Source organism: Cryptomeria japonica, chromosome 2, assembly GCF_030272615.1.
Source record: "Cryptomeria japonica chromosome 2, Sugi_1.0, whole genome shotgun sequence".
NCBI classification, from domain to species: domain Eukaryota; kingdom Viridiplantae; phylum Streptophyta; class Pinopsida; order Cupressales; family Cupressaceae; genus Cryptomeria; species Cryptomeria japonica.
This window is the reverse complement of record NC_081406.1, coordinates 129281514-129425692: the sequence shown is the minus strand read 5'-3', so window position 1 is coordinate 129425692 and position 144179 is coordinate 129281514. Positions and strand designations below refer to the sequence as shown.

Sequence of the window (144179 nt, the reverse complement as noted above, 5' to 3'; positions counted from 1 at the left end):
AGGTTTATCTTATGTTGTCAAGCGTAGGCTTGCTAAATGGTCCCCTCCTCCATCATTCTCTTTCAAATTAAATTTTGATGGGGCTACCAAGGGTAATCCTAGCAAATCTAGGATTGGAGCTGTCATTTTTTATCATAATTCAAAAATTGTCAAGGCTGCTTGTAAGTATATTGGTCTAGGTTCTAACAATTCTATTGAATTCCATGCTTTATCAATTGGTCTGGATTTATCTATCTCTCTGAACATTAAGGATATTGTAATTGAAGGGGATTCTATGGTGGCTTTTCATTTGGTTTCCAATAAGAAATGTGCCTCCTGGCAGTTACAATACCTTTTAGATCGAATTCTTGCTCAATTACATTTTTCAGTTCCTTTACTACCTCTCATTATTATAGGAAAATTAATTGTATTGTTGATTTTCTTGCTAACAAGGCACCAGTCAAGTGCTTGGAGTATTTGGAGGTCTCCCCCACAAATATTCCCTCTTCTTGCATAAGAATTTTATACTAGCTTTGTTTGATCGACATTTCTTGCTTATTATGTTGATTCATGGGCAAGGGGGTGCTTTTCAATTTTGAATTGGTTTGGCATGTGTTTTCTTTGGTCTTGTAGGTGTGAATTATGAGCTTAGACAATTTGGTTTAATCATTAGGATTGGTGGTGTCCTTTCAGAAATTTGATGGTTTGATACTTTTATCATGCATCCTTTTCGTTGTGGATATACTTGTATGTGTTACATTAGGGCGGGTGTTGTCCACTTGTTTATCTTGTGGTAACATTTTTGTTGATGTCATACATATCAAGTGTTTTCTCTATGAAAGGTGGTGTTGATGGAGTTTATCTGTGCGGTATGTCTCTTTCATGATTCCTTTGATAGTTGGATCAATTTTTTCTAGTTGCTTATTAGTATTTGATTGCTTATCATGCATGATCTATTTTTTTTCCATTCGGTACTACTACAATCATTATTGTTCATTTGCCTTACTTATTATTGTGGATCATATCTTGGGAGATTGGTTTTGTTAATTATCAATGTGTGTGCTCTTCATCTCGGTTGCTGATCATTTCTTCAGATCATTGGCTTGGTAATTATGATTGCACGAGCTATTTATCTCAGCTTTTGTGAGATTTCGAGCATCGCTTCATGTTACATTTATTATGATGTCTTCCTTCATTTGGTTTGCGATATATATGATTTTGTTATATCTCTGATCTTAGCATTCCTTCCTCTTGGTGCTTCTATCCTTCTGGGGGTTGTCATTATCATACGTTCTAAGATGAGGATTTTGGGTGGGAGTGTAATATGCTTCATTCAGATGGTTTTGTTGAAGCTTGGAAGGTGGTGGTTGAGTTTTGAATCTTGGAAACTATAGGTGTTGCGGTATATGCAGTGGATTCTTGTTTTTATTTTGTTTGCTTGTTTCTTCTTATGGTTAATATTTTGGTTTGGCCTCTTGTTGATTCCATCAAGATTTCAGCATCCTTCTCTCCTTATTTGGTTTATTCTCCATTTGATCATGGTTTTCATTATGGCATGCTCACTTACGGTGGTTTCATTTCTTTTCTTGAGTTTTATGCTAATAAATAGATTGAAGAATTGTTCTATGTAGCCAGGGGTGGTTCAAGGATGTTCAATTTTTTGTTGTTCTAATGTTGTAATTGGTAGTTATTCTTTTATTCCATTGTTGCGGTATTCTTCACAGTGAGCTGAAAGGATGATTATGCATCTGATATCTTTTTGTATGCCATTTATGGAAGCTTCTTTTGTATCTAATGGAAATTCCATGTAATATGGGGAGGGGTATTTTAGATTATGCCCAGGAGGCCTCTTTGTAATGGGTAGGTAGGCCTTAAGTTTTTTGGAGCAATACTAGAGGGTTTTCTTACTAGCTCTTTCCCTTTAATGCTCGTTGAACTCGACACCATGTAAAAAATTAAAATATTAATATAATTTAGTGGTAAATCCACTTTTATCAAAAAAATAAAATAAAATATCAAAATTGAATAAAAAATTGGAATAAATCATTTTTTTTCTAATTTTATCTTAAATTTAGTTCAATTTCCTTTAAAGATGAGAAAAGAAGCCAATCACATCAATTCACCTGGATTGTGCTTCCTCTTAGAAAATCTCGGTTGCTCATCATTAATCGATCTTGACCGTTGGTCTCTCTCTAGATTTTCTATAAATTCAGGCTCTCATCTCTTAATCAGATTAACCTGGAGATTTATTGTTATTATGCTATTTTTTCTCTAGGTTCATTAAGATTTTGTACATTGAGGATATTACATCATAGTTTATTGCATATTAATCATGATTAGTTTAATTCATCTAGCTCAGTATTCATTCATCGAGCTTAATTTTGCATATCTAGCTTAATCTTGCATCTATTTAGCTCAATTTTGTGCTCATATAGATTAAATCCTTCATTTAGGTGTCATCTAGTCATTGGTATGCATAGAGAAATCTGAGAGCAAGACTAAAAATCACATCTACTAGAAGGCAATAGGTTACTTTGTAAGAGCTTATTATTCATTGATTATTGATTTAGTAACCACACATCTAATGACTTATTGAAGTTTTGTGTATTCAGATACAGATATAGGTCCACTTTTCACACACACAGGCACCAACCTACCAGAAACAACAATCCCTAATTAAATTTGCAAGCACCAACCTATAGGAGACACCAATCCCCTAATCCAAGATCTGAGAACCTACTTAGCATGTGAGACACCAATCTCATAAAAATACAGTAGATATGAAAATACAAACCTTCAAGGTTGAATAGTTAGATTCTTTATGGTCTGATCAACATTATAATGCCCTCTTGTAGTGCATATGATCTTCAAATACATAATGATTGAGATGCTACTCACAACATCACTCACATAATTACTCATCAACTATACCTTCTAAATATACATATCAATGAACTACACTAGGAAAGAACCTAGGTCAATTATATATGTGAATTACATTGATAATTATATTCACATGTTGACCTCCTCTCATGCAATCTCAACCCTTCATGACACTATGAATCTTGGCCCTCCATTTTCCTCTAAAAATCCTATAAATCTAAGCCTTCTCCCTTCACCAATTCACCTTGGAAATGATGTTATAAAAAATATTGCATAAACTGATAGGTTTGAAATCCATTACGTCCTCCACCTATTCCTTTTTTGGAATAAAGACAATAAAAGTAGTATTGGTCTACTTAAGAGTTTACCTCTCTTGAGGAAATTCCTAACCACCACCAACACATCATCCTTGACAATCTCCCAAAACTCTCAGAAGAAAGAGGGGGGAACCCATCTGGCCTAGGGTCCTTATAAGCATTGAAGGAGAAAACAACACTCTTGACCTTATCAGCAGAGACTAGTCTCATAATGTTCTCATTATCCCTAGTAGATAGAGTGTTAGAGATAGCCTTCAAAATCTCATTCTCCTGATCAATGGGCCCTATCCTATCCATGTAAAAGTCCTAAAAATAAGAGACAACACAATGGCCAATATGTTCTTCATCCTCCCAAACATTCTCATTGTCATCTTCGATCCTCCTTATTATGTTTTTTTTCCTACGTTTCATAGTTGATTGGTGAAAAAAGTGTGTATTCTTGTTTCCCTCTTAGAGCCACTAAATTATCGACTTCTATTTCCAATGAATCTCATCCTTTTTTAAGATTCCATGAGAAATTTCTCTTAGTTTCCTTTCCTTTTAAGCAAATTCTATCTTAGTCTACCAAGAAGCGATCAACTCCTATATCTCCTTGATTTCCAAGAGAAGTTGATTCTTTTTTTTGAAATATATTACCAAAGGTATATCTATTCCATCCTCTCACTTTATGTCTAATGGTCTTGAACTTAGACACAACTCTAATTTGGACTGCCAGAAATAGGGCTATTCCACCAGGAATCCACAAGGTTCTTGAAGTCTAGGTGGAGGATCCACATAATTTCAAAACAGAAGGGGAAGGGGCATTTTTCAGGGGCAATATCCCACTAGAGAAGGAGAGGATTGTGATTTGAACTATTTCTAGGGAGGGATTAAAGTGAAATATGTGGGAGAATATTCCAATCATTAGAGATGATGATTTTGGCATTATGTGAACCAATATGAGGACATAATGATATTGTATGTTGTCATTGATGTTAATATGTGATATGAAGAGAGAACCGGCATATGTGAGAACCGGTATATATGCCAAAGTAAAGCAGTATATTTGTTCAAGGTGAACTGACATGTAGTCATGGGAATTGACACATGGAAGCATTGTATGACTATCGGTTGGTAGGTAGTTTCCACTTCAGGATTTTCGGTTGGAGTATCTTAAGCCTGTGTGACTCAATCGGTGATATTTATGTGATGAAGTTAGCATGATAACGAAGAACAAATAGTGTTTACATGTAAGCCTTGTGCATGTGAAGGATCTTGCATAAAGAAGAGTGTTCCTATCTACCTCGGGAATGTGTGAAGTTTGTAAATGGTGATAACGTGTGATGGGTTATCAGCCACCATGAAATCAGTGGAAAATGAACGATGGAGAATGTCTTGAGATTGGATCAAGACTGTTGCATTCAATATAGTATGATCAACGGTCAAGATTGAACTATTTGAATTCCTTAACCTATTAGGTTTAGGGTTTAGGGTTTAGGGTTTTATGCTTCCAACCTAACTATTTTCTATAAGGTCGATGTTGTGATTCTTTTAGAGTTTGTTGGCAAAAGTTGTGTGTATGTATCTAAGAGAAGAGATACGTGATTCTTGCTAGACCAGAGGAGAGAAGTCATATTTGCAGAGTGTAAGTGCAGAAGATGAAGAGGAGCTTAAGTAGATCTGCATTGGCATTGAGTGCTATTATTAGGTCATTGATATACCTGTTGATCTTTAACTACTTCAACAGTTGTGAAATCCCCTAACAGGGTAGCCTTAACAGGCTTGTTGAAAATCCTCTAACAAGGTAACTCGAAGCTATTGAGTCATTGATATCCTTTAGCTATTAAGTTCTTGAAATCCTCTAACAAGGTACCCTTAACAGGGTTTAACCCTTAACCAGGTATTGTAGCCATCCCTTAACCGGGTGATCCCTAATAGGATCAGTTCCTAACAGAACCTATTGTATCTATCTTTAACTGGACAAGGCTCCTAACAGAGCAGACTTCCAAAGAGTTCAAAAACAAGCTTGTGGGTATTCATCCCCACCATGGTTTTTCCTAGTTGGGTTTCCACATGAAAAATATGTGTGTCATGTGTGATGTTATGATTGTTTTCTGATTAAGTGGTGATGCATGTTGATCTTGTTGTAATATGTACATCTTTGATGGTAGATTGCATGTTCATGCATTAGAGTGAAATGGGAATGAAGAGTTAGATTATATGAGAAGATAAGTGTCAACCGGTCTTTGCTCGTCTTAGTTACACTGGGTTCTGCCGGTTGAACTCTGTTGAAGGAACAGTGCAACTGTTTATCTGTCGGTGCATAAGTGTTAGTTGACAAACCGGTTTAAGGTTGAGTTTTTGCCTGTACTGATTCACCCCCCCCCCCCCCCCCACTCTCAATACCGGTTTGGTACTATTTGTTCATCATTAAGTTATCAGATGAACCTATCTAGCTTGACTTAGATGAGGTCAACATTGAGCCTTCTATTTGACCAAGTAAAGAGAGTATCCCTAAGGTCAACTTCCATCAACCCTATTCCATTTAGGATTTTGCAAGATCCATCATGCTATTTGCGTAGTCCTCTAACCCTCCCAACTTCTTCAAAGGGAAAAATTGATTGTTGAGACAAACAATTGTTTCCTTTACCCATCCCAGATAATATTTATGTACAACTAACTATATGACAAATTATTAGGAGAAAATAGTTTAGAATGAAACACATGATGAGGATATTCATAATCTATATCTATAATTGGGGTAGATATTTTACAAGGACTAAAATACATAACTTGAGAAGTACCAACTAAGTCCACATTATCATCAATCACACAAATACAAGAAAAATGAGCAATAAAAGCATGTGCTAAATCCATAAATGAATGATAAAATAAATAAGATGAATCAATCCATTGGAACGATCTTCTACTCAATTAAATTATAAATGCATGTGCTAATAAATAAGATATCGCTATCTATATACTCAAAGATACAAGAAAAAATGACCTTTAGTATGTAAAAAACACACCAGTGGTATCGGATCTCAACTTTTTGCTTTCTTTAATAATATAATAAACTGGTTGAGACTATTGGTTGATTGTCTTATGATTGTTTGATTATGGATAAATGACTCTTAAATTTCATCTTATTTCTAAATGCATGAAATTGAAACTAAAATATTATGTTTCACGTGCTTCAGCTATGATTTTATGGACACACACACACACACACACACACACACACACACACACACACACATGTATATATGTGTATATACACATATATACATATGTGTGTGTATATGTGTATATATGTATATATACATATATATACATATATGTATATATACATATATATACATATATGTATATATACATATATATACATATATGTATGTATGTATATATATATATATACATATATATATATGTATATATATGTATATATATATACATTGTATAAATATGTATATATATATATATACACATACATACATTATATATACGTATGTATGTATGTATGTATGTCTGTATACACACACATGCACACACACACATATATATACATACATACATATAAACACTCACACACAGAGAGAGATGTGTGTGTGTGTGTGTGTATATATATATATATATTACATGTACATATATACATATACATATAAATATGTGTGTGTGTGTACATGTACATATATACATATACATATTCCCACTTTTTGACCAACTTTGACACTTAGATGAATATTTTGAAAAAAATCCTTCACTTTTCGACACCTATAACTTTTAAACCGTTAAGATTTTGAAGATGATATAGACTAGTGATTTGTAACATCTTGTTTGTAGATTCTAAATATTTTTTCTTTTTCTTTTTTGAATAAAATTTTATTGATTTTTCCATCTCCCTCAAAAAGTAGTTTTTAACGGTAAACAATTTTTTTTAAGAGTGATGTGCATCCCGAAACACATAACTTTTTTCTATAAATGATAAAAACTTAATTATTTTGAATTTTGGTTTGTAACATAAATAACCAAGGCATGCAGTTGGTTTGATAGTGATATGTTGAATAGTTTTCATTTTGTTAAGTTTTGAAGGCCGACTAATTATAATTTAGATATAGGTGTACGTTTGAACACATAACTTGTTCTATATATATCAAAATTTAATTTTATCTTTTTTGTTAGAAAGAAGGCATCAATACCTAGTGCATAGATATTTTTCAGGTTTTTTTTTAATTAGTTTACTATTTTTCCCAATGCATTGAACAAAGAAGTTCATGATCGGTGAAAAACCTACATTCATAAGAAATAAAATAAAATATATTAAAAATTATACCATTTAGAAAGCTTATAATTAGGACTAAATATTTTTTTTTTAAACTTCTAAATGAATTCATTTGACCCCCCAAATGCTAATGTAAAATTGATTTTTAATCAACATTTGATAGATGCAAAGGAGACTCCATTGCCAGTATGATTTAGAAGTAAAGAGGTTCTATCCAAGAAATTTTGATCTAAGAGCCTTTGATATAACTCTCTTCAATTAATTACTCCAAATGGGACCTCTTAAAGCTTAAATCATTATATTTTCTAAAAAATGTATGATTTCAACAAAAATCAGGATGTACCAAAAAGTGGAAACCATCATTGTGAGTGTATGTGTATGTGTATGTGTATGTGTATGTGTATGTGTATGTGTATGTGTATGTGTATGTGTATGTGTATATGTGTATGTGTATGTGTATGTGTATGTCTGTGTGTGTGTGTGTATATATGTATGTATGTATGTATGTATGTATGTATGTATGTATGTATGTATGTATGTATGTATGTATATGTATATGTATATATATAGGTATGTATGTATATATATACATAAATATATATATGTATATATGTGTATATATGTGTATATATGTATGTATGTATGTATGTATATATACATGTGTTTGTGTGTGTGTGTGTGTTGTATATATATACATACACACACACGTATAAAAGATTAATACACATAAAGAGTTGTGTAGATCTCATTTTGTATGGAATTTAAGTAATATGCAATCACGTAATATTTTGCATGACATCATAGTAGGAAAATAAATGCATTTAGTCTCATAATTCTATCATTTGCATGAAAAGAAAAGAATCAAGTCTAAAGAGAATATGCATGTTTTTCTTATTAGTCCTTTTATTAAAGAAAGTAGTTTACTTTTCTTACGTGTGATGGGTTTACCTTCTGAGATGGATGCTAAATATGGGCTAACAAAGAAGGAGATCCTCTTTGATCCTCTTTTCAAGATCTATTGATATATTTCAAATGCTTTGGAAAAGCCATTTTTTTATTGAAATAGATGAATGTTTCCTAGCAAAATTATATTGATATGCTTCTCTTCCATATCCTGGTAGTAGGACATTGCATGTTCATGTTAGAAATGCATGTAGATATGTCAGGTTGCACTAGGGTTCTCTCTTTCCTATTGTTTCTAGGTTCCTAGTAATTTCATGCAAGGTTGAGTATTCTTCATGTTAGGAATAATTTTGGGGAAGTGTAAGCTTCATGGTTGGGAAAAAAAGCACCTGAGGGTTCGATGTTCTCCTCTCTCAAATTTACAAATGACCGTGTGGGTGAATAGAAACCAAAGGCGTCATTTATTATATTTCATATATGATTACTTGTGTATTACTTTTATTGGTACATCATTATTTGTATAGAGTTGACTATATGACATAGGAGCCTAAGTTGTACTATTTAATATCTCATTTATGCCCCAATGCCTGGATTAGGCACTTTTACATGTGAGATGCAATATGACATATATATATATATATATATATATATATATATATATATATATATATATATATATAGAGAGAGAGAGAGAGAGAGAGAGAGAGAGAGAGAGAGAGAGAGAGAGAGAGAGATGACTATATGACATAGGAGCCTAAGTTGTACTATTTGATATCTCATTTATGCCCCAATGCCTAGATTAGGCACTTTTACATGTGAGATGCAATATGACATATATATATATATATATATATATATATATATATATATATATATATATATATATATATATATATATATATATATTGAAGTTGTTTCATTTCATTTCTATATTAATGCAAATTTGAGCATTTGTTTATTTCCATCATTTAATTAAGGGTTGTGACCATACCAATGGTACCATCAAATTAATAATGTACAACAATTCATTAATAGGAAATTAGTAATATCATCATGTAATTAAGGATATAATGAAGCATGAATGACATCTATATTTAAAGTGAATGAATTAGTATCATAATGCATGTTGTCATACATAATGTCATTAGGTGATATCATGAGTATCCATATAATTAACATGATATGTACAAGAATGATAATTAAAAATCACATCATCATGATTAACTAATAAAAAAGATAACACATCACAATCCATATTAGCAATAGATGTGAGCAAAGATGATAAGTGCACCTTGTTCATATCTAGATCACATAAGAGACATGTCATCATGATGGCATGAAAAATGAGAAGGATACTCTAATGGAACACATCTACATGTTCATACCAATCACTATCACTAGTCATAATAAGATAAGAGGCAAGGTGAAGATCATGGAAAAATGAGTGGATGGAAAAGGGAGTAAAAAGCACCAATCATTTCTATTAGATGGGGGAAAATCATAGAAATGAGAGAATAAACTCTTTGTACATAATAAATCCTCATTAATAGTATAGAAATACATAGGATTATTAAGGATGAATAAATATATGTGATAGCTTGGTAAATGTCTATGTGAATGAAATGATGTGAATCAAATCAATAAGCCATAAGCCAAGGTAGGTGGAGGGGACAAAAGAGACATTGAGAAATACAACCCTAAACCCAAATAATGATAATTCAATAATAAAAAAATATAATGGATCATAAACCTAATCAAATTTGATATGAAGTAATTAATATTAAAAAACTAAAACCTCAAATAAAAGAAGGTGAAACTATAGAAAAAAAAATGGTCATGTAGGAATAAATTAAGTTCACCAATTTAAGCAATAAATATGAATTATTTCACTATAATTTACCTAAACCAAAAAATTAAACAATTATGAACCCTAGGATTTTAGAGTCGAGAGAGATAATCAAATAACATAGTAAGTTCGATAGTTAATATTGTAGTTAAATAGATTAACTGAAGTATACTTGGCTCTCAATCCAAAGAACAAAACACTATCAAAGATGTCATAAATTTATTTTCCTCTATAGTAACCATTATGGACATGTTAGAACAATGACCACATGATAATATAAACATTTTTTTTACTCTTAGGTTCAAGTTCAAGCTTTAATATCTAATATCTATGCATATAGAAGTGAATTTTGTGCTTACATAAATGAAATTTAAATGTGAATCTAAAATTTTCATTAAAAAATTCTATCATAGGATTTTGATGATAAAAAAAATCTTTACCTCAAATTGTACACAAGTTTAGGAAAGTGATTCCAATGGAAACCATTTAAGGACTTATTGTTGGCATTATGTGAACCGGTATAAGGACATAATGATATTGTATGTTGTCATTGATGTCAATATGTGATATGAAGTGAACCGGCATATGTGATATGTGAGAAGAGAGCACAGACATATGTGTGAACCAGTATATATGCCAAAGTGAAGCGGTATATTTGTTCAAGATGAACCAACACATGGAAGTACTGTGTGACTACTGGTTGGTAGGTAGTTTCCACTTCAGGATTTCCGGTTGGAGTACCTCAAGCCTATGTGACTCAATCGGTGATCTTTGCGTAATGAGTTAAGAGTATAATGGAGAATAGGTCGTGTTTCCACATAAGCTCTATGCATGTGAAGGATCTCGCATGAAGAAGACTATTCCTATCTACCTCGGGAATATGCGAAGTTTGTCAAACGGTGATAACACGTGATGGGTTATCAGCCACCATGAAATCGGTGGATAATGGACGATGGAGAATGTCTTGAGATCGATTCAAGACTGTTCCATTTAATGTAGCATGATTCAACAGTCAAGATTGAACCACTTGAATTGCTTAACCTAACAGGTTTAGGGTTTAGGGTTTTTGCTACCGACCTATCTGTTTCCTATAAGGTCGATGTTGTGTTTCTTTCTAAGGTTGTTGGCAAAATTTGTGAGTGTGTATCCAAGGAAAGTGATACGTGATACTTGCCAGACCAAAGGAGAGAAGAGATAATTGCAAAGGGATTGTGCAAAAGGTGAAGAGGAGCTAAAATAGATCTATATTAGCATTGAGTGCTATTACCAAATCATTGTAATTCCTGTTGATCTTTAACCACTTCAACAGTTGTGAAATCCCTTAACATGGTAGCCTTAACTGGCTTGATACAAATCCCTTAACAGGGTAGCTTTAATCAGCTTGATTCAAATCCCTTAACAGGGCAACTCGAAGTTAATGAGTTTTGGGAAACTATAGAGCTCTGGAGATCCTTTAGCTATTAAGTTCTTGAAATCCTCTAACAAGGTAACCCCAACCAGGTTTAACCCTTAACCAGGTATTGTAGCCATCCCTTAACCAGGTGATCCCTAACAGGATCGGTTCCTAGTAGAACCTGTTGTAATGTCTTTAACCGGACAAGGCTCCTAACAGAGTGGACTTCTAAAGAGTTCAAAAGCAGATTGTGGGTATTCATCCCCACCATGGTTTTTCCTAGTTGGGTTTCCACGTGAAAAATATGTGTGTCATGTGTGATGCTTTTGTCTTGTGATGCTTTGTTATTACCTGTTGAGCATATGATGGTTCTGTGTTTTATGCATGTCTATAAAACATACTGAACCAACTGTTGTGAAGATTAGATGATAGTTTACCTGTTCATGCATGAGGGTGTAATGGTACTATAGTATTGAGCTAAGAGGAAAGCTTAGTGAGTGACCAATTTATGATTGTTTTAGTTATTCTGGGTCTTACCGGTTGCACTCTGTTTTAGCTAGAATCACTACTTGCCAGTCATTTGGAGTATTTGTTGTCAAACTAGTTTTGGACTGTATTTTTGTTTGTATTGATTCACCCCCCCTTCCCCCCCCCCCCTCTCAGTACCGGTTTGGTACTATTGGTTCATCATTGAGTTATCACTTATTACACTCAAATTTGTTCTTTTTTGGTCAAACACTTCTGCAATATAACTCAAGAATAATGAATCATACAATATGCTCCTACAATGCTAATATAGTGGCAATTTACTAATATTTTACTAGATATTTGAGCTAGCCTATTTTTTATTTCTTATCGTTCATGTAAACAACTTAGAGCTAAATCTTAAATGCATTGCTTTAGATGTAATTTCTAGTATTTTTTTCTTTAATTGGCTATTTCCTAGCATGTAGTTTGAAATAATTCATGTTTTAGTTAGCTCATAATAACTTGTAAGGAACAACATAGGCCCAATTTGAGAAAATTCAATTTGAAATTTTAGGGTTCAAATCAATGCATACAAAAGTTCATTCTAGGTCAATTACCTATTCATCCATTTGAACTAAGGAGACAAGTGATATATTTAGAGGAAATTTGGGACTCTTGGGATGCGTGGAGATGGATTAAGGCTATGGTAAGGTTACTTTCCAAATTATAGGAAAAATGTGTCATCTTGCATACTAGTTATTGCATAAGGACAACCTAGTTTTCATGGGTCTAAAACATAAGGGAAAAGGGAATTGGTATGCGATTTTGACCATCAATTTTTAAATCTTTATGATTAAAATTATTGTCATACAAGACTAATGTTCAAATGGAAGTAGTAAGGTTTAAGATTGGGACTCGCTTTACCATAAAATATTTATTATTTTTTATCATCTTTAATCATAGTTTTTGTTACTTTCTACTTCATTAAGTTTGTTGTACTATTTAGATTTTACTCTCATCCTTTATAGTCTTAACTTTTTAAAAAATAATCATTTTCTCTTATGGTGTCAAATTTTGTATGGTCTTGATTTCATCTCATATATAAATCACAACCTCATCCTTTATAGTTTTAAATTTGACACAATTTTATCCTTGTTCTTTATGGTATCAAAATTTTTGTGATCCATATTTCATCTCTTATGGTGTTAGGCCAACGTACTCCACTGAATTTTGTCAATACATGATCCCAACCTCATCCCTTATAGTGAAGGACTAATGTACTCATGTAAAAAATGCATTCAACAAGACTTTATCCTTGGTGATATTTTTGTGATGTAAGAGTATTTCAACAAACCTTATTGCATTTCATTGCATGGTCTCAATTTATCTCCTACTAGAGATCTATATTTGAGTAATGTATCTCATCCACAACATATCTATATTTCAATAGTGATTGATCAATTTACTAGAAATTACTATCACTAAAAGTTCATAGTACAAAACAATCAACACTTAGTTCATTGGTGTAGTTTGTAGAACCTTTTTGTATCTTGTGGCATCAAACTTGATATATCATAAGATAGTGTGGGACTAGTATGACCTTTAATTGGAATCGTATTAAAATTTAATTAACTCTTGTAGCTCCATTGCTAGATTTAGGCTGACCTACATGTTTCACAGGACATTAGGTATTGGGACACCCTACAACCAATGTGGACCACTTTTAAAGCAAGTGAAGTTGATATATAAACACCTCTTTGCATTTATCGAGAGTCACTAAAGACATCAGAGTTAGCTGATTAGTTAGGAGTTTGGAGTCAATTCTAAGATTTAGATTTAAATTTTGTTTTGCATATAAGTTCATAAAAATCCTGAGGCCTGTGAGCCAATATATAATGTGCATTTAACATGACAATGAATATGTTGTAATCATTTTGCTATGTTGAATAAGTGAGAACTTTATTTTTTGCTCTATGATATTTTCTCTTTATTAACTCTTGGTTGCGCCATTGGAAAATCCTCTCTTTGAACCCTCCATCTTTGACTACATCATTTTGTGATCCAAATGACTTCATCAATAGATCAAGAGTCACTTGACCTTTACTTATAGTTTTAAAATATAATTGTCACATTTATATATGATGTATACATGTATATATAAACATACACATATAGACATCTATTGTACATAATACATATATACATGTGTTAAAAGTACGGTTGTCATTGCACCAAAATATCAACCTATTAATGCCCGATAGAACCACTAGACTTATAGAATCCATAGGAGGTGGTTAAGCCATGTCACAAACCCAAGTGTTGTGTTGCACAACACAAGGAGACCAAGGGTGCACAGCTTGCAACAACATCCACACACACACACACACGTATGCACCTATATATATGTATAGACATGGTAGTAGATTAATTGATAGCTACTAAGTTCTTGGTAACTGTTAGAAGTCAATAGTTTGAAACTTGCACTAAGGTTTCTCTCATTTGGGTTGAACTTTACTAAGAGGAAATTTTTTATAATCGATACTAACTAAAACAAGAAACTTTCATGTATGCATGTTATTGAAATAAATGATGCCTACCTATTTATCTATTGATATATTACAATTGTGTGCAATGAAGAATGACCTTAAAAAATAATTAATTATTTTTTAAATATAAGTACTACATGAAAACAAACCCAAAAGATTGACTCCTAAAAGAACAAGACTATGATAATAAAACATTCAATATCAGCCAGCACAAAGCTCTATGAAAACGCACTTCATGCTTAGACAACAAACCAATTAACCAGATTATATCCTAGCCTCAAAAACAACTTTGAATTCTGGCTCCAGAGAGTACAAGTGTTTTTCTCTACCCATCTCACCAGTGGAATTCAAAGGGAGGGAGAAGACGATTAAAATTTCTGGTCCACCATCTCTCAGAATAACCTCATCTGAAATGAATGCTTCTACTATTGAGGGTAGACAAAATGCACCATCATATTGAGACTCCTGACCTGAATCAAAGAAAGATGAACGGATTCTACTGCCCAGAGAAAACAATACAGAAGAAAAAAAAACAATGCAGAAAGTCAAGAATGCCTTGTAATGATTAGTTTCATAGGGTCCCACATAAGACTTCTAGAGAAGGCTCTAAAAGCCGGTATTATGTTGATTGATAACAAGAATACAACGATGATCACTGTGATGAAATCAAAATTCAATATCTCCCACTTATTGAAAGAAAGGCTTTCAAAACATTGTCTACTTAGGTTGGCTTCCTCATTGAATATTATCCAATTTTCATTTTCATTTAATTTTTTATAAATAATCAATAATTATTGTAAGATTTTTAAGAAATATTTGATGCTTCTATTTCATTGTTAGTCTTGTTGTTCGAGAAGAAAGAACCATCTTTTAAAATATCAGAATCTCAACATCAGTTTGTGCAAAATTTTCACTATAACATCATAATTATAGTTTAATAATTAAATTTCTAAAAAGAAAAAATTACACTTGATTGTATGATCTATTATCTCATTAACATAAATATTTTTATATTTTCATGTGTAATTAAATAATTTACTAATTTTAATATACTTTTATATATACTATTTGTCATATCAATAATATAATTTTTATTTGAAAAATGACTCTTTCATCACATCATAAAACTAGATTGTTTGATTACTTTATTGAAATAATTAAACAAGAATATTCAGCATTATGAAAATATTGTAATTTAATGATATAAAATGCAACTACAAATATCATTTTGATTTTATTTATTAGAAACATGCAACTGGCCGCTAAAGTACACCATACCTCAAGAAACGAAAAATATTATTTTTTTATTTTGTTGTCCTAGGATACAAAAATCTAGACCTACCAGATTAAGACATGACTTTGATAGAAGGAGACATTTTAGGGGTGTATTCATTGTAATTTTGTGAACATATTATAGTCGTCTTACTTCATTTTAGGGGTGTATTCATTGTAATTTTGTGAACATATTATAGTCGTCTTACTTCATTTTAGGGGTGTATTCATTGTAATTTTGTGAACATATTATAGTCGTCTTACTTCATTTGACGTTACAGAAATTGGACAAATTCATCCAAGGTCTCTCTATTCATGGTTTGTTTACGCTACAAAACAATGACAGTTGTCGACACTAAGTTTTACTGTGGTCGACAGGTTTGGAAGCAAAAATCTTTCTGAATCATTTCATATATATTATTTTACTGTGGTCGACAAGTTTGTCTCATAGTGATTAAAGTTTCAATTTAAGGGGTCGTTTATGATTTTTTTTTGTGTCATTTAATATTATTCACAATATTATTCAATATGGAGCACAAATCTTAGATTGAAACTTCGTTAGTTGAGAGTCAAGCATTTAAAAAGTATTCATTCCATCAAATTTGCTCAAGGCATAATTTCAATCTTATCTCTTATGGTATTGGTGTCGTACACTCAACGAGACGTGATCTTTTGTAGGCTCATTCAAAACCATTCAATTTCACCAAAAGGGGAAAGGCCTTAAAGTTGATTTGATTGTATGGGAAAAATGTTCATGTACATTTATATGACTATTAAATTTAGGTTCATATAATGATGTTATTATTCAAGATAACTTGTTTAATGATTTAATCTAGATGTACTTTTTATCATTATGTTTAAGAGATGCTTCACAAATTTCATCAATGATCTGAAATACAGAGAGAAATCAAATTCTATAAAATATGGGTTGTGTTGGTGCTTTTTCTGGTTACTCTCAATTTCCTAAGAGGAATACAACAATACCAAACCCTGAGATTACAACACTGGTTTTGCACTATCAACAGATTGAGGACAAGAAAGGCCAACTAACAAGGCACTAAAGGCCTTCTACACTTTGAGCTCCACAAGGCTCAGGAGGGTATTCCTATATGTAGGCTTAATGGATGATAAACATATGACAAACACTAAGTTTCAGACCTCTAAGTGTGGATAATTCTTAGATTATTGGATAGCAGATATCTCACAATCTAGCAAGTTCAAGCATAATCCCATTCATTGAATCCAACTGAGAACACCAATATGAAATATCTTCATCTTAATACATAGAGGCATGTAAACACACTTCTTCGCAATTCAATCTCTATAATTTCAAAACACCTAAAACCTGAAGTAACCTAAAATGAAGCAAAAGAATAACATAAGTAAAAGGATTCTGAACAGGGTTCAGGAGTCTCATAGACCAGTGCCTAATCAATTGGCTATAGAGTTAGATATTAGGTCTGAATGCACATTTGTGTTGCAAATCACTTCCAATTAGTGGGCCCTTTTGGAATCAATGCCTGACATTAATGCAGGCCCTTATGCTGTTACAAAATTACTTTTTAATCCACACTGCATCTTCCAATTCATTGCAACCTGCACACAGAGTTTAATCCTTCTCTGGAAAACAAGGAAATTGCAATGATAAATCGACTCATATGAATACTTGACATTCATGACTCATATGAAGTTAGAAAACGCAATCTGGGGACAATTCTGAAACATTTTCATTAATAATCATAAACTAATTGACACTGCAATACAAATCTGTACATTTATTCCTTCATAAAATATATTCCAATTCTCCCTGATCAAAACAACAGCCTATTCAATCTGCCCCTAGTCCAGAACCCCTAACGCACAGCTTTGATTTCCATTTTATAGAACAAGGGAGCTGTTCAAATGCCAGTTTCAAAACTAAAAACTAACTGTTGAACCACCCTCAGAAAACTACCCAATTGCCCCCAAAAATTAAAAGACACAAAGAGACAAATCATTTTATTATGCATTTGAAAATAATTCATTTCTATTTTGACCACATTCCCATTTATAAGCTTCATGATGAGAATACATTATCAAATATTATAAAACAATCTCCCCCTTTTGCCCTTTCTGAAAATCAAGATTCAAGTGCTTAAAATTTCTGGTAAGTGTACCCCATACATGGAAGAATCCTCATGCTGTGATGAATGTTTATACCTCGCTGCAGAGCCCTGCCTTTGCAAGCCACAAAGCATTCTTTTAAATGATTGATGTGCCTTTTATCTATCCTGTTTTGTTTATTTTAGACTTGGAACAAGCCTCGAGTAGTTTCCTTTTCATCACAACAACTTTTCTCTATTACAAGGCCTGCGCCATCATCAGAGTACTATCCAACACAAATGGCCAAAAAACCCTCTCGTCATGTCTTCTCCCAAAGATTGAGCGCACTTCACCACAACACTTGCTAGGTAGGATTTCAGTTTAATTCTCAAGCCTCTGTCCACCACGTTGTACTGATCTCCAATTTTCACCCACAGCCTGTAATCATTTCATTTCAGTCCTCAGACAATGTCTCCTTCGAGGCAATTGTGTCTAACGATTTGTTGCATTAACAGAAACCCACACTCTTTTCCAATGCTCCCACTATCGCATTGATGGCTTTTTCTTTCCTGCCAGTCCTAAGCAACTCTACATGTGTGTGTCGGCTATGCTTTCCCATTTTTTATGCATCGTTACTAGAGCATTTCATTTAAGCATTATAACAAACACTTCGTGTGCCTAGCCTATGATTCCACATTTCACATATATATCCACGAAAACATTTCAAACCATAATATTTGGCTTCATCTTCCTTAATAATTCCCTTGAGTGCATTGCTAGCCACCTCCCTGCAATCATTGCATTTATTCTCCTTGTGATCGCATTACATTCGTAGCATTTTCAAACAATTTACATACCTCATATGCGCTTCCATGTTTGTTCAGGCACTCACAATAATAATGTCTTGAAAAAATCTATATAGTATATGCTCCAACACCCCCATTATATTGTATTTGCATCTGTCGAGTGAATTTGATAAAGATTCTAGAGCATTTTCCACAATTTGGTGTATACTGGGTTATCGTTGCGTCCCGTGAGACCACATTTCTCTGAGGCATTATGACCAACAGATCGCACTCTTGCCTTTGCATAGGCGAGACAAGTATTCCTCGGCAAATGGCATTTGTTCAATCATCTATAAAGCCTTTCTAATAGTCCATCTTCGCAATACCATAAGCTCGCTTCATTCCCTGAGATAACATCTAGATAAGGCATTTTGTCAAACAGTTCATTCGTGTTGTCTATACTCCACCATTTGGCACACTTGCATATACCTATCTCTATAATGCGAGGCATTTCATCAAATAGTTGTTGTGTCGAATCTAAGCATCCACACCGCCGGCTCTGGAATTTGACGGTCACCTGTGTGTCATGAATTTTTTATAACGGTTTAATCATTCTAATGTCTTTCATTTTAAGTTTTAATCTGCGAAGAGTTTAATATAATTTCTTTTATATTTAAATATTTTTATCAATTTAATCAATAATATATATCAAATATGAAAAATATTTTTATTTTTAATAAATCAATTTACAAATTATTTTGTTATTAATTTAAAGTATATTATTATATATTATTAAAATTGGTTAATTATTTTATAATAAAGATTATAATAATAAAAAACACATTAAAAGTAAAACATATAATAATAATAAAAAAAACCTAAACACAGTAAATAATATGTTAATTATATATAAAATATTATTTTGCAATGAGAAATTGAATTAAAACAAGAAGGGGGACATAGAAGAGTAGAAGATGTGCATAAAGGTGCATAGAGAAATTGAATTAAAACAAGACTTGCAAAAATTGCAAATGCAATATAGAGAAGGGATGGAGTAAAATACTTCATGGAAATCTGCTTACTAATAAAAAAAGCTAAGCTTAATAGATACTTACAAAATAAATAGTGAAGCTACAGTAAAATAAATACTTTTAAAAATCTTGTTTATAATAAAAATACAAACTATTCTAAATTTTTTTATTACAATATTTTAAAAAGTTAGAAATGATATACATTATCATTTCAATTATGAAAAGTTTCTAAAAATGATATTTAAGAGAATCTTATAAAAAATATAAAAAAAATAAATTGACAAAGTTTCTAAATATATATAAGAAAAAACATACTAAAAATTAATATAAAATTATGTAAACAATTATATCTTGATCCTACCATCTTAAAATATTCTAAATAAATTTATATATTTATAATAAACTTTGTAAAATAATATATATCGATATTAGAAATTATAATAATATATAATATATATTATCTATTTTTTTTTTTCACCATTTATTAATAATTTGAAGTGTCATATATGCACTTTTTGAAAAAAGTAGCTTGCTACTATATATAGTCCATTAATTTTATTAGTTATCATATACGATCTAAAAGTGCAAAAAAGGTTATAAACCATCAAATCCCAGGCTTGATCCACACTCTTCGTTCAGGGGCATCAAGTATAACAATAATCCTCCTCCATTATGCTTTGGCGATGTTGTTGCAGGCCTGATCCACATTCTTCGTTCAAGGGCATCAAGTATAACAAAACTCCTCCTCCATTATGTTTTGGCGATGTTGATGCGTTGTTCCAAAGCTTCCATATCCGCACAGATAGGGAGAGCACTCGCAAAAATTGAGGCTTTTGATTTTACATATGTCGCTTGCATTGGCTTGAGAGTTTTCAACGCGTTTTCAACACTTTGATTCTACTACACATACCGAGCTATTGTTGCATTCCATAACATCATTCCTCAGGGGGCCTCTATAATCATCATATGCCTGAATTTCCTGTGATGCCACATACTTCCTTAGTTTCATGACTACTCACCCACATGATTTCTTCTTGTTCTTTTTCTCTCCCTTGTGAGATGGAGGTGTGCTTCTCGCAACCCCACACACCCCCACACCCCCCAAGCCCATTCCCCTTGTGGTGGTCAGTGATAGAGCGAAGATGTTATAAAAATTTAATAACTTCAACCCCACACACCCCTACTTAAAAAAGGGCTCACCACTTTTTATTTAAATATCAATTAGAATGATATTGCTAATAGACTTTTTAATTAAATCATTTTTATTTTTTACAGATTAAAATGACAAGTGTGCCAAAGGTTTTTTTTTGAAATCCACCTCCCTACAAAATATTAATCAACAAAATGGCCCTTTTGAAACAAATCTGAAAGTGTAAACCCAAACCTCAGCAAACCCCATTTTCTTTTGACTTTGAAAAAATAGAAAACCATTTTTTGGAGTATCACAATTGGTCAAGGCAATAGATGAACCTTCAAAGAATTACGTGCATCAATTCATTTCACTTGAATATCATTTGGCTTCAAAATATTAATTGTAAAAGTTATCTTTCTGACAAACTTATCACCATGCACACATCAAATTTCAAAAAAGTGCATTTGGTTTTGCTTTTCTATTAATATCAAACAAAATCATGAGGCCTTTAAAATAAAGATGGAAGGTCACTAAGATGGTGGCAATTGCAAGTTATAGTTGCTCTAACATGTAAAGCATCTAAAAATGGCTACTTGGAAGGTGTAATAGATTGTAAACAAAAAACCATATCTGAACCTATAAAATTGGTACATCAAAAACATATCAAATCTGACTGTAAGAGGCTGAAAATGGGCAGGTGGACTCATTGATAGTAGATGAACATGATCCCCAAATGATTTGGCATAATAGTTATAGGACATCAAGTTATATGTAATGCTCCGTCAAGATACCCTAAAGGAAACAATTACAAACACTCAAAAAGAGTGCAAAATATATATATTTTAAAACATTGATGAGCTTTAAGATGCATTAAGTTAAACATTGCAATAACATTTGCAAAAGCGGAAGACTTTTAACACAAACTCCTAAAGGGTTTCCAACAAAGATTACTTAATAAATCCAATGAACATTAAGGTGTATTAATCCAATTAACAATGAGATTGATTAAATCTACTCATGATAGAATGATTACCACATGAACATAGAAATTAAATTTCATAAGAGATTAAACTAAGCATGATTGAATATATACAACTACCATTAGTTTAAATACATCACTAAAACTTCATTCATCATAATATATATCAGTGCATTTAATTTATAGCTTCATACATATAATTAAGATTAATGCCACCTAATTACATTATACATTTTAACTATACTACCATTCATACAGTTGAAATTAAAAGGAACCAGATTAACACATACACCATACAACACCAATTGATATCAGAGTTCACCCCTAATGGGCTACATCTCCGGTTGCTTCAAATGCAAGACCATTCTAATAAAGAAAAGATGAAAAATACATAAAGTTACATCAATTACATCCTTCCATCGAGGCGAACAAAAGAAAAAAATACATATGACTACATAGGGTCCAAGAGATACATGAATGATCTAAGAAGAACAAAAGGATCCACCTGAAACATGGATTGAAATGGATTCCAAGGAAAAACATCTAGAGCACCTGCGAAGCTAATTCCAAGGAATTTAATTGCTATGTTCATGTGGTATTCATTCTATCATAAGTATATTTAATCAATCTCATTGTTAATTGGATTAATACACCTTAATGTTCATTGGATTAATCAAGTAATCTTCGTTGGAAACCCCTTAGGAGTTTGTGTTAAGTGTTCCGCTTTTGCAAAAGCTATTGCAATGTTTAACTTAATGCATCTTAAAGTTCATTAATATTTAAAAAAATATATATATTGAACTCTTTTCTAGTGTTTGTAGTTGTTTCCTTTAGGGTATCTTGACAGGGCATTCCATTATACATCATCAAACTATGTTGTTTGAGAAAAAATGACAACGGTATTTTGGTGATCTAGTTGACTTTTTCCATCATTGGACACTTCAAATTCTACAAAATCTATGGTGCTAATAGGTTGTATTTCATAATCTGGAACTACTATTTGGTACACATCCCTTTCTTATGTTGTTATTTTGTAGAGATGAATGTTCATATTTTACATTTTTCCTCCTTGTTTTGAACACGGTTTAGTATTCTCCTTTACAAACATCACTTATGACCACATCTAATAGTTTAAAACCATATTAAATTACTTTTTTATCCATGCCACACACCTAAATTTAAGCCCACTTCGCTTTTTCTTTATCTTGTTGCTCATCTTAGACACTAGAACATGCATTTTTATATGTATTGATTAAATTGTATATGGTAGTCTCCCCAACATTTAAAATACGTTTCTCTTCATAAACACTTCCTCTCAGACACAAATCTTATCCTAACTCAACTATAATAGTTATAAATAACTAGGAATCTTGCATGTCTATAGAAGATATTTTTAAAGGTAAAAGAAGGAGATCCATCTTAGGAAATAGGACTTCAAGCACCCACACATCTACCCATACATCCTTAAGAACGATTTCATTTGACATCGAAAACCTAAAAAAATCTCCATTAGAACTTTGTTTTTGTACACATATATTTTTACACTAATACCTAGTTTCATGCATCAATCCTTCAAAAAAATCATTGAATCAACTTTCCACCTCATTTTTACCTTTTAGATAAAAGTTGCAAGTTTGACTTCTAAGGGCCTAAAATATGTGACCACATGTAATAGGAACTAACACATCTTATTGGTACACTACTATAATGAGTGCATGGAAATGGTGTACACTATTATGTCCAAATTGCCAATTTTTTACATAACATGCTTATGTTATATTCAAAATCACATAACATGATCATGTTATAGATTGGTAAATTTCAAGCCACGACACACTCACATTTTGTGTCTTGTAAAACACAAGGAACAAAATGTGAGCTAATTTTATGAGCCACAAAATACAAATGCATTTTGTGGCTCTTAAATTGAGCATGTTTACTATCTTATAAAATGCACTCATATTTTACAACTTTATTCCATATATCTTGATAAGTATATTATTTTTTGTTCCTACATTAATATATCACTTTATTTAAATTCTTATATTTGTATTATATTGATTATATATTGGGAGAACCATGATTTTTCCCCCTTTACATGCTAGGATGTATTGCCATACTTGATTAATTAGATCTTAATCACCTAGCTAATAAGTTTCCCTTCACTCATTGCAATATGTGAAAATATATTATTTTTTAATTGGGTTCGCTAGAAACCTCATTAGATTCTTCTCTCCATGTTTACTACACCAAGTGGCAAAGCCACCAGTGCAAGTGAGGAAGCTATAAAGGTGAAAACATTAGAAGAAAAGAAAGAGGAATCCAACAGGGAACTGGTAGTGAGTCCATCATTGTTATCAATTGACACCTCATAGGTTTGAAAGAAAAGCATAACCGAGATGAGCTCTACAGAACTCATGATGATGGCTGCACACAAAATGTTGAAGGAGGGATCTATGGATAAAGGGGTTATCGACCAGTCTATCATTGTTTTGCATAGACTAGTCCCAGAGTGCAAGTTTGATAGAGAAGCGAGCCCATCCGGAAAAGCTCAAGACAATCCTTGAGCACATTTCAAATAATTTTCAATCCTTGCAGTAGATATCAAACCAACAAGCACTGGAGAGGTTCACACAAGCAACGAGAGCTACCTTTGATCAAATGATTGACTCTGAAAGGAAGGAAGTCAATGATAAGTTGAAATTGATAGATAGTTCTTTAAAGAAGTGTGCAAATATTTACAGAGTATGTTTTAACACAAGTATACTTATATTTGGTTTGGATAAGAGGATTAAGGAATCTTAGGAGAAAATTACAAGTATAGCCAATTCTTTTGATGGATTGAATTAATTGACTACATCCATTGATGGTCAGATTTTGGTTTTGGAAGCCCAAGTTTTTGGTCTTGAGAAAGAAAAAGACAAAATTATAAGAAGAGCCAGAAGTCTTAGAGGTTTGCTGAGTCCTCGATTGGATTCTCTTAGTGTACATAAGAAGGAGTGTATAGATATGGTTGGTAAGCCCACACTGATAGAGTTAAATGAGAAAGAGTCATTTGCGCATATGCTAAATGGACTTGTATCTATTTCCGACACTTTCAAATCTAGTGGGATACTTATATAGAGCTTTTGGAGAAGGCCTATCTAGAAATTTTCAAATATATTAAGCTCTGGTAAGGTATTTTTGGGATATTCGTTGTACAATATCTTTCATTCTTCGCCCCAGTTTTGGATTTTTGATGTTCTTTTGGAATTTTTGATGGCATTGATGTCAAAGGGGGGGTGATATAGATGTGAAAAAGAAAAGAGATTTGTACACATTAGAGGGAGTATAGATGAAAAAATATGGAAGTATGGAGTATTTTGTATTGATGGATATTTAGCTCAGTGTGAAACCGACAGATGGAAACCATTTTCATTTTTCACATGAGTGTTGCCATCAATGCCAAAGGAGGAGATTGTTGGCAATTGACACTCAACTGGTTGGTTTCAATATGTTGTCATTGATGGCAACATGGCAACTTGTTCCAACTTTCACATTTTGGTCTAGTTAATTACCGACAAACACTTCACTGGCACCGACGGGTATCTTCACCGGTTGGAAGGGAAATCTTTTGTTATTGGCAATGTAGGCCGACATGGTTTAGAATTAGGTTATTGGTATTGGAGGCCAACGTCATTTGGGAGATCTAACATCAACAATTGATTTTGATATTCATGTATTGAACCGACATGTTTATTCATATTGTAATTATCTTTGTAAGCCGACATAAGGCATGATGATTTGTAAAGGGTATATAGGTCAGTTGGTTAGATCATTTTGAAATATAGATGGATAGGAGAATATGATAATGTTATGTAATGCAAAATATATGAGAGAGATCATGTATGTGAGCATATTTATGTAAAGGGGTATTCCGGTAAAGGGTTTAGGGTTTCAGACCAGAACAAACAGAACTTAACCAAAATTGTATTCAGGCATAGAAGATGATATCTTTGCAGTTCAATCATTTCTTCAGATTGTAGTCTAGATTTGTATGTAGTCAGTGAGGCTCCTTTTTGTGATGAGCAGTGTGCTCTAGGTTGTAAGTCTTCCTACAAGTGCAAGCCTCTATATTTTGTAATATCTTTTTATATGGCCAGTGGATTGATATTGTGGGTCACAAATCCCACCGTGGTTTTTCCTCTTTGAGGTTTTCCAAGTATAATTTTGTGTGTTATGGTATCCATTTATGTGATTGGATTATTGGTTGCTTTACTTCTTTCAATTCTATATGTACTGGTATACCGGTTGGTGTTTGCATGTTTTAATAAGGTCAAAATTAATATTTCCAATAGAACACTAATTTAGCCCCCCCCTCTCAGTGTTCTTGGATTCCAACATGCTTATCCCATGGGGTTAGAAAGACATTAGTGGCGACTCACCGGATACGAAAAAATAACTAAAGGTAGGTATTTTTTCCCTTATCCTGTGAAGTTAAATAGGACACAATGTGATGCCGTGGGATAAGAAGCGATTGAAGTTAAAAGGGACAAATGCTTATCCTGCATGGAGAAAAGGCAAGGTGGGTCCCAGTTGGCATCTTTAGGCTGCCAGTATATCAAAGAGAAACAAGATAAGTGACATGGGATAGGAGAACAAAGAGAAAATGAAGGACTTTCTTATCCCACATGTTCCCACGAGATAAGAAATATAAAGGTAAAATAAAGGATGCTTATCCCGCGAGGTGAAGTCGGGTGAAGAAAGATGTCACGAGATAAGAAAACAAGGAACTCTTATCCTACAAGGATAAAAGGGGATAAGAGGGAGGTTGCGGGATAAGAGACAATGAAGGCCGATAAAGGAAAACTCAAGGAGGCTTATCTCGCGAGGTGGAGCAGAGAGTAAAAAAGGCTCACGGGATAAGAAAGTAAGGTAGAAACAAAGAAATCTTATCCCACAAGGTAAATAGGAAGTGCAAAGGGACCCATGGGATAAGAAGACAAAGAAAATCCAAAGGGGATGGTTGTTCCCCCTTATCCCACATGATATGTAGGGTCATTTAGTAGTCAAACATAGTGAGTGGAATTAAGGCTCAACAAGGCTTGTGGGATAATAAAGCGAGGCATAAACAAAGAAAGCTTATCCCGCGAGGTAAATAGGAAGTGCAAAGGGACCCACGAGATAAGAAGACAAAGAAAATCCAAAGGGGATGGTCGTTCCCCCTTACCTCATGCGGTATGCAGGGCCCATTTAGCGGTCAAACACAGTGAGTGGAATGTGGACCTGGGGTGCCACTTTAGCCAATTGCGGCTATCAGATCTTCATAAAGGCCCGATCCGACAGTCATGTTTTAATATTCTATTGAACTCGTTGGATGCTTATGTGTAGAGATCTCGCATGTCCATCTTCGCCCAAATCTGTTAGATCAACGGTGGACATTTGATTTTCTCTATGTCGTTGAGTTTTGAATGCTCTATAGGAGGGTTTTTGTCGAACTGATGGTCGAGGACATTTTTTGGACCCAGTTAGCACCTAATTTCAGATCTGATCTCACTCCAACCACCAAAGTTGCTCGCCTTTACTCTAGATTGGACCCTACAAACCAATTTCAGATGCCACCCATACCCTCTTCAATGTAGTTCAAAGACTTTTGGGATATGCAGGTACACATGGACGCATTCAGATGTAGGGTTTTCCCTGATTTATGGGGATTTTTGTTTCTTCAGAGGCAGAGGATTCTCTCAAAGCTAGCTCACCATGCCATTAGATCTGTGGATCTAATCTCTCTCTCTCCTCTGATATTTTTGTAACCTAACTCGAGTGGGGTTAGGTTTTTCTAAAATGAAATCATTTGAGTTATGCTTGATCTATAAACACAAATCTATAACATTTTGATTAGATCTTCTCCTTTTCTTTTTCTTCTACAGAACTCTTCATGTTTCTTTGCACTTGTAAAAAATTGTCTTGCCTTCTCATGAATAGAATTAGCCCATTTGTCTCATTTTGTTTGACTCAATTTGTGTAACGCCTTACCTCTTTGTTTGAATACATTCTTGTTGGGTTTCCTGAGCTGTAGGTGGAGTGTTGATTTGTCTTTGGGTCGCACCTGTGAATTGGTTTCAGTTCCTCTTACCTGGGGTAGCTTGAGTGACTGATTACTCTAAGATATTATTTTTAAATATAAATTTATCCAATTTAAGCTACTTAAGCTTATTGTTGGTTTTCATTTATCTAATTTATCTAATATAAAATTATGTAATATATGCACACATTTTCATTGTGAATAGAGTGTTCATTCACTTGAAATTTTATTAACAATTGTTAACAATTTATACCTTATTCTTTTATTTGACTATATTTTCATCTAATTTAAGTTATTTTAAATTACGAAAATGACATCTCAAGTAATTGAATTTTCTAAATTTATATTTTAAAACCACTAAAATGATTGGTTTTCATTTCTATTATTTTATGTTTCTATCAAAATATCTATAATAAATATAATTGTTACTTTTAATGGTTCTTATTATTTATAAAATTATTCAAAAAATGCATAAATATTTATTATAATAAGAATGATCATTCATATAAAATTCTATAAACAATTTCTATCTTATTTTCTTATTTGAAAATATTTTTATTTATTTTGAACACTTTTTTAATAGATTAAAATATTATTTGAAGTAATTAATTTTTTTAGTTTAATTTATTTTAAATCACTAGACTTAATATTATTTCTCATTTCTATTTTATTATTGTATTAGCATGGATAATAATTTCTATCAAAATATTCATAACAAATATTTGTTACTTCAATAACTTTTTTTATTTATTAAATTATTTGATATACTAAAAATAAAAATGTATACATATATTTTTCTTTTTCTTTTTTTGTATTGAAAAAGAATTGAACTCAATGCCATCTAGATGCTTACAGCATGACCTTTGTCATTGAACCAAATACATTCAGTAAATATATGCATATAATATTGTCATACAAATTTTAAATTTTAAATTATTTTTTAATTAAATTTTGAAACACTATTGTACACTCATATAGAAAAATAATTTCAAAATACATCCAATCATTAAAAATGAAGCATGCACAATTCTTTACACAGAAAATACAAAACAGTATGATGATAATATTTTGTCAATGAAATCAATCACCTATTACAATTTAAATGTCATATTTTCTTTTACAAAACTATTACATGGATCTCAAAATACAGAAGGTCCACCATCCTTGAATGAAGTGAACAAATACACCCTCCTGTGAACAGCCTTAATGCCTTAAAATCAAAGTTAAAGTATACAGTATTTGTTGGCATTTAAGATTGCAAAATTTCAAGATAATTCAATTGTTCATAGTTTGCACCTGCAACTCCTTCAAGTTACAAGAAGCAGGAGCTTCTTCAACAAAATTAACCTTAGCTCTTTTACCTCTAATCTTCCTTGCTGCAGCATCATAAGCTCTTGCAGCCTCTTCAGCAGTAGAAAATGTCCCAAGCCAAACTCTACTACCCTTAGAAGGATCCCTTATTTCAGCAGCCCATTTGCCCCATGGCCTCTGCCTTATTCCTCTGTATATATTCTTCCTCTTCCTCCCTCCCACCTTACTCTCACCTCCTCCTTTCACACTGGAACTTGAACCTACAAAAGAAACAACACCCACATCAGAAAAACCAGACAAAAACACATCTTAGATATATAACAGATTTTTGAATTAACTGTGTAAAAACTTCATCATCGTTTCGGATCAAACTATATGATCCATCATCAAGATGAAGTGAATAAAAAACACAGTCATAGATCATATAGTTTGATCTGAAAAACTTTACATGCAATTAATCCAAAACTCTACTACATATCTAAACGAACCGCGAAAACTAAATGACTAACAGAGGGAGTACATACTTGGGTGTGCTGAAACTTCCTCCTTTGGGGGAGTCCCATGGTTTTCACTGAAATTGATATCATGGGTATTAGCAAAGATGGCCCAGAACTCCTTTGCCTTCATTCCCCTGCTGGGGATAAACTCTGAAACAACAGACCCTCCACACATTTTTCTTCAACTATTGTTTTGACAGGAAATCTAATATCAAGACTGCTCAGCCTGAATCATCTTCTTCCTCGCCTCGTTCCTTTTAAAACCTCAGCCATGAGGAGAAACAACAGCCTGAAAAACGGTGGGCAGTTTTAGTTATGGGGCACACAGAAATAACGTTATCGAAAAGATCAATGCAGCTGCTTTTTAGTTAACGTTGCACAGTCACGAAAATGAGCCGTTGAATTTGTATGTGATGTTTTGCGTAGACTTTTCGTTTTATGCGTCACGTGGCTAGTTATGAGCATGTCATCTGCTCCCACGAGCAGGGAGATAAGACTTCGAATTTATTATTGTTTTTTAAAGTTTGATTACCGTGTGCTTGGGTATTTCCATGGGTTTTAAGTTTGAACTGTTTTGAGACAGACATGTCGTTTAATGGCGTGTTATATCGTACACGCGTTTAGGGTGGTCTTTTGGGACTTCACGCATGAGGGAACACTTTAGTTTGATTATTATGTTTTTTATTAGGATTTCTTTCTATAGTTAATGTTTACCATGCTATTTCTATGTTAGACAAGTCAACATCAAGCATAAAGGCCATTAAATAAAATGATCTTACAAAAAACTTAATTATCCTTGCATGCTTGTCACATGTTAGTACACATGAGATTGTTTGGTATAATCCATGGCAAAGAGTATACATTGTTTAAATTAGGGAAAATAAAATGCAATAAAGTTCTAGATTTAGGATTGAAGGAGTCATTTTAATTTATACGATAAAATGGTTATACATGGTTTTTTCAATAGGTTTCATATGAATTGTAATAACATGGCTTTTTCATGGGGTTTCTATATAATTAAGTGTAATAGATTATAAGAACATCTCTTATGTTCTTGAATGTGGATAATAAATTGATAGTAGTTGGTAAAAGTTATATCACAGTTACATCTGTATAGGGATCAAGTAGCATTTTTTCACATATTATCACTTTCAAAAAAAAATCTTATGCACAAGTAACTGGCAAGTGCTTGGATGAAGCAATTTAAGAGCATTGTGGAAGAGAAAAAAAATAAGTGGCCTTTGATGGGAACTTGATTTTTTCATTTCTTTGATATATATCTGTAGACACCTAAAATTGTCATGTCTAATTAAATAAATATTTTTATTTATTTAATTATTTTAGCCTAATTCTTCTATTAATTAAATAAATCTTTATTTATTTAATTAATTCATTTATCCTCTTCTAGTCTTATTCTCATTTAAATAAATACCTTTATTTATTTAAATTACCCTTTTCCTAAATTAAATAAATATCTTATTTATTGAATTGATCCCACTTCTTCTATTAATTAAATAAATCTTTATTTATTGAATTGATCCCACTTCTTCTATTAATTAAATAAATCTTTATTTATTTAATTAATTCATTAACCTTTTCTACCCATAACACATGTCATTCATCTCTTAATTCCTACACTACCTACCCTCTTATTATTTTCTTATTTCCTCTACCTACCCTCTAATCATAGCTGACCTGTTTTACACCTCTCAATCTTATCCCTCCATTTCTTATAATGTCTTCTATATAAGGAGATGCTTCCTTCATTATCAAACCCTCACTCACTATGCATTCAGCCCCGTTGACTACTTGACTACACTACGCTTTTGAACATAGGCGATCCTACTTGCAACCACATTTCCGTTCTTTTTTGAGCTCTTGTGCACACATAAAATCTGAGAGCAAATATATCAAGCAAGATCAATGGAGATAGGAAGAATGGAGATTCAAACCCTATTGGACATGTGATGGTATAATATTTGTGATTTCATTTGATTTGCATTGTCTTAGGTAATCTTCATATGTTATGGTGGATCCTTGTTGTTGTTAGGCTAGGGTTTTGTGGTTGAATTCATTTAGCCTTTCAATATCGTTATTATTGTTATCCATTTTCACCATATACATTTTGGCATGCCTGGTGGGACATGGATTTTTGTTAGATCTATGTTTTTTGCAGATTTTTTTAACCCTATATTGCTGTTTTATAAAACAATTTGGAGAATAACCTTGTGCAGCTAGGGTTTTGGACACAAAATCAAGATCTTGGAGAGATTTGATCATATCTCACAAACGGCTTGGAAATTTTGCACCAAATTTTTTTTACAGGTTGAAGAAAGTATCAGGAGCTCTTAATCCAAAATTTAGAATTTTTGGAGCACATTTTCATTTTCTATGAATTTTTTATAATTTTTCATAAAAAAATTAATTTTGAGAGCAAATGAGAGAATTTTTCTTATTTTCTTACATTTTTGGAAATATCTCATAGTTATACACAGGATCTGTTCTTTGTGATTTTAATTTTGATGCAAAATATTTCCCTAAAAATCGGATCTTTAAAAATTAGGGTTTTTCCTTATTTTGATCAGATCTCACAAAGGCTTCGAATTTTGGAATCAATTTTTTTGGGCAGGCCAGGAAAAGTATCAGAAGGATTCAGTAAAAATTTTAGATTTTTTGGATCATTTGTTCAATTTATATGAATTTTTTATGAGTTTTCATAAAAAATTAATTTTGAGAGAAAATTAGAGAATTTTTTGGATTTTCTTACATTTTTGGAAATCTCTAAGAATTATACATAGGATTTGTTCTTTGTGATTTTAAATTTGATTCAAAATCATTCGTTAAAAATTGGATCTTTGAAAATTAGGGTTTTACATTATTTTACTCATATCTCACAAACTACTTGGATTTGTTGCAGAAATTTTTTTTATGCAGGTTTGGAAGACCATCAGGACTCTCCAGTAAAAATTTCAGATTTTTTGGATCGATTTTGCATTTTATATGTATTTTTTATGATTTTTCATAAAAAATTAATTTTTGGAGCAAATTAACAATGTTTTTGGATTTTCTTACATTTCTGGAAATCTCTTGAAATTTTACAGGTGTTCTTTTTTTTATGATGATTCAAAACTTTGAATTGGTCAACAAAATGCATTATTGAAGGCCCCTATTTCACAAAGTCTTTTGGATCTAAAATTTACCTAACTTGTGTGCTTGCAGGAAGGGGTGATTATTTGAAACAATCCAAACTACTAATAGATCTTTGTTGCAGGACCTTGGCAATGGTTTTTGATATCTATTGTGTGCTTTGTTTTCATAGACTAGCAAATACTTCCATTGGTGCACTAAAATTGAACCATTGTCTTTTGTGTCTTGAGCAATAGGCTCTTTTTGTTTCATCTTTAGAGGGCATGTCTCCTCGTGTGATCATTAGGACTACTAGTGAGGAGAGAATGAGCCAAGTGGTAGCAAAAGAAAAGCCATCTTCTTCCAAACCACTATAAATAACTGTATTCATGGTGAAAACTATGAATAACGTGTGTTGATTAGTTCATACCGACACTATGTCTCCCCATAAACCCGTTTGATCAAATTTATTTGATCATTTGTAGGGCGTAACCCCTACCAGCTGGGAGCCTTCTGTATTTACAGAGCTAAAAGTGCCACATGTATGGCCACACGAGCGGATGCCCTTACTAGCACCTTTTTGTTTTAGAAGCCAAAATCTTTCTAGTTGTTGGGGTAGGAGGTTGGACCTCTGGTAGCGACCCACACACATACAGTTCTTAGTAGAGATACAAAGTTCACCACGGGGAGTTTTCGTGGGGACTGATACTTGGCTGACCCGAGAAGTGAGTGCTGAGGGTGGAGCCAGTGAGGTCAAACATCTAAGTATCCACTCTGAATAGCATAGCCTCGGGGGTAAAACCTCATGTGGCATCAACAACTATTGTCTTGGCCAGCCATAAGAATTGTGCTTGGCTTATTTTAAATATTCAAAACATTCAAGACCAAATAGAAAAACATTGTGTCTTTTGTGTCTTCAAGTGTATGCAAAACAAATTTTACATCAAACAACACACTTTTCTTTGAGTCATTTTGAGTCTAAACACTTGCAAACATTGAGTCCTCATCAACTTTGTGTCCTCTTGTCATGGAAATACAGTCAAAATTTCAGATTTGGTCACAACAACAACTTCGCAAATTGGAAAAATTTACAATCCAGCAAACAAGAGCAATTAGTTTCGGAATTCTTGAACTTCCTAGGTTGTTTCTCCAAGTTTTCATCTAGAATTCAACTTGTCTTTGGGTCTCACAAAGTCCATCATTGCTTTACATCTTGCATTAAATTTACATTTGTCTAAACTTGAGTCAAAAGGTCACTTGCTTGTCCTCATCATACTTTGTCAGCACACTACATACAACAACATTTTGCTAAGTGGTCCCTCATCAAGGTCTATCACCTTTGGGTCTCATTTGGTCTTACTTAGAGTCAAGGTCAACTTACCTCATCAAGAGAAACTATCCTCTCTTTGGAAGTCACACCTACTCTACTACATACATACTTGGTCTTACACTTTGGACATTGCAAGTACACCTCAGATTCATTTACATTCCATCCAACCCTTGGTCTTCCATACTTTTTCCATTTTCATCTAGTCTCACACATCTCGGTCAATACCTAGTTCATGGTTGAAACTCGTCTTCAAAAATCTAGGAGAGAAACTAAAGAGGCTCAAGAGTCCGCAAACGTGAGTTCTTATGAGTATGACAATGATACCTTTTTCAATTCTGATCATACTACATTACCTGACATGGATGCCTATAGAAACATTCCAAATGTTGAGAATATGGACACTACAAACAACAATGATACACACAATGATGATATGGACAACTTTTCAGTACATTCAGCAGATGTGGAAGAATCCATTATGGATCCCTGTTTCAATCGATTGGTTGAGGAAATAATGAGGAGGGATAGACAATACTTCTTACAAATGATGGCACAAAGTGGAGCCAAGATACCTCATGATTTTGACATGTCTCAAATAATGGAAAATCGACCTTTGCAACAACCTCACTCCAACATGGATCAAAGGAGGCCTAATAGTGGAGGCAATAGAAGACCACATCTTGTGCCTGAATCACCATCATCTTTGTTTCAAAAATCAGAGGTCCCACATACACATGGTCAAGCATATGATACTCACCTTCGCAAACCATTATGGAAGTCTTATGTAGAGAAATATGCTCAATCACATATCAATGCTAAGGATCAACCACCAAAGCAATTGGATATTCAAAGGCATGCTCAAAATTTGGACACAAGGAAACCTCGTGTCAAATTTGGGGGCAACACATTAGAACATGACATGCCTATAGAGTATGGTATATATGGACAAAATAGATATTTCGTTCCTCAACATGAATCTATACCAAGTGGTCCATATATGCAGCATCACTATAGACCTCCTCCATATGAACATGTGTATGATCAATATCATCCATATATGCAACATGCTTCTCCTCCAATTGGTGCCTCAAGCATGGGGTATGGTCCAAGAAGTCAATCTCCACCTAAGAGAAATTTGGAGCAACAAATCAGGGACTTACAAAAGAAAATGGAGGACATAAATACACCGAAGCCAACATACACAATGAGAGACATATGTCCTTATCCATTTGACAAGAGCATTCCAATGCCTCCTTTTCCTACACACTTTGTGACGCCTAAATTTGATAAGTATAGAGGAAAAGGGGATCCTAAGGCACACATAAGACAATTTTTCACAGCTTGCATTGAGATAGCAGTAGAAGAGACATATTTGATGAGATTATTCCCACAGAGCCTAGGCGATCAAGCTATGGAATGGTTCTCCCAACTTCCACCTGGAATTAAGTCATGGGGCGACTTAGCAGAGGCATTTATTCAACATTTCTCCTACAATATAGAGACAAACATATCAATCACTACTTTGTGCAACACCAAGCAAAAAGAGGGAGAGTCTTTTGCATCATTTTTACAAAGATGGAGGAATCTAGCTAGCAGATGCTCTTGTGAAATTCCACAAAAACAAATGGTAGAAATGCTCACCCAAAATGTTAACAAAGAGATTGGTTATGACTTAAGGAAAGCTTGTTTGTCCACCTTCAAGGACGTCATTGAAAAAGGCTTAGCAATAGAGAAGGTCCTAATTGAACAAGGAGTCATTAGGATATTCAAGGAAAACAAAGATGACTTTAAAGGAAAAGACAAGCCAAGATTTTGGAATAAAAACAAGAACACAGTCAATGATGGTGTTGTTGATGCCAATACAGTGCGACCAAAAATCATTTTTTCTAGATCAAGCTCTACAAACAATCAAGTGAATACTCAAACAACTTCAAAGTCACGAAGGAAGTACACCCCATTGGGAGAACCACTTGAGTCAGTTTTCAAAAAGCTAGTGGCAAACAAAATAATCACAATTCCAGATTTGCCTCCATATGAGCCAAAGGTTAAACCAAATTGGTGGAATGATGATGAATATTGTGAATTTCATAAAAGAAAAGGTCATAAAATAGGAAGCTGCCATCAACTGAAGAACATTATACAAGATCTTATTGATAGAGGTGACATTGAGATTGAAGGACACTCATCCAATCAAGAACGTGAGTTGTTTAAGGAACCATTCCCAAAGCATGATAAGGGAAAAGCTAAAGCCACAGATGACCAAACCAACTATACCAGAGCATCTTATAACTATGATTCAACTGTTAATCACATTTCAATGGACAATTATGTCTCTACCATTATCATCAAGGACAAAACGCTTGAGAATTCTACCCAAAGACCCAAGATTGTCCTAAAAGGAATTAGATATTCTTCCAAACCTACCTCTGAATGTAATGTTACAACTCATCGAGGTAAATTCACTTTGCAGGGTGCTCCAGCTAAAAACACTGCTTTCTCATCAACCAAGCCTGAGTATGACCTTGTAGAATAGTTAGGGAAGACACCCGCGCTTATCTCCATCCTTGAGCTCTTACGCATATCCCCCACACATAAAGCCATTCTTGATAAAATCTTGAGAGACACCTCTGTCCCTACTGATCTGAACGTGGACCAGTTTCAAGCCATGGTGGGATACCTTTCCATTCCACACTCCCTTACATTCACAGAAGCCGATGACGCCTCCGTAAGTCAGCCACATAATGTACCTCTACACATTGAAGCCTTCATACATAAACATTGAATAAAATGAGTCTTGATAGATGGAGGAGCAGGTCTAAACATTTGTACATTGAGTACTATTAAACAATTGGGATATTCAGATAAAGCTGTGAATTCTACAAACAAAATTACCATCAAAGCATATGATGATGAAGAACGTTCATCCAAAGGCACTGTCACCTTGCCTCTCAGAGTTGGGCCAATTACAAAAGATGTGGTTTGTCATGTCCTTGATATATAGCTCACATACAACATATTGCTAGGACGTCCATGGATTCATGAGATGAGCGCAATACCATCTACATATCATCGATGTATCAAGTTTCTACACAATGGAGTTGAAGTGACCGTCAAAGCTGACCCAAATCCGTTTATATATTGCAGTAACATGCGCCATAGATCAAAAATAACAATTCCAGTCAATCAAGAAGCTATTCCTTCATCAGCATACGTGGATCCAAAATCACTGAAAGCTTCTACACCAAAACAAGCAGAGACCAAAGAAAAGTTCAAGATTAAAGACCTGGGATGTGGTGAGTATATCTTTCATGTTGATCAACTCCCATTATCTCCTAAGATATTTAGTTGACAAGAACATACTACAAACAATTTGCAATGCCAAGGAATTGGATATGAACCACCTAGTGTTGTGGCTATTAAGTCTAAATGCAAATCTCCTCTAGCGGTGCAAGCAACTCTTGATATCAATACTCCTAAGAGTGGTTCCAACAAAGAATCTATTGAGTGTATCACCAGCCCTCTTCAGAACTCACATAGCCTTACCATTTCATCCACTCATTCCATTTCCACTCCTCTCCCAGACTTGGATCAACAAGAATTACAAAATCCCTTACTCATTGGGGATCAAAAATCAAGCCTTGAAAAGAAAAAACTAAAAGTCAAAAATAAAGAAAAGTCCTTTAGTGCAAATCAAAATCAAAAGCTACTGGACTCTGCAAAAATCAAAGTCAAGGATAAAAATCCTATGAACAAAAAAGAGCAAGAGTTGATATCCCCTAATATCAAAATAACTGAGGGCAAAAGTTCTAAAATTTCAAGTCAAAAACCATACTTGTTGATCCTAAGTCTCCATCATGCTATCCTACTTTCACTTCTTTTCGCAATCATAAGCCTTCATCACTCATTCACTTGTTCCGCACATCCTTTCCCTTCTGGTGATACATCATGGACCTTTAATGGAGCTTCCTTGAAGGACTTTGTTATTAGTGATGCCCAAACTTCTTTAGGTGACACGCATACAGGCCTGTGTAGTCCACACACTAGTAATTCTATCTCAGTTTCTTCATCAAGGAAGACAGTCACTCGAGATACACATCATTCAGTCAAGGAATGTTGCAGTTACAATCATAAGGTTAAGCCTCACACATTTGAGGTGGATGCCTTAGTTCTCAGAAAAATCCTAAAAATCAGCAAGACAAAGAGAAGAAGGGCAAGTTTGAACCAAACTGGCTTGGTCCTTACATCATTATAGCAGCATATGGATCTGGTGCATATCAGCTCTCAACCACAGCGGGTGAACCTTTGGAGGATACTATCAATAGTATGCACCTTAGCAAGTTGTACACATAGCTCTTCAGAGTATCCTAATATCAAAAAAATACAAAAAATCAAAAAAATTCAAAAATACAAAAAAAAATCATAAAATAAAAAATTTGTTACTTGGTGAAAACCTAGTGAATAGGTGCCTTGTGACACAAAAAAAATAAATTGAAAAATAGAAAAACATTTCGTCCAACGGTGACAACCACTTCGGTGGCGCCCTGGGCAAGTACCATGGTGAAAACCGGGTCACCGATGCCATGTGTAGAGACATTGCTCCTCGCTCCTTCAGGATTCAATCTCATCTTTCACTTTTGCACACACTCACAACCAATTCATCCATAATAAACTTACCCATTCCCATCATGGCTTGTCATTTATCTACCCAAGATTGGTTAGCCATTCATAATAAACCTTCCTTTTCACTCCTTTCCATCCATAATAAATCAGCTCCTATCAGTGGCTAAGGCAAATCCTATGTCTAGTGATGGGTGTGGAACTGAGAGCATCGCATGTTTCGAGGAGTATAGTTTCTTTCACTTTCGTCAGTCTATCCGTGCACAATCCGCAATAAAGAAACACTTGCATCGCCAATCCGCAATAAAGTTTTGTCTTCTCCACAATAAAGTATTAGTTTCATGGATTCAGTCAGTTTCAGATGAGACATAGCAGCAACAATGGGCTTCAACAAATCAAATCTTTCAACAGACTCAGACAACATTATGGTTCAGTGCTATCTATCTGTTTGTGAAAGTAAACATTGTGACCACAATCAAATAAGACTTATACAAGTGACAAGAGACACTAAACTTGAGGACTACAGTGGATGTTGGTGTTCAGTCTTGGTTTTCTTTTGATTTTATCTGTTTGGTGACATGTCTTTTAGCTTTTCCGGGATGTCTCTGACTAGAGATTCTATCTCCAAGATGTCTTTGACTAGAAAGGCGAGGATGGGGTATAGTCACCTATTTTTCTTTGCTGTCTATGGATTGTCTCTTAGTAATGCTATGACTTGTCCAAGGATATGAGGACACTGAGAGTCTAGTATGAATTGGGGCATTCCTTGTTTGCAACTGTCTTATCTCCATGCAAACAGGTACAATGACTTTCTAGGTCAAACATATACCTCGATTGTGATAACCTATTTTGCTATAATAAAGCTCAATGATGATAACACACAAGCTCTTTCACTTTCATATCTTCTATCTTCCATCCCCCTTTCTTGATTTACTTCCATCAACCTTCTTGAGTCCGTGTAGCCCGATATCACACAAATGAGTATAATGACACATGCAAAAAATATTTGCATTTCATGTAGTTGCACCTACATTACTGTATATAAGCATTTCATACATATAAATATCACAATTGCATCACATCCTGCACACAACACATATTAGCACATTTTACATTTTCATCATATAAATAGTCATTTGTAGTATCATATTCATCTGCATTTCATACATTCACATTCACATTCACATTCACATCATACATAACATATTCAAAACATAAAAGAACAAAAATATTGTATTCCATCATGTACATATTTGCATCCGTATCATAAGCATCACATAGCAACATCACATAGGTGCACATGCATATAGCTACCATAATGATGAATCATCTCATATATATATCTCAAAATCATAAGTGTCATGATACAATGATGTCAATATACATATGGCTACACTGCCAACCCTCGTGTCACCCTATCCAGACAAAGGAACCCACTGATCAATCCTGCCAGTATTGATGGTAGTGCCAATTTTGTCTATGTTATCATGTCCCACACCACATATCCCACCCTCATCTCCAGTCCTGGATCCTGAAACACTCATCTCAGTGCATCCTTATCTCTGTCTTGATCATAAGGAATTAACTCCCCATCGATCGGTATCCTCAGTATCCTGTACACATCCTCTAAGGTGATTGTCATCTCACCCATCGGAAAATGAAAACTACAAGTCTCTGAGTGTCATCTCTCAGCCAGCACAGTCAGCAAACCCATGTTCACCCAAGACTCAGGCACATACAAAATAAATCACAGACCCATAACCTCAATCGCAGCTTTGTCCTCAAATGTCAACTTTGGTCGTAACCTTTGAGATGATGGGAATCTCTCCCGTGACTCCAGCATAGGTAGGTCCTCCTGCAGTCAAGCAAATCAATTGTGCCAATCATAGTAGCATTCCCTGTTCATCACAAAATGTTGCTTATTATCTTAGTGCTTATATCTATCATATGGTGCTTTATCCTAGTGACACTCACTGTTCATCACAAAGTGTTGCTATCTTATCCTAGTGGTACTCCCTGTTCATCACAAAGTACTACGTGTTTTTGCACTCCCTATTCATCACAAAGTGCTGCTCTTTTTCTAAGTACTCCCTGTTCATCACAAATTACTCTATCTTGGTACTCACTGTTCATCACAAAGTGCCTTGATCTATCCTAGTCTTCCCTAGAGGACCTGCTTGAGTGTATCCTCTCAGCAGCTTATCCAATCGACAGTGTATGTTAATCACATAACTGTCGATTTAACCTTGAAGACATAAATGCACATTCATGTCACAGACGCGCCTGGCACCAGTATAGACACACCTAAGCATTTTTTACCCTACTTGACATTTTTCTAGACATACCTAACGTGCATTAAATGCCCTACCAAGCATGCATTAATGACAACATTTCATGCGACAAAGTACAAAGAGGTTTTGTGGTACTTACCGGCTCTCCTACATCTATTGGCCTCTGAAATCGGTGAACGCGAATGAATCTGTGCACCAATGCCATCGCTGCTAATTGTTGTTGCTCTATTCTCTCTCTGCACTTAGATCTCTTGGATGTGTGGATGACAATGAGTATGTATTCCCCTCATGGTCTATTTTATAGACTGCCCTAGACCTAGCCCTAGCTCTCATCTCCCAAGTCAGTCTTCTTTATCTCATGACTCTGTCACTCTATTCTACCCGGTCAGTCCTTTCTAGCCATTCTTTCTTATCGAGAGATTGTCTGCGATCTTTCTAGACATTTTCATCCAATCTCTTGAGGGGGCACATCATTCCCATCTTGGGGCAACTTTGTATCAGTTCATCTTATCTTCTTTGAAACAATGCGACAAGCTGCATTGTCTCAAAGAGGGGCAAAATGTAGAAACCTAAAATTGTCATGTCTAATTAAATAAATATTTTTATTTATTTAATTATTTTAGCCTAATTCTTCTATTAATTAAATAAATCTTTATTTATTTAATTAATTCATTTATCCTCTTCTAGCCTTATTTCTCATTTAAATAAATACCTTTATTTAAATTACCCTTTTCCTAAATTAAATATATATCTTATTTATTTAATTGATCCCACTTCTTCTATTAATTAAATAAATCTTTATTTATTTAATTAATTCATTAATCTTTTCTACCCATGACACATGTCATTCATCTCTTAATTCCTACACTACCTACCCTTTTATTATTTTCTTATTTCCTCTACCTACCCTCTAATCATAGCTGACCTGTTTTACACCTCTCAATCTTATCCCTCCATTTCTTATAGTGTCTTCTATATAAGGAGATGCTTCCTTCATTATCAAACCCTCACTCACTATGCATTCAACCCCATTGACTACTTGACTACACTACGCTTTTGAACATAGGCGATCCTACTTGCAACCACATTTCCATTCTTTGTTGAGCTCTTGTGCACACATAAAATCTGAGAGCAAATATATCAAGCGAGATCAATGGAGATAGGAAGAATGGAGATTCAAACTCTATTGGACATGTGATGGTATAATATTTGTGATTTCATTTGATTTGCATTGTCTTAGGTAATCTTCATATGTTATGGTGGATCCTTGTTGTTGTTAGGCTAGGGTTTTATGGTTGAATTTATTTAGCCTTTCAATATCATTATTATTGTTATCCATTTTCACCATATACAATATCTTTGGAAGGTGTTATATACTTCCTTCAATAGATATCAAAAGATTCAAGTTTTAGAAGTTGCACATTTCAAAGATATATTTGAAATGCTAATGAAGAAAACCAATAACCATATTGAAGTTGATGATAAAATGAAGAGTTTCAAGTAGATGAAATCTGAAAAAAATGCAAATCTTTTAACTTTTAGAAGTTCCTAAATTTTAGTTTTCTTCCAAAAACTAGTGGACAAATTATTCTTTTTGTTGACTTGATTGGCCATTTTGTAATAAGCAAGTCATGAACTCAGAAAGTAAATAAGCACATAATGAACTCAGCTAAACATACTAAATCTACTCAAAAATGAACTCAGAAAAGTAAATAAGCATATAATGAACTCAAAAAAAAGGAACTCTGTTGAGATCTATTTTTTTTTACTTACCTTTGTGGTATGCATGCATTCTTCTTTCTCATGCCCAATGATGAATACTAAGAGGGGGGGTGAATTAGTATACCAAAAATTACTGAACTCAAACACTTAAATAGTTTAGCAGTAAACCAGTATAACAACTTTACTAACAAACCGGTTAACACAAATCAAACAACAAATAAGGCATTCACCCATAGAAGCACAATCACCATAACACAAGAGATTTTAACGTGGAAACCCAAATGGGAAAAACCACGATGAGATGAAACTCACAAGTAACTATCTGCAAAAAAGTAACTAGACCGGTTAAGGTCATACAATGTTCTTCACTAGAACAGATCCTGTTAGGAATCTCAATCTCTGTTAGGAGATAAGTTTGATTAAATACTACCTTGTGAGAGGATTTTAGATCCACAGTTGTGAACCACCTTGTTAGAAGATTTGCAAAGGTTTTTGTGGGCCTACCCGGTTAAGGGTTTCAGACTTGTCGAAGATGTGAGTAATCAACAAGTGAATGATCTAGCAAATAGCACAATTTGCTTGGTTAGATCCATGATAGCTCATTGCTAATGCATTTCAACATTACTTCAGTCTTCAATAAATCCACACTCTGTTACAACACACAGACTCGATCTTCTCTTTTAAGATCGCACATACAAAAACTCATCAACCACCAAAAAACCCTAACAACTCTCTTATCTAAAACCCTAGACATGATTTCCTTAAAAAGGAATTTGATTTCATGTCGGTCCAATAGGATTACATTGCAAATTCCTAGGTTAATTGCATCTAGACTCATTTGGTAATATGACACAAAATCACAGTCAAAGTGTCGGTGGATGGTAACTCATCACAAAGTATTACCGGTTCATACAACTTTTAACAATTACCGGTTGGTAACTCATCATAGAGTAATACTAGTTCAAATATTAAACCGATTACCGGTTGACAAAAATGAAGACTAGGAAAATGATAACGCCTGCTTTAGTTCCTTCATTCCACTTGAGATCCTCGAACCGCTTGAGGTCTTCATACCGCTTGAGATTCGTAAACACTTTTTGCAAAAACACCGATAGTCTAAAGACTATAATACATAATACCAGTTTGGAACAAATACTGGTTGAGCGTAATTCATACATACAAAAAGTGATCTCAAGGCAAGTGTGTGTCCATCAATGACAATCACAAAATAATCATAAAAAATGCCAACACCTAGTTCATCATAACTCAAATCTAGGATATATTACAATCTTTAAAAATGAACTAATATATTGTTTTACATGAAATATTCTTTCTCATTTTGAGTTCATGCTAAGTTATCATGAGTTGAACACTATATTACACCAAGATCTATGATAACTCAGATCTCAGATATATTACAGATCCGAGTTCAATATATTGTTCAAACATTGAAGACCATAGTTCAATAAAAACAATATATGCTACATTCATGATAACTCAGATCTCAGATATATTACAGATCCGAGTTCAATATATTACATTCTTCATATTATATTTTACTTGATAACTCAGAAAGTAAAATAGCTTATAGTGAAGTCAAAAAATTAACTTTGACAATGAGGTAATGTCACATTTATTAATTCTTCTTTCTCATGTTGAGTCATGCTTCTACATTACACATTTTGTTATTATAATTTGTCTATATAACACATTGAATTATCACACAATCTTATCCATAGAAAAATGGGTTATCCTATAGAATGTAATATTGTGCAACGTGTTATCATGCGTAATGTGATATAACACTACATGCTATCCTAGTGTATGTCATATAACACAATGGGTTATTATGTAAAATATAATATATCATATTGTATTATCATGTATAATGTAATATAGCACGAAGTGTTATCCTTTTATATGTTATATAACAGATGTTATCCCATACTAATATGGTATAACCTAGGCATGTTATGTTACCATTATAAGAAATTAATAATAAAGATTTTATGCTCAATAATTTCTATTTATAAAGACACAATAGTATGCTCTCTAAATGTCTTGAGATAACATGACATGTTATTGATAGGATGTTGTATAACATGAAGGCAACCACAAGATAACATTGCATATTATTGATTGGATTTCGTATAACACGAAGGTTATTACAAGATAACATGAAAAACTATTGATCGTGATCTGCAGATTTAGCTGCGACTTTGATTTTTCCAATTTTTTTGGAGAAGTCAATAACACAAGTTTTATAACCCCTTTTTGGAGCCAGTTTAGTTGCTATCCCATGCTGCCAAACTTCTTCATCAACAACCCATGTGGGGTAAGGGTTACTGATGAATAATGATGAACAACAAAATACCCTAATTGGTACTAAGAGGAGGGGGGGGGGGTGAATCAGTACATACAAAACTTCTCTACAACTTATCAAGTTAAAACAATGCTAACTAGTTGTCTTCATTACTGAACTTAACCATGGCAATATCGGTTAAACACAATAAGACTTCAGACAACATAAACCTATAAAATTGAATGCTTCAAATATATTCAATACTTGATAACTACTTCACCCATAAACATATGCAAGTGGTGTATCAACAATACCATAACCATTAGCTCTGCATGCATAATTACTCAAACAAAGAATGCTTAATCATCACATGAAAAATGCACAACTCATGACACACATATTTTTCACGTGGAAACCCAAATGGGAAAAACCATGGTGGGGATGAATACCCACAAGCTTGTTTCGAACTCTTTTGAATTTCACTCTATTAGGGGCCTAGTCCAGTTAAAGACTTTACAATAAGGTTCTTCTAGGAACCGATCCTGTTAAAGATCATCCAGTTAAGGGATGGCTATATGCCTTGTTAAAGGTTGAAACCTGGTTAAAGGTTACCTCGCTAGAGGATTTAAAGAACTCAATGAACTTGAGTCACTTGGTTAGAGGATTTATAGTAAGCCTATCAAAGCTACCTGGCAAAGGGATTTTCCTTTTGTTGAAATAATTAGAAGACAACAGGTAAAACTCTGATCTGATAACAACACTATATGCTAAGGAAAATCCTTTTCAATTCCTCTACTCTGCAATCACACTCTGCAGTTTTCACTCACTGGTCTGGCAAGTATCTCATCACTCGGATACATACACAAATTTTGCCAACAACTTACAATAACAAACATCATCGACCTTATAGACAACAATTAGGTCGGTAACATAAACCCTAAACCCTAATCAATTTAGGTTTACAATTACAAGCGGTCCAATCCTGACTGTCCAAACACATTTCATAGAATGAAATAATCTCAAATAGATCACAAGCCATTCTGTATCACCCATTCTTCACCACACATAGAAATCAGTAACCCATCACGCTTCCTTCTCATACCACTAAGAAGAATGTTCATTCCCGAGGTAGATATTTAATGCAGTCGATCTTCTCATGCAAGATCCTTCAAGGAAATCCTTCACGTGGACAAAATTGATGTGGCATCTTGATCTCATCCTTATTTCTTAGCTAACTCATCATAGAATATCATCGATTGCATCGCACAAGCTAGATTCCCAAACTGGAAACCCTAAAGATGAGACTACCAACCGGTAGTCACACTTAGTGAAACCTTGACACTGGTTCACTTCATCTCTTCATACCGGTTCTCCAACTTGAACATTAATAGAAACTTCTTCTAATCTTCATATCAGTTCACCTATACTTATTGACATCAGTGACAACATACATTATCATCATATAATCATACCGGTTCATCATATGCCAACAATCTCCCCCTTTGGCATTGATGGAAATACTTAGTGTAGCATTGCAATTATAAACATCATAGACTAGTGCATCTAAAATATCTTCATCAGATATCTTCTCCCCTATCATATATCTTCTCCCCCTTTGACAACAATGCCAAAGTGGAGGCACAAGCTTCCATACTCCACTATGATGCTCCCCCTATGGAGTAGCATCCTTGAACACATCAATCCTGGCAGATTTGTCACAGTGATACCTGATTGATGTGGATCACACATCTTTAGTTTACTTCATGGAGGGACAAAATCCCTAATTCACCTATCAAATAGGTAAATGTAGTCTTTAGTAAGGGTTTAGTGAATATGTTTGCTAGTTGCTCCTTACTGGAAACATGTTGTAACATGACCTCTTTGTTTTGAACCTTCTCTCTTAAGAAATGATACTTGAGCTCAATGTGCTTAGTTCTAGCATGCAATACCAAATTCTTGGAAATATTGATTGCACCAGTATTCTCACAAAATATACTCACCGGTTCAGATACAGATACTTTGAAACCATCCAATGCATGTTTTATCTAGATTGCTTGAGTGCAGTTCATAAATACTGCCACACACTCTGCTTTAGCTGTAGACTAGGAAGTACAACTCTTCTTCTTACTCATCCATGAGACTAGTCTTCCACCAAGAAAGAATGCACCACCAATTGTGCTCTTCCGATTGTCCACATTACCTGCCCAATCTACATCAGTAAATACTTTAAGATTAAAATTACCATTGTATGGATACCACAATCCACAATCCACTGTCCCTTTCAAGTATCTAAGAATCCTCTTGACTGCTACCAAGTGGGATTCTCTTGGACTTTTCTGAAAACGAGCTACTATGCCCACTGCATGAGCAATATTTGGTCTGTTGTGCACCAAATAGTGCATCTTACCGATCATTGATCGATACTCCTTCTCATTCACCAATGTTGAATCATCTTCCTTAGTTTACAGTCAGTCACCATCAGTGTACCAACTGGTTTGCTCTCCTCCATGCCAAAGGTCTTCAATACCTCTTTGACATACTTGGACTAGGTAATAAAGATACCCTCTTTTATTTATTGAATCTGTAAACTAAAGAAGAACTTTATCTCTCCAATCAGAGACATCTCAAACTCTTTCTTCATTTCATCTGCAAAAGCATGACTCATTTCATCATCTCCTCCAAAGATTATGTCATCTACAAATAATTCACAAATCAGAATCTGATCACCTTTAGATTTCAGGTAGATGTTGCTATCCTCACTTGTTCTCTGAAATCCTATCTTCACAAGATGAGAGTGTAACCGTTCATACCATGCCCTTGGTGCTTGTTTCAATCCATACAGGGCCTTGTGTAATATACACACCATGTTACTATCTTCTGATAAGGCAAACCCATCTGGTTGCTCAATATACACTTCCTCTTCTAGGATTCCATTCAAGAACACAAACTTCACATCCATCTGGTATACCTTAAATCCCTTGAATGCTACAAATGCAAGTAGCATTCGGACACCTTCTAGTCTAGCCACAGGAGAAAAGGTTTCTCCATAGTCTTCTCCCTCTTCCTGAGCATATCCCTTGCATACAATTCTTGCCTTGTTCCTCGCAACTATGCCTTCTTCATTTAGCTTATTCCTAAAGACCCATTTGGTACCTATGACATTCTTGTGTTCTGGTCTAGGTACCAAGGACCATGTTGCATTCTTTTCTATCTGGTCTAACTCCTCTTCCATTGCCTTAATCTAATTTTCATTTGCAAGTGCTTCTTTGGAAGTCTTGGGCTCCAATTCAGAAATCATGCAAGAGTTTTCTTTCACCTTTCTTCTTGTGAGAATCCCTGTATCTTTATCTCCTATGATTTTCTTCAGATCATGATGTAGTTTCACATATCTAGGAATGACTCTACCTAGTTTTGCTTGCTTCTCCTCTTCTTCTTCACTTACTTCTTCTTTTGCAGCTTCTACCGGTACAGGAATAATGAGGTCTTTACTTGTTTCTTTCTTAACCGATTCCTAGAAGGCTATACCTAGTTCATCTTCCACTTTCTCATTGTAGGTTTCCTCATGCTCCTTAGGGGATTCATCAACCCTGACATTGATACTCTCAATAATTTTTTGAGTCCTATTATTGTAACATTTGAGAGCTTTGCTCTTAGTGGAATATCCCAAAAATATTCCTTCATCACATTTAGCATCAAATTTTCTCAGATGCTCACCTCTCTTGATGTAACACTTACTGCCAAATACTTTAAAATAACTCACAGTGGGAGTCTTCCCGATCCAATACTCATAAGGGGTTTTATTTTTACCTTTCTTGATGAGTATCTAGTTCATAGTATACACTGCAGTGCTCACCGATTCTATCCAAAAAGTGTGAGCAACCTTTCCTTGGATCAACATTATTCTGGCAGCTTCAACTACAGTCTTGTTATTCCTTTCTGCTATGTCATTCTATTGTGGTGTCTTTGGGGCAGCCAACTGCCTCTTGATACCGCTATCTTCATAGTACTTGTTGAATTCATCAGAAGTGAATTCACCTCCTTGATCAGTTCTTAGGCATTTATCTTTTGACCACTTTCCTTCTCTACTAATGCTCTAAAGGCTTTAAACTTTCCAAACGCCTTAGACTTATCTTTCAAGAATGTGGCCCACATCATTCTTGAGTAATCATCAGTAAGAATAATGAAATACCTATCTCCTTGAATACTTCTAGTTTTCATAGGACCACACAAATTGGTATGCACAAGATCAAGTAAGTTTTCTACTGAAAAAGACTTACCTTTGAAAGTTGAGGAAGACATCTTCCCAAGTTGTCATTCTCTGCATAAATCATTCTCTGGTTTGTTCAGCAAAGGCAATCCTCTTACTGCCTTGATCTTACTAGCCTTTACAATATTATCAAAGTTCATATGACAAAGTCTCTTATGCCATATCCAATTGTCATCAAACTTTGGCATCAAACACCGACTAATCTTGACATTCAACTGAAATAAGTTACCTCTAGTCTTCTTACTAGTGGCAATAAGTTCACCACTCTTTCCAATTATACTACAGACTCCACCTTTGAACTCCAGAATGAGTCATTTATCATTTAGTTGAGCAACACTCAACAGGTTATGCTTAAGACCTTCTACCCAATAGACGTCATCCACACTGCTCTTTCCATTCAGTGAAATGGATCTTTTTCCTTTTACCAACCATGGTGCATCGTTGCCAAATCTGACAACAACTCCATCATATCCTTCTAGACACAGGAACTTTCCCCGGTCACCAGTCATGTGGTGAGAACAACCATTATCAACAATCCATTCATTAGAGTTGTCAATGCGAGAGATAAGTGCTTTCTTGTTAGACACTTCTTCCTTTAAAGATGCAAACACTATGTCCTCATTCTCTTAATCCTCATATTCTTCATCAGTAACACCTTCATCCATTGCAACAAGATAATTTCTTCTAATTCAACCTTTATACTTTCTAAACCTCTCTAGTTTATCCTTATTGTCATTGTTAGGACAGTTAATAGCTATATGTCCTATCTTATTGCAAGAAAAATATCTTAAATGATGCTTACCTTTGTATTTTCCAGTGCCTTTAGGAAGTCTCTTGGCAAGAAGAGCTTCCAACTCCATCAGAATTTCTTCATCATCCATACCTCTACTTTGTATGGATTCATAACTGGTACTTACTTCTTTTCCTTTTCTGGTTGGTGCAACAGATGCTCTAAAAGCTAACTTACTCTTTTGAACACTGTCATCATATCTATTCAACTCATATGCAGTCAAATTCGCAATGATAGAGTCTAAGGATACCTTGGTTTTTTCAATAGACCTTAATTCCTGAATAACAAAAACTTTGATTGCATAGACCGGTAACAATGATCTCAAAATTTTACTGACAACGGTGGCATCTTCAATTGTTCCACTAGTGCTCTTGATATCTCCAACCATAGTCTTGATCCTTATGCCATATTGCTGATTGGTTTCACCTTCAACCATCCTCATGTCTTCAAATTTTCCTCTAGGGCTCTCTTCCTTAGCTTTCTTGACATTCTCATCGCTGCTATAAATAGTTTCTAGTGTGTCCCATACATCCTTAGGAGTGTCCTTATCTTGTACGTCAATGAACTCAATATTGGACAAACTACTAATAAGTGCTTCCATGACTTGCCTATTTTCTTGAATCTCTCTTTTTTGATCACTGGTTAAAGTGTTAGTGGGGATTACATAGACATTCTCAACATAGCTCCAGTGGTGAGCACCCAAACTCTTGATATAGATCTTCATTCTATCCTTCCATATTTTGAAGTTATCTCTATTGAACTTAGGACCTTCTCTCTTCATCATTAAGGAAGGATCTTTTACCTCAAGCGGTTAAGCTTATATCACTGAGGACCTAGAGTTGCTTTGATACCAATTGATGAATAATGATGAACAACAAAATACCCTAACTGGTACTAAGAAGGGGGGGGGGGGGGGGGTGAATCAGTAAATACAAAAACTTCTCTGCAACTTATCAAGTTAAAACAATGCTAACTGGTTGTCTTCATTACTGAACTTAACCATGGCAATACCGGTTAAACACAGTAAGACTTCAGACAACATAAACCTATAAAACTGAATGCTTCAAATATATTCAATACTTGATAACTACTTCACCCATAAACATATGCATGTGGTGTATCAGCAATACCATAACCATTAGCTCTGCATGCATAATTACTCAAACAAATAATGCTTAATCATCACATGAAAACTGCACAACTCATGACACAGATTTTTCATGTGGAAACCCAAATGGGAAAAACCATGGTGGGGATGAATACCCACAAGCTTGTTTTGAACTCTTTTGAAGCTTTCTCTATTAGGAGCCTAGTCCGATTAAAGACTTTATAATAAGGTTCTACTAGGAACCAATCCTATTAAAGATCACCCAGTTAAGGGATGGCTATATACCCTGTTAAAGGTTGAAACCCTCTTAAAGGTTACCTCGCTAGAGGATTTAAAGAACTCAATGAACTTGAGTCACTTGGTTAGAGGATTTACAGTAAGCCTGTTAAAGCTACTCGACAAAGGGATTTTCCTTCTATTGAAATGGTTAGAAGACAACAGGTAAAACTCTGATCTGATAACAACACTATATGCTAAGGAAGATCCTTTTCAGTTCGTCTACTTTGCAATCACACTACAGTTTTCACTCACTGTTCTGGCAAGTATCTCATCACTCGGATACATACACAACTTTTTCCAACAACCTACAATAACAAACATCATCGACCTTATAGACAACAATTAGGTTGGTAACATAAACCCTAAACCCTAATCAATTTAGGTTTACAATTACAAGCGGTCCAATCCTGACCGTCCAAACACATTTCATGGAATGAAACAATCTCAAATAGATTACAAGTCATTCTGTATCATCCATTCTTCACTGCACATAGAAATGAGTAACCCATCACACTTCCTTCTCATACCGCTAAGAAGAATGTTCATTCCCAAGGTAGACATTTAATGTAGTCGATCTTCTCATGCAAGATCCTTCGCGTGCAGAAAACTGACATGGCATCTTAATCTCATCCTTATTTCTTAGGTAACTCATCACAAAATATCATTGGTTGCATCGCACAAGCTAGATTGCCAAACCCGAAACCCTAAAGTTGAGACTACCAGCTGGTAGTCACACTTAGTGAAACCTTGACACCGGTTCACTTCATCTCTTCATACCAGTTCTCCAACTTGAACATCAATAACAACTTCTTCCAATCTTCATACCGGTTCACATGTACTTATTGACATCAATGACAACATACATTATCATCATATCATCATACCAGTTCATCATATGCCAATAGTTATTCTATATCCTGCCACCTCACAAGGCACAATTACCTCTTTGAAGAATAGTACGGGGTACCATGAATGGGCCGCAGCTAAACTGGCTCCAAAAAGGGGTTATAAAAGTCGTGTTATTGACCTTTTAAAAAATTACAGATCATTGATCTTGATGAGCAGAACAAGCTACGATTTTGATTTTTTAGAGAAGTCAATGACATGAGTTTTATAACCCCTTTTTGGATCTAGTTTAGTTGGGTACACATGAATGTAATTAGAGAATAACATGATAGATTATTTACAAGATTCCATATATTAGGAGGGTTATTATGGAACAACGTGACATATTATTGATAGTATTACACCCGTGTGGAGTGAACTTATGTTCTCCTTAGAAGCAACCCTGCTATCCTGCAACACCAAACTTGTTCACCTAGAACCCTTATGGGGTTAAGGATTACTCTACATCCCACCACCTTGCAAAGCTTGGTGTCATAAGACAGCTTGGGTGCTTGTAAGGAGAACAAAAGTTCACCCCACAGAGGTGTAATCCTGTCAATAATCTGTCACATTATTTGATAATAACACTTGTGTTATACAAAATCTTGTCAATAATATGTCATGTTATCCTCTAATCACATATATGTGTACACGACTAAACTAGCTCCAAAAAGGGGTCAATAAAGCTCGTGTTATAGACTTTTCTGAAAAATCAAAGTCAGCTTGTTCTACTCAACACAATGAATGATCTGTAATTTTTGAAAAAGTCAATAACACAACTTTTATAACCCCTTTTTGGAGAAAGTTAATCATGTTACCCCGCACTATTATTCAAAGAGGAAATTGTGCCTTGCGAGGTGGTGGGATACAGAGTAATCCTTGTTACAAACTAGGGTTGTCGTTGCACCAAAATATCGACCTATCAATGCCCAATACAACCACTAGACTTATAGGAATCCACATGAGGTTGTTAAACCATGTCAAGAATTTCTACAAGGGATACTGGGGCACTACCAACAATCCCCCTCCCAGCGTCACTCATCGTGACCTGCTTGATTCGAACTTGTGACCAAGCTCTGATACCACTTGGTACAAGCTAGGGTTGTCGTTGCACCAAAAGATCTACCTGTCAATGCCCGATACAACGACTAGACTTATAGAATCCTAGGAGTCTATTAAACTATGCTGCGAATCCTCATGAGGGATGCTAGCCCACAACAATCCTTACCCTGTGCGGGTTCCAAATGAAGAAGTTTGGCGCCTCGGGATAATGGGATAGTAGCAAAATTGGCTCAAGAAAGGGGTTATAAAACTCATGTTATTGAATTTTCCAAAAAATTTCAAAAATTCAAAACCGCAGCTAAATCTACTAATCATGATCAATGATCTGTAATTTTTGAAAAAATTTGTGTTATTGACATGCCATTTTGGAGCCATAATAACTACAACCGTTATATACTAGATTTACGTATAATACAATGGTTATAATGAGATAAAATGATAAGTTATTGGTAGGATGTCGTATAACATGAAGGTAACCACAAGATAACATTACATATTATTGACTGGATTTCATATAACATGAAGGATATTAGAGGATAACATGACAAATTATAACATGATAGTTATAACGAGATAACATGATAGGTTATTGACGAGATGTCGTATAACATGAAGGTAACCATAAGATAACATTGTAGATTATTGATCGAATTTCATATAACAAGAAGGATATTAGAGGATAACATGACAGATTTTAACCCACGGGGTGGCGGGGAAGTCACTTTTGCACATGCCCCAGCCGTTATATACTAGATTTATGTATAACACAATGGTTATAATGAGATAACATGATAGGTTATTGACAAGATGTCGTATAACATGAAGGTAACCGCAAGATAACATTGAATATTATTGACTAGATTTCATATATCATGAAGGTTATTAGAGGATAACATGATAGATTATTGACCGTATTTTGTATAACACGATGGTTTTTTACATGATAACATGATAGATAGTTGACGAGATTTCATAATACACAAACATTATTAGGAGATAATATGTCTATGTTTCACAAAAGTCAATAACATGATGTTTATAACCACTTTTAGTCCCAAAACTGGGATGTGGATAAACATAGTAAGATTAAAATGAGTGGTAAATATAAAATTATCTAACATAGTAAGATTCAAAATAAATTACATTTTAAAATTGATTATATTTTTAAGTTAATGAGGATGATATGAAACATTCATTTCCAATACTTGTAATACAAATTCATTTATAATGGTTATTAAATGTAGTCATCTGATTTTTTTAAAGAAAACTAAATAATATTCTAGAATATCATGCTTATCGAGATTCATTTATTATGAATGAAATACTAAAGAAAAGTATAAAATACATCTTCATAGCATTTAATTCTTCCAAAATTTTTGTTGTCTATATACCTTCTTGATAAAATATATATGAAAGAATAGAGTACAACCTATAAAAGAATGGTAGAACAATAAAAAATCAAAGTCATTTTAAAGCAAAATATGTTTAATAAAATAATTATCTATAACTATTTAAGAATTTTTTTACAAGTAAAGTCAATCATCAAATTTAGGTTAAAATATTATTATCTATATACCTTTATTTTTCCATTGATTAAGTAAACCATTTGTTTTGTTTTGGTTTAATATATTTATTGTCAATTTAAAGGTGATTTAAAAAAAAAAAATTTAAGATAACTAATTTATTTAAAATTTTTGTTTAAATTAATTTTTAGGAGGAGAAAATTATGAATAAATACAAATAATTAATATGTAAACTAAAAAAAATAAATGGTTTACTTAATCAATAGAGAAATAAAGGTGTGTGTGTGTGTGTGTGTGTATATATATATATATGTATGTCTGGTTCAAAGAGCACTGAAGGGAAATAACCAGTAAGAAAACCCTTCAATATTGCTCAAATAACACAAGCCTATCTACCCATGACAAGAAGCCCATGGGCACAATCCATCCAAAAAACCCTTCCCAATTACATAACAAGCCTCATTAGATATAAGGGAAGCTGCCAGAAGAGGCATATAAGAGAAAACTGTGAGAGTGAAACACCAGGAAGAAGTACATCCATCCAAAAAACCAGAAGATCAACCAATAAGATATGAAGCTGGGCCACCCCTATCTATGAAGCACAGTTCTCCAATCCACTGATTAGTATGATACCAAAAACCAGAAGAGAAATTATTATAAGAGATCCTACCAAGACAAATATCGTGAGCAAACATAATATATCCCAAAGAAGGAGAAGGAGAGGATGCTGAAGACCTTGAGGAACCAGAATAAAACCAAGCCACAGAATAGCCCATAGAAGCAGCCAAGAAAAGAGCAACAAGATGAGAAGTCATCTCATATACCAAACTATCTGCAAGTTCCAAGCTCTCAAAGACAACTGCCATCCTCCAAACCTAACCAAGACCTTCCAAATAAAACAGAGGATCTTACCATAAGAGAAGTGACACCACAAAAGGAATAAACATGAGAAGGCCAATGACATAGCCCAGATATAAACCAATCCAACAGAGGGGTCATTATGAAAACAACCAAAACCAAATATGAAACCTCACCGAATGAGCAGAAACCAACTCCATACTATGATAAGCAAGCAACGTGCAAGAGGAGTGAACATAACACGATCAACATAATCATAAGCATGAAAGGAAAAACCAAGTTGGCAAAATGAAGACACCCAACAATGATGAGCCAAAGCCATTCTACAAAAGCTCATCCCCCACTGATTACCCAATCGAAGATAATCAATAGAGAAGACTCTGCCATCTCAAAGCAACCATCATTATACAATCCTGCAAGTGAACAATAAACTGTGAAGGCAACCAAGCAATGATAACCAAGACAACCAACACAAACTTACCACAACATGAGTACTAATCGAAATCGCCAACCAGAAAGCTATAATAAATAGATAAATATAATTTATTTTATATATACAAAAACATTTAGATTATTCTAGAGGATAACATTAAATTTACTACAAATATCTAATGCTTTTTTGTCCTTGTAGAGGAGTGGAAATTTTTTGTAATTAAATAATTTTGGATTTCAATTTTTTTTTTATGTTTTTTAATATTTTGATTAATCATAATAATTAAAATCATATTAATATAACCCGTTAATGGGTCCTTGGGGGCTAATCCCACTTCAGATAAAGGGGAGGTCATATGGGAGCCACCTAGTAAGGAATGGATAAAAATAAATTTCAATGGGGATTCTAGAGGAAACCCAAGAATCTCAGGTGTGGGGGTAGTGGTGAGGAATGACAAAGGGTCTATCCTCTTCAAAGGAGCATGTCGTCTGTAGGATGGTACGAATAATGAAGTGGAGGCCTAGGCGACACCTCTGGCAATTGAGTTGGCCTTAAACATGAAAGTCCAATGGTTGCATCTGGAAGGAGACTCCCAAGTGATCATCAATACAATTACTAAAGGCAATACTCCATCTTGGAAATTATCTCATTGGGTGATGATCATCAGAGAGAAACTCAAATCTTTTGAGGAATTTTGGGTCTCCCACGTCAGGCGAGGTGCAAATGTAGTGGCAGATCTACTCTCCAACATTGGCTGCAACATGAATAGTCAAATGGCTAAGTGGTGGAAGGGAGATGGTAGATTGTGGAAGTGGTCTTAAATGTAGTCCTAGAAACATGAAGCCAACAACATGCATGCAAGGAAGCCCGAAATGACAAGTACATCTTTTTTGCCGGTGTTTGCAATAAAAGTGGCAATTGCCTATTGCAAACAATACTTTTTGGAGATGATGGCGGAGTACAGAAAATCTGTTGTGAAATTTTTTTTCCCTTATGCCATCATGCCTGCATTTATTACCTGTCTCAAATGATGGCAGAGGAATTTAATTCCTTTGGTTTGTGAGCTTGTGGCTAAGTTTGTATTTAGTGTGATTGATAAATGGTTTTATGTCATTTGTATTGTAGAGGCTAGAATAAATAATTTGTGCAGGTCTAATGGAAGCAAACTTCACGCTACGAATCGAGAAGAAGCTGGTGCCATTCTTGGGGATAGTTTTAGAGAATAGGATGCAGGGGCTTTTCAAGTACAAAGAGGAGAAATTATCGAGTGCAACACGCCTTATGCTAGGAGAGGAGGTGTCGTACATCCATTTTCGCTATTAGATGAACATGGAGGTGTATTCCCTAATTTTGGCATGGGCATGCGAGTTTGAGCCTGAGGTGGAGAAAATACGACCCACTCTGACAAAACTGATTGATGGGGAGTACCTAATCAACCTTGACTCCATTCTAGAGTGGGTAGTGCCTCAGACAGGAATTTTCATTAGGGAAGGAGATGACAAGGAGGAGTTGTTGCCGTTTGTTCAAGGAATAGAAAATGACATAAAGGAACAATGTCGTGAATGAGATCACATTGGGTGGAAAGCCATGAAGCTCTATGTAAAACTCATTAGGATGGATGAAGTCCTGAAGGCTCTAAAGGTGGTGGCAAGGATGGAGGTCATGAGAGATCTACGAGATAGGTTCGAGGAAGGGCAGGCAGTTCAATTGCTAGCAAGTTTGGAAGGAGACCCAGATTTTGGATGCTTGGAATGCATTACGAAGATGAAAAGCAAAGCTGCAAAGGGCAAAGCTATGGCTGACATAGTGGATGGGGAGAAGGAGAACTAGAGCGAGAGCGAGTGAGTGGCCATGGGGCCATTGATTTTCCATGCTTTTCCATTATACTGGTTTTATTAGATGTTTTAGTCATGTCTGTAACATTTGGTGCATAGATGCACATGATTGGTTCCTTCTTTATTTTGCTTTGAATGATTTTTAGAGTATGTTATAACTATAAATATTTTGGGCCGATGTTTACATCTCTTAATTTAGCCTTTGGTTGATGTTGGCTGTAAAATTTTATTTCTAAATTAATATACTACAAAATTACCTATCAAAAAAAAATCATATTAATATATTAATTTTATATCTATATTTATTTTTCTATGTTATAAAATTTATATTCTTTAGTAAATAATGTAATATATATTAAATTATGATATTATTTTAAATTTAATTTATATCAATTTAGAAGAATTAATTAATAATTAATATATAGTTTAATAAAGTATAATTAATTATGATCTTAATAATAATATTTTATATAATATAAATTATATTATTATATATTATATTTAAAAAAAAATAAATTATATTAATATTATGTTAAATTTATGAAGATTTCATTTCAAATCAAACTCTATGATCTATCATTCTATTATCTTGCCATTATTGGCAACAAAATCTACATGATCTAATCCAAAAGAAGAAAAATACTAAAATAATATTATTATTGCATTTTAAGAAAAAAATGTTAAATATAATTATATTTAATTAGTATATAATATTGTTTATATAATACAAATTTAATATTATATAATATAATTATATTATTTTTTATGTAGAATATTTGATATAGTATAAGTTATATAAGTTTTATATGTTACGTAGTGAAAATTATTATATTAAAAATATTATATTATGATTATATTTATATAGAGTGGATTACTAAATTCACTTTTCAAATAATAAAATAATTATAATTATTATTATATGTTATATTCTACAGTAGAAATTATTGAATATACATAAATTTATTTTTAAAATAACAATCTTAAGTATATTTAGTTTATATATAATTTGCATTGTAATATATTTATTATTCTATATTATACAATGTATATTATTGAATTTAATCTAACATATATTAAATTATGATATTATTTTGATTTGATTTATACAAATTTAGAAGAGTTATTTAGAGAGGTGGTTAGAATTATAACAACTAGTCTCATTATATAGTATGTTTTTAATATATAAACTAGATACATGGTTAAATAATAAATATATATAGATATTAAATTTTCACGTTAGTTCTTTCTATTTAAGCTTTAGCTTATTTATAAGAAGTTACCAACTCGTCATAGAAACTAAGAGGATGAAGTGATATTTAATCTCCTGAAAAAGATTTTAAAAAATAATAATAGAAGTATATATATATCCCTTCCTCTATATCTATCTATCTCTTCCTCTTTATATCTCCCTGCCTATCTCCCAACCTCTAACTATCTTTATCTTTCCCTCTACCTCTTTCTATCTATTTCTCTCCCTCTTCCTCTCCCCTTGTATCTTCACCTCTATCTCTATCTTTCTTCTCCTTCTCTATCTCTAGACATATCTTTCTACCCATCCATCTCTCTCCCTCTCCCTCTCTATATCTATATCTTTTTTCTCTCTATCTCTATTTACTCTCTCTCTCTCTCTCTCTCTCTCTCTCTCTCTCTCTCTCTCTCTCTCTCTCTCTCTCTCTCTCTCTACCTAGACATGTCTCTCCTTATCTCTTCCAATCTACATAATTTTTCCTATCTCCATTTTTACTCTCTCTCTCTCTCTCCATCTCCATATTTGTCCTTATCTTTATCTCTATCACTATACCCTATCTCTATCTCCTTACATCTCTCTCACTCTTTCTCTTTCTCTATCTATCTCTTCCTATCCCTCTCTCACAATTACGAACATAATATGTGTGCAACAACAATCAAGAAGGAAGAATGAGAGGGGGGGGGGGATGAATCAACCTTCACCAAATCATAGAAAATTAAACTTCAAATCATAAATTGATAGACTACAACAATAACAAATAAGCAAATTGATAGCACAACACACAACACCAAGATTTTTGACATGGAAACCCGGTAAAGGGAAAAACCATGATGGGAACATACACACAGTAAGATGATACTCTGCAATAGTATGTGAAAATATTACAATGGGGAAATGCACATGCATTTAGGCACACTGCCTAGAGCTCACTGCTCAAAAGATATTTTCCCGGAAGGCTACAACCCTTAGGGAAGTCTCACTGACTTACAATATGATTCGGATTACAATCCGGAAGGAATGAATTGCAATGATAGTATCTACAAATGCCTGATGACAACCCGATTAAGAACAATTGTCTCCTTTACAACACCAAACTCACCTCAACACCTTGTTGAATGATATATCCTTGTTCACACATTCATCTCTCTCTAATAATGTAGACACAATACTGACACCCAAATTACATAAGAACTCACTTATATATACAAATCATCAACCTTGATAACAAGGTCTGCTAAACCCTCAAACATCAATTCATAATTAAAAAAATTACATTGCATGATACAAAGATTGACCACTAGAGCAATGATAGAAAATTAGTAGTGCTTTGTCTTGCTTTTTAAATAATAGTTTTTGGATTAGGGGGATTTTAATGGTAAAATTAACAATTTTTATGTTCCATTTTTTAAAGTAGGTTACATATTTTAGACTGTTTAAAATGGAGGAAGAATGATTTTGATGTTTCCAATTTTTGCTTTTCTCGATATTGAAATTCATTTTGTTTGTCTTTGTACTTTGTCTTGAGATTTATATAATTTGTCAACTTTGTGGAAGGTTGAAACTATGAATCTAGATCTTTTTTATGGGAATATATAAGAATTGTAGTTTATAGATTTGATTTGTATAATGTGCACTCCTAATTCTTGATTTGTCCCTTGTTCTTTTTTGAATGTCAAGGATTGACAATGTTTACAAACACGTAGTGGAGATCACTAGATTGTAAGGGTCGTGTCCTCATAGGTCAAACCCCTTGGTAGAACCAATTTTATGATTGTGAAAAATATAGAACAACTTCAAACATGTAGATATGATGTAGATTTCAGTTCTTTGTAATGCTCTAGTTGAAGTGCTCTTAACATTTTTTCCTTTAATTTAATATGAATGATATGACAATAATGCTTGGATGTAATTGTGCTTTAAATGATTCAATGTTCCAAGGATATAATGGAAATTACATTAAGGTTTTGGGCTCTTGTGATTGAGGTCCCAATTTTAGAAAAGGCTAGTTTCACATCCTATTGTGACATTCCTCATGACTCTCTCCTATTGTAGCATCACTAAAAATGATTCAATGTTCCAAGGATATAAATTAGATTAATTTCACATCCTATTGACATTCCTCAAGATTTTCTTCTATTGTGGCTAACATGATGTGCTATATGATATTTGCAACAATACTTTTGCCAACCTAGGACAACACCATCTTTGTCAATCTGATCTTTGCAAGTCTCTCCACTAGATCTTCTCAATTGTTGACAATGAAAATCTATTGCCAATAATATCCCCTTTTGGAATTGATGTCAACACATAGACCAGGTAGTGCATTCTTTACCTATAATATTATAGAGATGAGCAAGATGAACCATTATTACAATATAAAAAGCAGTGCCAATATTGCTTGCAAAAATTTCAGAACTCCCCCTGAGACAAACATGAGGTTCAAGGAAGAAAAACAGTAAAATGGTATGCTCCCTCTAAGGGATAGAAATCAAAATATTGAGATTCAATCATAAATAATAGAGACATAACTAACACACATTTGAATTGAGGCCCCTTTTGGAGGGAATGGGGTCTTGGGCACCCTAGTCCACTCAGACTAGGGTTTTGGGTACCATAGTCCTCTCAAACATCGACAAGAGAAAGGGGTGGTATAGTATCAAGATCTAGAACATAGGATCTAGTCTCAAAATTAGTATAACAATAGTAAGATAGGATAGGGCCCAAATAGGCTTAAAATTATCCAAGAGAAGGCATACTTAAGTAAGGGCCCAAGTAGAGTGTGAATCTTGTAAAGGATTACAATTTACAACAGTATAGAATGATAGGATCATAACATAAAAAATTCTAATTTAACACTCAAATAAAGAATTCTAATGATAGTAACTTAGGGATTAGCTAAGAAAGAAAACACAAACAAGAGGAGGATAATGAGAACCCAAGTCAAAATTTGTTACCATAAAACTAATGCCTTATATCAAAATATTATAAAATTTAGATCTCACAATCTAATTATCTCATCAAGAACCAAGGAAAACTATAACATTTAAATATAAGATAACATTTGACAATGAATTTGAGTAGAAATAACTTGGGATTCATTGTTCTTTTTGGAAATATGGGGTGTGTATGCAAGGAACACCATTTTTCTAGCTAGCTTTGTAAGTTATTAGTGAGGAAAATGAATAACATAATCCCACATTATTAGGATGGTATATTATACCCTCTCTAGTTCTCTCCCTTCCTCTCCAACTCTCTCTCCATCATCCCTTACCTTACCCATCTCCCTTTATAAACTTTATCCTTCGTTTATCTCTCCTATCACCACTTTATCTTCCAAAAACTCTAGACCTATTACTCTCCCTTTCTTCTCTCTCTCCCCTTTCTAGGTCTCTCATATACTCTCTCCCTCTCTCTCTCACATTCCCTCCTTATATCTATATCTATCCTTCCTCCCCCCTCCATCTCTCTTCTCCTCCTATTTTTTATCTCCACTCTCTCTTTGTTCTCTTGATCACTACCTATCCCTCCCAACCTCTCTCTCTATACCCATTTTTCTCTCTTGTTTTCTTCTCTCTCTCTCTCTCACCTATCTACCTCTTCCCTCTCTAGGTCTCTCAGTCACTCTCGACCCACCTTTCCCTCTCTTATTAGATCTCTCTTTCTCTTTATTCTTCCTTCTCTCCTCTTCTCTCTCCCTCCCCTCTCCAGGGCATCACCTCTCCCTCCCCAATATATTATTTATATAATAGGTTGTAGGATATAATATTTACGATATAAGGTACAAGATTGATGGTAAATAGTTTATGGAACATAGGGTTGAGGGTAGTGGTCATATTGATTCCTCACTCTATCTCTCCATCTTCATCTCTCTCTCTCTCTCTTCTCTCTCACCTCTCTCTCTCCATGAACCATGGTCTCTCCCTCCCTCTCTATCTCCCCCTTCCTTACCCTCATATATATATCTTCCTCCCCTACTCTCTCATACTCTCTCTCTCTCTCTCCCCTCTCTCCAATGTCTAGTTTGTCACCTCTTCCTCCTAGCCTCTCTCTCTCCCTCTCTTTCCTTTCTAGGTTTCTCCCTCCTCTCTCCACCTCTATACCACTCTATCTATGTCTCATGAGACACCTCTCTCTATGCCCCTGTATGTGTGTCTCCCCTCTCTCTCTCCCATCTAGGTATAGGATACAAGATTGATGGAACATTGTTTAGGGTAAATAGGGTTGAGGGTAGCATGATGGTATTTAGTTCGGTTGGCTATAATTGTCTTTTCAAGTACTAGGTTCTACTCAGAAAACAAAACACTTTTCAAGAAACCTCACCAATCAAGAAAAACACACCATGATCCTAATATATAATTTGTAAATGGCACAACTTATATCTATTGATATAAATATGAAGAATAGATAATATGTGTTGACGTATTCAGAGAACTTTATTGTGAAATACCACATGTGAAAAAAAGTAACAATATCCATGGCCTTTATAGATATTGTATCATCTCTAAAAGGAATTTTTTCTCAAACGCACGAATAAGTTTTTTGCAACTGATAGTTAAACATCAAATATGATTGAATTTATTCAGATGGCGAGCTGTAAGTGTAAAATCATTGTGGATACTTATATTATTCAACCTTATTCTCTATCTATTTGTGACTTTGATAATGTTGGTAGATAATCTCTAGGTACAATAACCTTCTGTATTAAGGTAGGTCTCAATATTTTACTTACACCTATCCATGTCCCCTATACCCTCACATATAATCTTCTCATATGAAGACCTTGGATTCATCCTATGCACACAGCTAATAGAAAACTTAATTTCATTAAGTTGATTGTGATATCGACTAACACAACACATAATGCACTTTCGTAGTTTCATGCATGGCCTCTTCAATGCATTCTCTACTATCATGAAACAACGATGAAGACTAACACAAAGTTTAATATGCTTTCACAATTTCATGACTTCATGGGTTGATGACATCTGTTGACTTGAGAGATAGCGATTGCGACTAACACACCGTGTTAGGTGATTTCGCACTTTCGTGCATGACCTGTTAAAAACATTCTCTATTACCTCGAAGCAGCAATTGCGACTAACATGGTGTGTGTACGCTTTTGGAATTTCGCTACTTTATGGGTCAATAACATCTATTGAGCCACAAGACGATGATGGTGACTAACGCGTCGTGTTGTCCTCATTCGCAGTTTCACGCATGACCTTTTAAACGCACTCTCTACTATAGCGAAATGACGATTGCGACTAACATGGCATGTCAGGAGCTTTCACAATTTCATGACTTCACGGGTCAATACCATCTATTGACCCATGAGATGGTATTATCGACTAACATGACATGTTAGGTGCTCTCAGAATTTCTCACATGACCTTTTAAATGCATTCTCTACCACCATGAAAACGACGATTGTGACTAACACAGTGTGTCTAGCACTTTTGCAATTTTGTGACTTCACAAGTCTATACCATCTGTTGACCTATGAGATGATGATGTCGACTAACATGAAATGTTAGGTGGTTTCAGAGTTTCACACCTGACCTGTTAAATGCATTCTCTACCACCACAAAATAGCGATTACAACTAACATAGGTTGTTATGCACTTTCGCAATTTTGTGACTTCACGGGTCAAACCATCTGTTCACCTGTTGGATGGAGATTGTGACTAACACACAATTTTAAGTGCTTTCGTAGTTTCATGTGAATAGACACAACTGGTTGCAACTTTCGCACTTCACTACTTCATGGATTAAGCCCAACATGTTAACCCGCAAAATGACAATTATAACTAACGCGACCTTCTTTTCGTAGCTTCTAACCCTAATGCAACCAATCAAAAATCTAGCATGGCTTCTAACACTAACGTAGTTTCTAACCCTAGCGCAATCTTATCCATCGAATCAAAAATCTACGGTTCAAAAGGTGGGACTAACATCACATGTAAATCATGCCATAAGTTTTTTTGGAGCCATAATAGATGTGTCCCGCGATGTGTCTAACCCTAATGCGACTTGTGCGTGTATAGTCATAATATATCAAGCGATCTGTGTGTGTATAGTTCCTAGTCAATGGGTCTAACCCTAACGCGACCTCTATGTGTATAGTCATATTATATCAGCTGACCTGTGTGTGTATAGCTCTAAGCATTATTATAACAAGCAATATAAGCTAATCATAATAGCTTCAAACTAAAAAATGCAAACCATAGTGATTTTAAACACAAAATCCAAACCATATCACACAAATGATAAACTAATCTCAATGCAATTTTTCTCACGTTAGGTACTTCAAATTGCACCATGTTAGTGTTTTCTCTAACGAACATACCAATTTTTGGAGCTCGTGCCCTCTTTTTCTTGCTAGGATGTCATCTGAATGTGGTTTCTTCATTCACTTGCTTTTAATGTGTGTGTTATGCACAACAAACCGTCGGTAACTAGGATTCTAGCCATGACTGTCCTTTAACATATCTACACAATTTCATGTGGGTCCCGAGGAGTGAAACCGATAGCTCAAAAAACTCCACAAGCAACTCCATGTTACATACCATGAGTTCGAGCACCGTGATAAGTTGGCATGGTACGCATGTCTTGGACATGTATGTTGATGCATGTTGTTGGTAAGACAGGTCCATTTTGGAGCCAAAATAGACATGTCCTCCTTGAATGGCATGTTATATCTGTAATGTCATAAAATTGTGACCCTAACAATTTACGTCTATAATAGGGTCCTCACGCATGCGAACTTGAATCCTCTAGCTTGATCAGAGACCGAAGAGTGCTCATCTTGTGAAAACATCTTCTTCCTTGACCTCTACATCACCCTGTCCACACTCTCCCCTAGATAAATGGGTAGGACAAGGGCGTGGCACCCCTATCCCCCCTTGGATAGGGGAGTGGCGCCCCTGTCCCTGCCCTATTTTGGGGTAGGACCTTTCTAGAGAATGCATTATGGGCTGTGCAGTGAGTGAGAAATCTCTTTGATGTCGGCCCATGATGAAATTCAAATCCTTCAAACATGTATTTAAGGGGGCATGCACTCTCTCATTTGCATAAGTTGGATACGTTGAATTTCGATAAGGTTATAAGCAATCAAGAGCATTCAAGCATTCAAGCATTCTTTTCCAACATTGATCATTCTCAAGTCTCCCTTCAAGGCTAGGTGTTGCATTCAAGTCAAGGATTTAACCATTGAAGAGGAGATTGATTTCAACATACAATTACACACAAGCATTTCTATCAACATTACTACTACAACCTCCCTTGAGGGGATTTATAATTTAGTCTTTCATTTACATCTACTTGCAAGTACTTTCTTTCATTACTTGGTTACTTGGTTACTTTCTTTCATTACTCTCTTTTATGTGTGTAGGTTGCAGGTGTGCAGTTGCACTTTTGGATTCGAGCTTCATTTGCAGAGTTGGAAAAACCCTTTTCATTTCACGGATTTTTTGGAGGATTGTGTACATTCCCACCATGGTCTGGACAACTTTTCATCAAATTTGTAGGACGACTTTGCCTTGACATTTTACTACCAAATCCAAGTGCACAACTTCATCCCATACTCAGATCTCAAGTTATAATTAATTCTTTGTCACTTTTGCACTACATAATTCAATCAATTTCCTTTCCATTTCAAACAAGGAAGAAGGGGCCATCTTACCATTCTTAATTCATTCAGAATTCAATCTATCATCTTTGTGTGGAGATTGAATCTAGTGAATTATCCGTTATCTTCCTAATGTAATGGTGAAAAGTGCTTGAAGGATAATCAATAAGTGAAACTCTCATCTCTCTTTGAGGGAAAGGGTTAGTTTTCCTCTTGATCTATCACTCATCATTTTTCCACCATTACATTTTGGTGAACTTGACATCTTGCATGCTATCCTTTGAACAAAATTGCATATTTTTCATTTACAAGCTTCAAATTTCTGCAAACTTAGTGGTTAAATCATTCAGAACCCTAGTTTTAAAAATTAAAATTGAACTTGTGATTTGTAAAAATTGCTTGTGGTTATCTTAGATTTGAAAATTGTTTTCTTTGTCAATTTTAATTTCCTCTTTATCTTGTTCAATTTGCAATTAAAATTTACAAAATTAAGAGGTTAGTTGTTCAAACCCTAATTTGCAAAAATCATATTGAACTTGTGCAAAAATTGAATTTCCCTTTAATTTTCAGATTTCTGATTGTTTTGAGATTTGTTTTCATTCCTACAATTCAAATTTTCAATTCCCCCCATTTTTTCCCGAAATTCAAAATTCAAAATTAAGTGGTTAGGTCATCAAACCCTAAATTTTAAAATTAATTAGATTTTGTGTGAATTTCAAATCAATCTCAATTACATTCAGATTCTTAAACATTTTATAAGGTGTCCCAATCCATTCGGTTTGACCTTTTTCAAAATTACAATTCAATTCTTCTTTTTCTTCAAAGCCCTAATAAGGTCCTATTTTCACCTTTGTGCCTTCATTTCGCCCATCTAGAGATCATAAAATTTGCCAATTTTTTGGGGTTAGCTTTAAAATCATCGTAATATCCATCCCTGAAAATTTTGAAAAAAGTTGGTTGAACCATGTGTGCTCCCACCACGGTCCTCGCCTTTTTTCTCAAAATTTTGGGAGACTATTATGACTGTATTTAATAGCCTAAATTTAGAAAATTGGTTGATTTTATCAATTTTTGAACCCTCTAGAATCAAAAGTACCTTCAAAATTCAACATTCCAAATTTCAAGAAAAAATTTAAAATTTAGAGGTTAATTATTGCTTGGCCTGATTTTAAAAATTCTAATTTTAAAATTAAGTGGTCTTCCCTTGGCCCTAATTTTAAAATTCCAATTTACTTTCCTTTTTTGAAATTGTGTCATCATCTTCCCCCAACAAAGTTCAAATTGTGTAATCATTATTTTCTTGAATTTTGCATTACTCAATTTTGTAAGTTTTGTTCCAAAATTCAAACTTCAAATTTTCCCTCTAGTACATGAGTTTTACCACTATTAGTCCTACCTATCCTATCCCCATTAGACAAGGCATTAGAATTAAAGCTTCCCAAGTTTTAATTACCGAGGAGATGGAGCTTAATTTGGGTGACTTCTTTAATGAGAATCATGCTAATTCTTCCCATCCTAATAATGTGCCCTTTGATGGATCCCATGATGAAGAAGAAGCTTTAACTAGGGTTTCTTTATATCAACTTTCTACATTGGAGAATCAATTTGACAACTTTCAACAATGGATGTCCCAAGAATACCCTAATAGTGAAGCTCTTCCATTAATTGAAGGTCTTAAGCGCATACTTCAAAGTGATAAGAATGGAATTGATATATTACGTGGCATTGCACATATTGTTATTCTAATGTCATGCCTATCAAGGGCTGTGCTGAAACCTTAGGTTACTCACAACCTTCAACACAAGTCAATTCCTCTATTCCTTTGATCAATCCTATTACTAGTATTCCTACTTTCACATCCAACATCATGCCTACTTCAACTCAAAATGTCATTCCTACAACCATAGGTCATGGGGGCAATCCCTCTTCTTCATTTAATCCTCCATTGTTACCTATGTCTTCCATGAATATTCCTACTATTCCTCAATCAATCAGTGTGACACAAGGGTACAATTTCTTCAACAACTTTATTCCTCGTTTAAGTGTCCCTTTTCCTACCCAATCATCACCAATCCCACTTATTGTTATGGGACTTTTTCTCGTGAAAGAATTTTTAATAAAAGAATATATAAATCAAAGCAATTAAAAAAATATTATTATAATGAAAGGGTGTGATTTTTGGTAAACACCCTTGTGAAATTATATAAACCTATGAATTAATAGAGAAGGTGGATATGGGGAGAAGAAGAGAAGAGAAAGATAAATTAAAGGAAGCACAAGAGAGGGGATAGTTAAGGTCTGGTGGGTGGGCAGTGGGCATTGGAGAAGGGGCATACAGTGTGTGTCCAACTCAGAGTACAACATTCATCTGGGAGTGTTTTGGCCAAGGCTGTGTTTATTTCATGTTGTGAAGGCATGTGGGGTTCTGTGTAGGAACCGTGTCCTCCTAGAGTGCTCCCTTGCCTGGAAACCCTATACCTATAACTAATCCTCTGCGTGCAGAAAATTAGCCTCTCCGTGATTTATAGATATGTATTAATCAATGTTTTATTATTAATTATTGAAGTACATACCTTTCTTTTAAATTATTTATCTTAAGTAAAAGGTTAATTATATTAGGTTTAACTTAATATTTGATTTATTTAATCTACTGCAAATACTTAATTAATCATAGGGGAAAAGTACCTTTAGATTTTGGTATCAGAGCCAGAATAAAGGGATACTGTATTTATATAAATAAATATGAGGGTTAATATATCTTGAATTTTTTTACTTACCCTCACAATTTAAATCGGCTCATTTACCTCCTATTGCAATTCAATATTTATCTCCACTAATAACATTTATCTACTATTGTAATTAAATATTTACCTCCAACGATAAGATTTACCTCTTTGAATTTGTTTATAAGCTTTTCAAAATTCATCGTTAGTACATCCTACAATCATAGTGTTTTTACAAACATGTACATCATAGCAATTGTAGCTACAAAGTAAAACATCTTCTTTCCTTGAGCTTGGATGTTGTTCATTACTACACAACAAATCTACTTGGAAATTCGAAAATCCTTTTCAACATATCAATTATGTGGATATGCTGCAATCATTTAAAACCATGTGGAAATTAAAAAATCTATAGTATGCATACATGACTATAATCTATTAATGCACATGCAGAGATTTGTTCTTTAGAGTTCATATCATAGCATTAGCTTTCCAAATTCTCTAAATGACAGACAGTGTGTAACTCATTATAAAATGCCAGAAAAAAAAGAAAGATAAACGAGTCTGTGATAAACCTCTTGCACACTCAAATTTAGGATTACAGAATAAACCAACTCTAAAATAAATCACAAAATAATCTCTAACTTTATCAGAATAATAAATTAATTTCTGACCCATGTTGTAATTAAAGTTTACATGGGACAAATAATCAAGACAAATATAATCAATTACTAAATTATTAACTATTTTGATAAAAATGAAGGGTTCCTATGAAACGTAATCAAATTCATAAAGTTACTCACTACTGATCAAATTCACAAATAAAATGAATACTTGTGGATTTCTTACTTTTACAATTACCAACAATTCATTAGCAATTCAATAGGCCATTCGATTGCACATATACAAGATTTTTTTTATTTTTTATTTTCACGCTGACTATAAGTCTAGACTGTATTTTAGTAAAAAGAAAATTTCAAATGTTTTACTCCATGCCTGTAATAAATTTCAACTTGCAACCGATATTTTTATTAAACCACCTGAAAACTATATGCTTCTAAAATCTCAAATTTTGCAAATTTCAAATGTTATTGGAAATGAAGTTTTAATGATAGGTTACTATAATTAGTTGCACACAAATTCATATAGGACTGATTCGCATAAAATTTTCCCTACCAAAAATCTGACTAGTATTTCATAGTTGTTATTAGCAACCACCAAATTATGTGCTTATTTGCTCTATATTTTTCTTAAACTTATGAAACCATTTCAAAATTAATTGGATCATATTTACCTTTGGAAAATCTAATCACTCGAAAACTCTCACAATTTGACTACAAGCGATATATTTCACGACTTTGAAATGTCAAATAAGAAAATTTCAGGCAATAGTACCGTGGAAGTTGGACTAAAATTCACCACCTTCCAAATTAATTCTCAGGCTCCACTTATATCATTATTTCTATATCATATTATTTTTCAATATCAATTTAATGGATAGCTTAGTATTGAGTAATTTCTATGTCAAATCCTTCTTGCGTAGTGATGCTATTAAGGGGGTAAATTCATTACAAATAGCGATTTCAAGGAGTTTATGTTTGACAACGATTAGTATGAATGACAACAGTTAGCACAAAACAATAATTACTATAGTAATAAAAATTCAGATAGACCTTAGCATAATGATCATTAGAATGATTAGTTGACAAGTCTTGAAGAAAAATGAATTCATAAGTAGCAGCACGTTTAACAATGACAACTCTTTGGTTTGTGGTTTTAAAGTCTAAGAATGTCCTGTGAGTCTGCCTCCTTTTAATGAACTTTTTTATAACAACATAATTTGTACTTTATAATTAATAAAACTTTAACTAATTAGAAAAAAGGATGCAAATTAAAGGGGAGAGGGATTTTTCGATGTAAACATATATGGTTGCAAGAAAAGAAATAAATCCTTTTGCTGGGGCATACATATGGAAAGTGAGGTACTAATTTATAAAAAAAAAATAAAAAAAAATTAGCAAATATTTATAATTTTTTGAGAACCCACAAGAAGACACCTTTTTTTTAAGCATTCAAAATTTCTTTTTGCTCCCCACTGATTTCTCTTAGTGCAAGCTAGCCCCTATTGAATCATTATAGAGCAAAGTGTTATAGCCTATATTCTTACCTATGACATAAAAATTAGTTGGATTTTCTTTGTATCTATTGTGATTAGGAGAATAGTTTTCTTAAAGGAGGACCCTTTAAATTTTAGATTGAATGAATTAATAAAGTTATATTGAATGTACATTCATATCATCAATCATGAAATTTCTTGATGTAATTATTGTACAATCAAATTTGAAGGTGTGATGTGGGATTTTAACTTGTATCATTATGTTCCATATTCAATTGAGATATTATAGGCCAATGCAATGGATTTGAGATTGTTGACGAGCGATATTGACATTTTCATCACATTTTAATATTAATAATTTGAAGCCAAAAAGAATGATATTTATGACAACCATTAAACTTAATCAAATCAACTAGATAGTCCTACTACGTAAATTCAAATTCTAATATGAATGGAAGTAGAGTAGAAACAAACCTCAAGATGGTTAATCTATCAAAAATAGGATTATCTTTTTATTATCCATTTTAAGCCTATAATTAAAAATTTAAACATTGTATACTTGAAAAGAGTAACATTTGTAGTAGAGTCAAAAGATCATCCAAAATGGTATTTGTATTTGTTTAATGTAAGAGTATGAAATACCAATATGTGAAAATGTGGTTGGTCATAACCACCATGTCCCAAGATCATTTTGAAAATTGGTGAAATATTAATCTATTAGAATATGTTAGTTAAAATAATACAATGTCCTATAGATTTAAAAAATAAAATGGTTCTCTTATCCTTAGACATGGGGACGTACAATTTTTTTCTTTTTTACAGGAGAGAGACAATCACTAAAACTACTCATTACTCCTTCATTTTTAGAAATGGTTGTGTATAGTTATACTGTACTAATGGGTTAGGTTGATCAAATGTACTAAAACTCTATCTGATTGTGTCCATTTCAAAAGCCCACGATTGCAAAAATCATTAAAAAAATGTCACGTCGGCCTTGATATATGGTTAGAGTTGGAATTTATTTATAGGATCTCAAAGCCAATTATATGTTGGTTGATAACTGTTGCATAATCAAATTGACATATCTTGAAATAAAAATATAAAAATCACAAATGGCTATATTAGAGAAAAATGTCAACAATATTAAGCAATAAAAATGGATAGGTGCATTGTATTCAACAAAAATGTTGTTTTAGGTTGGTGTTAATAATTTCACTTAATAATAGAAATGTGTTTAATCGAGGGTTCATATGTTCTCAAGTGGGTGCACAAACCTCCAAATACATATTACATTATATTTTTGAACATATGGCTAGGTAAATTTAAAATCCTTATCCTCCACTATTTTGTCTTATATCTCATGTAATCCATGTTATATATAATCTAATAGTTTCGAATTCTATTTCATGGAAAGTTTTCCTACATAATTATAATTGTGAGGGGACCATTACTACTTGATCAAATGATCATTTTTATTAAATAATTATTCATTTTTTATAAAGGAAACACTAGACCAAATTTTTATGAAGTTCTCAATGCACGCTAATAGTTACCTTTGTTCTATTAGTGTTGAGATGCCTAGCAATATTACCATGTTTTATTTCATTGTACCTTGTTATTGGACTTGATCAACCCAATAACCTTGTACATGTGCTTTATTTTATAGTAAAAGAGGATGCTCATGTAGTCCGGAATCCATGAATATCATCTTGGCATGTGTGTTGAATATAAAGATTACACTTCTATAAATTATGAGTGACCATATATAGGACATCCATGATGAGTGTTGTCTGACCACGCGATAATAAGTTTATAAAAAGAAGAGGAGTTGAATAAATGAGTAAAGTGGTAAAGTTAAAAATATAGGAGATGAAAAAGTATAAATTATGATTGAATCTTCAACAAAAACAAAAAAAAACTCATGATATGTTTCATAAGACATGTATGAAAATTTGTCATAATTTTAATTAGAAATATGATTATTGAACTTCTGAATTTCGTTGAATCAAAAGATATAGATGGAGTAAAATAGAACTTGTAATTATAATGGAGTATACAAATATTCAATATTAGTAATTTTATTTATTAATCACACTTTATTTTGAGTTGTGATGCAGATGCATCTCCTACTATTGAGGACAATAGCTAAATTATAGGGGGAGAAATGTTATGGGACTTTTTCCCATGAAATAATTTTTAATAAAAGAATATATAAATCAAAGCAATTAAAAAAATATTATTATAGTGAAAGGGTGTGATTTTTGGTAAACACCCTTGTGAAATTATATAAACCTATGAATTAATAGAGAAGGTGGATATGGGGAGAAGAAGAGAAGAGAAGGATAAATTAAAGGAAGCACAAGAGAGGGGATAGTTAAGGTCTAGTGGGTGGGCAGTGGGCATTGGAGAAGGGGCATACAATGTGTGTCCAACTCGGAGTACAACGTACATCTGGGAGTGTCCTAGGTAGGGCTGTGTTTATTTCATGCCGTGAAGACATGTGGGGTTCTGTGTAAGAACTGTGTCCTCCTAGAGTTCTTCCTTGCTTGGAAACCCTATACCTATAACTAATCCTCTGCGTGCAGAAAAGCAACCTCTCCATGATTTACAGATATGTATTAATCAATTTTTTATTATTGATTATTGATGTACATACCTTTCTTTTAAATTATTTATCTTAAGTAAAAGGTTAATTGCATTAGGTTTAACTTAAAATTTGATTTATTTAATCCACTACAAATACTTAATTAATCATAGGGGAAAAGTACCAAATGTTACACTTATCATAGTGTCCCACCACCTTATTCTCATTCCATGCCTTCTTTCAAAAATATCACACCACCTTCTCAATCATCTAGGTCTAACATGAATTCTTCTACCGAAATGACAATCAACAATCTTTCCCAAATTGTGTCTTCCTTGCAACAACAAATTGCTTCCATGAGTCAATCCAAGTTTAGTGTGCCCACCTTTGATGTTGTGAGCCCACTTTCTCTTGATATTATTAAATCCATGCCACCTAAATATGTTGAGATCCCTCAATTGAAACTCTATAATGGAAAAGGTGATCCTCTTATGCATGTCAAAACATTCTAAACCTTGTGTACTGATTTTGCTTACGATCAATGATTGCTTGCAAAACTATTTATAAGAACATTAAGAGACAAGGCTTTACAATGGTATTTCTCTTTGCCTTCTTATTCTATCACTTCCTTTCAACAAATAGAAAATGCTTTCATCCAATAATTTTAAAACAACATTGGTCCTAAAATCACTTTGATTGGTTTAATGCATTGTAAAGAAGGTGTTAAAGAAAAAGTCACTGATTTCATTGGTAGATATAAGCATTTGTGTGCTCAAATTTCTTTTCATGCGCCTGATAATGATATTCAAATAATTTTCATTTCTAATTTACAAAATGATATCAGAGAAAAGCTACTTTTGTCTGAGTTTACTTCCTCTCCGCAGTTGTGCGCAACACTCCATAATTATCAACTAGATGTGAGTCAAATGGAACAATCCACTCCTATGGAACCGAGTGATAAGGGGGATAGTGTTCAACAACCGTTTGCAAAGTTCAAACCAACAAAAATATTCATCAAGTTCAATGATCCAATCAACAACATCCATGTGAATGCTACAACAGTTGTGCCTCCTATTTCAAAATTTCTCCAAAGAGAAAGATAGTTTACTCATTTGAATGAATCTTTTCATAGTATTCTGTCTTTGTTATTGCATAGAAATGTTATCAAACTTCCTCCTATAAAAAAATTTGATCCTTCCAAACTTTCATCTCCTCATTTTGATAACAATTCCTTTTGCCAATTTCATCATCAACCTGATCATGATGCTGAGAATTTTTTTGCATTGAAACATAAGGTTCAAGACTTGATTGATAATAATACTATATCTATGGTAGGTGTGAATGATAAAGGAAATAAATCAGTTGCTCCTCCTAATCAAAATCTTAAGATTTTCATTGATCCCTTGCCATCTCATACCTCTAACGTTATTGAGATTGTGCCTAATTCTGTGTCTTCTGAAACACTCATTTGTATGGCTCCAAATTTGGTTAATATGGTAGAAACTCAAGATACGCCTAAGGATCCTTGTATTACATTTGACCCTAGTGAGACCATTAGAGCACCCGATGGCCCTTTATACATAGTTGCAAAGGTTAAGGATATCCCTTTCTGTGGTGCCCTGATTGATCCCTCTTGCATGGTTAATGTCATAACTGAAGAGTATCTTTTCACTTTACAATTGCATAAACCACTATATGATGCTTATAATGTAGTTGTGGTTCTATCACCCTTCCTGTCGAAGTCCATACTAAATCCATGGATGTTGACTTTGTTATCATACCTTCTTCTAAGCAATTTAGTGTGAACTTGGGCTATCCTTGGCTATCTTCCATTAAGGCTATTGCTTCTCCAATCCATAAGTGTCTTAAATTTCCTCACAATAGATAAATCATAACCATAAGCCATAGCTTATTTTGTCCATCCAAAATAATTCTTGGCGTTCCTATTGATCTCTTTTGGCCTAAACAATTTCAATCTCTTCCATCAAGGAGAGATGCTCTTTTTCAATCTTATAAAATTGAAAGAATGATATGATCTTATCGTTAAGTCAACCTAGATCGCCAACACTTGACATTATTATTATTCTTCAAGATGAGGTTCTTCCCCTCTTGGATAGAACTAATCTCCCTCTTAAGAAAAATTGTCCACCTACTCCTATGGATGTGAATTTACCTTCTCTTAAGGAGAACAACAATATTCCTCCTAAGGTTAGACCTATACATCCTCCCCATGATGGACTTGGTATCCTTCCTACATGATCTAATATTCCTCCTTTCTATGGCATAGTTCCACCTCCTTCCTTTTATCAAGAGAAGAGGCCCGCCTCTCCTATTGTTCAACCAAAAATAGCTCAACCTAAACCTTACACAATAAAGGAGAAACACATTCCTACTTCATCAAATGTTCCTCCTCCTTCTTAGCCTTCCACTAAGACTCGATGTAATCTTTGTGCGAGCGAATGCCGATGAAGACACTATGTTCGAGCTCGTGAAGCTATCTCTCAAAATACTCAATCTCCTCAAACTCCAACAGTTGACATGATTTGTTGGCATCTCAGTAGAAAGAAATATTGTTAGCATTTCAATAAGGATATTGAGAAGGTTGTTGAAGATTATTGATATAACTGAAAAAGGATGATTACTATCTTTATAACATTATTTTGTCATTGATGCCAAGAAATTGATTTTCTAATTCAGTATGATGTTGCGATATCTTAAGAAGTATGTTTTGATGAGTATTAAGTGGCCAGTAAGTGACACAGAAAGAATGTGATGAATAAGGGGAGAAATAAGTTATTCAATGGGCAACTACTACCGAGTTAGACAATGATGAGATCATGATGTTTAGATTGTTTTTATATTCTACAAATGTTGTTGATTATAAGGTTAATACTATACTATGTTACCGAGCAAAGAACCTAGTCGGTAAACCCTAAGGTTATCGATATCGGTTAATGAAGGCAGAATGTCTACCGAGTGAAGTTCAGTATTTACTGAGTTACAACCGAGTTATGATGGATCATATTGGATGAATACAAGCATTCTTTAATGAAGGACAATGATGAGTTGGAGTTGTTTAAATGATTGGTATGTTGTGCATGAAGTTTGTTAAGGATCTATGGCAATGAAAGATCAGGAGGAAGATCTACATCTCAGATTAAACCGCAATAACCTTGTGCAAGTTCCAAGAAAGGAATGCAAGTCCCTAGGTAAGGTAAAACATTTTTAGATCGAAGGATACATTGAACCTGGTCAAATTTGAAGATCTGATGGCTAAGATTGATCATGGGAAATGTGATCAAGGAGATTAAGTGGTTAGAATTATTTATAAATAAGGAATTGTTGATGAACAATGGATACGGGCAAATGTATGCACAGTGATGCTATAGAGGTGATTACCAAGCACTGAAGCTTGAAGATCTGATTGAAGAACAGATTGTGAAGCCCAGCAGAAGACTAGTTAAGTCTTATGACTAGATTGTTCTGAGTAAATAAGAATCTGCTTTAGCATTTCAGATGTGAAGTTACAGATATATTTACAACTGTTGTTTATTTTGAATAATAGATAAATCTCTTAACCGAGTGGACCTAACAATCTTATTTGTAAATCCTCTAGCAAGGTGACATTGTAGTTGAGTGTTTGAAATCCTTTAACAAGGTCACTTCTAACAAAGTGAAGATTCTAATAGATCTAAGGGAAATCCCTTAACCAGGTCACATCTAGCAATGTGTTTGTAATCTTTAACAGGATTTTCTTTTAACCGATCATACTCTAGAAGTGTATATTTCTTAGTGGGTCCGAAATCCCATAGTGGTTTTTCCCTATTTGGGTTTCCACATTGAATTTGGTGTTATGATGATTATGTGTTTATGAGTTAACATATTTAGCAGTTTTTGATAATATTGCTGAAGTTTAAGTTAACGGGTTGAATCTGTTGAAATATTGAAGATTAAGTTTGTATGATTCACCCCTCCCTCTCATCTTGTTAGTTATTGGCTTCAAAACTTTACAATTGGCATCAGAGCTTTGGAATCTGAAAGAAAAGTTTAAAGGTACTTGAGAAAAGATTCGAAGATGTATAAAAGGGATGCACCAAAGCTGAACAAGTCAAGTTTCTCCACATGGTAGAAAAGAATGAAGCTGCACCTATTAGGAATTGGAGAATATGCAACATATTATCTAGAGAATGATTACATTGCACTGAGCACCAACCCAATGACCTTGGAAGAGATAAAGGCAAAGCAAGAACACATGCAAGCTATGATTGAAATAACATCAGCACTGGACGACTCAGAGTTTAATGATCTAGAAGGTTGTAATGATGCAAAAGCAATGTGGACCAAGCTTATATATGTGTATGGCGGTGATGAACATGTCCAAAGAGAAAAAGGAGATAGCCTAAGAGGACAAATTGAATCCATGAGAATGAATGAAGGTGAGAACATAACCCAATATAGTACAAGGTTAAAGGAGACTGTCAATCAAATCAAAAGAGCAAGAGGAACTATTGAAGAAAAGGATATAACAAGTAAGTTGCTTAGAACACTTCTACTAGCTTATGATATTCGAGTCTCTGCAATTAATGAATTAAGGTATGTACCTAACATGCCAGTTTCTTTGGATGCTACTATTGGTAAGCTACATGCATTTGAGTTAAGTAATTTTGATAATAGTGGGTCTTCAGTAAATAAAGTAGAATCTGCATTCAATTCTTTTCATCTTGGTGAATCTAATGACTACAATGATAGAATGAGTAAGTAATCTGAAGGAAATCACAGTGGAGCAAGTGAAAGATTTTGTAAGAACATGGAAGAAGTACACAAACTATATGAGGAAATCAAGAAGTAGGAAGAGTTTGAAGCACTATTGGCTAGAAGGCTACCGAGAGGCAAAGGCAAATATAAAGGAAAGCTACCTTTAAAATATTTCAATTATGATAAAATAGGTCATATGGCTTCTACTGTCCTAATAAAGAATCCAGTGAAAAGAGAGAATACTGAGATAACAGACAGAAAGACAACCAATACAGAGGACACCAAGACTTCAGAAGGAGAGACAAAAAGACATGCCTAGTAGCTAATGAAGAATCCAATGATGATCAATCTGATGAAATTGATATAGAGGAAGTTGTTTATGTGGCTATTAAAGATGGATCAGATGAAGAAAGGTATGAAAAAAAGCCCTAATATCTCACATAAATAATAATGATTCTTCAATCATAGACAGTGGATGCTCACATCACATGACAAGTGATAAACACAAGTTTGTTAAATTAGAAGACTATGATGGAGGTTATGTAAGATTTGGTAATGATGCACCATGTCCAGTGAAAGGTAAAGGATCTATAACACTTCTTGACAATGCTAAATGTGATGATGTATACTAGGTTGAAGGTTTGAAATACAATTTGTTGAGTGTAGCACAGCTAAACAATACAGGATACCGAATAGAATTTTAGAAAGGAATTGTCAAAGTTCATGACAAACATGGAAAGTTAGTTGCTACTAGAACACAAACAAAAGGTAATACATTTCATCTTGACTCAACTCGGAACAAGTGTCTTTATGCTAAGATAAATGATACCTGGTTATGGCATATAAGGTTTTGTCATGTAAATTTTGATAATCTGATCAAAATAAGTAAGAAGCACTGAGTAAGAGGTCTACCGAGTCTGGAAAAACCTGAGAATGCTATGTGCCGAGGATGCCAAATGGGTAAGATGACAAGATCAAGCTTTACAAGTAAGCCCTACACTTTTAAAGGAATTTTAGATCCAGTACACACTGACCTTTGTGGTCCCATGAAAGTTCAAAGTTATTATGGAGATAAATATTTCATATTATTTGTGGATGATTACTCAAGGATGATGTCAATTATGTTTTTAAAAGAAAAATCAGAAGCTTTTCAAATGTTTAAATGGTACAAGGACAAAGTTGAAAATGAAACATGAAGACAGCTGAAATGTCTTAGATCTGATAGAGGAGGAGAGTTCACTTCTGATGAATTTAACTTATTCTACAATGATCATGGTATAAAAAGACAAGTGTCTGCACCAAGAACACCACAACAAAATGGGATAGCTGAGAGAAGAAATAGATCAATTGTAGATTGTGCCAGAACCCTAATGATAGAAAAGAGGGTACCTCAAACATTTTGGAGAGAAGCAATCAACACTGCTGTTTACACCCTAAACCGAGTACAACTAAAGAAAGGAACTATGAAGACACCATATGAAATCTGGTACGACAAGAAACCTAATGTAAGTTATTTTAAAATCTTTGGAAGTAGATGTTATGTTCACAAAGATGATAGAAATGGAAAGTTTGATTAGAAAAGTGAGGAAGGAACATTTCTTGGTTATTCTTCTAGAAGTAAAGCATTTAAATGTCTAATCAAATCATCTAACAAAATAGTGGAAAGTGCAAATGTGAAAATTGATGAATTTGCAGAAAGAAATGATGAAGGAATTTCGAAAGAACTAGAAAATTATGAAGAATTTATTTATGTTCAACCGAGAAGTCCTACCGAGAAAGCTACTGAAGAAAATGAAGATAATGTCTAGTTATCGAGTGATGAAAAAGATCATATAGAGCCTACTGAGCCTATATTAGCCAAATATGTCAGAAGACATCATGCATCAAGTTAGATTATAGGAGATAAGGATGATCCAGTGATGATAAGGAACAAACTGAGACAAACACATGTCTGATATTTGAATTTGAACCGAGAATAGTAAAAGAGGCATTTAACAGTGAAGAATGGGTAAATGCTATGATAGAAGAGATTGATCAAATCAAGAAGAATGACACATGGACACTGATCTCAAGACCGAAGGACAAAAATGTAATCGGTACAAAGTGGATTTTCAGAATCAAGCTAAATGAAAAAGGTGAGGTCATTCGAAACAAAGAAAGACTAGTTTGCAAAGGTTATGCTCTAGAAGAAGGAATAGATTATGGTGAGACTTTTGCACCTGTGGCTAGACTTGAGGGAGTAAGAACATTGTTGGCATATGCTGCTTTCAAAAATTTCATGGTATATCAAATGGATGTTAAATCTGCATTTTTTAATGGCATACTAGAAGAAGAAGTTTACATTGAACAACCTAAAGGATTTGTTGAAGGTAGAAGTAAAGATCAGGTATGTAAATTAAACAAAGCTTTATATAGTTTGAAACAAGCACCTAGAGCATGGTATGAGAGACTGCACTCTTACTTAATCAAGATTGGTTTTATAAGAACAAGTGAAAACAACAATATGTACATAAAGAATGATGAGGACAATGGAATACTGATCTCAACCATATTTTTTGATGACATTATATTTTGTGGAAATGACTCTATATGCAAGAACTTTGGAAATGAAATGTGCAAAGAATTTGAGATGTCACTAATCAGTGAGATAAAGTATTTTATAGGTTTATAGATACTGCAAATGAAAGATGAAATTTTCATTACTCAATCCAAGTACATAAAGGAAATCTTGAAAAAAATTGGAATGGAGGATTCTAAACCTATAATTACTCCTATGACTACCAACTGTAAACTATCAAAGAATGATGAATCTGCATTTGTTGATGAGACACTTTACCAATCTATGATTGGAAAGTTACAATATGTTGTGCATAGTAGACCGGATATAGCAAATGCAGTAGGTATTGTTGCAAGATTTTCTACAGATCCCAAGGAAACCCATATGACAAAAATCAAGAGAATTTTCAAATACCTAAGAGGCACTGAATATTATGGCTTAGTATATGAAAAAGGAAATGATTTTGATCTAAAAGTTTATACTGATGCTGATTGGGTAGGGAACATTGATGACTGGAAAAGCACAAGTGGTGGAGCTTTCTTCTTGGGAAACATACTAGTAAGTTGGTTTAGCAAGAAACAGTGATGTTTTTCATAGTCAACAGCTGAAGCTGAATATGTTGCTACAACATTGAATTGTACCAATATAGCATGGATCAAGCAACTGTTGGAAGGTATAAATGAAAAGGTTATCGAGCCAGTAACTATATTCTATGATGATACGAGTGCCATTAACATTTCAAAGAATCTGGTAATGCACTCTAAGACAAAGCATATCTCTATAAAATATCATTATCTTAGAGAAGAAGTTCAAGAGAAGAAAATTGTGCTAGAATATATCAGTTCAAAGGAACAAATTGTAGACATCTTCACAAAGTCATTGCCAAGGGACACTTTTGAGTATCTTAGAAGCAAGCTAGGGGTCCTATCCCTATCTTCTACTCACTGACAGAGTTCAGTGAAAGCATCAATTTGATGAATCTATAGAATATTATGTGTGGATTGATGCTGATTTACACTTTAGGAGGTCACCTATAGTTGTGTAGGAAACATAAATTGAAGACATGTTACTCTGACCAAGACTGAGATGATATATTTGTATTTATTTTTACCAGCAAGGAAGAAATCATGAATTAGTTCTTTTACTTTTTGGCATTGTTGTCAAAGGGGGAGAATGTCAAATCAATTTGAAAGGGGGAGAATGTTATTTGATGTAGAAGAAGAAGAATAATGACAGGGGGATAAGACTTTTAGAAGAAGTCTACAGCTCAAGGATAACATTAGAAGATTATAACAATCTGAATCCGAATCAATTTGCATATCTTGTTAGTATTACCATATTGTTGGTTTTTCCATCAATGCCAAAGGGGGAGATTGTTGGCATCTCAGTAGAAAGAAAGATTGTTAGCATTTCAATAAGGATATTGAGAAGGTTGTTGAAGATTATTGATATAACTGAAAAAGGATGATTACTATCTTTATAACATTATTTTGTCATTGATGTCAAGAAATTGATTTTCTGATTCAGTATGATGTTTTTTATTAAGTAAAAACAGGTTTTAAGGGACCCGAAACCCAATTACATTCAAAAGATATTCAGGAAAGAAACAAAACAAAATAGCTACAAAAGACTAGCAAAAAAACCAGCAGCAGAGAAAAGGACAGCAAGAGGCCAACAAGAAATTGACCCCAAGCCTAGCATTACAAGAAATTTAAAAACTCTTCATGGTTTCTTCTACATTCTACACCAAGAGCATCATTGCCTTGGCCGCTTCCCTCAAGTCAGTGTTTTCCTGAGCAATCTGACTCTCTTTCATTTTTGTGTCCTTCTCAGCAGTAGTCTGCCTGGTTCTGCACCTAGGGGTCTGGTGGGTTAGGTTGGAAGTTGGAGCATCTTCTATAATTACCAGGTTCTTCTCCTAGTTTTTCTTTTCTAGATGATCCACCAACGCATTCATATTCTGGGAGGAAACTTTAAGGACCTAGAGGCTATGGTTCATAAGGCTTTTCAATGCTTTCTCATTACGGACCATCCGGGTGTTGACGTTGTCTTTGTCCTCCTCCACCTGTTCTTTCATGGTTTTAATAATGTCCTCCAAATGTTTCAAGTCACCTTTTATCAAATCTTTCTCCAGCCAGTCCTCCATTTCCATTTCCTCCCCCGCTTCACTGTTTTCCATCTCCTCATTCTGTTTCCCAGAGTCAGACATCTTAATCAGCTTATTGATCTTATCTTCTAGCTCCCTTTGCTTACCCTGCATGCTAGTGATGTTTTCAACAACCCACTTCTGAAAATTGAAGAATTCAAGGGTGCAGTTGTGGGTGGTGTCCAAGATGGTATTCACAGAGTCCTTGCTCTATTCAGTCTCCTCAGCATTAGGGTTTTCACCCTCCTTATGATTCAAAGCCTCTTTCTCACTTTCCGAGCCCTTAGGGTTGGAGTGAAGATTCTCAGATTTTCCCCCTTCCTCCCCTTCCCCATAATTCTCCTCCTTGTTAGGCTCCATTTCAAATTCAGTGTCCTTATCCTTTCCCTCTTCTGCATCACAATGCACATCGTTTTCTTCATGCTCTGTTTCAACCTTCCTTTTTTTTATGGGTAGGGGTGCTGGGCTCCCCATTCGAATCAAAATCTATGCATTTATTAGATATCCGAGCATTGATGATCAAAGGATCATCCTTGGTTGCCCTGGCCTTATCCTTAATATGTTCATAAATAAGTAGAATGAGTCCCTGGTGCGCTAAAGGATAGGAGCTGGGTTTTTGGCATGGTCGGCAAGGCTCTCATTTAGAGAGGAGGCTAAATAGAAGGGCAAGGATATTTTAGCCCCATGGCGGAAGTGGTTCAGGATAGCGAAATGATAGTTATAAATTTTTGTAAATCTGCCATCCACAGTCAAATATTCCATTAAAGCCCTAAGAACTTTTTGCCAAAAAGGTTTTACCTGTTGGGGGGTGTAGTATGATATGTTGTCCTTCTTCACCAGGTTGCCCTTCTCGTCCTCCGTCTTTGAGAAATTTTTGAAAGCCTTAGTGGCATACTTCCTATCCCTATAGAATTTAGTCCCCTCCATCTTGAGTCCCGTGACCTCCGCAATCAAATTTTCATCTATTTGCCAAATTTTCCCAAATAGGGTAGCCTTGTTGTTGCTCTAGCTTTTAGCGAAACCGTGAGACACAAAGTTTCTACTACCATGGAGCTTCTCCATATAATTAGTGAAGCTGTGTCTATGGAGCCTTCTCCAAACCTTTCTTTCGCTCTTCCAATTCTCACAACCTGAAGGCTCATTCCTATTTAGGTTACCTCCCATTCTGCTTTCCAGGTAAAGATACCCTCTGCTACAATTCTCAATCCGCAGATAAAGCTCTGAAGACTTGTTATTTCTGGTTTCCCCATGTAAATACTCTTTCACAGTTTTGAGATCGCTACTCATGTCCACACAAACCCAACTATTATTACTATTATCTTTCACACACATATGATCTTGGTTATGATGCCGAGAAACACTCATCATCTGAAAGTTAATCCGCCCCCAAAATCTATCATTGGTACTCATTCCCCAGAAATAAATCATGATATTAGCTTGATCCATTGAGGCGATCAAAGTATAATTGCTCCTTAATCTCCCATTTGATGTGATTTTCTCCTATGTACTTGACGTCCTTCTCCAAATTGACCCCTTCATTGGCAAGGATATCTGCAACCTTATTGCCCTCTCTAAAGGTATGAGTTATAATAATGCTAACATAGTTATTTAGATTATCTTTAGCATCTTTAATAACATTGTCAATATTCCAGGAAATAGAACTAGTACCTTTAAGGGCTTGTATGCTGTTTAAATAGTCCCCTTCGAGCCAAATTTTTTTGAATTTGAATTCCTGAGCTAGCTGGAGGCTCTTTAGCATTGCCAGAGCTTTAGCCACATGGTTATTTTGGGTTCCAAAAGGGGAAGCAAAAGCAACAATGCAAATTCCTTGAGCATTTCTAATAACTCCCCCTCCACTAGCCTTTCCAGGGTTCCCTTTAGCTACCCCATCAAAATTAACCTTTATCCAGTCATAATCAAGAAACCTCCATACAATGTTATCTCTCTTCTTCTTATTGTCCAATCTGTAGACCTTATGTATTAGGTTCCATTTAGTAAGGATGTCTTTTTCCATATCATTCATATCAGTAGTAGCTCATTGCTGATTATTCTTGTGAGAAATGTTGATGTTCTCCTTTATAGCCCTGCATATTTTTTCAAAGACCAGCTGAGTATTACACTTAACTTCCCTAAATATCCTATTATTCCTTTCTTTCCAAATGCCCCAGCATATCATGGGGAGGGTCAAAGACCATAGGTTCTTGATGATTTGACATTTGGTTGGAAAATTCCATTGCTAGATGATATCCTTGATGCTCTTTTTCATGACCTAGTTAATTTTCCATTTTTCCCACATTTTGCACCAAATATCCTAGGTGAAGGAACAATGAAAAAATAGGTGATCAACTAATTCCCCCTCCTTCTGACAAAGCTCACATCTATTAGGGAATTTAAAACCCCTTCAGATTAAATTTTCAAGAGTAAGGGTACTATTATGAGAAGCAAGCCAAAAGAAAATGTCGACTTTAGGGATCAGGATGTTGTTCCAAACTTTTCTCCAAATGGGATTGCTGGTTTGAGAGAAAGTGTTTTTATAGGTAGAAGCAACCGTAAATTCACCTTTAGGATCACTTTTCTAGAGGAAAACATCATCATGGCTTTTGTTAGGGGAAAAGGACAACAACTCCTTCTGGAGAGAGGAAAATCCAAAATGGATGTCATCAAGTCTAACCCACTTATTCTCCTTCCAATAGTCACATACCATAAGCCCAAACCTCCTTTTACACTCTTCAATAATTTGACTATTGTTTTTATCATAAAGGGCTTCATTCTTCATCCAGGGGTCTTCCGAAAACCTTATTCTGTCACCTTTTCCAAGGACCCATCCAGCCCTAGCTTTTGCCACTTTTATGGATTTGGTAATACTATTCTAGATGAAGGATCCAACATGGATACCTTCAGAGTTAAGGATCCCTTGGATAGTCTGATTCTGAATGTATTTGTCAAACCAAATTTGATTCAGTATGATGTTGCCATATCTTAACAAGTATGTTTTGATGAGTGTTAAGTGGTTGGTAAGTGACATAGAAAGAATGTGATGAATAAGGGGAGAAATAAGTTATTCAATGGGCAACTACTACTGAGTTAGACAATGATGAGATCATGATGTTTAGATTGTTTTTATATTCTACAAATGTTGTTGATTATAAGGTTAATACTATACTATGTCACCGAGCAAAGAACCTAGTCGATAAACCCTAAGGAACCTAGTCGGTAAACCCTAAGGTTATCGATATCGGTTAATGAAGGTAGAATGTCTATTGAGTGAAGTTCAGTATTTACCAAGTTACAACCAAGTTATGACAAATCATATTGGATGAATATAAGCATTATTTAATGAAGGATAATGATGAGCTAGAGTTGTTTAAATGATTGGTATGTCGTGCATGAAGTTTGTTAAGGATCTATGGCAATGAAAGATCAGGAGGAAGATCTACAACTCAGATTGAACTACAATAACCTTGTGCAAGTTCCAAGAAAGGAATGCAAGTCCCTAGGCAAGGTAAAATGTTTTCAGATCGAAGGATACATTGAACCTAGTCAAGTTTGAAGATTTGATGGCTAAGATTGATCATGGGAAATGTGATCAAGGAGATTAAGCGGTTAGAATTATTTATAAATAAGGAACTGTTGATGAAAAATGGATGTGGGCAAATGTATGCACAGTGATGCTATAGAGGTGATTACCGAGCACTGAAGCTTGAAGATCTAATTGAAGAACAGATTGTGAAGCCCAACAGAAGACTAGTTAAGTCTTATGACTAGATTGTTTTGAGCAAATAAGAATTTGCTTTAGCATTTTAGATGTGAATTTGCAGATATATTTACTACTATTGTTTATTTTGAATAGCAGAGAAATCTCTTAACCGAGTGGACCTAACAGTCTTATTTGTAAATCCTCTAGCAAGGTGACATTCTAGTTGAGTGTTTGAAATCCTTTAACAAGGTCACTTCTAACAAAGTGAAGATTCTAACAGATCTGAGGGAAATCCCTTAATCGGATCACATCTAGAAATGTGTTTATAATCTTTAACAGGATTTTCTTTTAACCGAGCATACTCTAGAAGAGTATATTTCTTAGTGGGTCCGAAATCCCATAGTGGTTTTTCCCTATTTGGGTTTCCATGTTAAATCTTGTGTTATGATGATTATGTGTTTATGAGTTAGCATGTTTAGCAATTTTTGATTATATTGCTGAAGTTTAAGTTACCAGGTTGAATCTGTTGAAATTAAAGATTAAGTTGGTATGATTCACCTCCCCACCCCCCCCCTCTCATCTTGTTAGCTATTGGCTTCAAAACTTTACATGATTCCCTTTTCTCCTAAGAAAGATGTTCAACCAACACCTCCAAATCATAAGTTGCATAAAAGATGTGATGGTTTTACTCCTATTCATGTTCTTGCTCCTCTTTCTTTAGACTTTGATGAAGAAATGGATGAAAATATTATTTATAATGATAATACAACTCCTAATGCTTCTGACAATGAGCATGGATATATTGATGTGGACAAACATTTATCGAATGATTTTTCACAAACTTTAATCCTAGCTCCTAGAATCAAACAAAGTGACTTACAACATGAGCATAGTCTTTGTTTGGATCTTGTGATAGCTCCATCTATTTTTCTCGATGTCACTCCTTTGGCATGTTGCTCACCTTCCCGACATAGTGATCAACAAGATCAGGAGGCAGATGTTGTGCTAGATTAGCAATATCAGCATTGTAGATCTTTCTCCCTCTCCTTTCTTTCTCTTTTTGTGACCATTCTTTTGGGTATGTACAAGATCATGGGGGGCCAAAAAGTGGCAATGGAAAAAAAAAAAGTGTTTTAAACCTTTCCAAACATGCCAAAATTCACTGACTTTTTGTTTGGATCGGCCAAAATTTGAATTTGGTTTGGTAATATCGAAGGAAACCGGATATCTGATTTGTGATGTCAATATTGTGATATTATACCTTTTTCAAATCGGATATCCATTTTTCTCAACATAAAAAATATAGTTTAGTAAAATAGGCATAACGTTTGCGTTTCTTATCAAACTTTTGATTTTTTATAGGTGTTGGAAAGGTAATTCAAAGACCTGTCAAATGGATGAGGTATTTTGATTATATTATAGAACCAAAATTAATTATAATCATTTGAATTTAGTCCTTTAATTTTAAAACTTTAAATACTCACAAATTTTGCATACAAAGTCTCATTTTTTTCCCATCACCTCCTTTATCTACCACTTGTCTATCTATACTTAATATAATATATTTTATCTATCTCTTTCTTCTCTACTAATGTCACTTATTTTATCATCCCATCTAGATAAATAAATTCCCAAGTTACATGCATCTCTGCATATATCTCCATCTTTCTATTCCTATCTCTCCCTCTCCCACTCCTCCATTGTCACTCCTTATTTCTATATTTCTCTCTAATAACATCTCTTCTCTCTATTTATCTCCCTCCTCTACCTTATCCTACCTATACTTATATATTACTTGTCTCTATCACCTCCTTCCTCTCCCTATCTTTTCCCCTCTATCTCTATATCCCTATAAATTTGTCTTCATGTATATTTATATCTCATTATCTCTAAATCTCACTTATTAACTCCATCTCTCCCTCCATTTGTCTTACTCTCTCTATCACTTTCTATCCATATCTATCTATATCTCCATCTCTTTCCCTATCAATATCTATTTTTTATATGTTCCTCTATCTTTATATATCTTCCTCTATACATGATTAATCTACTTCTTTGTCTCTTCCTCTATCGCCCTCTTGAAGTATCTTTCCCTTTCTCTACCTTTATCTCTTTATTTGCTCCATATTTATATATCTTTGGCTCTCTTCCCACATCCTTCTCTATAGTTCCTTTATATATCTCTATATCTTCCTCTTTCTCTCTCTCCCTCTCTCTCTCTCCCTATCTATAATCTCTATCTCTCTTTCTCACTCTCTTGCACTATCTATATCTCTCTATCTATCAATATTTCTCTTCCTTTATATCTCTCTATCTCTTCATTTTTTTATCTCTCTTTACCCCTCTCTATCCTTTTTTCTCTATCTCTTCATATATTTATCTTTGTTTTTACCTCTCTCTTTCTCTATATCAATTCATCTCCCTCTCCCTTTATCTTCATTTTTTATCTCTATCATCCTCTCTCCTTTTTAATATCTATATATGTCTACCTCTTTCTATCGATCCTTGTCCTTTAGTTTTTCTCCCTCTCACTTCATACTCCTTAATATCTATATCTCTATTTATTTCCTTGTTCTTTAGTTCTTTTCCCTCTCTTTAGTTCTTCATCTTTCTTCACCCTTATATCTCTCCTTATTTGAAATAGTATATATGGTTTCCTAATGGGTTATATCATGTTCTAAGGGGTCATAGAACATCATATGACCCATTAGGACACAATATGACCCCTAGCGACACCATATGGTCTCCTAAGGGGTCATATGGTGTCTTAAGGGGTCATAAAACACCATATGACCCCTTAAGACGCAATTAGACCCCTAATGACACCATATGGTGTCCTAAGGGGTCCTAAGACACCAAGTGACCCCTTAGGACACCATACGACCCATAATGACACAATGTGGCATCCTAAAGGATCATATAGTGTCCTAAGGGGTCATAGGACACCATATGACCGCTTAGGACACCATACGACCCATAACACCATATAGTGTCCCAAGGGGTCATATGGTGTCCTAAGGGATCATAAAACACTATATAACCCATTAGGACACAATATGACCCATGAGGACACCTAAGGGGTCATATAGTGTCCTAAGGGGTCATAGGACACCATATGACCCCTTAGAACACCATACGGCCCCTTACGACACCATATGGTGTCCTAAGGGGTCATATAACACCAGATGACCCCTTATAACACAAGAAGACCTATAACGACATGATATGGTGTCCTAAGGGGTCATATGGTGTCACGAGACACTATATGACCCCTTAGGACACAATATGACCCCTAACGATACCTAAGGGGTCATATGGTGTCCTAAGGGGTTATATGATGTCCTAGGAACCTTTAGGACACAATATGACCCCTTAGCACACCATACAACCCCTAATGACACCATATGATGTCCTAAGAGCTCGTAGCACACCATATGACCCGTTAGGACACAATATGACCCCTAACAACACCTAAGGGGTCATATTATGTCCTAAGGGGTCATAGGACACCATATGACCTCTAACAACACTATATGGTGTCTTAAGGGGTCATATTATGTCTTAAGGGGACATAGGACACCATATGACCCCTAATGACACAAAATGACACCTAATGATACCTAAGGGGTCATATGGTGTTCTAAGGGGTCATAGGACACCATTTGACCCCTTAGAACACCATATGACCCCTAATGACACCATATGGTGTCCTAAGGGGTCATATAGTGTCCTAAGGGATAATAGAACATCATATGACTCCTTAGGACACCATACGATGCATAATGACACTATATAATGTCCTAAGGGGTCATAGGACACCATATAACCCCTTAGAGGACTATATAACCCATAATGACATAATATGGTGTCTTAGAGGGTCATAGAAAACCATATGACCCCTTAGAACACTACACGACCCATAACAACACCATGTGGTGTCTTAAGGGGTCTTAAGACACAATATTACCCCTTAGGACATAATATGACCCCTCACAATGTCATATAGTGTCCTAAGGGGTCATAGGACACCATACGACCCCTTAGGACACCATATGACACCATAACACCCTTTACGATACCATATAGTTTCCTAAGGGGTCATATGGTATCCTAAGGGGTCATATAACACCATATGACCCCTTAGAACACAAGAAGACCCATAACGACACGATATGGTGTCCTAAGGGGTCATATGGTGTCATGAGACACCATATGACTCTTTAGGACACAATATGGCCCCTAATGATACCTAAGGGGTCATTTGGTATCCTAATGGGTTATATGATGTCCTAGAAACCTTTAGAACACAATATGACCCATTAGCACACCATACAACCCTTAATGACACCATATGGTGTCCTGAGGGGTTGTAGGACACCATATAACCTATTAGGACACAATATAACCCCTAACAACACTTGAGGGGTCATATTATGTCCTAAGGGATCATAGGACACCATATGACCCCTAAGGACATTGCATGGTGTACTGAGGGGTCATATTGTGTACTAAGGGGTCATAGGACACCATATGACCCCTTATCACACCATACGAACCCTAAGGACACCATATGGTGTCCTAAGGGATCATATGGTGTCCTAAGGGGTCATATAACACCATATGACCCCTTAGGACATCATATGACACATAATGACACCATATGGTTTCTTAAGGGGTCATAGGACACCATATGACCCCTTAGGAGACCATACAACCCATAACTAAATAATATGGTGTCTACCATATGACCCCTTAGAACACCATAGGACCCATAACGATACTATGTGGTGTCCTAAGGGGTCATAAGACACAATATGACCCCTTAGGACATAATATGACCCCTAACAATGTCATATAGTGTCCTAAAGGGTCATACAAAACCATATGACCCCATAGAACACCATATGACCCCTAACGATGTCATATAGTGTCCTAAGGGGTCATACAAAACCATATGACCCCATAGAATGCCATATGACCCCTTAGAACACCATATGACCCTTTACAACACCATATGGTGTCCTAAAGGGTCATATGGTATCCTAAGGGGTCATATAAAACCATATGCCCCCTTAGAACACAAGAAGACCCATAACGACACGATATAGTGTCCTAAGGGGTCATATGGTGTCTTATGACACCATATGACCCCTTAGGACACAATATGAACCCTAACAATATCTAAGGGGTCATATGGTATCCTGAGAGGTTATATGATGTCCTAGGATTCTTTAGGACACAATATGACCCCTTAGCACACCATACAATCGCAAATGACACCATATGATGTCCTAAGGGGTCGTAGGACACTATATGACCCGTTAGGACACAATATGACCCCAAACAACACTTAAGGGGTCATATTATGTCCTAAGGGGTCATAGAACACCATATGACCCCTAATGACACAAAATGATGCCTAACAATACCTAAGGGGTTATATGATGTTCTAAAGGGTCATAGGACACCATATGACCCCTTAGCACACCATATGACCTTAAATGACACCATATGGCCTTAAATGACACCATATGGTGTCCTAAGGGGTCATAGAACATGATATGATCCCTTAGGACACCATACGATGTATAATGAAACCATATGGTGTCCTAAGGGGTCATAGGACACCATATGACCACTTAGGAGACCATAAAACCCATAACAACATATGACCCCTTAGAACACCATATGACCCATAATGACACCATGTGGTTTCTTAAGGGGTCATAAGACACAATTTGACCCCTTAGGACATAATATGACCCCTAATGACGACATATAGTGTCCTAAGGGGTCATAGGCCATATGAACCCTTAGGACACAATATGACCCATTAGGACATAAAATAAACCCTAATGACACCTAAGGGGTCATACGACACCATACGACACATAACAACACCAAATGGTATCCTAAGGGGTCATATGGTGTCCTAAGGTGTCATAGGACACCATATGACCCCTTAGGACACCATACGACCCATAACACCATATAGTCTCCCAAGCATATGGTGTCCTAAGGGGTCATACGACACCATATGACCCATTAGGACACAATAAGACCCCCAATGACATGTAATGGGTCATATAATGTCCTAAGGAATCATAGGATACCATATTGCCCCTTAGGACACCATACGACTCCTTGCGACACTATATGGTGTCCCAAGGGGCCGTATGGTATCCTAAGGGGTCATATAATGTCCTAATGGGTCATATGGTGTCCTAAGGGGTTATAGAACACCATATGACCCCTTAGGACACCATAAGACCCATAAATACACCATATGGTGTGCTAAGGGGTCATGTGGTGTCCTAAAGGGTCATGAGACACCATATGACCTCTTAGGACATAGTATGAGCCCTAACAAAACCTAATGGATCATATGGTGTCTAAGGGTTCATATGATGTCTTGTGACCCCTTAGGACACAATATGACCCCTTATCACACCATACAACCCCCAATGACACCAGATGGTGTCCTAAGTGGTCACAGGACACCATATGACCCGTTCGAACACAATATGACCCTTAACAATACCTAAGGGGTCATATGGTATCCTAAGGGGTCATAAGATACCATATGACCCCTTAACACACCATATGACCCCTAAAGACACCATATGGTGTCCTAAAGGCTCATAGAACACCATATGACCCCTTAGGACACCATAAGACTTATAACATCATATGGTATCCTAAGGTGTCATATAGTGTCCTAAAGTTTCATGAGACAACATATGACAATTTAGGACACCATACAATGTATTATAACACCATATAGTGTCCTAAGGGGTCATAGGACACCATATGACCCCTTAGGAGACCATACGACCCATAATAACATAATATGGTATCTTAAGGGGTCATAGAACACCATATGACCCCTTAGAACACCACATGACCCATAACGACACCATGTGGTGTCCTAAGGGGTCATAAGACACAATATGACCCCTGAGGACATAATATGACCCCTAACGGCATCAAATAGTATCCTAAGGGGTCATAGGACACCATATAACCCCATAGGACACAATATAACCCCTTAAGAAATAAAATAAACCACAACAACATCTAAGGGGTCATAGGACACCATATGACTCATTAGCACAACATACGACCCCTAACGACACCATAGGGTGTCCTAAGGGGTCATAGAACACCATATGACCCCTTAGGACACAATACGATACATAAAAACATCAAATGGTGTCTTAAGGGGTCATAGGACACCATATGACCCCTTAGGAAAGCATACAACCCATAGTACCATATAGTATCCCAAGGGGTCATATGGTGTCCTAAGGGGTCATAGGACACCATATGACCCATTAGAACACAATACGACCCTCCATGACACCTAAGGTGTCATAGGACACCATATGAGCCCTTAGGACACCATACGAACCCTTACGACACTATATGGTGTCCTAAGGGGTCATATGGTATCCTAATGGGTCATATAACACCGTATGACCCTTTAGAACATAAGAAGACCCATAACATCATATGGTCTCCTAAGGGGTCACATGCTGTCACAAGCCACCATATGGCCCCTTAGGACACAATATAGCCCCTAACGATACCTCATATGAAGGGGTCGTATGGTGTCCTAAGGGGTCATAAGACACCATATGACCCCCTAGGATACCATGCAATCCATGATGACACTATATGGTGTCCTAAGGGGTCATATGGTGTCCTCAGCGGTCATATGATATCTTACGACCCCTTAGCACACCATACAAACCCTAAGGACACCATATGGTGTCCTAAGGGGTCATAGGATACCATATGACCCCTTAGGACACCATACGACCCATAACAACATCATATAGTGTTTTAAGGAGTCATATGGTGTCCTAAGAGGTCATAGGACACCATATGACCCTTTAAGACACAATATGAACCCTTAGCACACCATATGACCCCTAGCAACATCATATGGTATCCTAAGGGTTCATAGGACACCATATGACTCATTAGAAAAAAATATGACCCCTAAAGACACTTAAGTGGTCATATCGTAAAGTTAGAGGTAAGGATAGGTATGATAGAGAGATGACATTTGGGGAAGAGAGAATTAGAGAGAGTTGGGGGTAATTAGTTGTTGGGAGGAGAGGGGGGGGTGGGAAAGTATCAACAAAGGGAGAGAGGGAGAGATGAGGAGAGAGGTTCAAAGAGAGAGGTCTAGAGAGGAGGTAATTAGGGGAATGGGAGGGGGGAGAGAGAGGGAGGGAGCATAAACAAAGGAAGAGGGGGGAGAGATGGGTAGAGAGCCCCCTGATTACCCTCTCTCTAGTCCATCTCTTTGTTAATGCTTCCCTCTTCCCCTCTACTTCTGCTAATTATCCTCTCTCTATCACTCTCTTCACCTCTCTCCACATCTCTCCCTCTCCTTTTGTTGATACTTACTCTTCTCCCTCTCTTCTTATCCGATAATTACACCCAATTCTCTCTCACATTATTTCTTTCCCTTAATTACCCTTGACCACCTCTCTCCTCCTATGGGTTTATAAATACTTCCCTCTCCCCCTCTCTCCATCCCCTAATTACTCTCTATGTCTCTCTTCAGCTCTGTCCCCATCTCTCTTCCCTCTTTGTTGATACTTTCCCCTCTCCCCCTCTCCTCCTACCCCCTAATAATCTCAAACTCTCCCTCTCATTCTCTCTTCACTCCAATCACCCCTTCCCTCTCTCTCTTTGCCTTCCACCTAATTACCTATAGCTCTCTCTCTCACACTCTCTCTTCCCCCCAATCAATCTCTCCTTCTCACCTCTCTCCCCCTCTCCTTTTTTTGATACTTCCCTACGCCTCTTCTTGTCCCATCTAAATTTTGTTGCTAGAGATGAGAAGGAAATGCAGAGAGACTAGTCAAGATCTTAGGGAAGAGAGAGTGACATAGAGGAGGAAATTATGAAGAGGTAGAAATAGAAGCACCTTGTAGAGCTTTAGAGATTGAATGAGGTATTCATTGATAGTTAGAGATATAGGTCTAGAGAGAGATGTATAAATATGGACAAAAGAGAGGGAGAAAGAAACAAATAGATGGAGTGATAGGTTTAGGAGAGAGAGGTGGAGAAAGGAACAAACATAGATAACATGGTTTATCAAAATTTATCGAACTCAATAAAATTCATAAATTTTCTATTATTAATTAATTACTTATTTAGTTTATTTTGAGATGATTGTTACAAAAATTCACGCAATAAGGAAATCATATGAAAAAGCCATGAGTTTTTAATGTTTTAAAAATGAAGGATGAATTTAAATGAATTATAATTATTTTTTAAAACAAATAATTTAAAATATACCTATTCCATATCATAGAGCTCTTAATTACCTTTCCAACGCCAGTAAAAAATGTAAATTTTGATATAAAACGCAAAAGTTATGCCCAATTTACTAAAATATATATATATATATATATATATATTTTCAAAAACAGATATCCAATTTTAAAGGATAAAATTCATCGGATATTTGATTTTAAAACATAAATATTTCTCTCCATCTTTTGGTTCGGGTTTGCTTTGGGATTTGGCTTGGAAGTGACAAGCCTGGAAAGTCAACTGAAAAAATGTATTTTTCAGTATTCCTTGAGTTTTTAGACTTTACACTGGTGGCTAACAACTTTTTTTATAGCCAAAATTGATAAAACGAAAAGGGTTTTTTAAGGATGTTCTCAACTTTCCAACAATATAAGGCTTATCTTATTTTGACTTTAATAAATAATTATTATTTATCTTCTAATTGAATTTTGACAAAAGTCTTGATTGATAGACTGATTGAAAAATACTCATAACTTTCAAACCACATAACATTTTTTGAATCTAAAACATGTGTTACATCCTATGCTTCGTCTACTATAGGGAAAAATTAAAAAAATTTGAATTTCATAAGGTTTTGACCAAGTTAAGGTGGTTAGATGTAGGAGTTTTTGAATTTCTGAAAAGCTGTAGTAAAAAAATCATAAATAATTATTTACCTTATAAAAAATTATAAAAAAATATATGTCACATCCAGACATGAGTCTTATACTAATATTATACATCTTATAGAAAAATATTATATTTTGATTATGATTAGGATGGTCAGACATACACCTACTTCTTATATTTTCTATAAAAATTTTGTACCACTACATTGAAATTTGAAATTTTCATCAAATAGGATTTTTTTTTTTCAAAAAACAACTAGTATCTTAGAACCTACATTCAATTTTCTATAGATTCTCTTCTTACATATTTTAAAAATAATGTTCATAACTTATTCAATTTTTCATGTCAAGTTGCATAACTCTAATTTTTTGAAATTTCATTGACACTTAAGGGCCTGTTTTGACACACCATAATCCTGCAGATACCCTTCTATATGTATCCCCTATTCTTCTATTGTTCCCTTAATTTCTACTTGGGGATGATGCAAAGCATTGAGATATTCTGTTGGTCTCTTTCAAGTTGACTAAAAAAGACATCCTCTCTTCCCTTCCTTATAAGGTAGTGTCCTTCTTTGGGGAATGAAGATTATTATATGCATATACATACATGAGTTACCACACATCATACTGACCTCGAGGAAAGTGACACTACCTCATGTTTTGTGTTCATTATCCTTGGGTTTATACCTCAATTGGGGGCTAAATCCTTGTGATAACATGCTCCCTCTCTTCTCTTTCTCTTGGGTGTATCCTACCTTAAAGCAATTGCCCCTGATAAGGTGCATGCAATTGCTTTAACATGGTGGCATACACTCCGCTCATACTTTCCTTCTCGTGTTCCTTAGAATTACTTAGTAAACTTTTCTTTGCTTTTTAGTCTTTTTATCCTTGCTTTCATGACTCATAGTGAAGGGAACTTTTTTACTTGCAGTCATGGTTCTCCCCTTCTCGATCTTCCCTTTTACTTTGTCAATCGAATTCATAAGATCCTAAGTCCACTGGGGGCTTGGTGCATCTTGCCTCCTTGACATGGAAAAAGTCTTTCAATCTTGTTTCCTTGTACTTTACCAGTAGTATTGGCATACACTTATACTCCCACTAAATCGGGGGCTAACGACTATATTAGTATCCTCATGCATGAAAACTCAAATCCTCTAGCCTGATCAGAGACCGGAGAGCGCTTGACTTGTGAAAGCAACTTCCTCCTTATTCTCTGCATCACCCTGTCTGCACTCTACCCTAGAGAAAGGGGTAGGATAGGGTCATGGTGCCCCCATCCCCCCTTGGATAGGGGCACGGTGCCCTTGTCCTCCTAGGACAGAGATGTAGTGCCCCTATCCCTACCCTATTTTAGGGCAAGGCCTTTCTAGAGAATACATTGTGGGTTGTGCAGTGAGCATAGGCATTCAAGAGCATTCAAGCATTCTTTTCCAGCATTGAGCATTCTCAAGTCTCCCTTCAAGGCTAGGTGTTGCATTCAAGTCAAGGATTCAACCATTGAATAGGAGATTGATTTCAACATTTCTACTACAACCTCCCTTGAGGTGATTTACAATTTATTCTTTCATTTACATCTACTTGCAAGTACTTTCTTTCATTACTTGGTTAATTCCAAAACTGGGGTTTGACCTAAAGGCAAACCCCCAATCCCAACACATTTCTCTCTTTTTTGTGTGTAGGTTGTAGGTGCGTAGCTATACTTTCAGATTCGGGCTTCATTTGCAGAGGTGGAAAAACCCTTTTCATTTCACGAATTTTTTGGAAGACGGTGTACATTCCTGCCATGGTTTGAACAAATTTTCATCAAATGTGCAGGGTGACTTCCTCTCGACATTTTACTGCTAGATCCAAGTGCACAACTTCATCCTGTATTCAGATCTCAAGTTATAATCGATTCTGTCACTTGTGCACTACATAATTCAATCAATTTCCTTTCCATTTCAAACAAGGAAGAAGGGGCCATCTTAACATTCTTAATTCATTCAGAATTCAATCTATCATCTTTGTGTGGAGATTGAATCTAGTGAATTATCCCTTATCTTCCTAATGTAATGATGAAAAGTGCTTGAAGGATAATCAATAAGTGAAACTCTCATCTCTCTTTGAGGGAAAGGGTTAGTTTTCCTCTTTCAATGTATCACTCATCATTTTCTCACCATTACAATATCGTACATGCATTTAGGGTGGTTTTTTGGGACTTCATGCATGAGGGAACAATTTAGTTTGATTATTATGTTTTTTATTAGGATTTATTTCTATAACTAGAGATCTATAAAATTCTTATGTATTTTTTTAAATGAATAATTATCAGCATTACTAATACTACTATTATTTATAAAGAAATAACAGTGCACATGTTTTGAAAAAGATGGTGGATATAAAATCACATTTCAAGAGGTCACATGGGGTCATAATTCGTGCAAAGAAACATAACACATATAGTCTTTAGGTGGGAAGAGTAGTAGTACAAGGGATATGAATATATTGAGCTAATTGAATTGTATAATTTTTTTGTTGTAATTTATTTTTTAAATTATATTAATGCTTATTATAATATGCATAAAATTTAATTCATCAAAATATCCTTTTTTATATATAAGTAATATATAATATATATAAATATGTTATGTTTTTTATCAAGATTAAATAATAATAAGTTGTATTAAAGCGAATATAAACATAATATTGTCGTGTCTTTGAAACTATAGATTCGAAACTATTTTTTGAAAATACTAAATGCAATAAGTCTAATACCATTTCACAACAATGCTTTCAATCAAGGGGTTGTGTCTTTTGAAATTATTTTTGTTTAAAAAAGGTTTAATGAGTCAAAAGATGATATTATTGTCACATAAAAGAAGCTCACTTTACACATCATTTCATTGGTTATTTATGTATACTATGACAATACACTTAGAAATTGAAAAATGGTTATAATATTATCATATAACTCATTTCAATTGTTACATCATGGTTAAGCTATACATTTAAAACAAAAAAAAATAGAATATATAAAAAAATGGATGTATATATGTAATAGTGTGCTTAGTGTTCTATTGTTATAGTATGTCGGGCTATTTTCCATCCACAAAAAAAAAGAATAGTCTTAATTCTATATGTACAACTATATTGGCTAAATAATTACTTGATTTATTGACTAATACTATTGTTATAAATAAAATATAATCATCCATTTGCCTTCACAACACTAGAATTACGACGCCACTTATCTAAATTCATGAGTGAGAAGGAGAGGAAGAAATTGTTGGTAGGGAAGACATTCAAATTTAAAATCAAGTTGTAAAGGACCATAATAAAAAGGACAATGAGCATCAAGGGAATTACTTCCCACTAAGGTCAATAAAGGTAGTAATAAGCATGTACTAAGTTTGGATTTTGAGGGTAGTATGGCTCTTAACAAAGCCTTATATTTGGAGCACCATGGACACATATTATAAAAATATGGAATTATTTATTCAAGGATCAATTGTTCCAATGTAAGGAGAATGACATTTCTCAAACCCACTAGTCACCCTTATTTTAGACCTAAATTAAGAATTGGGTTCTACCTTCAAATGATTTATTCTATTTGAATTAAACAAGTTTCTAAAAATAGAATAATCATTGATTGCAAAATTTATGAGACCCTATCATAAAGCATATGTTGTGAGAATTCAGGTAAAAATTGTTGGAGTTTAAATACAAATTGAAGTAGCAACCATGACAAAAGGGTTTTTCTCCTTCAAATTCTTCTTTGAGGATGATTAAATATTTTCTTAGTGGTAAGACCTTGATTCCTTGGAAAAGATACTTCAGTCATAAGTAATTTATGCTCATCTTTTAACTTAAAAAAGGAATTGCTTAGTTTGATGCTAGTGTAGATAGGATTACCTAGGCTTCTACTTCAACTTTATGATGAAGAGTTATTCAAATGTATTGTGAATTCATATAGCAAAATCTTGTCTATTAATATTAAGACCAAAAAAAGAAGATTAATTTGGTATTCATAAGGATTTGCATTTGTATGGAGAGAACCATGACTCTTCTAAGACAAATACCCCTAGAGCTTATAAGGTGGGAGTCTAGAAACAACTCGTGATAATGAAAAATTTACCTATGAGATGTCATAGGTGCAAGAAGCTTGATCATTGGAAAACAGATTACCCTTGCAAAAAACCCAAATTAAGATAGAAAGAGAACCCAAGAATGAGCTCCCAAAAGATCTTAGTTAGAGTCAAAACCTTAAGTGATTAGAATAAGAGGTCAAGGAGAGGTAGGTCGATTTTATAAAAGGAGACTCGTTGGAAACCCCTAGCTCAAAAGCTAAAGAAGAGAGATTTCTTGATAATGAGGATATGGAACCCCTCTCAACCATTGTTAACATTCAAAGGGAGTTACAAGTCCTGGAAAATTAGGAATATTGGCTATATGATGATGGAAAAGCTCAAAAATATTGTCAAAAGTATGGAAAAATGAAGAGTTTGGAAAGGAAAGGGTAGAGGAAACTCAACAACCCTATATCAACAAAAGGAGAGTAGGTCCTTTGAAGGAAGAGTCTGGGATGAGGATATTCTCAACAAAGGAAATTCAATCCTTGCCCTTAATGAACAAATTACAAGAAAATAATGGTTGGATGCCACTTTATAGGAACCCTATTTATATTCTAAGGAAAAAGTCCCAATGGAAGGAGAATTCACTTTGGTGATTAAAAAAATCTAAAAGGAAGCCAAACTTATAAATCGAGGAGATTAAGAGTCCTACAATTGAAGGAAGGTAGAAATATTATAGGAAATTAATTAGAGATAGGAGACTATAGACTATAAAAGAGTTGGATAACCTTCTACTAGGAAAACCAAAGCAAGATGTAAGGTGATTGTGGTTTAGACCAAAACATAAGGGGGGCATATCCTTCAAGAAATGCAATTCAAATGTGTGGAAAGGAAGAAAGTGAATAATGGGGCTCAACATAATCTTATTGATATATGGAATAAGAGTACACCTAATCCTAGGGAATAATATTCCTTGCATGAAATGTCAAAGGATTGAATAACCCCCAAAAGAATGATCTTCTTGTTAATATAGCGAGACAAATTAATCTATTGTAATCCTAATACAAGAAACCAAAATTCAAATTAAAAGGGTTATAAAAATTTAAAGAGTGGTTTATTTAAAGAAATTGGATGTGTTTGTGTGGATGCTAATGGGGCTTTGAGATGAATTTTCACCCTTTGGAATGTTGATAACATTGAGGGTACTCTCCTAACATCATATTATAATCATATCTCTATTTGATTTCACCATAAGAGAAGAAAATATTTTATGGATAATGTAAAATATTTATGCTATTAATTTTATAATATCAAGAAGAACCCCTAGTTATGGATATGATGCATTTGGAAGAATCCATCACACCACCTCTTGGTTGGTTGTTGGAGATTTCAGCTTTTTGTTAAAAGATGAAAAAGGTCACTCACAAGTTTCCATGGAAATAAAAGAATACATAGCTATGTTTATTAACCAAAATGCTCACATAAACCTTGATCTAGAAGGTGCTAACTTTATTTATTATAATATTGCAATAGTTAAAATTAGAGTCAGGGTTGAATTAAGATAGTAAAACCACTAAATGACCTAATTTACCATTACATTAATGGGGAGATGGAATCTAATAGATCTAGACCTTGATGGACCAAGATTCTGATCACATTTTGGGCCTCCTAAATGGGGCTCTTTCTTCCCTAAATTGAATTTAATTTGAATTGTTAAAGATTAGGTCAAATAGTGAATTATTTAAGCATTCTGATAGAAATAGTGAGCTATATATGTCATATGGAGCCACCAACTTGGACCTAAGCAAAAGAAGATGATTTGGATATGTTCCAAAAAGTTCAACTTGATTTTTTGGGACCGTGCTACTGGTTGCCCTACTCTTTTGAATTTCTCATCATTACAAGGTGAACCTATTTGTTTCTGTGAATCCTAGACAATTCTCCTAAAAGAAACTCTATACCTATTTCCTACACACATAAAGAAGGGGGAAAATGTTGGGAATAGGGGTTTTCCTTAGTTCAAACCTTGATTTTGAAGTTAACCATGAAATTGAATTAAAAATGTAAATGAAGCTATCTAAAACACTAATGATATACCTTTCATAAATTTTTGTTTGTCTTCACAAGGAATTAGGGTTTCATGTAGATAGTCTTCATAAAATATAGAACATGAATGTCATCTCCAATGCTTGAATCTTGACTTCACTTATGCTCCAATGCTTGCTAAAAGACTGATTGTTTGCTCACTTGAATGTAATATCTCAAATTTTCTCTTTTGAGTTTATTTATGAACTCCAATTAGGAGTGTTAGCTTTAAAAGGAGAAGGGTAGACCACCTTTTTATACTTGCTAGTCGAAAAAAAATTCTGACAGGAGTCGATACAAGATCTAGATCCCCATTGAAATTAGGTGATTGTTATGAGGCCCCAAGATGGGCCCTTTTTTAGAGGACCTTGGCACCGAGTTTCATGGTCTTGGAAATCATAGCTCCGAGATCAAAGGGAGACAGTGTAGTCAGTGAAAAGTTGTGTTTTATAGTTGGTGTGAGTAGAATCAATGCTTTAGTTAGGCCTTAGAGGACAAATGCCAAAGTGAGGCCGAAGTGACGAAAAAATTATCGGTGTGCAATTTAGAATGATAAAAATATGTAGGTTGGTTGTGAGTTAATTCAAATAAAAATTGATCACACCCAAATAAAACTAAAATAACTAAATAATTATAGTTTTTTCTTATCTTTCTTTTAACTAAATTGGGATTGGATCATTCTTCCATCATGATGAATAGGAATAAAATGGGAAAACATATCATTTGAATAGTTACATTTTTATGTAATATATTAGTAGTTTAGTTAAGCTATATATTTCAAGTACTAAAATGCAATGCAATTAATATACTTTTACAAAAAAAAAAGAAATTAGATGAAGAAAAAATAATTTGGATGTATATATGTGAGGGGTGTCTTTAATATTTCATAGTTATGGTATTTTGAACTATCTTCCATCTACAAAATAACAAGAGTCTCAATTATATATACTTATGTATTTGCTAACAACAATTTGATTTATTAGTGAATATATAGATGATATTGTTGTTCCTTTAAATTTATATTAATTTGTTTTGTCCAAATATTAAATACAATAAGTTTATATCATTTTGCAACATTTCTTTCAATAAAGGGGTTGCATCTTTTGAAAGTATTACTTTTGAAAAAAAACATTATTCAAAAGATTATATTGTTGTAATATAAGGTAAGGTCACCTCACACTCGAAAATCATACCAACAATTATTTATGTTACATGAAAGAAACATCATTTCATTAGCTATTTATGTATACTATCACAACACACTTAGAAATTACAAGTTTTTTTATAAGATTAAAGGAGCTAAGAATAATTACATGGTTAAGCTATATGTTTAAAGCACTAAAATATACTGCACCTAATATAAATTTAAAGAAATTTAGAAAATAACCAAAGAAAAAATAATTTGGATATATATATGTGAGGGTGTGCTTATTGTTCCATGGTTATAGTGTGTTTGGCTATCATCCATAACCTTAAAGAATAATAATATTATTAAATTATCAACAAAAACTAACCATTTATTTGCCTTTACAATACTAGAATTGGGATACTACTTATCTTTCATGAATGAGTAGAAATGGAGGGAGAAGGAGAGGAAGCAATTGTAGGTAGGGAAGAAAATCAAATTTCAAACCAAGAAGTTATAAAGAAGGAATTGAATAAAAAAAAAAAGCATCAAGGGGCTTACTTCTCATTTAGGTCAATAGAGGTGCTACTAAGAATGCAATGGGTTTGGATTTTGAGGGTAGTGTGTCTTTCTATGGAGCCCTCTATTTGGAGCTGCTTCATGAGATGCATACTCAACAAAAGTGGAATTCATTGTTGAAAGGTCAAACATTCTAATGAAAGGAGAAGGGATATCTCTCAAAACCACCAATCTCTTATTTTAAATGCAAATCAAGGTAAGTTATAATACTTAACATCGTCCTAATACTTAGGCTTGATAGAAGATAGAGAAATTAGTAAACTGCTTCTTTCTTGACCAAAAAATAATATGTGAACTAGAAGAAATAATTCGTAACCTAAATTGGACCAACAATCCTAAGATTCACCTACCTAATCTAAATATGTGTATCTCACCAAATTTATGTGAATGTCTATTATATAAAGATTCCCAAAATTGAGTACTCTAAAGGCAATGGAATATACTTGACTACATTCCAATATATCTTATGGGTCTCTTGCACAAACCAAGAGGCCACCATGGCCACAACATTTGAAATATCAAGCCTTGTATAAGTTAAATAAATTATGCTTCCAAAATTTATCAATACAAAGTACCATCAACCAAAGGTAAAGAATATTGAGCCCCAAGTTCTCTTGAACACACCATAAGACTAAGAGGAGGGGGATGAATCAATATGAATCTCAAAAAACTTTATTTCTAATTAGTTAAACTTCAAACCAAAATTTAATGTAATTATGAATCATGAAAGCACAAAGCACACCACACACATGAACACCATATTTACATGGAAAACCATAAACGGGGGAAAACCACGATGAGAATCACACTTGTAATTTATGAATAATTGATTACAATGTTTAGCTCAAGGCCAAGAATCTCACTACCCATAAAAGGACTTGCAAGACTAAGGATCACAACCTTAGGGAAAGATACAAATGCGCAAAATGCCAAAAGGAACACACCTTCTTTCAATAGGTGCATGGTATCAAATGAATTGAAATGAGTAAGATCTCTTGATCATGAAAGTATCCTTGGACCATTGTGTCAAGCAACCAATATCATGGCAAACACATCTAACTTCAAACTTTGTCTCAATACTCTTCACAACTGCCTTTCACACTTTTTCTATACCAAATTTTCTTGCATATCATTCAAACCCACTCACATAAATTCACATCCATCCCATACTAAACTCATACATATGTGCTCATATATGTACAGGATAATTCATTGAAACCCTAAACAAGGTCGAACATTGATAGAATATACAAAATTACATAAATCCAGCCACCTAGACCTATAACATCATTCAAGTCCATGTAAAGAGATAGAGAGGATCCAAACACATCACAACACATCCTTCTCAAATTATTCCAGCAAACCACACACACTAACACATCCTCCAAGGTTAGCACCAAATGAAAATGTAAAGATAAACAATTTAGCACACCAACCAGTTGGCCCAACATCGTTCCCTAATGCACAAAACATAATGTGGATCTATACACACCATGGTGAGACCCATATTACTATCAAAAATCATCCACCAAAGTATACCCAAATAAAAAATGCATGATCCAAATAGGATACACCACCTCAATCAATCAAAAACCAACTTAGTTGACACTGAACTTAGAACATCATAACTTCACTTTCCAAGCAAACCATCACAAGAAAAATGACCTAGAACATTGCACAAACCAAGTAAACATGTTGTTCAGGGATTTATTCTATTTTGTCTGCTATCCTTATGTTGGCTCAGTCTCAAGACCCTAGCCCCTACTGGGCTAAGGCTTGGCATCTAGGTTTTACTCCTAAAATTAATATTTTTTATGGATTCTTTTGAAAAATAAGATTTTAACCACATATAACTTGAGAAAGAGGGGTTTCTGCATCCCCAACAGATGCTATCTTTTTTCTCAATGATGAGGAATCTATCAACCAAATTTTTATACACTATCCCTATGTCCAACGTATCTGGGCTATATTTTTTCAGCATTGGGGTTTGAATTGGGTGTTCCTAGAGGAGATTCAATATTGTTTCAAAAGTTGGTACTGCAATACAAACAATCTGACCATAAGAAATTTATGGAAGTTTTCATTTCCACATATCCTTTGGGGTATCTAGAAAGAGAGGAATAACAGAATCTTCAAGAATGATATTAACCCCTCTGAGGTGGTTTGGGCCAAGATAAAATATAATTTTGTTGAGAATGTGATGGTTAGGAGAGATCATTACTACAATAGTAAGGAGGAATTTTTATGTTCTCAATAGCTAGTACATCCCATCCTACATGGACATCAATACCAACCAAATCAAAATAAGTATGTGCAACTATTCTTTTCCCCCTAATGATTGGTTTAAGGCTTGTTAGATATTTGGTTAATCCCAAAGACACTGAGAGGGGGGGTGAATCAGTGTCTGATCGGTAGATGAAAGATTTAAACTTAATTGCAATTTTGTAACTGAAATTAATATACCGATAAGTAAACAATAATACAGTAAAGAGAAACAAAAGAATCAACATTAATGCACACCATAATACATATATTTTGGCGAGGAAACCTGGTGAGGGAAAAAAACTCAGTGTGATTTGTGACCCACAATATTTACTCACTGACCAATATGAATAAATATTACTTAGTACAATAGGGGCCTACACATGCAAGAAGGCCAACTTCCTAGAGCCCACTGCTCAACAACAAAAATGGAGGCCCACTGACTAGACAATTGGATGGTTAAATCCAATAACAATGTACTGCTTCAAAATAGCATTTGCAATGCTGGATTCGGTACCCGTTTAAGCTCTATCTGATACGTCTACCAAAAACCTTGCTGGTAAATGATTATGCTTACACAAAATAGTCTTCACTTTGCTCTGCTTCTTATTTGCTCTCAAGATAAACACATCAAATTGCATATACAATTATCCGGTATCATATCCCTATCTGATCACATATACTACTTACATACACACATTTCATTACCCACTTCATTTCAAATGACCTACAAGATCTCATACAAATATGAGTCTTTGTAATACATCATGTCGGACATACAATTAAGATTTACATTACATAAACAATATTATTGCCAAGTCGGCTTTGGATGTCAGTATGATTTGTTGCCAGTGTAAACTGGATGCTGATGTGAATAATACTTATAGTATTTGCCGGTGCTGGTAGGTGAAGTCTATTGCCGGTTGAACCTATGAAACCTTTTTGAATCTTGTTGCCACTTTGTTGTCATCAATGATAATATCTAACTTTGTCATCTGAGTGTATAATGCCAACAATCTCCCCCTTTGACATTGATGGCAACACTCATGAGAAAAATAAAAAACTAAAATCCAAAACTAAAAGTGCTTCCCCTGAGAAAATGATCTCCTTCTGTTCACTTGTCACCATTCCTTACTCTGTATAAATTTCACACTATACCACTCCCCCTTTGACATCAATGACAAAGGATGTCAAAAGTATTAAAAAATTCAAAAATTAGCTAGATACCTGTAGTCTATTATGTACAATCTGAAAAATATCTGCCAAAACTAAGTTAAGACCCTACAGGAATGTTGCACTGTCAGAAATTATTGTCTCTGTCTACCTGATCATCCTGGTAAGATAGTGCATTTGTTGTTCCAGTGATCTATCTCTTTGAATTTCTTCCTTGGATAGTTCATTCCGGTTTGTTAATAGATTATCCAATCTTGGGCCAAGTTTATTCTTTAACTCCTGAGTTTTCATCCTCAACCTTTCTTTCTTTCTTTTTCTAGATTTTCAATCTTTTCTTCATGAATAGCCATTTCCTAATCCAAAATTGATGTTAGTTCCGAAGAAGAAATCATGTTATCTGCAATGTAATCAATCTCCTTATGAGTTTTCCTTATTTGATCATCAATATCTTCTGTTAAATGATGAGGTTTGCAAGCTTCCTTGTATAATTCCTTATATTCCAAAATAGTGGAATTCAATGTGTGTAGCAATGAATCAATCTGCTAAGTACAATCCTTTATTTTTTTATCAAGGAATTCTTCCTTTTCTTTATTTACTCTTTCTTGAATAGTTTCCTCATTTATTTTATCTAAAGACTAAATATTAGAAGAAATGAATTTAGACAATGTGTCCAATATACCTATTGAGCCAACAATGTGATCTACCTTACACGTCGGTGCAATCATTTGCAAAATCGGTAGATAGTCATCAATAGCCTTAAATGCTAAGGTATTGCACTCTGTTATCTTCTTTATATAATCCAATAATACATTAGTGACAGTTGTTGGTCTGAAGTCCAAAATAGAAGTACTAAGAGAAGTGCTAGGTTTTGTATTAAGTTTCTTCTCTTCTCCAGATACCTATTAAACCACCTTACCCACTTCCTTATTCTCATCCTTACTCTCATTCTTATTTTCTGCCAGTTTAGATTCTATTTGTTCTTGTTCTTTTTCTGCCGGTATCTCAACATTCTGTTGAGTGTTAACTATGATAGATTTTGATTTCTTTTCCTCAGCTATTTCCTTATCCATAACAATATTGAAGTCCTAAGTGTCAACATTCATTGTGAATAAAATGTTTGACTCAGGATCAATATCATCTGCTTTCACTTCCTTTGATATCTTTTCTTCAGTCTGATTTTGCACATCTATCAGTGTCTTTGCTATTGCCAGTGGGGTGTCCTGAGTCAGTGGGGTAAGTTATCTTTTTTTGTGAAGTCAGGTACACTTCCAACCTTATTCTTTCCTTTATCTCCTTTTTGGTATACCTTAGTAAAATATTTGTTGACCTTTTGTCTTTCTTTTTCTTATCTTTTCTCTTTCTCCACAAAGAAAATATCCCATTTATCTATTGTCTCATCTTCTATTTCCTTTATTCTACTGGTCATGAGGCTTACTTGCCAATGACCACTTGCAAAAATAGTTCTATTAGCTTCAGCTATTAGTTCATCAATTTCTTGTCTAGATTTAATTGGATGAACAACCAATAGTGCTCCAACCTTCAATTTCTTATCCAATTCCATAGTAGACCTTCTTTTAGCTTCAAGTCTCAGATATAAGTCATTAGGGGGAACATCAATGACTTCAATAAGAATTTTCTTATATATATCTAAGTACAAAATTATACTCTCCTCAATGGTATCCTTATCAGAATCTTTGAAAGAGTGATAGAACTTACTAACATTTCCAAGATTTCCATCTTGAGTTATTTCATTTACAAGCTCTTTTGGTGAAAGAGTATTGGATACCTTTTGTTCCGGTTTCTTTTGTGTGACCTTCTTCTTGGGACCACTAGGCTCTCTCACAACCTGTTGTTTCTTTCTTATAATCCTTGTTTTCTTAGGTGATGGAGTAGGTGCTGGTGAGGATTTTCTCTTCTTCCTATCCACCCTTTTGAATTCTGCAGCCTTGTCATTATCAGAGTCGGATGAGGTAGCCATAGGAGAAATATATGCTACCAGTTAGTGTTATGATTTTATTTCTTGTGCAGCAACACCACTCATCGGATCAAGTTTTAACAATCCCTTTGTAATAATTTCAATAAACTTCAAAGCATGTTTCAATATTTTGTCTCTTTTCTTCCTCTGCTTATGAATTTCAACATCCTTTTCAATAGTTTCAGCATTGCCAAAGATCTTCTCTGTCGGTTTCGGTGGAGAATCTAGGAGTATCTTTGCATAAGATTCTAGAATTTTTGAATTCACTTCATAGCCCATCTCAGCTACCTAGACAGTTCTAGGTCTAACTGCCTCCATCCATACTTCATCTCTCTTAATAACAAAGCATATATGTTTGTCATATTTATCAATAATATTTTGAGGGATTCTTTCCCTTTGCTTCATTTTAGCTTGAAAGTCCTTGAAGTATTCCTTTACTTGCTTATCACCATCTGAACCCATGCCGGTTATTGTCTCCTTAATCTGTTTTCCAACAAAAATATCATAGGTAAAGTCTTTGTGGCCTATATCAGGAATCTCCTTTGAGAAGTATAGCATTAAACATGCAATCAAATTTCCAAATTTGAAGGTTCCCATTTTGTTACCTTCAATTTTGTCCAAATTTTCTATCAGTTCATCTTTCAACCACTCACAAATGTCAATTTGAGCATTGTTCTTTACCATCTCGTAAGCACTGTGAATGCATAGACTGGAAACAGAATTCAGCCTATTTGTATGAGCAACTTTATATCCAATAACCATACTAGCATATTTGACATTGTTATCAGTTATATGGCTAACCCTAAGTGATCTATTATCTGATGTAGTGTCGATTAAGTTCATAACCTCTTTGTTTGGAATTTTCTTTTTCTTCTCAGGCCTTGTGCCAGTAGAAGGTAAACCAATAACAACCCTAATTGCTTCCTTAGTGATTTTGCAAACTGAGTCTAGTCATAAAAATTCACCGTGAATTCTGTGAAGAGCATAATGGACAATCTCATTTAAAAATTCAGGCATGTGAAGGATGTCAACTAAACCTAAATCATCCACAATCTTGTGTCCTGGTTTGACTACAACTTGTTTGTCTATGATAACATTCATGAACATGTTCTTTAAATCCTTAGACCCTAAATCTTCAATGTTACAGTGAATGTATGCCCTACAGTCTTCAGGAAATGCAACTTCCTTCGGGATTTTTGAAAATACACCAATGGAGTCATCCAACTTAGCTATCGTAGGGATTATCTTAAAGATTGGTCTAGGATGCTTGATATTTTCTATAATAGTAGGGTTTGCAATGAATTCAGGAACGGAAGATGAAGAAGCCATGTCGTAAAATTAATACCTTTATGTGAAAACCTTGGATGTCCTAAAAAATCTTTGCTGCTTCGCTTCTTGAATGTCGGTGCTCAATTTCTGCACTCTTTGAATACTTGAATGTTGGTAAGTCGAAATGAGAGATTTCAATGCTTTATAACCAAAAGTTAACGTAACAATCGCATTAAATGCTTCGCCAGTTAAGTGAATACTCAACATATGTGTTGATAAAGAAGAATTATAAATTCTTACCACCATCTAAGGGTAAAATGCATGATCTTCAATCAATTTCCTTATCCCTAAGGATTATTCCTTAGTTAGATGAAGAATCTTCTACCGGTGCAGGATTGCTTTGTTCTGCTGGTGTAGAGCCAGATTCATCATTTCTCTGATCTCTCTTCTTGACCCATTATTTAGAGAATTCTTGCTTGATTTCATTCCCTTTTTCCTTGCCTTTGTCATTAGATCCTTTGTTGTTTGTCAATACATTCTTGCTTCTACAAAATCTTGCAATATGCCTAATCTTGTTGCATGCATAATAGGTTACATTGTTTCTTTGAATAGCTTTTCCATAACCTTGCCCAGTTTGAGTTCTGCATTGATTAGATAGATTCCCAAATCTACCACAAGCATAGCATTTTACATTCATTCTACAATTGTTTGAGTTATGACCATGTTTATTGCATTTGGAACATTGACCAGTGGATGAGTTTGTATTCTGATTATTCCTAAATCTACACTGATTTGCTCTATGACCAAATTTGTTGCAATTAAAACATTTGCCATTGAATTTATAATCATTGGGTTGCCTTACTAGTTTGTTGTGATCATGATTGTTTGCAGTTCTAGAACTTCCAATCCAAGTCCAACTTTTTCTCCATCAAGTTTCTGACTTTTCAGCATATCATCAAGCTTGTCTGAACTCCTTTTGAATTTGTCCTTGTATTCATTCGCAATGACCAACTCACCTTCCAGAGTGCTAACTTGTCTCATAAGTTCCTCTTTGTCATGTTGCATCTGAATTAACTATGTTTTGAGAATATCACTTTCATAACTAAGCCTTAGAGATTCATCTAATCTTTCATTAAGTCATCTGACCAAATCTTCCTCATTCTTCTTTCTATATTCAATATCCTTACATAGTCTCATGGTTAAATCTTGAATCTCTTTCTTCATGTTACTGTTCTCTTGTCTCAGTTTCTCTACAATATCTCTGAGAGTTTCTTTTTCTTCACCATCTTATTTTTGTAGTTGCACATGTAATTATTTTCTCTTATTTTGTGCTATGACCAAGTTTTCTTGAAGTGCTTTGATGAATTCCCAAGAAGATTTGATTTCTTCTTCCATTTTGATATTCTTTAATTTTTCTACATCAAAATCTTCAAGAGTCGCTTCCAACTGTTGTCTCATACTTTCAATCAGTACCAGTTTTAGAATCTTCCTCAAGCTGTTAGGCTTCTGCAAATAGAGGATCATGCTCTGATACTAATTGTTAGATATTTGGTTAATCGCAAAGACACTAAGAGGGGGGGTGAATCAGTGTCTGATTGGTAGATGAAAGATTTAAACTTAATTGAAATTCTATAACTGAAATTAATATACCAGTAAGCAAACAATAATGCAGTAAAGGGAAACAAAAGAATCAACATCAATGCACACCATAACAAATATTTTGGCGAGGAAACCTGGTGAGGGAAAAACCTCGGTGGGATTTGTGACCCACAATATTTACTCACAAGGCCAACTACCTAGAGCTCATTTTTCAACAATAAAAATGGAGTCCCACTGACTACACAATTGGATGGTTAAATCCAATAACAATGTACTGCTTCAAAATAGCATCTGCAATGTTGGATTCAGTACTGGTTTAAGCTCTGTCTAATACCTCTGCCAAAAAACTTGTTGGTAAATGATTATGTTTACACAGAATAGTCTTTTCTCTGCTTTGCTTCTTATTCACTCTCAAGATAAACACGTCAAAGTGCATATACAATTATCTAGTATCATATCCCTATCTTATCACATATACCGCTTACATACACACATTTCATTACCTACTTCATTTCAAATGACCTACAAGATCTCATACATATATGAGTCTTTATAATACATCATGTCAGCCATACAATTACAATTTACATTACATAAACAATATTATTGCCAAGTCGGTTTTGGATACCGGTATGATCTGTTGCCGGTGTAAACTAGATGCCGATGTGAATAAGACTTGTAGTATCTGTCGGTGCCAATAGGTGAAGTCTATTTCCAGTTGAACCTGTGAAACATTTTTGAACCTTGTTGCCACTTTGTTGCCATCAATGACAACATCTACCTTTCTCATCTGAGTGTATAATGCCAACAAGGCTAACTTCAATGGGGCGGCTAAAGGGAACCCAGGGCCTGCTGGCTATGGTGGAGTTATTTGAAATGGTGTTGGTTTTTGCATTGGTGCAGTGGCCTTTCCCTTGGGGAACTAGAATAATCATCTGGATAAAGCTATGGGTTCCTCCAAGCTATCAAATTAGCACACAATCTAGGAGTCAAATTGTTATGACTGGAGAAGGATTCTAAAAACATTATCAATTGCCTCCTTGGTAAACACCAACCCTCATGGATGATTAAAAATATCATTGATTCAGCCAAAGAGATGCTTGAGGGGTTCAATCAGTGCTACATTTATCATGATTACAAAGAGGCCAATATGAGTACTATCTGGGCCGCCAATGAGGCAGTACAGAGTGGGCAAATCAAGATTTGGAATAGCAAGGGGGAGCTCCCTCGAGTGGCACGTAACATCTTAAATTATGAAAGATATCATGGTAAGCAAGGTCGGATTTGAAATCATTTCCCAAGATGATAGGGGAGGTTGTGGCATTAGGAAATGGTTTTGTAAGCAGCCAAGAAGGAGGTACATTAATAATTGTTGGATCACCTCGCATGCTTTGTGGGCATTTTTTTCCTTTTGGAGAGGAAGCATTAGAAATAGCCATTGGCTTCTAGTGCTTTCTTCCTTGCTAATTAGAAAGTCTATAGCAAAGAGTGGTATTTGCAGGAAATCACAGTTAACATAAATCAATAAGAAAATAGGAGGAAATCACAAAAGAATAGAGGCAACCAAAATTGATAAATGGCAGGACCGTCCTCAGGTCTAGGCTATGCTGCAAGAAGCTAAAATGACTGATTTTATGGAGAGAATGCAAGAGAAACAACCAAAAATTACAAGGATTTTCAAAAGGGATGGAATAAGGGCACCTTGAACATTGACATTAGGAAGGTCAAGGTGAATGAGACCATGATCCCTGAGGCTATGGGTCTACCGATGGACGGTATCAAGTTCGGGATAGGAAGTTGTCTGATGTTGTAGTAAAGAAATTCCATAAGGATGAGGAGGAGAAAGCGAGGCTAGTGAAGGGAAGTCACACTTGCTACTCCCCCAAGGTAATTAAGTTGATATGGCGACGGGTTTTGTTTTCTATTATAGAATTTATCACTTTAGATGGGAGATTTACTAGGGTTTACAGCTATGATTTTGTTATTCTAAACTATTTTTGGTATAAGGAGAAAATTTCCATCCCATATTATTTGTTTTGTGCCCTTAATGTTGGCAGAAATGACTCTATCTCCAACCCCAAAACAAATCTTGCTATGCATGAGGGTTTGATAGTAATTTTGTACAATCATGTCAAGAATACCACCGTTCATCTGAACATTGCAGAGGTTTCTGAGTCGAACGAGGAATTGGAAGACTCAGATGATGATGATGGTGAAGGTTACGACACTGAAGCTGATGTTGAGGATGACCCCCATATCATTGGGCCAAGAAAGAGAATAAGAAAAATAGGGCAAGAGAATCAAAGTAAAGGGTCGGCCAAAAGGAAGAAGAATGGGGAGGATGATGAAAGATGGTATGAGGAGGAAGACGCGACTGATGATGATATGGAGACTGATAGTGAGGAGGTCCAAATCCTCTCTAGCCAGAAGCATAAAAGGAAAATTCTAAGAAATGAGGAGGTGGGAGCTAAGAACCATTTTCCCTTCTCGACTGGTTCTAAGGATAAGGGCCTAGGTGGGGAGGAAACCTCCATGAAGGAAGTGAAGAGTGTAGATTTGAAGGAAGTGGGTCTGGAGGTGAATTTGGATCTGGTAGGAGACAAGGCCCAGGATGGCTCCCATCTAGATATTGACCTTTACTTCAAAAATGGCATAGATAGCTTCAACAAGGTTTTCCTCTAGGTTAAGAAGGAAAAAACAAGCATAAAAGCCAAGCAAACCCAGGAAGCCAACAAAATTGAGACTTTAGAAGCTATGGGCACTGGTAAATTTAGCTCCCTCCCTAATTTTTTAAGTGAACTTACCAAAGCAATCAATAATGTTGAGGAGATCATTAATTCACAACGTAATAGCTTCCAAATCCTAGAGAATAGAGCTGGGGCTATTGAAAAAAGGCAGGAAGGGGTTGAGAATATGCTCAAGAAGATTGGGGAGCAGAGTCATAAGATCTTAAAGGCCACCTGTGCAAGCATGAAGGTTCTTATCAGCAAGCTTGATAGTGATCAAGGGGAAAAGGCCTCTGGGGACATCACTGAGGTGAAGGAAGACACCCCTGAAGAAAAGATATATACCTGAAAGGATGCAACCCTCAAGGAAGTCTCACTAACTTAGAATATGATTCAGACCACACTCCAAAAGAAATGAACTACAATGGTAGCATCTACAAATGTTGGATGATAGTTCTAGTTAAGCACAATTGTCTTCTCGGCAACACCAATCTCACCTCAACACTACACTAAATGATAGGTCTCTTGTTTTCACAATCACCTCTCTTTGATAATGCAGACACAATACCAACACACAAATTATATAAGCATCTCACCTATAAATACAAATCATCAACCTTGATAACGAGGTCGACTAAACCCTAACCCTCAACTCATAATTACAATAATTACATTAGAAGATACAAAGTTGATCACCAAACCAATATAATGATTTACATTACATAGCATGGACCTAATTCAAATTCCCAAATGATCACATCCACTGGAAATCATGCCAAGATCAACTACAACATGCTACACTACCATAAATACCACATAACACGAAAAATCATCACCGGTTCATAGAAATCACCAAAAAACTTGCATAATGATCAATGCAGATCACCAAAAAAAATAGGACACGACTAGGAAACACCAGCAAACACGTTAGAACCATCTAAAATAGTTGCACCAACACCACTTTTCAAATCTTCATCGACCAACATCTCAAAGCTCAAGAACACAACCAATTAGCAACCGCCACAAAGAAAGATAACTTGGGGAGCACCAAATCATAAACCATCAGAAATGAAGATACACAAGATCATCCCAAACAATATCCCAAAGTCTTAGCAAAAGATCTGATCACACTTGAATATATCAGAGAAAATACCGAATTCCACAAAACAATGATCAACAAAACCAAACTTCAAAACTGGATCAAAAACTCTTTCCAAAATTACCATAATAGATTATAGGAATATGTTGATATCAATGACAACAATATCCTAGCAGCAACAATGAAAACAACCAAATCCAACAATCTCCTCAACAACCCAACTGATTTGGTGCTCCGCAAGTTATCTTTCTTCATGACAATTGTTGATTGGTTGTGTTCTTGAGCTTTGAGATGTTGATTGATGAATATTTGAAAAGTGGTGTTGGTGCAACTATTCTAGATGGTTATAACATGTTTTTTGGTGTTTCCTAGTAATTTCCTATTTTTTTTGGTGATCTGCATTGATCGTTGTGCAAGTTTTTTGGTGATTTCTATGATTGGTGAAATGAAGTTTTTATTAGGTTTGCAGATTGCTCAAACAGAAAAAGGTATCTTTATATCTCAAACTAAGTATATGAAGGAATTGTTGAAGAAGTTTGGACTAGATGATTCCAAACTGGTTGGAACTCCTATGGTGATTGGTTGTAAACTATCCAAAAGTGATAAATCTCCTAAAGCTAATCAAAGTTTGTACAGATGTATGGTTGGTGGACTGCTACATCGTACTCAAACTAGGCCTAACATTATGCATGTTGTGTATATGGTGCTAGATATCAAGTTGATCCGAAGGAGAGTCATTCCTTTTTTGTTAAGAGGATATTCAAATATCTAAAGGGAACTATGGATTATGGTTTATGGTATCCGAAGAATGATGATTTCATGTTATGTGCTTACACTGATGCAGATTGGGCTGGTGATGTTTATGCTTGAAAGAGTACTACCGGTGGAGCATTATTTTTAGGTAAGAAGTTGGTTTCATGGGATAGCAAGAAACAAGATTACGTATCTTTATCTACTACTGAAGTTGAGTACATTGTTGCTGCTAGTATCTGCACTCAGATAGTTTGGATGAAGCAAATGTTGAAAGATATTAGAGTTTTTCATGATGAGCCTATTGTTATATACTGTGATAATTTTAGTGCTATAAACATGTCAAATAATCTGGTGCAACATTCAAAGACTAAGCATGTGTTAATCAAATATAACTACTTGAGAGAGAAAGTCAGTGAAGGGAAGGTGAAGTTGGAGTATGTATCTACAAAGGAACAAATTTATGATATTTTCACTAAACCTTTGCCTATAGATACATTTGTTTATTTGAGAGAGAAGTTAGGGGTATCCAACCCTCCTGATGAGAATTAGGTGCATTGAGTTGCATCGATCTAGTGGAATTCAAAACCTTATTCTTTTATCTGGATTGATGAGTTGATGTTCCTCCTCTGCTGGAGTAGTCTGTTGATTTGGTTGTGTATCCTAGGGGGAGAGATTCATGATTCTATATTGGGAGAGAGTTTGATTTTTTGTTTTGGAGATCTTTGGCATTACTATCAAAGGGGGAGAGAGATCATGTGAAAAACTGCTTTATCTATTTTGATCTCAGGGGGAGTTTGTCGGTGATATCTTCTTTCTTTGCATTGACTATTTTTCACATTCATATGTTTCCATCAATGACAACAACATATCCTAGCAGTAGCAATGACAACAACCAAATCCAACAATCTCCTCAACAATCCAACATTATAGTTATATCTCTCTTAAATTAGGCTAAAAAGTATCAAACATAGTTAGAGGGCACCCTAGTCCAGGTGTTCCTACCTATTCAAAATTTGAGATTGTTTATTATAGTTTTCTCTACATACCAATGGCTTTTTCTACTATTGGATTTGAACCTACAGAGAAAAATGGTGGAAAATGGTTGTACTATATAGGTGATTTCCTAAGATAAACCATGTGTTGGTTTTCCCACCTCCACAACAACTATGATTGATAAAAAGAGACCTTATCTTTAGGAAGGACAAAGGTTCAATCATAATTAAAATGTTGAATTGACTATATTACAACTTAAGATTAAAAATGATGATGCGTAATTCTCTTTAGACAATTCCTCCAAGTAGTGATGCAATAACATGATAAGCATAACATAATCAATCATGAAATCATACTTGGATATAGGTTGTTGTAGCTTTCTACTACTTATTCATAGATCTACTCTTGATTGAATTGGATAGGAATATTTTCTCTTAGGATTTCCTATCTTATATTGCGATGCCTATGCTTGCATCATCATAAATTGTCACTACTCACATTTCTTCGATCTCTTTCACTCCATCTACCAATAGTTCCCCATTGTACCCTCTTTATATGTTCTTGTTTTTGAAAGGTTTATGTATTTTCTAGACCACTTTGTTTCTTAGGGGCTTGTCTAAGGAATTTCTAGTACCTAATTCATTGAACTAGTTGGTTAATGGTCATTTTGATGATGATTAATTTCTCACTCTCCTTGAAAAGGAGAAAAATATCAAGGAGGCAATCAAATGCCTAGATATATTTTGTCTTGCATTAGATTTATCTTTTCAGTGGAATCAAACCAAACAATATCACTAATTTACTCCCCCTTCATCACCTTAGCTTCATATCTTTAGCTATAAGTGGATTAATCATGGATAAATCTTCACATTATTTGGCATTCCCTTCACTTTTAAAGCTTATAATTTGGCACTTTGGAATGTAATTATCGCCAAAATTGAAAAAAAGAATAATTATTTGATCATTTAGCCTCTTTCGACTTTGTTGGAAAATTTCAATTCTGTTCCAATATTATCATGACCACCCATGTGTACACTTCATCAAGTTGGAATCTTTTGAAGACTTCTCACTTGAATCTTTAGAAACATTTTTGGGATTTTCTCTAAGCTTCCTCTAATGAGAACAAGTTCCATCATGTTGCTAAGGAGTCCTTTTTCCTCCTTCATGATTTTAGAGGGTTAGGACTTCTTTCTACCTAGCAACAAGGTCTGGCTCTTTATGTCAAGTGGGTTATTCTTTCCCTTCTAGTAATTTAGCTTGGAAATTTCTTCTATGGCATTGCATTTCTTTAGGTTTCTTGATCCATCAACTTAAGGTGAATTATTTTCAAACCCTTCTCCTTGTGAAAGTATTCATTCACATTAAGGATACTTTATTACCAAAATAATTTGGCATGCTTGGGAAGTTGTCAAGCCTTAGCTATGTTAGGTTGGATCTTGTTTTAGGGATGAACTTTCCTTCAACCAATATAGCCTCTGGCGGTCTCCTCTTATACTATATCAAAGGGCCCCCTTTAGATAGGCTACCATGGTTTAAGGCCTTGTGTTTTCATAAAAAGGCATTTAAATCCCTCAAGATTTATTTTCTAGAACTTCTATGAGCCTTCCATCTTGGTACAAGCTAAAATTCTAATTCTACCTCTCTCAACATTACTAAGAGACTTTTGATATTTTCATAAAGACTATCCTACTAGAAATGTTGCATAAAATTGGGGTGATCCAAACCACGGTACAAGGGTTGATGATGGACTCCTAATACTACCTTTTGAAATTATAAGTCATGTCATGGCTACCTCTAGCTTTCACCACATCATCCTATGTTGTCTAGTTTAAACATGAGATTGTTGAATATTGGCTGATCCATTGTCATTGATGTCAAAATGTGACATATGCGAAAATTGTTGATGAAGAGATTGTTGGAAAGTTTTATGTGTATTCTAGTATTGCAGTTTGATTAGATGAGTTGGTTTATCTTGTGTATTGTAGATGAGGTGATGCATTTTAAAGGGTTTCTGGTATGTTGTCTATAGATAGTTCATTCCCATTTGCAGAGGTTTGCATGATGATTTGATTGAGTTATGAGATCCGATGTTGGGGATGTTATGCAGTTGTTTGTGTTATCCGGTATCTGGTTTGTGCTCCATATTGCTTTGGAATTTCTATATCTTTGGTTGCGGATGTATGGAATGTGTTATGGATGTTAATGTGTGTCCTCAGTTTGATTGGTTAATGATTTGGGTGTCGACAAGCGAATCTTTCTGGTTGACAGTCAGTTATGTTGATGTTCTTGAGCTACGGTAGAGAAATAACAACGATTCTGGTAATTTGAGTTGTTGCGGTTGTTGTGATGCAATTCATATTGTTTGTGAATGTATTTTGATCGTGTTCTATGTGTATTGGTGGTTTGCATTTATTATTGTCCGCATTATTGAATATTTTTCTTATCTAGTGATGTTCTTCATGTTATACCATATTCTTGGTGGTTGTAGCGTGTTGTAGATCATTGAGGCGTAATTGTTGGAAGTGTTGCATGTTTGAAGTATTGATTTGGGTCTAGACTATGTCTTAGCTGACATTGTTTTGGTCTTCATGTGCCATTGTAGTATGTGAGGATATTATTTTGTAATTTGTATTGAGGGTTTAGCCAACCTTGAAATACAGGTTGAAGGGTTTGTATAAATATATGTAATAATCATGTAAGATGTATGTTTGTGAGTGTGTGCATTGTAAATGCGAGTGAATGATCAAATTGGATGTGCAAACAAGTGATTTGATCTTTCGGAAGTGTGGAGAAGAGAAATTGTGTGCTTAATCGAAACTGTACTCAAGCATATGGAGATGCTATTTTCACAGCTCATATGATCCAGATTGTAGTTTGAATGTTTTTGTAAGTCAATGAGACTTCCTGTAAGGCAGTGAGCCTTCCCTTAAGGTTGTAGCCTTTTAGGGTTTCGTATTTTGAGCAGTGAGCTCTAGGCAGTGTGCCTGAATGCATGTGCATTCCCATTATAATATTCACATTTACTCCTAATAGGGTATTATCTCATTTTGGGTAGGTTCCCATCATGGTTTTTCCCTTAACCGGGTTCTCCATATCAAAATTTTTAGTGTTATGTGTGTTATTGATGTGGTGTTGTTTCATAATTTAATTGTTAATCATCAAAACTGTTTTGTGGTTTAAGTTGTTGAAGTTTTGGTGCAAACTGATTCACCCCCTCCCCCCCTCTCAGTTTGTTGCATTTTTGCCATCAAAGATGACATTTGCAGTCACCTATCTTGGTTTGGCAATGCAATTTCTAACATTTTTTTAGCTGTTGTTGAGATTAAGCTCACCCATTTTGCTTGGTGCATTCTTTTCCAAGGCTTACTGATTGGCTCTTGGCTCTAGCATATGGGCATTCAAGACCCTTGATGCCCATTTTGTGGGTATGTGGAATCTTTCAAACACCTATTTTGGTTCTATGAAAGAGCTTAGTAACTCTAGAATTGGATTTAATACTTCTTTCATCCTTTTAGAGAAAATCCTTTCTCCTAGGATATGGCTCTTCTGGGGGATAGGCCTCATATTCCCTTTAAGTATGTACCCAGATATGGCATGCTTTCAGGATGGAGATTCTCTTTAGCTTGTAGAAAGATAGAAACTATGTTATTTTTTCTAATTATAATATGGAGCAAAATGCTTCACTCTATTTTACAATCAGCATATGCTCAGATGTGTTTTTATAGATTTAGGTGCAAAATTCCAAAAGTGCAACAATTCATTTAATTAAAATTTGAATTTGAAGAAATAAATTTAAAATATGAAGTCCCTTATTAAAATTCCACTCATAAAATGAGTTCTATGGAGAGTGAAAATTTGAACGAATATATTGATAATTTATAGATAAAAATTCAATCTTATAATCAATAGTATTATCAATTACGCTTATTAAAGTTGGCTTAGAAGACATCATAATACTTTAAAAAATAAGAGAATCTAAAATGATTAGATTATACCTTAAACGAAGAAATAAAATAGAATATTTATCTTCTACATGTGATAGATTGTAGATTGATTCTCGAGACTACTTGATTTGTATTTTTAACATCAATCACTTCAAAAAAAAAAAAAAAAGGTTTGAATTCTCTTTTCTACTCCAATCCTTATTCTTCAAAAATACAAAACAAAATAAAACACACTTTCTTTCAAAATAAATTATGATCTATCAATTAAAAAAAATTGATTTTAAAATTTTGAAAAAAAATTATATTGAAAAAATTAAATAGTATATTATATAAAATTGATGTACGATTAAAAGTAATAATGATTATGTAAGAACCTGATCTGTTGTGTTTGTTTTGTTTTTTTAAATGAGGTACCATTGATCCACTGCTATTTTGTATTGGATTTAAGAAATCATCTTATATTTATACTAATATAAAAGTTATGTGACAATTTTAGAGAATTCTTGGAAGAAGATAGAACTGTTTTGGAAGAATGATGCAATTCATGCATTCAGATTTTATATTATAATTTCTTTGTGTTAAAAATATTATTAAAATTATTCAAAACAATAAAATATATTTAGATTTTCAAAACCAAATATTAATAAAATTCATCTTATTTATTTTAAATTATGATATATATTTTAACTAAACAAATTGTGGAACCAATGCTGTATACACTGCCTTCTGCAAGAACTAAAAATTACACATATACAGTTATTTTGAAACGGTCATCATAGACTGAGTTACAAACAGTATAATCATAACATTTAAAAGGGCAACGTGCACAATAATATCTTAATCACTGAAGTTAGTTAACTATTAAAATAAGTTCAGCCACAACCACCATGGCCATTTCACGAAGCTTTTAAATACAAGAGGCAAACCATCCTTGAGGAAAGTGAACAAATACACCCTCCTGTGAACAGCTTTAATGCCTTAGAATCAAATTTAAACAAAAACAATCTTTGATGAGATACAGGACTGCAAAATATTGACGAACAACTATCAATTGCTCATAGTCTTTACCTGCAAGTCCTTCAAGTTACAATTAGCAGGAGTTTCTTCAACAAAATTAACCTTAGCTTTTTTACCTCTAATCCTCCTTGCAGCAGCATCATAAGCTCTTGCAGCCTCTTCCGGAGTAGAGAATGTCCCGAGCCAAACCCTAACACCCTTAGCAGGATCCCTTATCTCAGCAGCCCACTTACCCCATGGCCTCTGCCTTATTCCTCTGTACATATTCTTCCTTTTCCTCCCTCCCACCTTACTCTCACCTCCTCCTTTCACACTGGAACTTGAGCCTGTAAAACAAATAACACTCATAGCGCTCTCACTTAGTGTCATTCTCACTTACATGTTGATGATGGATATTAAATGTGATCCAAAACATTGATGAAAACAAAATCGCTTACAATATAATCTAAAAACAAAAGTGTCATAAATAACAGTCATATCATAAAAACCAACATATCCTAAGTTTGAGATAAAAACCAACATATCCTAAGTTTGAGATAAAAACCAACATATCCTAAGTTTGAGATATTACAGAGGAGAGAACATACTTGGCTGTGCTGAAACTTGTTCCTTTGGAGGAGTCCCATAGTTTTCAGTGAAATTAATATCATGGGTGTTAGCAAAGATGGCCCAGAACTCCTTTGCCTTCATTCCCCTGCTGGGGATAAACTCTGAAAGAACAGATCCTCCACACATTTTTCCTCAACTATTCTTTTCACACACAATATAATTTTAAGATTTGTGACGATGAATCTTCCTCTTTCCACCACCTTCCTTTTAAAACCTGAGCCATGTGGCGAAACAACAGCCTGAAAAACTGTGGGTAGTTTTAGTTATCGTGCACACAGAAACAAATGGCAAATTGAAAAGCTCAATGCAGCTGCACTTCAAGTGGGAATTGCACGGTCAGGAATATATTAGACATTGAATATCTGGAATTTTAGGGTAGACTTCCCTTTATTGTCCTTTATGCGCCACGTGTATAGTGACGAACACGTCGTCTGCTCCGACCAATGTGATGATAACATGTGGAATTTTTTTTTAATAGTTCTTGTTTTAATTGGGTTACCGTGTGCTTATTTCGATGGGTTTTAACAGTTTTCAGAGAGGTTTATCTTATATTTTAACAGGGATTTTAGATGCTCTTTTGGGCCTTCCCGTACAGTTGCTGCACCATTCACATGAGCTGCAATGAGTACGATAGTAGATAGCTGAAGTTGGCTAAAGCTAAGCAAGCTTTGAGAATGAATAATTAAGCATGAGTATTTATATAATTTTTTAACATACGCAGAGTTTATATAGTATAATTTTAAATGTTCATTTAAAAAAATTATTGATTAAAATTTTGATATAGTTCTTATCAGTCATAAGTTCTTCAATAAAAATTAATTTTATTGGATTGTAGAAATATTATTTTTTTTAAAAAGCAAGTATAAATAATAATTAATTGACTATTTTTTTAATTATATTGATTATAATATTATAAATCTAAAATTGTAATGAGGAAGTGGACTTTTAAATTATAATATAAAAGATTTTTTAAATAAATTATATTTTATTCTATTGGAATAACATTTGAACAACATTTACTTATTTATTTCGTATCTTGAGGTTATCTCTATCTTGTTTTGATTCATTTCCATACTATTTGTGATAATGAGTGGCTCAAATTTAAAATTAAATTTAAAATTTATTGCCCCTTCCTACTAGTTGTTAACTTCAAATTTGAAAATTAAAATTAAAATTCTAAGATTCAAACCCCTTTTTTACAAATCATTATGTTTTTAGTAAACACAAACACATATTCTTGATGTTACTATGCTTAGGTATTTAAAAAACATTCAATATGCAATTAATTCATATGGAAGGATAAGTAAGGTTAAACAATTAGAACATTGATTACATTTCTCTGAATGTTGCCTTTAATCTTTCTTATTGCCATTAATTCAAGTCACTAAGAGGTTTCACCTAGATAATAGAAGCATGTGTCAAGTTGACAACTTTTCAAAAATATTTGTGAACACTACCTTAACAAATTTAAACATTGAAAAGAAGAAGCAAACAAATTTTCAAATACACTTATTATTATATCATTCCTTTTATTTTCGATATCCAAGCATACAGTTGAATTATTAACCCAACTAAATGAATTATACTCTATAATTATATTTTATTGCATTTATAAACATTTACTTAGTAAGAAGCACTAAATGAAATGTGCACATCTCATAATTCTCATATATAGAAAAGATCTTGACCTTACATTTATCATGATTTTTTAAAATAATCTTATTTAAATAGTCATAAATAATGGTGTATTGATAGGGTATCAACCTTAAACATTTATTATTATGTTTAAATTCATTTAGATAGAAAAAGGAAATCTATTTAATCTATTTAATATTTGAATTAAGTGTAATTCTGAATTTTTAGTTTATATATGATATCAAATCATTTTTCATGTTTTTACTCTATGGAATGGTATGACAATTCAAAAATTATTCATATTTTACCATATTTAAGATAAATACATAGTAAATCCGATAAAAAAATATTTGATTGAATATGGTTTTTAAACATAATTTTCATAATTTATGCATTAAGATTTTGCCTCTTAGATATGTTGTTAGGTGAAATCATGATTGTTTGATCTTATGTGCATGTTTGTAGATTCAAAGATATTAAATAAATAATATTTTAGGCCTCTATTGCCTTCAATAAAATGTTATAGTTATAAACATGTGACATGATAGTACCTTCTATTTAAGAAAATTATAAGTCTAGATAACACACAATTTTCATACTAAGAGGTTTTTTCAATAATTATATAATACAAAAATTAGAAAATGATAGCATTGGATTCTTGTGCTATGTAATGCCCGCCAAGATTACCCTAGAGAAACTAACCAACTAACTAGAAAATATAGATTTTTTTTTTAAAGAGATACATCACCACATAACTTAAGAATTACATACCTTAAATAAACATAATCCTACAAACATAAATGCACAAATGAAAATATTATAATAACATTTAAATTCCATATCCCTAGGGTAATCTCAAGGTCATTACTTACTTACAAAAAAGTAAGATAAATGAAACATTACTAACAATGACACATGATTTTCCCTTAATTAATCTAATGTACATTTCATGACATAAACATAGGAAAACAATCATTTAATCTTATTGAATACCAAATGATGAATTATAACATAAAACAACACCTCTAAACACTAGGTCCATTTTAATGCACCAATGCCAAATGTTCCTAAATTATATTTCCTACATAGTAGACATTTTAACATTTCTACAACATACCCAAAAACATTTCTAAATAGGAGATATCACATAAAACAACATTCCAAAATATAATACATCTTATACAAGATAATTGTTCTGAGTATGCATTGTTTTCTCTTAATAAGAGATCATGATGCCCTAAATACAAGAATAACATCCAAGTTACACATTAAAATTTAGTCAAACATATAGAATAGATCATAACTACTCCAAGAATCCATAGCACAAGAAATAAAGAGATATAGAATCCTCAATCACACGCACGAACATCCAATGAAGAAAATCCCAATGGAAGAAAGCATCAAACCCCTCGACCATGTGGAATCAAAAGGTCCATCCCATGTGCTCTAGATAATGACATAAGGTCCCACACACACTCTAGACCTAGGCTGACACCTAACCTCTAGGGAACCACAAAACCATAGACTAAATCACACAAAGACTAGCATCACAACACATAGGAAAAATCACAAAGAAAGGCTTATTCTAAAGGCACAAAATCACTAGAGGCTACCACAAACAAAAGACTAAGGTAGTAGGACACACATGCCCCAACATGGGTTATTTCTAGCAGTCCAAACTCCAAACTCCAGACCCTAGCTCCCATTTGGTGCGCATGCAGAACCAACTCAACGTTTCATGAGGACAAGGGAGTACAATCTTGCCAACAAGGCCTTCCCAAATCTCATCTTGAGCCTATACTAGCACACTGGGCCATGAGTGGGGCACCAAAACTATCTTGCTTAATGTGAGAAAACTACCCAATCCACCTAGATTAATTTATTAAAGTTATCAATTTTTATAGAAACTTCCAATGAGATATCTTGGTAGCCCCTTGGGGGCCTTGGCACTCACTTGGAAGTCACTCCTCCTATCATGTTCCCAAAACCTAGGGTAAAACATAAATAATAAATTCTCATGAAAACAACAAATACATCATGACAAAGGATCCATTTCAAAATCTAAAATCAAAATGACTTCTAATCATTAACACACAAACTTTTGATACTTTAAACAATATTCCAAATAATCCAATTGTTCAATTACAACATCAACAATGCAATAGACAAATCTATAAACAAAATTACAACCAATATCCTTTAAAACCAAAAAATTAAATCTAGAAAAGACATCACAGAAAGACACAAAAACCTGAAAAACAAGCCTCTGGTCTGACTCAACTAGACACAGATTGCGAAAATCAAATAAAAACATCTATACAAAAGAACAATGCTTTTGCAAATTCATCTGGTACCTTTACAAAATCTTCTAGTTCTTTTACCACTTAGAACCATGCTTCCAAAACATATAATAGCACATACAAAACATAATAAGGCGCATATACGACACCGAATAATGCTTACATGACACGTTGAAGTGCATCCATGATTCAAATTAGTGCATAAACTATATATAATAGCACTTATACCAAACATAATAGCACATACAACCAATAAAATGGTGATTTCGATACCCAGACTAATGCATATAACATAGAGAAGAAATTACTACTCAGAATCAAATAGAGATTATCGACTAACATAAAAAAATACACGAAATCAAAATTTGACTATGACCATAGACAAAAACAAGTGTTTTCAACCCAAAAATATGACTCAATAGACAGAAAACAAGATTCACATGATTCAATCACAAAGTATATTTTGAACAACTAGAACCAAACACTGTATTTATAGAAGGCTAGAATATTGAAATTTAATACCTACAATTCTTAGAATACACAAAGGACATCTTTATGAACACTTAGAATATAGTCCTTTTAAAAAATGCATAGACAAAATAAGATCAGGGCCACCGACTTAGAATAATGAAGATTTGGAAAATAAGATTGAAGAAGAAGATGAACAACTAGTTTGAAAACACAACTCAACAAGCTCCCTCCAACGAAATCACAATAAATGCAGATTTGAAGAGTAACATCAATCTCCCAAAACACATACAACCATCATCCTCTAAAACCAAAATCAAGATCAAAATATCCTTTCAGAAAAATTCATGGCCCAAACCATTACCTGCAAAATTGCATAATAATATTGATAAATCATCACAATAGTAACTTTTTTCCCCCTTAAGTTAAGTGCTATCATTGGTGGGGATAGCACCCTATCTTGGAACAGGAAAACAGGTTACAAATATTCACCGACAACCTATGTCAATGTCACACCTAGTAGCAGTCCTAAAAACTACACCAAACGAACAAAACACCAGAACCCACACTCGACTATACAAACATATGTAAAAATGTCTACCAACATGTAGATAGATTACACATTCCCACCAATAGCCTGGTAAATTACTGTTGCATATTCACCAATGTAGATCACATTTGAAGTGGATTGATCAAAGAACCACCAATCATCTAAGGCGGTCAGTCATCAGAAAGGGCCCATTTCTCCATTAAATACAACACAACAAAACACCTCCCAAGCATTCTCCCTAAATATCTTCAATCGTTCACGTACCTCAAACCTCACTTCACGCCTCGCCTTGGCTCAGATTTTATCACTGTCTATGGATCCTGTACAGTCATCATCATCTAATTCCTCGGATTCCTCATCAGAGTCTGAGGAGAGGAAATTCTTAGGTTGAAAATAAATCTTTAGGATGCTAACTTTAACTCCTTCCACTAGTCCAAGGACTGCATTTGCAATTTTTTCACCAATAAAAGGCTTGACAAAGCAATTAAATAATTCAATAGCATGTTCCCCAGACTCAATAATATCAACAAGGACCATTAGGACAGCCTCATAGACAAAGGCATCATACCAGTGTCGATCAAAGTTAAGCGAGATGCCAACCAGCCCATGAATAACATCATAAATATGGTCCTTCGTGATGAATAAATTCATGAGTTGTACACCAAGGGAGTTTTCACAATTGACACAGCTGATATCCCCAAAGTGATCCATCACTGCATAAAGAAACTGGATACACCAATGTTTCTATCTAAGAATAGCCTCCCTTAGGCAGTGATCTAAAGGCGCAAGACAACTTATCATGCAACAAGTGTAGTTCATATGGAATGACCAAAGCACATGTGACAAGCCAGACATTGGCCACAAATCTGATTTCATGTCTTATCAGTGGCCCAAGATATGTGGTTGTGTATCCATAGGAGGATATAAATACATGCCGCCAAGATGGAAAGACCGCAAACAGTATGAGTGCCAGCACCATCCGCCCATAAATTGAGATGCCAATTATAGTACTTCAAGCCAGAACAAGAAACAACCGCATGCCACATACAACCAAGAATCAGGCATTGATCCCAAAATAGGTTCTCAATCTAACCAATTCCCTCTCATGAAGGAGGAATGATATCATTCTTGATCAGTTCCTGAATGAAATCTGACATAGATGTGTGATTGACAAAGACCATATCATCAGTCTTTCCCACACCTAAATTAGTGAGGTGATCAGCAACTCGATTACCCTCCCGATACACATGTTTAATTTCATATGTTGAAATTGCACCCAGAAGGTTATTAATGTGCAAAACCCATTTATTTAATTTTTTGTTTTGAAACTAATCTGAATTATGAATTCCGATGACAACACTTGAATGAGAACCCGCGGTATTGTAAATTCTGTTACAAGAACCATAAATCATAGAATTGAAGCAAGCCAAAAAGTAATCTATTTCATTCGAAAACCCAACATATAGAAGTTCATGAGATTCCAAGAGTCACAAAAAAATCTCTTGAGAATCGAATTCCAACAGCCACATTTGTTCATTACATAATAAAATAAAAAAATAACAAAATTTTCAAAAAACTATATGAAATTTTATCCTAACTTCAACTAGACATAACTTTATGCTCGGGACTCGAAATTATGAGTTGTTGATCTCATTGGAAAGGTCTCTAAGAGTTGTAGACACAAATTTGAAAGAGCATATATTGCGCTTTCAAGGGCTAAAAATGTCCTTAAGACCTTCAAAAATGCAAATTACTAACATTTAGACAAATTAGAGTAAAAAAATATATAATTCAAATTTCTTTTGATCATTACTTCCCCCTTGGAAAGAAATGGGTCCAATTGCATCAACACTTTGAATGAGATGAGGAAAAAATTCTTGAAGCTGCTCTTTGGTAAACCACTTTCCTTGTTGAGCAATCTACCTTGCTCGAACCACTTTGTACAAGTAAATCTATTGTTGTTTGAGTGTTTTCACCATGGTGTCCACAATATGATCACATTGGAATGGGGTAGCTGCATTTGGATTCAATTATGTAGTGGAGATTGTTTTTGCCACATCTGCAACATCTATTAGTGGAGGAAAATATGGCTTCAAGAGTTCCACATTAAAGTCTGGATGAAGACCTAGAAATGGAGGTAAATTAAGCTCAAAAGCATTATCACCAACTTTCTTGATGATGGTGTATGGCCCATAACGCAGAGGACGAAGCTTCCTATTGGCACCCTGCAATCATTCCTTCTGGATATGCAACCACACCTTGTCTCCAACTTGAAAATTATGAGGGGTACGATGCTCATCATGTCTCTCCTTATACTTCTTATTGGTGTGTTCCAAAATTTCATGAAATTGTTGTTGTGGATGATGAATTCTATCGATGAACTGGGCTGCCCTATCTTCCTCCTTACCAACATGTGGAACCAGATTAGGTTGAATGAGTGGTATGGAAATGTCCATGGGTGCAAGTGGCTGATAACCAAGGCAAACCTCAAATGGGTTGTGGCCAGTTAAACTGTGAATTGCCCTGTTGTAGCTATGTTGAACATATGGAAGACTTTCATCCCATGTGCAGGGATGTTTTGAATGGTACATTCATAGGATGTGTATGATCATCCAATTCACTACCTCTGTTTGGCCATCTATTTGAGGGTGGAAAGTAGTAGACTTTGTCAATTTTGTGTCCATCTTTTCCCATAGTGTAGACCGAAACTTACTAAGAAACCTACTGTCTCTATTTGAGATAATGGTATTCAGCAGACCAAAATGAACCCAAATGTATTCAAAGAATAGCTTTGTAGTGTCCTCTACAGAAATGGTTTTTTTACATGCCACTATTACTGCCATTTTTGAGAACCTATCTACCACAACATACACGCAATCATGGCCTCTTTTGGTGGTAGGAAGACTGAACATAAAGTCCATAGAAATTGAGTGCCAAGGTTTTTCAAGAACAGGAAGTGGTGAGTATAGCCCAAGTTTACGATTGGCAAGCTTAGCAATAGCACATGCGGTACAGGCTTGAATATATGAAATGACATCATTCTATAATTTTGGCCAATAGAAATACTTCTGGAGTATAGCAGTAGTCTTACCTATACCAAAGTGACCAACAACCTTACTATAGTGAGCTTCCCATATCAACTTTTTGCATTCTACATTGGGCACATAGATTTGGCCAAGGTGACAAAGCATTCCATCTTGCAAATAGAAATCATTCACTTGTTGTCCCTTCACTAATTGATTATAAACATCTGCAAATTCAATATCATTCTCATACAAGCAAGTGTAGCATCGTAAATTGTACGCACTTGCTAGGGTGGTACAATTTCACACCTAGTTTAGCACCCGCCTTAGCGCATTTTGCATTTTGCATTGCATTTCCCCTTTAGCACTTAATTAATTAAATTAATTAGGTCTAAGGTTCTATTTTATCATCTCCCACATCATAAAGTTGGGCCCTTGCATTAAAGTGTGCCCTTTTCATTTTATTCCTCCAATACATCATTTAATCAAAAACCCTAATTAGGTCCTATTTTGAACTTGGGGGCTTGATTTCGGGGGTCAAAACATCTCGAAATCACCTGTAACTTCGGGATTCTCTCTAAAATCATCATATCCGACGGCCCTGAAAATTTGGTGAAAAGTTGTCGGGACCATGGCGCCCGGAGTGCACACGGTCCCGGACATTTTTCTCAAAATTTTAGGAGTGTGCTCCAATCATAAAATATAGCTTAACCCCAAGAAATTGGCGAGAGATTCAATCTCTAGGTCGGCCAAAAGTTGAAATTAAGACCTAGGGTTTCATATATAAGAGCTCTCTTTCTTCATTTGAAAGGATGGGAATTTTGGTTTCAAGACCTCATATGCAGCGAAAGAGAAAATCTTTGAAGACTTCAACAACACTCAACATCCATCTATCAAGCATTCATCAATTTCATTCATCCATTTAGGGCTTTGAAGGCATTGAAGAGCGATAAGGGATCACCGACTGAAGATTGGCTTGTACCCCTCCCTTGGGGTTGGGTATGATTTCATGTTGTTTTCATGTCTTTGCATAAGCTTCAACATATCATTTGTATTCATTCTTTAGATCACTTTGCATCTTGATTTGGAGCATTTACATTATCATTTACAAGCAATCAGGGTTTACTTTCTAGGTTGCTCTAGTTTGCTTACTTGCATTTTAGGATCTTGCAAACACACAAGGTCTGCACACACATTACTTTTACAATACAACTTGGCTATTCGTGGAGGTGGAAATCACCGAAGTGGGGGTTTGACTAAGGCAAAACCCTATATAGTCGCCCAACACACCTTTTCAGATACAATTGCAGGTTTCGGGATTTGGACGATGCCGCAAATTGCAGATCCGACGGAAGCAGGCCGAGACAGCACTCCTCACTAAATCTCAGAGCAAAAACCAGGACAGGGGTGTGGGGCGCCCTGGTCCTACCAGGATAGGGGCACTGGGCGCCCTAGTCCTGCCAGGATAGGGGCGCTGGGTGCCCTGGTCCTTCTGACAGACAACATTTCCGACAGTTTTCCAGAGTGCAAAACAGCAGTTTCAGGAGCAATTTTCGGAACAGTATCAGGACAGTGGCACCCGCGCCCCTGTCCCGAACATTTTCATTCCGATTTTGACTCTGGGTACGTATCTGTATTCTTGTCTTATCCTTGTGTTTATAGCTTTCCATTGTTTAAGTTCAATTCTGCAATCTTATCATTAGTTCATACTTGCATTTTGGGGTTAGGAATTGAACTTGCATCATTTTATCTTTCAATTACAACAAAGGAATAGAAATCATAATAGGTAGCCCATGGCTCTCTCTTCCGCAAAAAGAAGTAGCCAATTGTGTGATACCTCTAGGCTCTTTCGTATTCCACAAGTGTGTGGTTGAAAGTGAGATTAGGGCATGTTTGCTTAGTGTCACTTTTTCCCCCACACATTTTGGTGAACCCGACGTGAATTCCAATTCTGATTTATGTTTTCAAATTTGAGTGTTTATGCTATTTCAAATTCAAATTTGTATTTACGAGTTTTAATTTCTTGCAAGATTAAAAAATCTAGAGGAAATTTTTGCTAAAACCCTAATTATTCAAAGTTGAACTTGTGGATAGCTTAATTGGGATCAATAATTTCAAATCTGATTTAGGAACTCATTTGTATCATAAATTTCATTTTCTAAATCTACATTCTAAGTGCTTGCATTGGTTAAAATTAAACATTTCCTTCTATTTTGCATGTGTTATCATTTGAAAGAGGAAAATTGTTGTCATGATGCATTCATTTCATAGATGTGATAATGGGTTAGCTTCCCTTGTTTCAATTTTTCCTTCTCCTAAAGAACCTCCCCCCATCTATAACAACATTTTAGAGCTTAAAAGAGTTGCTACCAATCCCTTTGAGACTCTCCCATGCCCTAAGGATGAAGACTTTAAGAGTGATCTTGACAATTCTCCTAAAATGTGCCCTTCCTATTTAGCTATCCTAGAGGAAGAGAATGATATCATAAACACCTTTCTTAATGTTACTTCACCTTCCCTACATGATGCCTCTCTAAGTGAAAAAGTATTGATGGACATTGACTTATTTTCTCCTAAAGTTGGTCCTTCCGATGGGGGCATGTTAGTGCAACAAGAGGTTATGGACACTTCTTTCAAAGATCTCCTTCCTAAGCATGAATTTTTGGAGAAATATGTTCATGTTCCTCCTAAAAAACACTCCCTTCATGAGGATCCTTTTGTGCAAGAAGATCACATTATCCCTACATTTCCTAGTGATGGCATTTCCGTTTCCAACAAAATTCCCACTAGAGATGATGAATTAATGATAAATGCTTACCCTTCTCCTAAAGTTGGTCTTACCCATAAGCATCCCTTAGAGAAAGAAGATGAAATAAAAAGCAATTTCCTTAATTCTCTCTCCCCTAAAGATCATATTGAACATATTTTGAGGAAGGAGGATGAGTTTAACACATCTATTGATGCTCTCCCTCCTAAGGATGAGGAATTAATAAACAATGTTATCTCCTCTCCCGAAATTGACAATACTTCAAACATTCCTTTCAACAACCTCACTATTTGGGATGAACCATTAGAAGAAGGTGTAGATTATTCTCTACCCCTAGCCAAAGGGGATGAAATCAAGATTGAAAACTTCCTTGATAGTTTCTCACCTTCCTTGAATCTCAATCATTCTCCCTCTAAAAATAAAGCATCTCCCTCTCCTCAACTTGGTTCTACTCATAAGGAAACCCTAGTTCAAAACAAGATGGTTAACATCTCTTTCAAAGATCTCCATCTCAAAAGTGAGACTTTAGAGAGTAATGTTTATCCTTCTCCTAGAGAGTTTATTCCCCATGTAGATCCTTTGATGATAGAGGATGATATGACCTTTCCTAGTATTACTCTTCCTATTGGAACATCAATACCTACCCCTTGTCTCTCTCCTAAAATTGATTTAATCTGTGATAAGATTTTAGTGCAAGAGAAGACTATCAATAATTCTTCCAACACTTTTGTTCATTCCTCTAAACCATCCTCAATCAATTTGATACATGTGAATGAAACACCTAACAAACCTCTCTTCACTATCCAAGGTGCTTGTCCTTCTCAAAATTCTCAACCTTTAAATAAGCCTATCTTAGTGGTCCAAGGTGGTTATGCTAATGATTCTTTTTGCACTCCTAAGAAACCTACTATCACTGTGCAAGGAGGTTATTCTACTAAGAGCCCTTATGAGTATGCTAAGCAACTGACTAGAGAGAGTTATAATGTGGTTGCTCATACCTATAACACAAGAAATAATAGGCAACCTAATCCTCCTCTAGTTATCCCAACTTCACTTCCTCATTCCCAACCTATTCTTCCTCAAGCTCCATGGATTTCACAAATTCTTAGTAAGGACTATGATCTTATAGAACAACTTAAAACTACTCCTGCTAAGATATCCCTTTGGGATTTGATCCAAACTTCTTCCACTCATCATGGAATGTTACAAGATGCCTTGAAAGATTTGAATGTTCCTCCACCTAATACATCTAGTAATATAGTGTTAACTCTGTGATGAATCCTAAAGCTCAAATTGTGTTTACTCAAGATGAATTGCCTACTAGTGAAATTCAACATCAATATGATCCCTTGATGATTGTGGTTATCATAAATGACACTGCTATAAGGCAAACACTGGTAGATAATGGCTCTGGCCTTAATGTGTGTAGCATTAATCTATTGCATAAGATGAATGTGGATACATCCCTTATTGAGCCTGATTCTCATCCCATTCGAGGCTTTGATAATGTGGCTAAGTCTTCATTAGGTATTATCACCTTACCCATCACAGTGGGACCTATTACTTTGCCTACTCCTATCCATGTTATGTTGGGAAATCTAACATATAACTTGTTATTAGGAAGACCTTGGATTCACAGTATGCAAGTTGTCCCCTCTACATTGCATAGACAAGTTAAATTTATTTATAATAATAAGACATATACCTTGATAGGTGATACTAATTTTCAAGCTCGTTTGCAAACATCTACTTCCAAAGGGAGTTCTTCTAAGCCTTCCTCTTCTAGTGATGACTCGTTAAACAAGATACCTATGGATGAATCATCACCCCTTGATAATCAAAATTCTTTGGATGAGTCTGAAGTTCTTGAAGAAGATTCTTCTCAACTTGAATCTACACATGAAAAGGCTTTTGATCCTGAGAAGGTTCTCGCAGAAGATGATTGGGGATCTTTAGACTTTAACCCTACTTTTGTAGGAGAATATAGAGTGCCTAAGATTGAGAAGGGAAAATCTAAGGAAGAAACTAAAGAAAAGCCCACTTTGTCTAAGCAATTCAGTAACAACTTTGTGGCTACCTCCGATTCAACAAACTCTTCAACATCTTCCTCTAATACAAATAGCACTGAGACCTATGGGGCATTACCATCTCTCTCTGATTTAGCATCCCTTTATGGTCATGGTTTTCACATTTTGGCTAAGAGTGGCTATAGTGGAAATGGTTGTGGCACAAATGAACAAGGAATTAAAGTTCCTTTAGAACATAACATGCATGAATATTCATTTGGACTTGGATATAATCTTTCTAAGCCCACCAAAGCATCTAAAAGACCATCTCTCAATGTGAATGCTATATTTAGTAGTGATGATGATCTCACTTCAACTAAATCATCTTCTACTTCTATCAACTCTCATTCCCCTTATAAGGAAATATTGGCGATGAACAAATCTCTTTATGAATCCCCTCAAATTTCTAAATCCACTTATGAATCTTTATCTCCTATTAATCATAAAGTCCTTTTCTCTAGGGATAAGGCTCTAATTAATTACACTCATCCCTCTTCTAAGATTTCTTGTGACTTTTCTTCTTCAATTTTTATCATTTTATACATGTTTTTGATCTCACTTATAGTTGAGCATTTAGCATGTCATATTCAAATACCTCATTCAATCTATCATGCCTTTAAATAACATTAATGGCTATTATGTTGCTCATCATTATGTGACATTGGTAGCTCATTTACTGGGGGCTCATTGTCATTCATGATGGTACAATTTCAAGTGCAATCATATTTGTGAAGCAACATAATAGCCTAATTTTTTCTGTTATCTCTTGTTCCTATGGGGACAAGAGTGATTTCATACATCTCTTCTTTTTATGTTTAAAATTTCCCTTTGGGGTAATAGTGTGGAATATTGATCATCTTTTCTTTAGAATCCTCTTTTCCTACATATGGGAGAAGATGTGTATTCTCTTTCTTGTGAGGAGCATTTTACATACACTAATGTCTTGCTTGCATGAACTCATGTGAGTATGTAGTACATTTTGCCTATGTCTAAATCTCTCCCCAGAAGATTGTGTAAGTCCTTCTCATTTTCCTTATCCTTGGGAGGCAATGATCTTTCCTTATTTTTATCTAAGGATCCACTTTTTCCTATTTCGTGGATGGTGTGAACTTTATTACTTGATGTTATTCCTTGTATGCATTTGTTGTTGTTTGTTCAAGGATTCTCTCTTACAAGAGGTGTAAGTCCTTGACTACAACCCATTTTGCACTTGGTAAAATACATCCATAATGAATTCACTCTCCCAATTGGGTTAAAAAGAGCGTCATCCTTCATTAAGAATCACTTTCACCTCGCAAAAGAAGGAAGTATTGCATTCTTATTCTCTTCTTTGTCTTATTCTAGAAGATGTTATATTTGTTTAAGACAATTCCTCTCAGGGATAGGTGTCTTTTGTACAAAGATCTCTTCTCCTCTAAGGATCTCCTTTACACATACTACAAGATATCCCTTTTCAACTATCTTATCATTGCTTAAAGAGTGTAAAACTCTCTTGCTTGGATCTATGACATTGTTGCATTTTTGGGGTATCTTCTTTTGTGATGAAGGCAGGTATCCTTGTTATACTTTTCTTATGACATAAACATTACACTTTTTGAGCAATGGGTCATTCTTGGAACCAGAGCACAGACTCTTAGAGCGAGATGTCACGCTTTCGTACTATACATATACAGGTTCTAGCATACTTGGGCTTAGACTCCTATGAGGTGCTTCTAACCTCCCTTACACACACATGCACGAGGTTGAGTGGAACTAGCAGCATAAGGCTAGACTTTCTCACTCTCCTCCCTTACATGGATCACCTAGACAGACTCTAGGGGCTAGTTTTCCATGTCCTTTTCCCATGGATCACCTAGACAAGATCTAGGGGCGAGAAGTCCATGTTTTCTCTCTCACTATTCTTCTCATGGATCACCAATGTGTGTATTCATGCTTTTTTCCTTTCTTTTCTTCTCTTTGCATTTTGTTTCCATTTACATCCTTCATCTTGTGTTAGAGAACTCTCAAATCCTCACACTCTTTGTTGTGTTGGAATTGAGATTTAGTCCTTTTTCTTACCAAATGATTCTCCATTAGTTTTTGATCTCATATCAAATCTTCTTGTGAGCATTTGTCATCAATATTCTTTAACAATTCGAAGTGGTAAACATGATACCCTGTTTCAACTCACTAAAATTAGCAAGCCAAAACAGGGGGGTGCATATAGCTACCCTCGAATTTTCATCACCTTCCTTAGTAAGCATTAGGTGATTTTGTGATCTAACATGTGTTTTGTAGGGTGCGGTTCCTAACTGTGTATTGCAGATACCACTGGGGGCTTCGTCCGACAACTTATGGATATATCCTTTTTCAAATAATGTTTACTTTTCTGTACTTTAGCTTGCATATGCATGTAGTGTTCATATGACCGCTAAAGTGGGGGCTAAATGTGCATCGTAAATTGTACGCACTTGCTAGGGTGGTACAATTTCACACCTAGTTTAGCACCCGCCTTGGCGCATTTTGCATTTTACATTGCATTTCCCCTTTAGCACTTAATTAATTAAATTAATTAGGTCTAAGGTTCTATTTTATCATCTCCCACATCATAAAGTTGGGCCCTTGCATTAAAGTGTGCCCTTTTCATTTTATTCCTCCAATACATCATTTAATCAAAAACCCTAATTAGGTCCTATTTTGAACTTGGGGGCTTGATTTCGGGGGTCAAAACATCTCGAAATCACCTGTAACTTCGGGATTCTCTCTAAAATCATCATATCCAACGGCCCTGAAAATTTGGTGAAAATTTGTCAGGACCATGGCGCCCGGAGTGCACACGGTCCCGGACATTTTTCTCAAAATTTTAGGAGTGCGATCCAATCATAAAATAAAGCTTAACCCCAAGAAATTGGTAAGAGATTCAATCTCTAGGTCGGCCAAAAGTTGAAATTAAGACCTAGGGTTTCATATATAAGAGCTCTCTTTCTTCATTTGAAAGGATGGGAATTTTGGTTTCAGGACCTCATATGCAGTGAAAGAGCAGATCTTTGAAGACTTCAACAACACTCAACATCCATCTATCAAGCATTCATCAATTTCATTCATCCATTTAGGGCTTTGAAGGCATTGAAGAGCAATAAGGGATCACCGACTGAAGATTGGCTTGTACCCCTCCCTTGGGGTTGGGTATGATTTCATGTTGTTTTCATGTCTTTGCATAAGCTTCAACATATCATTTGTATTCATTCTTTAGATCACTTTGCATCTTGATTTGGAGCATTTACATTATCATTTACAAGCAATTAGGGTTTACTTTCTAGGTTGCTCTAGTTTGCTTACTTGCATTTTAGGATCTTGCACACACACAAGGTCTGCACACACATTACTTTTACAATACAACTTGGCTATTCGTGGAGGTGGAAATCATTGAAGTGGGGGTTTGAATAAGGCAAAACCCTATATAGCTGCCCAACACACCTTTTCAGATACAAGTGCGGGTTTCGGGATTCGGACGATGTCGCAAATTGCAGATCCGACGGAAGCAGGCCGAGACAGCACTCCACACCAAATCTCAGAGCAAAAGACCAGGATAGGGGCGTGGGGCACCCTAGTCCTGCCAGGACAAGGGCGCTGGGTGCCCTGGTCCTTCTGATAGACAGCATTTCCGACAGTTTTCCAGAGTGCAAAACAGCAGTTTCAAGAGCAGTTTCCAGAATAGTATCAGGATAGTGGCGCTCACGCCCCCGTCCCGAACATTTTCATTCTGATTTTGACTCTGGGTACGTATCTGCATTCTTGTCTTATCCTTGTGTTTACAACTTTCCATTGTTTAAGTTCAATTCTGCAATCTTGTCATTAGTTCATACTTGCATTTTGGGGTTAGGAATTGAACTTGCATCATTTTATCTTTCAATTACAACAAAGGAATAGAAATCCTAATAGGTAGCCCATGGCTCTCTCTTCCACAAAAATAAGTAGCCAATTGTGTGATACCTCTAGGCTCTTTCGTATTCCACAAGTGTGTGGTTGAAAGTGAGATTAGGGCATGTTTGCTTAGTGTCACTTTTTCTCCCACATAGCAAGCCCAAGCTTCAGTTTGATGACCACATGAGTTCAAAACCATACTTATGGCTGCAATTGGAGGCCTGCTCAAATAGTCTGTTGCTTTGTTAGTACTTCCCTTCTTGTGGCGAATATTGAGGTGAAATTGTTGAAGATATGCTGACCATCATTGATGTCGATCATTCTATAACTTCCCTTGTGTTTGCCAAAATTGAAGGGGTTTGCGATATGTGTGGATGATAGTCTCCTTACCCAGAATGTAATGTTTCCACTGCTTACAAGCTTGAACAATAGCATACAGTTCCTTGTCGTAAGTAGCATATCGATGCACTATATCAGAAAAGGTCTGACTGTGATATGCAACTGGATGACCATGCTACATGAGGACTGCCCCTAGAGCATATTCTGATGCATCTGTTTGTATTTCAAATGACTGTTGTAGGTCAAGAAGAGATAAAATTGGTGCAGAACATAACCTTCATTTTAGCCCCTCGAATGCTTCTTGTTGAGCACTTATCCATTTAAACTTTCCTTGTGTCCCCCCTCAATGACTGATTTAGAGGCCAAAACAGATGGGAAAATCCCAACACAAATTTGCTATAAAAGTTTGCCAACGCGAGGAAACTTCGTAACTCTATGAGATTTCTATGTGACGACCAATCCTTAATCACTTGTATCTTCTCTGGATCAACATGGACACCCTCATTGTCAATAACATATCCTAAGTATCTGATACTCTGCATACCAAAGGAGCACTTTTCTTTGTTTGCATAAAGCCCATGTTCTTGTAAGGTTGAGAGAATTTTTTCCACATGTTGCAAATGTTCCTCCCAAGTTTTGTTGAAGATGAGTATGTCAGGGTGAACTCACAAAGATGGTTCCCACTTTTTGGTACATCCTGATTTTTGCTGAAATCATACATTTTTTGGAAAATATAATTATTTAAGCTTTAAGAGGTCCCATTTGAAGTAGTTGATTGAAGATAGTTAGATCAAAGGCTCTTAGATCAAAATTTCTTGGATAGAACCTCTTTACTTCTAAATCATACTTGCAATGGAGTCTCCTTTGCATCTATCAAATGCTGATAAAAAACCAATTTTACATTAGCTTTTGAGGGATCAAATGAATTCATTTAGAAGTTTTGTTTTCTTGAGGATTTAGTCCTTATTATAAGCTTTCCAAATAGTATAATTTTTAATATATTTAAGTTTATTAATATATTTTTATTTTATTTTTTATGAATGTAGGTTTTTCACCGAACATGAACTTCTTTGTTCAATGCATTGGGAAAAATAGCAAACTAATTCAAAAAAATTCTGAAAAATATCCATGCCCTAGGTATTGATGTCTTCTTTCTAACAAAAAAAATAAAACTTAATTTTGATATATATAGAGCAAGTTATGTGTTCAAACATACACCTATATCTAAATTATAATTAGTCGGACTTCAAAACTTAATAAAATAAAAAATATTCAACATATCACTATCAAACCAACTGCATGCCCTGGGTATTGATGTTACAAACCAAAATTTAAAAGAGATAAGTTTTTATCATTTATAGAAAAAAATTTATACGTTTCGGGATGCACATCACTCTTAAAAAATGTTGTTTCCTGTAAAAAACTACTTTTGAGGGAGATTGAAAAATCAATAAAATTTTATTCAAAAAAATTTGAAAAAAATATATTTAGAATTTACAAAAAGGATGTTACAAATCACTAGTTTACATCATCTTCAAATTCTTAATGATTTAAAAGTTATAGGTGTCGAAAAGTGAAGGTTTTTTGCAAAATGTTCATCTAAGTGTCAAAGTTGGTCAAAAAGTGGGAACCAGTATTGTGAGTTCACCCGTCATCCAAATATACCACCACGAAGGAATCAGTGAATGGTCTAATTATATCATTCATCATTCTCATGAATGTCACTGGGGCATTAGTTAGACCAAAAGGTATCACTAGCCATTCAAACAATCCCTCTTTAGATTTGAATGTTGTCTTCCACACATCTGCTGATTCAATTGGTACTTGATGGTACCCTGATTGCAAATTAATTTTGATAAAGAATCGGGCCCCTCTAAGCTAATCCAAGAGGTCATCTATCTGGGGAAGTGGATACCTATTTTTGACTCAAATTTTATTCAAGGCCCTATAGTCAATATAAAGTCTCTAGGTTCCATCCTTTTTCTTTGCTAGAACAATGGGGTTGCCACAGGGAGATGCACTTGGACGAATATGTCCCTTCTCAATCAATTCTTGTATTTGCCTCTTAATCTCATTATTCTCTAATACTGACCTACGGTAGACTAGTTCATTAGGTAATGGAGTTCCTGGTATCAAATCAATAGTATGTCTCACTTGGTAGTGTGTAGGTACCCTAGTTGGTAACTTAAACAGATTGTCATATTTCATCAAAATTTGATCCGTTGATTTTTTCTGTAGTGTTGTGGTGTTTGTGATGGTGTAGGAATTATAAACAGATTTCCTTTCTTCTTCAAA

At 34.7% G+C, this 144179-nt stretch overlaps 1 protein-coding gene across 3 annotated transcripts; it reads right to left on the bottom strand.

Moving 5' to 3' along the window:
- Positions 1 to 28984: 28984 nt before the first annotated feature.
- Positions 28985 to 125028, bottom strand: LOC131036358 (ethylene-responsive transcription factor RAP2-3). Of its 3 annotated transcripts, none has more exons than XM_057968224.2 (2): positions 124812 to 125016; positions 28985 to 29512 (listed from the first exon to the last, which is right to left on the bottom strand). In XM_057968224.2, the coding sequence occupies exons 1-2, from the start codon at positions 124957 to 124959 to the stop codon at positions 29217 to 29219; spliced, it is 444 nt and encodes a 147-aa protein (XP_057824207.1). In that variant the 5' UTR covers positions 124960 to 125016; the 3' UTR covers positions 28985 to 29216. The 3 variants fall into 3 exon arrangements, with proteins under 3 accessions (XP_057824207.1, XP_057824205.1, XP_057824206.2); XM_057968222.2 differs by lacking the exon at positions 124812 to 125016 and adding an exon at positions 29777 to 29995; XM_057968223.2 differs by lacking the exon at positions 28985 to 29512 and adding an exon at positions 124041 to 124550 and having other exon boundaries at positions 124812 to 125028.
- Positions 125029 to 144179: the final 19151 nt, after the last annotated feature.

Coding starts and splice junctions, on each gene's coding strand:
- LOC131036358 (XM_057968223.2), bottom strand. CDS start 124,959: ATGTGTGGAGGATCTGTTCTTTCAGAGTTTATCCCCAGCAGGGGAATG. Junction 124,551..124,811: donor ACAAGTTTCAGCACAGCCAA/GTATGTTCTCTC, acceptor TTTGTTTTACAG/GCTCAAGTTCCAGTGTGAAA.